This window comes from Vulpes vulpes, unplaced genomic scaffold (genome assembly GCF_048418805.1).
Source record: "Vulpes vulpes isolate BD-2025 unplaced genomic scaffold, VulVul3 u000000652, whole genome shotgun sequence".
Lineage (NCBI taxonomy): Eukaryota > Metazoa > Chordata > Mammalia > Carnivora > Canidae > Vulpes > Vulpes vulpes.
Window position 1 is genome coordinate 2,936,802 of NW_027325771.1, and position 109,340 is coordinate 3,046,141.

The window sequence follows — 109,340 nt, forward strand, 5'->3', positions numbered from 1 at the left end:
TCCTGAGAAGTCCCCCACTCTGACTCCACGCTGCACGCTGGGGGACACCTAGGACTTCACAGCTCGGGACCAGGTCTGGCCATGCTGGGTCACATGACATCAGGACCTGCTTGACTTTCCTACACTCATGTCCCTGGACCAGCACCTTCCAATACGTCCATTTCTGTCTCAGGTTCTACTTTCTAGAGGACCTAAGGAAGTGATGCTGTGTATTATACAGTTTAGGATAAAAGAATAAAAATAGAGCATACAATTTCCAAACTACATAAGGAAAGACATAAAATGGTGGAAGACTGTCAATACAAAAAAAAAAAAAAAAAAAGAGGGGGGTGAGAAGAAATAGTTGAAACAAATAGCACAGAGTAAGATGGTTGACGTAAAGCCAAATATATCAGCAGGCGTATTAAACACAAAAGGACTACAATGCTTCAATTAAAAGATGATGACTGTCAGGCCAAATAAAGAAAAGAATATGAAGTAAAAGGTATGTGTTTATTATTTATTTATTTTAAAGATTTTATTTATTTATTCATGAGAGACACAGAGAGAGGCAGAGACACAGGCAGAGAGAGAAGCAGACTCCATGTAGGGAGCCCGATGTGGGACTCGATCCCAGGACTCCAGGATCACGCCCTGGGCCGAAGGCAGGCACTAAACTGCTGCGCCACCCAGGGATCCCAAAGGTAGGTGTTTAAAAAGTCCTTAAAATAAATCTACTTTTCATAATGAATGCTAAGCATTAAGGAATCTCTTCCTGAATTCAATAGCAGAACTGAGAAAGCCACACCCTGCAGGAGGACCTCTAATGTTCGTCGCCTTCACTACTGTATATTGTGAAGTTCCGAGGGGGAAAACAACGACCAGAACCAACAGTCTCAGATCACCACGGCTGTTCCTTCATCCTAAACAAGCCAGTACTTTCTCTACGATGTCCCCTTTAGAGAAGGGACGGAGGCGGTGTCTCTAATAGATGCAACTTTGCGAGAGGTGACCGCTCAGGGCCATTCTTCTAAATCAGGTGGTCTCGTTGAAGGCATCTCCTACGAGCCCCTGCGAACCTCTGCCCACAGAACATGAGGAGGGAAGCCAGCAGTTACCTGGTTACCTCAAGCTGCAAGTTGCTTCCACATAAAGAGCCATTAGGTCCAGGCTGAGAGGAGGACTCATGGGAGAGGGATCTCTTACTTTCATTTGGCCACATTACATCTCTGTGCGTGTGGGCGTGCACCTGCAACTGAGAATGCGTATGTCTGGGCTCAGTTCAAGATCTGTGAATAGACGGTTCCATTGTTTTATTTTGTTTTTTTAAAGATTTTATTTTATTTATTTATTTTTTAAATCTTTATTTATGATAGTCACAGAGAGAGAGAGAGAGGCAGAGACACAGGCAGAGGGAGAAGCAGGCTCCATGCACCGGGAGCCCGACGTGGGATTCGATCCCGGGTCTCCAGGATTGCGCCCTGGGCCAAAGGCAGGCGCCAAACCGCTGCGCCACCCAGGGATCCCTTAAAGATTTTATTTATTCATGAGAGACACAGAGAGAGGCAAGAGACCCAGGCAGAGGGAGAAGCAGGCTCCCTGCAGGGAGCCGGATGCGGGACTCGATCCGGGGACCTCGGGGTCACACCCTGGGCTGAAGGCAGATGCTGAACCGCTGAGCCACCCGAGTGCCCTACACGGTGTCTTTTCTGACAATGTTCTTCACTAAGAATTGTTATTTATAAAATTATAAACATCACAGTGAAACTCAATCTAGAGTAACGTTTGTAGATTTAAAATACATACACCTGGGCAGCCCAGGTGGCTCAGCGGTTTAGCGCCGCCTTCGGCCCAGGGCGTGATCCTGGAGTCCCCCGTCGGGCTCCCTGCATGGAGCCTGCTTCTCCCTCTGCCTGTGTCTCTGCCTCTTTCTCTCTCTGTGTCTCTCATTAATAAATAAATAAAATCTTTAAAAAAAAAAAATAGACCTTTGCTATGGAAACCTAAGTACTCTCAAAGGGATATACCCTGGGGAGATTTCTGCCTATAATTGAACCCAAAACAGGGACCTTATCATACATCCTCATCTAAGTTTTTCTGGTGAAAACAGTGGCAAAATTGAGGGGGATTAAGTTAAATGGCCCCTGGGTATGAGCCTGAGTGACGCTACTGGAGACAGACACCACGACTCTGACTTTGTTAGCCTGAAGGAAGAGGTAGGCCAGGGTCAGACCGCAAATCCACAACACGGTGGTAGTAGATACGCTCCATTACGTAAAATACTTAACCAGTCATCGCAGAGGATGCAAGAGGCCTACCTCAGGGAAGGGAAGGGTTAACAAGACCTTTTCCTTCACTGCCAGTGTCCCCTTCAGTTAAGCCCTCATGGTAACTGACGAAGGACGCAGGAGTGTCACCTAGGTTCCGGGCAACTTAACTGTGGTAAAATGACTCCTGACTACTAAAGTGTATCTGGACTGGATGTACCATAAATACCTTCTGGGAACGCCATGCCTGGGGCTCTTCTGAGGGGGGGGTGTCTCAAAACAGACACGTCCCCTGTGGGGCCCCTGGAAGTTGTGCTCAGGGACTTCATGCAAGAGACAGTGGCCCTGGCGGCCTGTGAAGGACCCCTCACCTGGCACCTGAACTGCAGCCGGGTGACTGCTCCAGGGCTGCGGCTGAGGAGCACTGCTCCATGCTGCCCTCCCGGCCGCCCGCGGCTCCTCTTCAATATCCCCTGCAGTATACTGGTGCCATGTGCGGCCGCGGTCATCTTGTGACTGAATGTTTAGACCTAAAAAGACCCCTTTTGGTCACAGCTATGAAATAGTAGTAGATGCACGAGATGTATATTTATATTATGATTCCTTAGTTAAGCTCAGAGACCCCTCAGATGGGTGGAACAGTAATAATTGCCTAACTATTGCTTAATTTTCATCTCCTATGAACTTATAATTTTCCTTTTACACTAAAATTGAAGAAAAATAAATAATTCTGTATTTACTTTAATTATAAAGCAATGAAATTAACGTATCAATTTAATTATTACAAGTAACTTAAAAACAATAATGTATAATGACTTTGAAAACATTATAACTCAAAACAACAGAAAACCAAATTAACAGTGAAGTACTATTGTATTCTGGGCATTTCTGTGAAGGACACAAATTTTAAAATTTAATAAAATCTCACATTTTCTTTTTTTTCCCCCCGCCCCTCCCCTCTTTAAAAGTTTATTTTAGCAATCCAACAAGGGGCTCGAACTCATAACCCTGAGATCAAGAGTCTTATGCTCTGATGAAGGACCCAGCTAGGCACCCCAATCCTAAGTCTTCTTACCAAACAGCTTCTTAAATCAGATTTTCCGTCTTCATATTTTTAATTGGAGCTTCTTCTGAAGACTCATTTTATTTACAGTTGCAAATGTCCTTTTATTGCATCCACTGTCTACTAATTGCTAGAATCAAATACCTGAAGATGTTGGAATCTTATGAATACAGCCAGGACAGCAGTGGAGAGAGTCGTGAACAAAAACATCACAGTCCACACAGAAAACATTTTGGCACACGGCACAAACATAGACCTGCAGTGAAAAACAGAAAAGAAAATTTAAAAAGGAGTTTCCAAAAGTTAAGTACCACACAGCTAGAAGACATTCAAATTGCTTTGTTCTTTTCTCTATCAATTTCCCCCATGCATCTACCTAATTACTTCCAATGTACTATTTGTTCTCAAATATAAGGTGATTATTTTCCCCCCCAAAAAACGATATTCCTTACAAATGAGAAAATTATCTTGTTTTTGACTCCTTAAAGTCTCTTGTATTGTAAGGTATTTTCAATTACTTCATTTTAATTAACTATCTGAGGAAGATACATGAGCTTGAAATTAGTGCTAATTTCATTTTTTTTTTAATAAAGATTTTATTTATCCATAGAGATGCAGAGAGAGAGAGAGGGGCAAAGACACAGGCAGAGGGAGAAGCAGGCTCCATGCAGAGAGCCCGACGTAGGACTCGATCCAGGGTCTCCAGATCATGCCCCGGGTTGCAGTTGGCGCTAAACCGCTGCGCCACCGGGGCTGCCCTATTGCTAATTTCAAATGCTTACGTCATTTCTCTGATTTGATTAAAAAGAAAAGCACAAGGATGCCTGAGTGGCTCAGTGTGTTGAGCATCTGCCTTCGGCTTGGGTTGTGATCCCAGGGACTTGGGATCGAGTCCTGCATTGGGGTCCCCGCATGGAGCCGCTTCTCCCTCTGTCTCTCTCTCTCTCTTTGGATCTCTCATGAATAAATAAATAAAATCTTAAAAAAAAAAAAAAAAAAGGACCTCACAACTGCACAAGTTATATTCTCCTTTTATTTAACAATTAAAGAATATGGAAAAAGACACATATAAGGCAAAAAGAAAAAAACCCATTATTTTATCAATATTACATATTTGGATACTGTGCCTTGGGGTGAAATTTCCAAGGCAGCATCATACAGAGATTAAAAAATTATTACATCTCAAAAAGCACAGAAGTAAAGACAATGTGTTCTTAAGAAATGTCAAATGAGTCAAAGGTGGCTCTAGTCAGGATAAAGCTACTGATGTCAAAGGGGCATGTGAAACTTAATAAAATTGTTTTATGAAATGTGAGAGTAGACCAAGCGATCCTTCCAACCGATATTTTATACAGTGCACAAAGTATAGTTTTAAATATGGATACCTAACTAAATAAGAATTTAAAGTTAGTCGTCTAATTTGCATCTTTACGTAAGTGTATACATTCAAATTGGTCCCCTTCAAAAATTTAAAAAATATTCTCACTGGCACATTGGGAGGGAACAGCCTTTGGTCTGTAGTAGCTACCTTAAATATTAACTTAAAAATGAATTGTGACAGGGGATCCCTGGGTGGCGCAGCGGTTTGGCGCCTGCCTTTGGCCCAGGGCGCGATCCTGGAGACCCGGGATCGAATCCCACGTCAGGCTCCCAGTGCATGGAGCCTGCTTCTCTCCCTCTGCCTATGTCTCTGCCTCTCTCTCTCTCTCTGTGACTGTAATAAAATAAATAAAAATTAAAAAAAAAATGAATTGTGACAGAGCCTAAAACACAATGGAGAACAAGCTTTTAATTTCAAACTAAATACCATTTAGCCTATAGACTAAAGACAGTTTAAAGTACTAAAATACTGTTATAGAAAAATTAAAATGCAGAATTATAAAGCAGACTACTGAAACCATTTTGCTTCCATTTTATCTTTCCCTACTGTTATCATACTTCCAAGGAATAACCTGATAGGAGCCTGGTTTTCAATAATGCACCAAAAACTTCTAATGCTATTTCCTCAATATTTTTTGTACAATGTTTAATATTTAGGGGGGACTGGGTGGCTCAGTGGTTGAGCATCTTCCTTTGGCTCCGGGCGTGACCCCGGGGTCCTGGGATCAAGTCCCGCATCGAGCTCCCACCTCTCCCTCTGTCTGGGTCTCTGCCTCTCTCTATGTCTCTCCTGAAGAAATAAATAAAATCTTTAAAAAAACACAAGTATTTAATACTTAGAAAACACATGAACTTACATGCTGGTCTTTCAATTCCCCCTGACATCCATAACAAAATCTGAAAATGAAAGTTTAAGAATCATTTTATTAGGAATTCACTCATTAAAACAGCTCAGCAAAATCTCAGTAACAAGAATCCTATAATTATCTTTACATACAACTTCTATGAGAAAGACAGAATTAAGAATACCAGTAACTTAAAAAAAAAAAAAAAAAAAGAATACCAGTAACTTAAGAAAATTCTACAGTATATCCCAAGGACATCTCATAAGCAAAATTCTACTTAAAAAAATTATTTTCAGGGATCCCTAGATGGCTCAGTGGTTTGGCGCCTGCCTTTGGCCCAGGGCGCGATCCTGGAGTCCCGGGATCGAGTCCCGCGTTGGGCTCCCTGCATGGAGCCTGCTTCTCCCTCCTCCTGTGTCTCTGCCTCTCTCTCTCTCCCCATCTCACTGTCTATCATAAATAAATAAATACATAAATAATAAATCTTTTTTAAAAAAATAAATAAAAAATAAAAAAATTATTTCCCTCAAGGTTAAATACGAGCATGCTTTCGCTACTGGGATTCTGTGAGGCAATAAAGCCTTACAGAAAATGATTTGGGGGGCGCCTGAGTGGCTCAGTTAAGTGTCTGCCTTTGGCTCAAGTTCTGATCCCAGGGTCCTGGGATGAGCCCTGCCGTTGGGGGGCTCAGCAGGGAGTCTGCTTCTCCCTCTCCCTCTGCTCCTCCCTCAGCCTATGGTCTCTTTTTTGCTCTCTCTCAAATAAAAAAAAAATATTCTTCAAAATAAAGAAAAGAAAATAATCTGAGCAACCACTCTGCGACTCTCAAGAGTGAGGAGCAGACAGCTGATACAATTCTAGATGGACAGAAGAGAAGTTAATTTATGTGTGGATACCTAAGGGCTTAACGTTGAAGGAATGGTTTAAAAAGTTAAAAGTTTTCAAAGCTTACAAAATTAGCAGCTCTCTCCCTACCCACCCCCACTTCATTTCCAATTCCCCAAACACTGAAAACTTTTAAATTTTTTTTTTTTTAATTTTTATTTATGATAGTCACAGAGAGAGAGAGAGGCAGAGACACAGGCAGAGGGAGAAGCAGGCTCCATGCACCGGGAGCCCAACATGGGATTCGATCCCGGGTCTCCAGGATCGCGCCCTGGGCCAAAGGCAGGCGCCAAACCGCTGCGCCACCCAGGGATCCCCACTGAAAACTTTTAAAAGTCTGATCGTTACCTATGCTGACAGTGCTATTGCTTTTTTTTTTTTTTCTGGCATTGGCTGTAAACCTCCAAACGTAGAAGATGGGAATTTAATTTTTCTTTTAACCCTCTTGAATCGATAGCATATACACACACATAACTAACACCATTCTTAAGTCTATATAATGAAATCATTTTGAGTAGAAGAACATTACATTTAGTTTAAGACTATATAAACACATTCAGCTGAGCCACATAACACAACTCTTCCCATCTTCAACATATTTTTTTCCTGAAGTTAATAACTATATTGTTGTTCACAAGCTTAGTTTTCTACGTAATTGTTGCCAACTCAACCCCAACCATTCCCTGAGAAATCCAAAATGTCCTCTCTCTGACTCCTAACTCTGGGAAATGAACAAGGGGTAGTGGAAGGGGGGGTGGGGGGGGAATGGGGTGACTGGGTGAAGGGCACTGAGGGGGACACTTGACGGGATGAGCACTGGGTGTTATGCTATATGTTGGCAAATCGAACTCCAATAAAAAAATATACCAAAAAAAAAAAAAAAAGTCCTCGTGTGTTCACCTACATCAGGAATTCTAGTTTTCACCCTCTTGGTGACATCTCTCCTGGCACATCTGACCCTCTCCAAGCTGGACTATTTATTCCCCATATCTGATATAAAAGTATCATTCTGGAATCTCCTCTTATCATCATCCTAGCCACATTTGAATTAGATCAATGTTCCTATTCTCTTCTGGTCATACTCTTTCGCAGTTTCTTTGAATCATCTCTTTCACAGTTCTCCAGAAAGCCCCTTTTTGAGGCCTCACAAGTCTGAAAATGTCTTTATTCTACCTACATCTAATTGATAGGTTTGCTAGGCCTGTAATTTAAATTAGTAACAACCATCCCTCCACATTTGGAAGGAAATCGCTCCCTGGCAGTATCCAGTATTGCTGAGAGGCAAAACAATTTTAATTCCAGAGTATGGGACTTAATTTTCCCCATCTAGAAATGTTTAGAGTTTTGCTGCATATTCTAAAATTTCACAACAATGAACTTCAGTGTGAGTCTGTTTTCCCTTATGGTGTGGGGCACCGGACGGTCCCTTCCAATCTACAAAGTTTCGTCCTTCAATAGTAGAAAATATCTTTTAGCTATTTCTTTCCTACTCTTTATTTGAACTTCTATTTCTCTTATTATGCTAATACTAGACCTTCTGAATAAATCCTCTGGTTTTACACCACGGAAATAAGCTAAGGCTGCAAATCAGGGCTTTCTCGTTGTTTTGGAGAGCCGACTGATCAGCATATAACTACAGATACTATATACAGAGATGGGCTTAGAGAAATTAATAGATTTCTAGAGATCCAGATCTGTTTAGTAATGAGTCACTTCAGTTATAACCAAGGCATTGTACCATCTCATTTTCCATATTAGACATAATCTTGGGGCTCCTGGGTGGCTCAGCTGGTTAGTTAAGTGTCACCTTTGGCTCAGGTCATGCCCCAGGGTGCTGGGAACGAGCCCTGCATCCCATGGGGCTCCCTGCTCTGCAGGGAGTCTGCTTCTCCCTCTCCCTCTGCTCTTCCCCTCATTTGTGCTCTCAGGTTCTCTCTGTGTCAAATAAGTAAATAAAAATCTTTAAAAAAAAAAAGAGGAGGGGGTGGTGCGCCTGGGTAGCTCACTTGGTTAAGCCTCTGCCTTTGGCTCAGGTCATGATCCAGGATCCTGGGATCAAGCCTGGCATCGGGCTCCCCACAGGGGATCTGCTTCTCCTTCTCCCTCTATCTCCTCCCACCTGCTTATGCTCTGGCTCTCCTCTCTGAAATAAAATCTTAAAAAAAAAAAAGTTGTCTTGTCCAATATGACTATCTTTTTTAATGTTGTAACAATGCATTCAAACATTACTGTACCGCGTATAACAGATAGAAATCAAAACTCATATACCTTTCTCCATTATGTTCTTCTAGAGGAATTTCTTGAAAAGGATCCAAAGGAAATAAATGATGGTAAGACCTTGCCAAATGTGGAGCAGACACCAAAGTAAGACCTAACAAACGAAGCAGGGAATCATGTTTAATAGTCCAGAGCTCATTAAGACAATGGCTGAAATGTCAAATGAGAGGTTAAATATTTTCAAGGTTTTTTTTTTTTTTTTTAAGATTGCTGGTATGTATTTCCTCCTTTACATATTCCTTTAAAAAGAAAATTCCAGGATAGAGTCGTACTTCTGTCACTAACTGTGTGACCTCTGTTGGCCACTTGCTTCCTTAAAAATGGAACAAAAAAAAAACAAAAAAAAAAAAAAAAGGAACAAAATTCTACAATTCTATTACCCGTTATTCCTCCCTGCCCTTATATGTACTTATTTTATGAAGGTAAGAGCTGCAGAAACGTCAATAAGATCTACTGCAAAGCCTTTAAAGAACATACGCATTTCAGAAAGATAATCAGAAAACTATTCCAGAATACCAGGTTTATTCTGAGAACAGAGTACTGGGCACTCAGTAAAAAAAGTTAGCCATTTCTATTCTCACAGATTAAATTGAGAAACACAGGCGGAGTTTAACATTTATTTACATTTACTTTTTTTTTTCTTTTTAAGATTTATTTATGATAGACATAGAGAGAGAGAGAGAGAGAGAGAGAGAGAGAGAGAGAGAGGCAGAGAGACAGGCAGAGGGAGAAGCAGGCTCCATGCCAGGAGCCCGACATGGGACTCGATCCCGGGACTCCAGGATTGCGCCCTGGGCCAAAGGCAGGCGCTAAACCACTGAACCACCCAGGGATCCCCTACATTTACTTTAATAGAAATATGGGGTGGGGGGAATCCCTGGGTGGCTCAGCAGTTCAGTGCCTGCCTTTGGCTCCGGGGTGTCATCGTGGAGACCCAGGATTGAGTCCCACATCAGGCTTCCTGCGTGGAGCCTGCTTCTCCCTCTGCCTGTGTCTTTGCCTCTCTCTCTCTCTCTCTCTCTCTCTCTGTCTCTCATGAATAAATAAATAAAATCTTAAAAAACAAAAAAAAAGCAATATAGGTAAGAAGTTATTCAAGATTAATTTACTAGACAGAGAACAGTTGGTCCCTTACCACAGATTTTACATTCAACTGGAAGCTCACAGTACTTTGCCCGACACTGAGGGCAGAAATACCCTCCTAATGTAAGTCCTGGCTCCGTGTTGCTATCCAGGTGCCTGTGGGAGGAAACATTAAAGTGATACATAAAGATGTGAATGGTTATAGCAAAAAAAAAAAGTATGCTACCCTGATTTTAAAATCATCAAGCTGGGGATCCCTGAGTAGCTCAGTGGTTGAGTGCCTGCCTTCGGCCCAGGGTGTGATCCTGGAGTCTGGGAATCAAGTCCCACATCGGGCTCCATGCATGGAGCCTGCTTCTCCCTCTGCCTGGGTCTCTGTGTCTCTCATGAATAAATAAATCTTTTTAAAAAAATTAAATAAAATCAAGTTGTTTGACAGCTTACTTAGGCGAGGTTCATTCTTCACCTTTTTTCCTCTCTGCATTTGTTTCAAATAGGTTGCATTAATGTTTTTACTGTTTTTTTTTCTTAAGTAATTTCCATGCCCAATGTGGAGCTCGAACTCCTTGAGATCAAGAGTCTCACGCTCTCCCGACTGAGCCAGCCAGGTGCCCCAAGTGCATTAATGTCTCTGAATTCACTTTTCTTTAGTGACTCATCTGCTGTTAATCACATCCAGTATACTTTTCACTTCAGACACTGCATTTGTCTCTAGAACTTTGATTCAGGCCTTTTTCGTAATAGCTGTTTTTTTTTTCCCTGTAATAGCTGTTTTAATACTTTGTCTACTAATTCTATCAACTGTGTTGTTCTTTTTTTTTTTTTTTAAAGATTTTATTTATTTATTCATGAGAGAGAGAGAGAGAGAGAGAGAGAGAGAGGCAGAGACATAGGCAGAGGGAGAAGCAGGCTCCATGCAGTGAGCTTGACGTGGGATTTGATCCTGGGTCTCCAGGATCATGCCCTGGGCTGAAGGCAGCCACTTAACTGCTGAGCCACCCAGGAATCCCAACTGTGTTGTTCTTGGGTATGTTTCTGTTCTTTGATTCTCTCCTTCTTGTGGGGGATATTTTCCACCTTCTCTGCATACCTGGTCATTTTTGATTGGCTGCCAGACATTATGAATTTTTCTTTCTTTTAGGTGCTGGACTTTCTGGTATTCCCTTAAACATGTTGGGGCTTTTTCTAGAATATAGTTAAATAACTTGGAAATAGTTTGATCTGTTCAAAACTTGCTTTTGAGTTCATTAGGCTGTCCAGAACAGCTGTTAGTCTAGGGTCATTTTGGTTCCCTCACTGTGGACTCTGTTCAATGCCCAATGTTAAAGGAGATGCCTCCACACTGACCGGGGGGAACATGAACTATTGCATGCCTCCTGTGAGCTCCACAGACTAGGCCACCTCTCTCCTCTTCAGGTGTTCTTTCCTGGGCCTCAGGTAGCTTCCACATGAATGTGATGATCATAACTCAGCTGATGACTCATGGGGAAGTCTCTCTGTGGTCTCAAAAGTTCTCTGTATAGCTCCTTACTTTCTAGTACTGTGCCTGGAAAACTACAGCCATTTCAGCCTCCCCAAACTCTGAATTCTGTTTCTTCACCTGAGCAAGACCTCCAGGCTCTGAGTAGATTTTCCCTCCCTGCACTGCAGCCTGGAAATTCTCTCCAGGCAGTAAGCTGTACTCACAGGGCCCACCTCATGTGTTTCAAGGATCATTACCTGCACTGGCTGTTGTCCACGTCTGAAAATCACTATTTCATGTATTTTGTCTGGTTTTGTGGCAGGAGGGAAGACGGGACATTCAGTCTCTATGGTACCCCGATAACTGAGGACACAACTCTTATTTGTGATTTTTAAGAATTACTTTCTTTAATTTAATTTTGTTTTATGATTATGTAAAGTTAAAACAAGGTATGTTCAGAAACGCCAAAGAGCCATCCCTTTGCCTTTCTCCATGCACTAGCCAGGTATACATTTTTTTTATTTTACTTTCTATTTCCATTACTATTTTTGTCATTAATATAAACATATATGTATATTCAATCAAGTCTCCACCTTCTGGGCAGCCTGGGTGGCTCAGCGGTTTAGCGCCGCCTTCAGCCCAGGGTGTGATCCTGGAGACCTGGGATCGAGTCCCACATCGGGCTTCCTGAATGAATGAATGAATGAATGAATGAATGAATGAATAAATGAATGAATGAATAAATAAATAAATAAATCTGTAAAATAAAAGATTTTATTTATTTATTCATGAGACAGAGAGAGAGAGAGAGAGAGAGAGAGGCAGAGACACAGACAGAAGGAGAAGCAGGCTCCCTGCAGGAAGCCCGATGTGGGATTCGATCCCAGGTCTCCAGGATCACACCCCCGGCTGCAGGCAGCGCCAAACCACTTTGCCACTGGGGCTGCCCAAATAAAATCTTTAAAAAAAAAAAGTCTCCACCTTATTCTTAGATGAGTAGTAGCATACTACACATTTTTCTCTACCTTGCTGTTTTACTTAGCACTAATTGCCGAAGATTACTCCACAGAGTCCATACTCCTTGCTAGTGCTACATAGAAGGTAGCCTCTTACATACGCCATTACACTCCGAGCCCTACAACTTCCGTTTATATTTTTAAATTTATAACTTACAGGACAGAATTGAAAGTGTCAAAACATAACCACTGACAGTTTTAGGGGTTTTACTTACGCCATGCTGAAAGAGGGCTTTGCATCTTGATCAGACAGAGAAGCGATGGTATGTTGCGGAAATCCTTGATAGAAGAAAATGTATTACTTTCTTTTTTCAAGCAAATATCAAAATTCTAGAACTAGGAACCTAAAAATGTTCCTACCAGAAAGCCCACAAAATTGTACGTTTCTTGTATTCTCCTGCCCTTCAGATTTGTTTATTATAGTGAGGTCAAGTTGACTGTAATTCCAGGTTATGTGAAAAATTAAAAATGGAGAAGGCAGCCCGGGTGGCGCAGCAGTTTAGCACCACCTGCAGCCTAGGGTGTGATCCTGGGGACCCAGGATCGAGTCCCAATCAGGCTCCCTACATGGAGCATGCTTCTTCCTCTGCCTGTGTCTCTCCCTCTCTATCGTTCATGAATAAATTAATTAATTAATTTAAAAAAAAGAAAAATTAAAAGTGGAGAATGTGGAGGAAAGATCCATCCACACATATGATCACAGATTCTACAGATCTAAAGATCTTTAGATCTAAAGATCACAGATTCTAATTAATAACACATAGTGCTTTTTAAAAAGAAAATGTGGGTAATTTTTAAATACTTCTGACACAATGCAGGGATCTATTACATGGCTGTCCACTTTCATTTTATATAAGATATACTTCTACATTTAAAATTTTGGAATGCCTAAACCCATGTACTTGCTTTTCCATGCAAATTTTTTAAAAAGATTTTATTTATTTACTTATTTATTTGAGAGAGAGAGAGAGAGAGAGAGAGAGAACACAAGCAGGGGGAGTGGCAGAGGGAGAGGGAGAAGTAGGCTCCCGCCGAGCAGGGAGCCCCATGTGGGGCTCCATCCCAGGACCTTGGGATCATGACCTGAACCGAAGGCAGACGCTTAACCAACTGAGCCAACCAGGCGCCCTCCATACATATTTTTAAATTCTGGAAACACATCCAAAAGAAGCAGAAACCATAAAAAAGAAATTTCAGGGCAGCCCGGGTGGCTCAGCGGTTTAACACCGCCTTCGGCCCAGGGCATGATCCTGGAGACCCGGGATCGAGTCCCACGTTGGGCTCCCTGCATGGAGCCTGCTTCTCCCTCTGCCTGTGTCTCTGTCTCTCATGAATGAATAAATAAAATCTTTTAAAAATAAAAAAACAACTTCATTACATAAAATGTTGAGTCTATCTACATATCAAAACAACTAAGTAGAGGCACCTGGATGGCTCAGTTGGTTAAGTGTCCAACTCTTGATTTCAGCTCAGGTCATGATCTCAGGACCATGATCGGCCTCATGCCAGGCTCCACACTCAATGTGAAGTCTGCTTGAGATTCTCTCCCTCTGTCTCTGCCCCTCCCTGTGCTTGCACGTGCACACTCTCTCTCAAATAAATAAAATCTTTAAAAATAAATATCCATTTTATTTTATTATTTTTTTTAAAGATTTTATTTATTTCAGAGAGAGATGGAAAGAGCAAGAGCAGGAGGAGGGGCAGAGACAGGACAAGCAGACTCCCTGCTCAGATCAACACAGGCTTGACCTGGGGACCTGGAGATCATGACCTGAACAGAAGTCAGATGCTTAGCCAAATGAGCCACCAAAGCGTCCCTAAATATTCATTTGAAAATAACATAAACACTTACCCATGCGAATAAGTGAACATTCAGAACTTGAGCTAGCAGGTGGAGGACTAACATGATGTGTCAGTAATTCTTTGTAATGGCTTTCATCTAAAATAACATGGTATGTGCCTAATTAGATGAAAAGTAAAAGAAAAAAATCAGTTTTTCAGACATAAGTATCAATTATAATTTTTTTAAAAAAATACTTTAAGTAATCTCTATGCCCAACTTGGGGCTCAAACTCACAACCCTGAGATCGAATGTTGCACATTCTATCAACTCAGCCAGTCAAGCACACCTCAATTTTAGTTCCCAATTTAGTTCAAAATTTTAGTTATGTTATTCTATAAAAGTTTTACCATCTGAAAATGTACATTTTCAAAATGAGTATTTAAGTTAAATTATCATTTTTTAAAAACATCCTTTAAATGACATCTCTAAATTGACTTCTCTGGGAATAACTATAATTACAATTGAATTAAAGCCAAGTTATTAGATCTTTACAAAGTATTACATATTAGTGACATTTCTAGTGTCTCAAACATTATTAACGCATGCTCTAAACACTGAAATAACTACTGAAAAAAATCCATGCATTGTGAGACAATATCTTATAGAATCAGTGATACATTTAAGAGGACTATCCATATTATAGATTTTGGGACATGAAGTGACTTAAGTTTAGTACCTTAAAACAGATGAAAACATCCTAATTAATAAACTGCTACATCTTACATAGTAATTATGAATAAATACTGAAGAATCTAGATGTATACCGCCAGTTTCACGAGCAAGTACGGTGCAAACCCGAACCTCTGCAGATAATCCAATGACAGACACTCTAATTTTAGCTGCCTTGAGGGTCTTCATAAAATCCATGTAAGTGAAGGGTTTGGGGGCAGAAAAAAGACATGCAAAAATTAGTATGTTTGAGAAAATAATTTTCTGAAAACTAATAATAAATTCACTACCAAATTCTCTTCAGAGCTATAAATCTGGTTTGGATTATAAAGAAATGTAGTGGTTCTACCTTGATTAGATCATAGATATTAGACGGATCACAAGTTGTGAGGCTGCTAAAGATGATTAGGACTTCTCTACTTGTATGTCCAGGCATGTGTCTACAGAAAGATAAAATATATTCCAATGAGGTATAACAAATTAATAAAAAATTTACCCAGAAAAACAGTACATGTGGTTTATATATTCAGACCACAGAATATCTCATTTGTTTTTTTTGTTTTTTTTTTTGTTTTTTTAATTTTTATTTATTTATGATAGTCACACACAGAGAGAGAGAGAGAGAGAGAGAGAGAGAGAGGCAGAGATACAGGCAGAGGGAGAAGCAGACTCCATACACCGGGAGCCCGACGTGGGATTCGATCCTGGGTCTCCAGGATCATGCCCTGGGCCAAAGGCAGGCACCAAACCGCTGCGCCACCAGGGATCCCCTCATTTGTTTTAATAATACAAAGGAATGAATTGAGTATCTCTAAATGTGCTAATGTAAATTTTTCTAAAATAAGCTACAAAAAATGTTGATTCATTTATTCTTTCCATAGATTCTTACCAAATACTCTTTTAGGTTCTGGGACTAGAATGTTAAGCAAGAATGAATAAGGTTCCTGACATAATCCAACTTACAAATTAGTAGATTCGTTTTGTATGAAGTCTAAAGTGTACACTGGAAAGGATAACAATATTGCACGGATCAACTTTAAGGTGTGTCTTGACAATAGTAACATACGTCTTTTTTAAAGGCTATAATTTAACCTCATGGTGATTCAGAGTCATAACATTCATAAACATTAGTGTTTGTGTATCATTCAATTATATGATAATTTATAAGACTTTAAGATGTGATGAACTGTTTTCTATGCTTTCTGGAGCAATTTTCAGTTGTTTACAGCTTTCCTGCTAATATCTGTATCGTTGGGCTCTCAGAATTCATTTGTGGATGCTGCTCTTGTGCCTACCTTTAATGTGGGTGCTATCTCCTTTTCGTCTACTTCAAAACTAGAAAAACGTCTGTTATATAAAGGTATAAAAATCAGTACACACTATCCAGGGATAAAAATATATAAGCTAGCACTAACAGAATATTTCGGTCTTAGCTGTATTCCACATATTTGAACTTGCTGGAAAAGTGTGCTATTGATTTGCAGAGGTACTACAAAATAAGTTAAAAGTCAATAAATCTACAACAAACTCAATTATTATATCACACTAAATTTCATATACAATGAATTTTTAACAAAATATTTTTTCAGGGGATCCCTGGGTGGCTCAGCAGTTTAGTGCCTGCCTTTGGCCCAGGGCGTGATCCTGGGGTCACGGATCGAGTCCCGTGTCAGGCTCCTGGCATGGAGCCTGCTTCTCCCTCTTCCTGTGTCTCTGCCTCTCTCTCTCTCTCTCTCTCTCTCTATCATGAATAAATAAATAAATCTTTAAAAAAATATATATATGTTTTTTCATCAACATTTTCTTTTGAACTAATATAGCTACAGTTTTAATTATACTTTTCAAAAAACCTTCAAGAATCTTATTAACTCAGACGTAAAATGAAAATTAGAAACCGACACCACACTAAACATCAGAAACATTACCTATTTCTCTTAAGTTTCATTACAGCTCAGTTTATGGAGACACCTATTAATACATTATCATCTCAATTCATTCAAAAAAAGTTGACACCAATTACAAATAAAAAACGTAAAACACCAACTTTAGAGTTTGCATAGCCATGCTTAAGGAGTTATAGAGAGATGGTTCTCCGTGGCAGGTCATATCTACAGCTTTCTTCAAAGATGTTATATGTTTCCTTGGATTTCCTAAAATAGAAATGGAATAATCTACTTATAATAACATTTTATATATACATTACAGAAATTTGTTTCTCCCCCCCAAATTTACTTATCTATATGTTGTTAAAGAACAGAAATCTCTTCAATTTATGTTTTTAGTAAGTTGCACTTTTATGCATACTGAAAGATAGAATAAAAATAAATTGTTTCTATGTAATAGCACACTTTTTGTTTTTTTTATTTTTATTTTTATTTTTTTTAAACAATCACTGTATGCCTTTCGTTCTTTTTATTTTATTTTATTTTTTTTTTTAAGATTTTATTTATTTATTCATAGAGATGCAGAGATAGAGAGAGAGAGAGAGGCAGAGACACAGGCAGAGGGAGAAGCAGGCTCCATGCAGAGAGCCTGATGTGGGACTCAATCCCGGGTCTCCAGGATCAGGCAGGCCCTAGGCTGCAGGCGGCGCTAAACCGCTGCACCACCGGGGCTGCCCCACACTTTTTATTTTTAACTCATGAACCTGAAACCAAGAGTTGCACGTTCTACTGACTGACCAGCCAGGTGCCCTATTAGCACATATTTTATTTTATTATTATTATTATTTTTAAAGATTCCATTTATTTATTCATGAGAGACACACACAGAGAGAGAGAGAGAGAGAGAGAGGCAGAGGGAGAAGCGGGCTCCATGCAGGGAGCCCAATGCGGGACTCAATCCCAGGACTCCAGGATCATGCCCTGGGCCAAAGGCAGGCACCAAATCGCTGAGCCACCCAGGGATCCCCGATATTTTAAATATTATTAAAGCACAAAACTTTTTCCTTTCCAGACTCATATACTTTCACATTTTAACATCTCTGAAATCACGCTGTATCTTACACTCTGGCAGCCAGGGAGCTGTTGTGACACAGACATGGCTGTCCACTCACATGTGAACCTACAAATGGCCACTGAGGTCAGCTGTTCCAACTCCATAATGTACATTATTCGTGCTATTCATGTTTAGTTTAACTGCCATTTCAAGTGTGTCTACAGAAGGTTTTTACTAAAAAAAAAAAAAAAAAAAAAAAAAAAGAAGGTTTTTACTACAAAAAGTTATATTTCGGGCAGCTGGGTGGCTCAGTGGTTTACCACCTTCGGCCCAGGGCCTGATCCTGGAGACCCTGGATCGAGTCCTACGTCGGGCTCCCTGCATGGAGCCTGCTTCTCCCTCTGTCTGTGTCTCTGCCTCTCTCTCTCTCTGTGTCTTTCATGAATGAATAAATAAAAATCTTAAAAAAAAAAAAAGCTTATATTTCTATGTAGAAAAGTAAGAGGCAGAGCAGGGAGGTATAAATTTATTATTAGTGAAGCAAAAATTCACTGACAGAAGAATGACTGCAATTTCCTATTATTCTTTGGGGGATTAAAAAAAAGTATTAGAGGGGCACCTGGGAAGCTCAGTGGTTGAGCATCTGTCTTAGGCCCAGGCTGTGATCCTGGGGTCCTGGGATCGAGTCCCGCATCAGGCTCCCAGTAGGGAGCCTGCTTCTCCCTTTCTCTCTCTCCCCCTCTCTCTGTGTGTCACTAATGAATAAATAAAATCTTAAAAAAAAAAAATCAGAAGACCTAAGAAAGGAAGATTTCCACAAATAAACACAGCTATGCTATCTTCTGTTACCAAAATAACATCTAAAAAGATTGTCTATCTCATACCAGGCAATACTTTTTTTGTTGTGAACAATTTGCATATATCATCTGACACTGTACCAATTTTAACTGCTACAGTGTTTCTTTCTTAATGGCTCATAAGATAAAGGTATCTTACAAATGATGGAATCTGAGATTCAATGAAATCTGGTATTCTTCAGACATTTTCTATTTCAACACTGTCTTCATGTTAATAATGATAAACAAAATATCATTAAATTGATTTGATCACTAACTCCTCAAACTACCTCCGTATTGTTGAACATTTCCCAATCTCTCACTACTGTACAAAGAGTGTATTTGTAGAATGAGAATTTTTCTTCTTTCATGTTTCTTAAGTATAAATTCCAAGGAACAACTATTTTTTTATCTTTTCCGAAAAATGTAAAATAAATTAATCAATCTATCAGCATTATAAATACCAGTTTCTCCATGGATCCACAAGCAATACACTGCTTTTTAAACTTCATTTTGTACATTTAAAATATATAAAATAATAAACTGTTGAGCAGTTTTGCTTTGTTTTTTTGATCACTTCTTTGGCTAAAATTTCTTTTTTAATAGCTGCTTTGTTTGTTTTTTTTTTAATTTTTATTTATTTATGATAGTCACACACACAGAGAGAGAGAGCGAGTGGCAGAGACACAGGCAGAGGCAGAAGCAGGCTCCATGCACCAGGAGCCCGACATGGGATTCGATCCTGGGTCTCCAGGATCGCGCCCTGGGCCAAAGGCAGGTGCTAAACCGCTGCGCCACCCAGGGATCCCGTTTCTGTTTTTATCCTGGTATGAATTATCTGTCTTTGTCTATTCATCTACTTGGAGCTTCTTCATGTTCTTATTTATCTGAGAGAGTTTTAAAATACTAATAAGCATTTGCCATTATTTAATATACACTTTAAGTATTTATTCTTGGAATCATAAAATTTTAGAAATGAAAAGTACCTCACCAAGTCCAAATCCCTCATTTCATAAGTGAGAAATGATTCTAACAAGTTAAAGATTTGCCTAAAGACAAATACCAACCATTGGCAAGATCAGCACTTAAACCTAAGTCTCTTGGCTCTCTATCTACTAGTTTTCTTTCTACTGTACCATACAAACTATCTTGTTCCTCTCCTATTGTATTGTAAGTCCGGAAAGTCCGGGAAAAGAACATACTACGTTATTATCGGTGTGGTTTATAGCAGTGATTCTATCAGACAGATAAAGGGTGCCATCAAGAGGCCTATCAGAATACCCAGAGGATTTTGCATCCCTCTACATAGGACTTCCTTGGCATCCAGAAAAAACTACTCTGACTGTGGGAAGGGTGCAGGAGGATTGGCCATACATCCCTTCCTTAGGGAAACCATCCTTTCCTCACAGTATCATAATCCTGCTGCTTACACTGCTTCCTTCCTGCTGCAGGTACAGGCAAATAACCCAGGCCCACCAACAAAATACTTCTTTCCTCTGGCCACTTTGCTTAACGATGGGCAGACCATAAGCAGGGTCATTCAGAGACCTGTGGGGCCTGTGCTGAAGCTAAGGACTACAAGGGTTATGTGGACATGGGGCTGATAATAGACTTCTTTTTACCTCAGAAAACATTCAGAAAATGAAGCCAAACAGCCAAGAACCCCGGAAAAGAATATGGGTGAACTCAGCCCTCCTTCAGAGATGAGCCAATCATTTCCCTTATGTGTTTAAGCTAGTGTGAGGGATCCCTGGGTGGCGCAGCGGTTTAGCGCCTGCCTTTGGCCCAGGGCGTGATCCTAGAGACCCGGGATCGAATCCCACATCGGGCTCCCGGTGCATGGAGCCTGCTTCTCCCTCTGCCTGTGTCTCTGCCTCTCTCTCTCTGTGTGTGACTATCATAAATAAATAAAAATTAAAAAATTAAAAAAAAAATAAAGCTAGTGTGAGATTTTTTTTTTTTTTTTTGGTTATTCACAACTGAATTTCTTGAACACTGCAGCCTAACATACATATCAATCCTTACTGCCATCGTGAACAACCATTACTGACGAATATATGTCATTTCGCACTAATCTGTACTGGTGAGGATGAAAGGATGAGAACTGCATTTAAGGGATAGCGTATTTCACAGAAACTATAATAGAATTAGTCATGTGAACTTATTACAGCACATATACCAAAGCAAATAAAATCTGCACTATCTTTTAAGAGAATAAAATTCAATTAGGCATGTCATGCCAACAGAAAAACTGAATTATTAACAATAACTGCAATTCAATTTTTAAACCCTTTGCTCTTTAGAGATTTGATTTTTAATACATTAATTTTAAGACTAAGTGTATTTTGGGAATGGTTAAAATAATTTTATCTTAATACCTTCAGGATAAGAATGTGTAAGTCATAAACATTTACATTCACTGCAGTAGTGTTCATTACTGTACAGAACTCAATTTAAAGCAGTTCATCTTAGATACCAAGAATTTAATGGAGGATATAATGGAGAGGTTATTAAGTTTCACATGGAAAGCATAAAAGAAGTCTTCATTTTACTTATTAGGCAACCTTATGAACAGGGTTACAAGGTTGAATAAATAGAGCTGAGTCCTTGAGTCCTATAAAGGTAATTTTATGCATACCTGAGAGTTCGGTCAGTTTTTCAGCTCTTTTACTCTTTGTTACAATTATTCCAATCTCAAAATAAAAACAAAAATAAATTAGTTAATTATAAAAGGCATAAGTAACATGTAAGAAACTTTTGCTCATGATGTCTTTGACAGAAATTTAACTAGGAGTTCACTGTACATTATTTAACTTTTAGAGTTGCCTTGCTTTTCATTGATAAATATACCAGAAACTGGTACACAATATGGATCACTTAAAATAATTCATAGAATGTATGCCCACCGTTTAAAAATAAATATAACTGGCAGTAATATCAGAAATATAATTCTGAATTCCATCGCTTATCTACATACCTGGCTAATAGGATTTTGATCAAAATATTCTTCTACGAAGTATTCCAACAACTGTTTAAAGAAAGCAAAAATACTAGATAAGGGCAAAATAATAACCATACAGAACATGTTTTATGAAACCTATTTATCACTTATGATTTTTAGGCTTAGAGATTTTCAAAGTTTAGTAAAAATATTAAATAAACAAAAAATAAATTTGAAAATATTCAAATAAATAAAAATCACAATATTAAATAAGCCTGAATATAAAATGGTAAGCTATGAACTGGGTTTAAAAGATGGAACCGGGTGGATCCCTGGGTGGCTCAGCAGTTTAGCGCCTGCCTTTGGCCCAGGGCGTGATCCTGGAGACCTGGGATCGAGTCCCACGTCGGGCTCCCTTTGAGGAGCCTGCTTCTCCCTCTACCTGTGTCTCTGCCTCTCTCTCTCTCTGTCTCTCATGAATAAATAAATAAAATCTTAAAAAAAAAAAAAAAAAAAGATAAAAGATGGAACCGGGGCACCTGGATGGCTCAGGTGGTTAAGTGTCTGACTCCTGATTTCATTTCAGGTGGTGATCTCAGGGTCATGAGACTGAGCCCCAAGTCAGGTTCTGTGTTGGGTGGGGGTCTGCTGGAGATGCTGTCTGCCCCTCCTTGACTCTCTTACTAGCTTTGTCTCAAATAAATCTTCAAAGAAATAAAAAGATAAGTAAAAGATGGAACCATTTGGACATGAGACAGAAATAATCTACACATGGAAAGATCTGGGACACCTGGGGGCTCAGTGGTTGAGCATCCACCTTCAGCTCAGGTTGTGTTCCCAGGGTCCTGGGATCGAGTCCCACATCAGGCTTCCTGCATGGAACCTGCCTCTCCCTCTGCCTGTGTCTCTGCCTCTCTCTCTCTCTCTCTGTCTCTCTCTCTCTGTCTCTCATCAATCAATCAGTCTAAATAAACATGGAAAGATCCAATGAAGCCAGAAACAAGAATGAGGAGAAGTGAGGATGGGTTTTGATAAATTAGGAATAATTTGAATGTGTTTATTAATTAGGAGACTGATTTGAGTAAATCCAAACACAATGAAAAGGGATAACCATGTGACAAAGCAAGACCCTGACTAGGCTGGGAGGACAGAAATTAAGGGCATAAATAGGGATGCCTGGGTGGCTCAGCGGTTGAGCGTCTGCCTTTGGCTCAGGGTGTGATCCTGGGGTTCCAGAATGGAGTCCTGCATCAGGCTCCCCACATGGAGCCTGCTTCTCCCTCTGCCTGTGTCTCTGCCTCTCTCTGTGTGTTTCTCATGAATAAATGAATATAATCTTAAAAAAAAAAAGAGAGAGAAACAAATTACTTTAAAAAAAAAAGAGCATAAATAGCCTTTTGTTGTATCATTTTCCTAAATGATGTGGTTAAACACCCACTTAGCTCTAGTTTGTATTAACTCAAAAAAATACATTCTGTAAAACATTTCTTCATGGGAAGGTATAGGGAGGAGGGGAGATAGAAAAAAAGAACTATGGCCAGTCTTCGGGCGCTCCAGCATGCTAAAATTGCAGAGAGGAGCCTGAGGTGAAAATAAAAGAGACTCCATGTAACCAAAGTCAGAAGAAGGATGGTGGCTGGGTAGCTCAGTACTTAGACTGTGCGAATCCTGATCTGGGTTGTGAGCTCCAGCCCCACAGCACCAGTAAGATTACTTAAAAAAAAAGAACAAAAACAAAAACAGACAAAAAACAAAAAAAGGGTCCCTTTCGGGAAGGAAGGAGCGGTCAACTACTTGCTGCTAAAGATAAAAAGGAGTTGAATTTCACATTCTGGAGGTTATGGTGGACCTTGAAAAAGTAGTTGTGAAGATAACACTCCAATTGGAGTGTGTTAAAGAGAGAATGCTCTGTCATTCAACTGTGGAGAACTGATCAAAACTGCAGTAAACACACACATTTACCAAGAGAGAACATAAAGCACAAATCTAACCTAGTAAATTTAAAAAACTTGTGTAGAAGAGCAGCATCAGAGGAATATGGAGCAGAATGGAGTACAGGAGTAGGACCTGGCTTCTACCTCACCCTATTCCCGCAAAGCCCCATTCCTCACTGAAAAAAGTTCCAAGAAATCTCGCTAATACTCTTACTTTGGGAGAGAAGCGAAGAGAGAGAGTATGTCTTATATTTTTCTTCTTCTGCCAGGAGTTATGAATGAATAGGGAAAGAAATCAGGAACTAACATTCCTTGTCAGAAGGGAAGAATCCAAGCTTCATACTTAATTTTTTTTTTAAGATTTTATTTATTTATTCATGAGAGACACAGAGAGAGAGAGAGAGACGCAGAGACACAGGCGGAGGGAGAAGCAGGCTCCTCGAAGGGAGCCAGACGTGGGACTCGATCCCAGGTCTCCAGGATCCCGCCCTGGGCTGAAGGCAGGTGCTCAACCACTAAGCACCTGTGAAGCAGGTGCCTCATGCTTCATACTTAATTAATGGAAAGAGTTCAAAGTCTGGGACTATCTCCTCATGGAAATGCATCATATCCTCCCTCCCTGGCCCAGTTAATGAAACGAGACACAGACCAGTCAACAGAGTGTCAGAAGATAAAATGGAGCTCTGTAAGTTCAATGGAGTCTGCACGCCACCCATGCTGAGCTTCCCCCCTTTGGTGCACACCAAGTCATCCCAGCTGCTATTCTCTTAGGTCACAAAAAAGTGGATTAAACACAAGTACGCAGGCTAAAATCAAGCTTTAGAAGGGAAAACATGATCCACACAAAAACCTGTTCATGAATACTCACAGCAGCATTACTCATTATGGCCCCCAAAAGTAGAAACAACCCAAAGTTGTATACAGTGGAATACTGTTTGGCAAAATTACAGAAAGTTTGTTATAGTTTTTTCTTTTTCTTTATAGTTTTATTTATCTAAGTAATCTCTAAACCCAATGTGGGGCTCGAACTCACGACCCTGAGATCAAGAGTCACTCACGCTGCTGACTGAGCCCGGCAGGACACCCTGCATTTTCTTTTTGTAATGATAAAAATGCTCTAAAATTGATTGTGGCGATAATGTTGCACAACTCTGTAATATGAAAGAAATTTTAACAGTACGCTTTATTTTTTTTTATTTTTTTAACAGTACGCTTTAAATAAATTAATTTTATGGTAGGTGAATTGTATCTTAATAAAGATGTTACAGTAAAATAAACTTCTTTTAGAATTCAGTGTTTTTTCTCACATTTAGTATAAATTAAAATCATTTTACTATACCTTTAGGGTACAAGTCAATCTATTTGGCTTTAAATCTTGGTCTTCCATCGTTCTTGATCCATCGACTACCACATAAAGATGACGCATCTACCAAAAATAAACCACAAATAAGGACAATTTTCAAATACACTTTTGACCAGAAAGTAAAAATGGCATTTGTTACTTACATATTCTAGACACATATTTTTAATATATTCTTTGAAAGTGTTTTTTGTCTTACTAACATTAATTCTGTCAAGACAGAATGTTTCTCTAACCCAACTAGTTCTGTACTGGTAAAGAAAAAAAATATCAACATACCATTCCAAGCCGAACTTGTCCATGGTGCTCAAATACTCTGTTAAAATTATGCAAACGTTTTAATGGAAGGTCCTCTATTACCCAAAAAACTAATGTAACTTTTCAACTAACCTGCATTGTTTAGTGAAGTAAATTAACTTATGGGATCCACATAATTACAGGCATTTTGGATAGTCCCTGAAGACCCATTTCCCTTTTGAGGTGCTAGGCTGCTGGTCCCTTCACCTAATTCAAGAGTTTAAAGGTCAGTTTCCCTGGAACACAGCTGAAATGAAGTACTTAGGAATGTGTATAGGTGGAGAGAAAGCCTTAAAAGAATAATTTATGGGGATCCCTGGGTGGCTTAGTGGTTTAGCACCTGCCATCAGCCAACGGCACAATCCTGGAGTCCCGGGATCGAATTCCGCATCAGGCTCCCTGCATGGAGCCTGCTTCTCCCTCTGCCTGTGTCTCTGCCTCTCTCTCTCTCTCTCTCTCTCAATCTCTCTCTCTTTCTCTGTGTCTATCATGAATAAATAAAATCTTTAAAAATAATAATAATAATTTACTTTTTGTAACACACTTAAAAAAGTTTACATACCTTTTTCTCTTTGCTTTGAAGAGAATGTCTTCTATCGTAGCTTTCAATGATCCTGACTCATCTTCTTTAAGAATCTCCCTGTAAGCAATAATTTGTTTGAAAATCCAGAAATGTATTAACTCAAGAGAAATGAAAACGGAAGTCCCCACAGAGATATGTACCTGAATGTTCACAGCTATGTTATTCGTAAAAGCCCAAAGTTGTAATCAATCTAAATGTCTATCAACCGGTGAGTGGATGAATGAAAACATGATATACAATATAATGTTATTCAGCAATAAAAAGGAATGCATTACTGATCCCTGCTACGGCTTGGATGAACCTTGAAAATACTGTTATGTGAAAGAAGCCAGACATAAATGGTCACATATTACATGATTACATTTACATGAAACATCTAAAAAAGGCAAATGCATAGAGACAAAAAATAGATTAGTAGTTGTCTACAGTTGGAGGTAGGAATGAAATTGATCGCAAATGGGCATGAAGGATCTTAATGGGGTGGTAAAAATTTTCTAGAAATGATTTATGGTGATGATTGCACAACTTAGTAAATTTTCTAAAAATCAATGACTTATAATTGGAAACAGGTAAATTTTAATATGTCTTTAAAATATTTTAATGAATTTATTTAAAAGAACCAATGACTGAAAGAGAAGAGATAAAGGTGTAGAACAACAATAAGAAACAATGTGTAAAAGAGAAGAGGGTAATAATGCCCTACTCACCATGTCCTTTCATAGCCTCCTTCCCATCGCTTAGTTCTTTCAGGTTCTTCATCCATTTTTTCTTAAATGTATTATTCAATATCCTGTAAAAATCATTAGACTATGGGTTTACTACAAATACTTGTCACCAAATTCATACTTTTCAATGTGAAAAGTAAAGACAGGGAAGCAAACAAAGTAAAAAACAAACAGAATGTAAGGTCATCTAATTCTTTGCAATTTATTCAATAATTGTTGAATGAAAATACTTTACAAAATCCTTATGGAACTTTTTTTCCCATTCCTAAAAAATATATATGAACATTCACACACAAGTCGGGCATCGAGAGATAAGCATCTTTTTACAATTTTTAATATTTATTTATTTATTTAAAAAAAAGATTTTATTTATTCATGATAGACATAGAGAGAGGTAGAGATGCAGGCAGAGGGAGAAGCAGGCTCCATGCTGGGAGCTCAACGCGGGACTCAATCCCGAGACTCCAGGACCATGCCCCGGGCCAAAGGCAGGCGCCAAACCACTGAACCACCCAGGGATCCCCTCTTTTTACAATTTTTAAAAACAAAAATGCATTATAGTCATAGGACAAGACCACAGAATTGCGGGAAGTGATGAAGATATAGATGAAACAAGATTAGCTACAAGTGATGGTTACTATAGCTGAGTGATGGGACTCATGGTGACTCACTGTACCGTCCACCTCTGTGCATGTGTGAGTTTTCTCATCATCAAAAAAATTTAAGTAAGCTCTATGCCCAATGTGGAGCTCGAACTGATAACTCTGAGACCAACAGTCACATGCTCTATGACTGAGTCAGCTTGGTGCCCCATGAAAATCATGAGTTTTAAAAGGAAATTTATTATTTATAAATGGTAAATGCTTATAGCTAATAATTCAAACAACAATATTCAACATACATTATGAACTCAACTATTAAAAAAGAAAATGTTCAGTAATTCAATAAATAGGACATGGTTTCAGCTAGATGAAGGGTGACTGGTTTATTGCTTCTTTATTACTTTATTTTGGTATTTTTCATATGAACATGTATTTCTTTAACAATGAGGGATAAAACTGGTGGTGGGGAACTCTATTAACCATAGCCAAGTAATAAACATCCCAGTCACATCCACACTTCCATCTTCCTAAATGGAATCTCCCTCCCCACCCTACGCTCTTCTTTCAGCTTCCTTCTTCCATAAATGAAGGATCAAAGGAATCCTAAGGGCCAAGAAGACATTAAGGACAAAACAAATCCCATCACTGACATGAGCAAAAAGTAATTTCTGTAATAACGACCATAAGCAAGACCTTACTCTCCACTTACATCATGGTTTCTAAAATACATTTTAGGGCACCTGGATGGCTCAGTCAGTTAAGTATCTGCCTTTAGCTCAGATCCTGGGATCAAGCCCCACATCCGGCTCCCTGCTCAACAGAGGGTCTCCGTCTCCCTCCCTCTCTGACCCTCCCCCTTGCCCATGCTTGGCCTCATCCTCCCTCTCTCAAAATAAGTAAAATCTTTTAAAATTTTTTTTAAAAAAGAAAAATACATTTTAAAATCTAAAGAACTGACCTATTGATGGACTTCCGTAATAGAAATCTACTGACAAGTTGGAGACTGCTTTTACGGCATCCCTGCTTTCTGCAGCACCTGCTAAAATCAGGTATTACTTGCTAAAGTCCCGTTAGATCTCTCAATGAATTGACAAATCATTTCCTGGCTCTGAAAGAGATCTATTCGCTCCAGGAATTCTGGTGAGTTACTTTAGTATATTCTTTGGTAGACCATCTGAAATGATGACAAGTGACTTAATCACAAAATTTGTGTTATTTCAACACACTGTGCTGGTGCTTGTAAGTTTGATGATGAACATGGTAACAGCAAATAGTGATTGAACATTTTTTTTTTTTAAGATTTTATTTATTCACGAGAGACACAGAGAGAGAGGCAGAGACACAGGCAGAGGGAGAAGCAGGCTCCATGCTGGGAGCCCAACGCAGGACTCGATTCCAGGTCTCCAGGATCAGGCCCTGGGCTGAAGGCAGTGCTAAACCGCTGAGCCACCTGGGCTGCCCCTAAATTGATCATTTTGACCCTCCATACAAGATTTTGCATTTATCGTGAATTATAAAAAGGACATACCTTACACAGTGTTCTTGATGCTTTTTAGACTCAAATCCTTAGAAAGTCACTACTGCCACCCCATCATACCAATATTCAAACTGTTTTATTTATTTATTTATTTATTTATTTATTTATTTATTTATTTTCAAACTGTTATTTTATTCTTAGTTTATTGCTCTTAATTTTCTGAAAGTCCATCAACCTAGTGAGAACCGATGAGCAGAAACTGCAAAGAGGAAGACTCCTGGCTCGCTCACGGATGCATCCAAGGACTTCCGAGTTAGAGCTGCCTGCAATGAATGGGAAACCACAGGGATAAGGACCCAGGTACTGAGCTCCCAGAAGTGCCGATGTTCCAAGGGAAGCTGGAAGGAAGGTAAGCCTCCTGGGGAAAGATGACTTTGGTGACCCGAGGCCCTCATCTCCTCCGAGAGCTGCTCCGTTTCCCGGGGCTCCGGCCCCCAACGCAAGCCTAGGAGCAGCCCTACCTGGAGCAGCCCCACCTGGAGCAGCCCCTACCTAGGTGTAGTCGCCTCCGGGGGCTCAGGACGCTGCTGCAAGCCAACCACACCTGCAGCACCTCCGCCGGCCGCAAAGCGCGCACTCCCCCCCCCCCCCCGCCCGGCCGCGCCCTGCTGCGCATGCGCACGATCCCTGTTGCCCCACCTGGAACCGAGGCTCAAGAGGCAGCTTCACAGCGTCGCGGTCACACTCGAACCCAGGACCACAGCTCCCCAAGCTGGAGCTCGGCTCTGGGAGGGGAGAGCCGTTCCCTGGGCGGCCGCGCCAGGTGCTTCTCCGCAGCCGCCGACGGAAGCTGCCGCCCCCCGCCCCGCCGCCCGCTCCCTCGCGCCCTCAACCCGCACTCCAGGAGCGCCGCTCAGCCTCCGCCCCGCGCTCCCGCGACCGCGGCCCCCACCTCCGCTCCGCCGGCAGCTCCCGCCGCGGCCCCGCCGCTCCCGGAGGCCGCCTCTCTGCCGGAAGTCCCGCCCAGGCCGCCCCGGGGACGCCGCGGAAGTCCTCCCCCCGCGCACCGCGGCGGCGCACGAACGTTCCGGGGGCCGCGAGCGTGGGCCGCGGGGGCGGGGCGCGCAGGGGGCCGAGCATCCCCCGGCCAGGTTAGGGACCACCTGTCCCGCCTCCTGCCCGCGGGGAGCGTGGGCTCCCCGGGATCTGAGGACCTTGGTGTTTGTGTATTCTTCCTAAAACGTCGGCGTGGAGGCCTCCGGCCGCGGCGGCGACCCTCTGACCCTCGGCCAGACCCTCGCCGCGCAGCGCCTCCCTGGGGGCTCCTCCGCTGCTCCTGCTCCTGCGGGTGTTTTTGGGTTTTGTTTTGTTTTGTTTTGTTTTGTTTTGTGGGTGCACCGGGAACGCGGTGCCTGGAGAGGGGCGTCTGTATTCCCGGGTCTCGGTGCGGGATCACCTGTGCCACGCGGCCGCTTCCTTAGGGACCTGCCGGGCCGTGGTCCGTGAAACGTGGCCAAGGGTTTCGCGGCATAGTTTTTAGTTCAATTTAAGAATCAAAATATATAATGCAATGAGGCGCTATGAGTTCAGATTAGGTATTTCGATTCCCCTCATGGTCCTGTTCCTTCGCGCGGGGAGATGACAGCTGGGAGCGCCGCGCGAGCTGCCCCGGCCCGCAGCCCAGGCCCTGCGGCCGCCCCGGGGACAGGTGCCGTCCCCCCCTCGGAAACCCAGGTCGGCGCCAACGCCCGAGATCCAGGCACCTGCCGCTGCCCAGGCCCTTGATTGCTGCTTCCCTAGGCTGGCTGCTTTGGGAATTCCTGGCATTCCTGTGTCCCCAGGGCCCAGTGCATGTGGCCGGGGTCTTGTTGCCGGTCCCCTCCCCAGGGGCGGGGCGGGCGGTCGAGGGAGCTGGGCCACGCCTCTACCCTGGGTCATGGCGGGCTAGGTAGGGCTGCTCCAGGTAGGGCTGCTCCTAGGTAAGGCTGCTCCTAGGTAGGGCTGCTCCAGGTAGGGGCTGCTCCTAGGTAAGGCTGCTCCTAGGTAGAGCTGCTCCCAGGTAGGGCTGCTCCAGTACAGGCTGCTCCAGGTAGGGCTGCTCTGGGCTGGAGCTGTAAGGAAGAAAAAAAAAAAAAAAAAAAAAGAGCGCTGGCTTCGGGCCTGATCCAGTTCTGCGCACTGAGTACACAGCACTTAGAAGCTAATCCTTGCCTTCGTGGAATCCTTCTGCCATGAAGATGTTCATGGAGGAAAACGTCCTGTGCCAAGTGCTAGCGCCAAGAGAGAAGAGCAGAGCATAGAAGGGCCAAGGTCCCAGCCTAGAGGAAGGTAGTGGGAGGAGGCCTCACTGGGAGGGCAGGAGCACCACAGCCCCACGGAGGAAGGGCGTCAGCCCTTCTGACCCCTAGGGCGGGAGCTCCCGGGCAGAGGGAGCCGCAGGAGCTCAGGCCCTGGGCTGCACACGCAGGGACGTGCTTCTGGGACTGCTTGAGAAGACGGGTGGGGTGATGGCTGCTGAAATGGGCGGTGGGGGGGAGGCTCTGAAGGGTGTAACAATGAGGGAGGATGGTGGTTGGGACCAGGGTAGTAGGGCAGAGCAGCCGGGGAGGAGGGTGGATCCCAGATCTGGTCGGTGGGCCAGATGCCTTTGAGGGAAAAGGATCCAAGACCCAGAAGCTTTCAGTGGAGCAACGGAAAGGTTAGAGCTGCACCTTCAAGAGGCTGAGGTGGGGTAAGAGGGGCTCAGTGTGGGGGGCAGGTTGGAGATGCTTGAGACCCCGACAGATCAAGAATTGCTCCTGTGCGTGCAAAGTGCAGTGCCTTAAAATAGGCTCTACTGATGTCAGCCTCGGTGGCTGGCTGAGGCGACCTCAAGGAAAAGCCAAAAACAAGAAGTGGAAAACCAGTCAGAGGCCCGCGGGCAATATTTTTGAACAAATACGACAGAAACCTAATGGATTCAGATGACCTAAGGGATTTTCCACCCATCTACATGGGAATGCATGAGGCTGAATTTTTACAGACTGATTATACCGCGTGACACATAATTGTATATCCGAGAACTGCTTGCAAGCACGTGTACCTGTTGCTACCTGTCGCCCCATTTTTGTGTATCTAATCCCCCCTGTGAAGCTAACTTTCAGAGCAGCTTGGAGCAGTATGAAATACTGTTTCCAGTAAGACAATAAATAATGCATTTACTAATCTACTTTGAAGTTGGGGTTTCTTTTGGGGGGGGTTGTGTTTTTGGTTTTTTGCAAATACACTAGCATTTCCCACACTTGAGAAATGGAGAGGCAAAGTGCATCCAGAGCATCAGGAAAAGGTTACATCTAGGAGAGGAAGGGCAAGAACTGGAGCTTCTTTACTTACTTCCCCATCAGCATAGGCTCCCCCTGTGTTGCCTTTATTGCTTTGTTGGTGCCCACATCTTCCTTTGTGTTCTGCTCCCTTCAAAAACATAAACACAAGCCATGCTGCCTAATACTGGAAAGAACAGACCTGGGTTTATTTTTTTTTAAGATTTTATTTATTTTTTCATAGAGACACGGAGAGAATGAGAGGCAGAGACACAGGCAGAGGGAGAAGCAGGCTCCACACAGAGAGCCCAACGTGGGACTCAATCCAGGGTCTCCAGGATCACGCCCTGGGCTGCAGGCGGCACTAAACCGCTGCGCCACCAGGGTTGCCCCAGACCTGGGTTTAAAAGAAATGTGTGGGAAATATCAGGAAGGGAGACAGAACATAGAGACTCCTAACTCTGGGAAATGAACTAGGGGTGGTGGAAGGGGAGGAGGGCGGGGGGTGGGGGTGAATGGGTGACGGGCACTGAGGGGGACACTTGACGGGATGAGCACTGGGTGTTATTCTGTATGTTGGTAAATTGAACACCAATAAAAATTAATTTATTAAAAAAATAAAATAAAATCAGGCCTTAAAAAAATAAAAAATAAAAAATAAAATAAAATCAGGCCTTGCCACACTAGCTGGGTGACCACAAGCAAGTTCCATGTACAATATGGGGATGCCTTCACCTACCCTACAGGGCTTGCACATTACATAGTGGCGACCCTGTTAGCAGCTAGTTTTCCTCCCCCACCCCAAGACAAAGGCCTTATTATTTTTTCGTGTTGTCCTTCAAAAGGAGAGTAATTGGGACACCTGGGTGGCTCAGCAATTTGGCGCCTGCCTTCAGCCCAGGGCGTGTTCCTGGAGTCCTGGGATCGAGTCCCGCATCGGGCTCCCTACATGGAGCCTGCTTCTCCCTCTGCCTGTTTCTCTGCCTCTTTCTCCGTGTCTCTCATGAATCAATAAAATCTTAAAAAAAAAAAAAAAGAGAGAGAGAGAAATTGGCATTGCTGATTCTTTCCCAATGCCAGTCATCTTTCATTTTTGCCCCCCCTACACCTTTGACTCTTCACAGGACTCACATTTTCTCCTTACCTGTTCTACTTTCCTGCTATCCTCCCTTTCTTCCACAAACTCTTTTTCCTTTTTCTTTTTCTCCATTCTGGTTGGCCATCCTGTTCCAAGACAGGATGCATTCCCATGGGACAGCTAGCTACAACCCCAAGCCCCAAGTATGTATCTTGTGTATCTTCACTATCCATCAGTCTGGGAAGGCTTTTTTTAATTAAACATTTTATTTTTATATTATGTAGGCTCCACAACCCAATGTGGGGCATGAACTCAGGACCCAGAGATCAAAAGTCCCATGTTGTACCGACTGAGCCAGCCAGGCACCCGGAGGGAAGGCCTTTTTTTTCTTTTTAATGAAAAACCAGGGAAAGGACAGAAGTCCCCAGTAAAGTGTATTTGTGGAGGCTGAATTGTTCAAACTCACAACTGTGAAGTTCACTCTCCTCTGTATAGATTTTAGTCATAGATCTTAAATAAGAGTGGCAACAAAGCAAAACATGCGTAACTCCATGGTAATCCCTTGCCATGACTAAGCCTGCCACAGTACTCTAATTGTGTACAAATTGGTAGAAGAAATGGATCAAACCAAGCCTAATGTTTTAACTAGTAGAACTAAGGGACAACTGTGAAAAATGAATGGAACTGTGTGCTCTTTGCCCGTGGGTATCTGGACACAGTCCCCAGGGTTAATAAATTGATGAAAAGCTCAGTGTTGCTAAACTGGAATTCAGGGGGCACAACTTTGGAGACTGGGAGAGATGAACCCACCTATTCCAATACCTTTAGATGAAACCTCAATCACTGCAGAGACTCACTGAAAACCTCCACCATTGCTCTTAACAGCATAGAATAATCCTCATTTTGATATGCCAAGCACTTGTTCATCGTCTCTCAAGTCAATGGTGCCAAACCTAAAATTAAAAAAAAAAAAAAAGGGATCCCTGGGTGGCGCAGCGGTTTGGCGCCTGCCTTTGGCCCAGGGCGCGATCCTGGAGACCCGGGATCGAATCCCACGTCGGGCTCCCAGTACATGGAGCCTGCTTCTCCCTCTGCCTATGTCTCTGCCTCTCTCTCTCTCTCTCTCTGTGACTATCATAAAAAATAAAAAAATAAAATAAAATTCAGATTATTAAAAAAAAAGAGAAGAAAACCTAGAATTTATACCCTAAACACTGCACCCAGCACAGACCAAGGACTGGGATGATACATAGACTCTTAAAACATAATTTGCTTTTTATTTTATTTTTATTTATTTATTTTTTCATAATTTGCTTTTTAAAAGCTTTTTCCAGTCTTGACATTCCAGCTTTGGGCAAGAGGCGTAACTGGCCACGTCTATTATTTTCTGACGAGGACTATTGTCCTAAGTTCTACATTAACTACCTTCAAAATAACTACGATACCAGGTACAAGTAGCTCCCACACAAATAAGTGAACTGCCAGATTTAGCAATCTGTCCAAGGTCACACAGCAAGTACCTGCCACAGGGCAAAGCAAAAGCAGGACAGCACATGCAGGGAAAAGCCAGCAGGTCCTGGGGCAGCAATTAGAAATCTTGGTGGGGGGGCGGACACACACATACACTCTGTGGTGGTCCTGCTCCCCCTCGCACCCCTGCAAATCATGGTTGTTTCCATGCTTTTCTCTAACTGCAAAATGGCACTCTTAACAGTGCTATCTAAAAACTACCCACACAGAAAAAAAAAATTTTAATAAAAAAAAATAATAAATAAAAACTACCCAGGTTAGGGATGTGTGGGTGGCTCAGCAGTTGGGTGTCTGCATTTGGTTCGGGGTGGGATCCCAGGGTCCCTGCAGGTAGCCTACTTCTCCCTCTGCCTGGATCTCTGCCACTCTGTGTCTTTCATGAATAAAATCTTAAAAAAAAAAAAAAAAAAAACTACCCAGGTTACTTGGGCATTTTTCTTCATAAAAACTGTTCCCATTAAAGGACATGAACAATAGGAAATGCAGGAGGAGAGATTCATCTATCCTTTCACAGAAGAGAAGTCACATTAGTGCAGAACCACAGGCTGCCAGGAGATTGGATCTCAATCCTGATATCTCCAGCTGAGCCTTTAGAAACGTCCAGATGAGATACGTCATATCTCAGTGATGAGGCAGAGAGGATGTCTCTGTGTCAGGAACTCTGAAAGCAACTGACAGCTGGAAAACCACAAATGGAGAACTCTTCTTCTGCTCCTACCCTTCTGTGCACATGCACACTCGTTCAGGTCTTTACATATATTTTCAGTATTTCATATGAAGCATTTTACATCAATTAAATGTACTTAAAATATGGTATTTTATTAATACCAGACAGAACAATCCCGTCTTACTTAATCCATGAATTTATTGATAGTTAACCTAGAGTGGGAGTACAGAATCTAATATTCCAACAGACCAAGATCCCAATCCTACTTTAATCATTTGCTACTGTGTGACAGACCAGTTCATCTAGCACATCCTCAGTTTTCCTGTTAAATGAACAGGAGAAATGATTACATGTCAACAGAATGTGATAAGGATTAAATAATTTCATATAAGTGTGTGTATACAATGTAACTTTTACTATAAATGCTAATAGACTTAAATCTATATCCAAAAATACAAGGCATATATGATAAAACTAACACCTGTTCTGAGGGGTGGACATATGTTTATAGGTTCCTATATTTAAGTTTCTTAAAATAGAAATTAAAATATTGATCTTACCTACTTTTTTTTAATTTTAAATATTTTATTTATTCATAGAGATGCTGAGAGAGAGAGAGTAGCAGAGACACAGGCAGAGGGAGAAGCAGGCTCCATGCAGAGAGCCTGACATGGGACTCGATCCAGGGTCTCTAGGATTATGCTCTGGGCTGCAGGCAGTGCTAAACTGCTGCACCACCAGGGCTGCCCCTGATCTTACCTAGTTTTAATGCAGAATCACCTACGAAAAAGAACCACACTCTGCAGTTAACCTTTATAAGCGGGACCACATGCTTTCAAAATGGAATTTCTGGAACAATCCTTCATAGTAGGAAGCTGAATGCGGACATAAGAATCTCAGGTCAGAGGGATCCCTGGGTGGCTCAGAGGTTTAGCACCTGCCTTTGGCCCAGGGTGTGATCCTGGAGTCCCGGGATCCAGTCCCACATCAGGCTCCCTGCATGGAGCAGGCTTCTCCCTCTGGCTGTGTCTCTGTCTCTCTCTCTCCTCTCTGTGTCTCTCATGAAAAAATAAATAAAACCTTTTTTTTTTTTTTTTTTTTTTTAAAGAATCTCAGGTCAGAGATGGAAAAGACCTCTGACATCTAACCTTAACCTTTTATTTTCCAAACCAGAAATCTGTGAGTGGTTCGCCAAAATTACATCCAGCTGATTAATCCCAAGTGGTCTTTAAGTACCACAGTTGAGAAATGATTTTGCTTTTTATTCAAAGTTCAATTTTATGACACAATTTTACAATGGAAATTCATGCTATTTGATTTTCTTCATTCAGCTGAATAGTTTTGTCAGAACACTGGCAAGCTTGCCGTTTTCATAATCCAAGTATGCTGACTTCCAAGAACAGAGAAATTTAGATGTTAGCGTACATAAACAAAGAGTTAGGTTGCTCGAGAGTCTTTACCATTTGTTGTGAATCCAAAAGTAGGAAAACTGCAAATGATTGCCTTTTGTAATATGTACAGCACATGGACAATTAAGAATTTCTTCAATTTGAAGAAATGAATCAATGTTATAATAGAAACATTTTAAGGTTTACCTTTGGAAAATGATTCAGACTTATATATAAAGAATTATATACTTAAATGTCTGAATTGTATACTAAAGATTATTTAAAGATTATTCTTCAAAATTTTTCACAAAACCAGTTCTAAACTGGGGTGATAATCACAATCAACTGGACTAGCTATCTGCCCACCACTATCAGCTCATTTTACTTTACTAATAAAAATTTAAACTAAAAAAAAGTGGTAAACCAAGGACACCATCTGAAATAATTTGACATTTTATGTTATTGCACTCTATTTCCAGACAAATCAGCCTTCTGATAACCAAAAGACTGGGAGATTTAGCAACAGCACCCAAAATAGTTGAAAACAATAACAGATAAAACTGAGTGTAATTTTCCAAAACTTAATATTAATAGCACTACTGATGTCAAATAGGTGTATGAAAGAAAGAAAACACCAGGTTTAATACCTTATAAAGTATGTACAGACCTTGAACATTGTTGTAAGATACAATTCAAGTCACAACTGAATTAGCGATGTCATCAAATACTCTGATATAATGAAAAAGTCTAGTTGGTTAAAAACAAAACAAAACAAAAATGCATGTAAACCATAAAAGATTACAAAGTACTTTAAAATACACAACAGAATTCTAACGAGGAGGTTTAAATTTTGATTCTTAATAGGTGAGCACATATTTACAATCTTTAAATTTCACAATTTGTTGTTTTTACATGATCTTTATTATCTGGATAACATAAAACAATAAAAAGTTCTTTTAACACCATTTACACACAGGAGGAAAAAAAAAAAAAACAATCAGCGGGGAGGTTGGTAGAAGGCAGTAGCCATAGTAAGTAACATATGGAAGGCCTGGGATTTTATTTGTGGACTCAAGTCACAAAACAGACTTAATAACCAAAATTGCAGGCCAGGAAACAGGCAGTTTCACTTCCGAGACTTCCCTGCAGAGACCTGGTTCCCTTACTTAAAAAAGGAATGGTGATAACAGTTCTGAAGGCAGAGTTCTGGCAGGAATGGAGAGATTACCTACGCGAACTAATGAGTGCACTTAGGTATTAAGGAAAGACTGCCCCAAGTGTGCAAGTTCACAGCACAAGTTCACCGTGGGACCTTCTTCCAAGGTCTAAAAACCTCCACCTATACTCAGTCCTTTAGCACAACAGCCAAAGTCTAAAGCACAGAATCCTTAATCAGGAGTGTTCAGCCCAGTTGATTATCAAAAGCTATGTGTAAAATGCTTCAATACTGATGATATTAAAGCTACCAAAACTTTGTAATGATCACAAAGATCTGGCCTCCTGGGTTCGAAATCCAAAGTCATTTTGCCTTCTGACAACGTCGCAGATATGTCAAATACTTCACAATCTCTCAAACTGTGTGGCATCTGCCTTCTATGTTTTCTGTCTATCATAGTCTCCAACCATCTTCTTGATGTGGGACAATTTGCTCTTCAACTGCTTGCAATAATTCCTCTTATTTTTGTAATCTGGAGACTAAAAAAAAAAGGAAGAAATAAATAAAGGTAAATTTAACAAAATAAAAACAAATATGGCAGTTTCTCTGGGCATATAGGCAGTTGATTCTTTTTTCAATGGAGTTGAATCATTATCTTCTTTTTTAGAAGTAGGTTCCACATGGAACATGGAGCCCAACATGGGGCTTGAACTCATGACCCTGAGATTAAGACCTGAGCTAAGAGTCAGATGCTTAACCAACTGAGCCACCCAGGCAACCCTGAATCATATCTTCTAACCTGAGTTTTACAAAGCATACACTTATTTCTAGTGATTTCTAAAGTGACCCAAAAAACTTACTGACCTTTTTGCTAACACATCATCTAAAAAAAAATCAGTAAAACACGGGTGCTTGGCCTGCTCAGTTGGTAGAGCATGTGACTCTTGGTCTTGAGGTTGTGGGTTCAAGCTCCACACTGATTGTAGAGATTACTTAAAAATAAAATCTTTAATAAAATTAGTAAAACAAAAACTGGTGATATTGGTTGACTTGGGAAACAATAAATGGGTAAATGGGGAACAAGACACTTTTTTTCTTTCCTTTTTGTTTTTTATTTTTTAAGTAATCTCTACAATCACTGTGAGGCTTGAACTCAAAACTCTGAGACCAAGACTCTCATGTTTTACCAACTAAGCCAGGCAGGTGCCCTACTGTATATTCTTTTTAAAGACTTTTTTTTTTTTTTTTTTTTTATTCATGAGAGACACAGAGAGAGAGAGAGAGAATGGCGGAGACACAGGCAGAGGGAGAAGCAGGCTCCATGCAGGGAGCCTGACGTGGGACTCGATCCCGGGTCCCCAGGATCAGGCCCTGGGCTGAAAGTGGTGCTAAACCGCTGAGCCACCCGGTTTAGCAGTGGGGCTGCCCCCCACTGTATGTACTTTTAAACTCTTGCATTGAAAATTATGGTTTTGTGATTTTTAAAAATGTTTATATAAAAATCTTTTAAAAACAAAGTTTTAGGGGCACCTGTGGTTCAAACAGTTGAGCATCTGCCTTTGGCTCAGGTCCTGATGCCAGGGTCCTGGGATTGAGTCCTGCATCATGGTCTCTGCTCAGTGAGGTGTCTGCTTCTCCCTTTGGCCCTCCCCGATCTTGTGCTCTTTCTCTCTCAATCTCTCATTCAAATAAATACAATCTTTAAAGAAAAAAAAGTTTTAAACCAAGAATGACTGATAATGAATGGCAAGCATTAACAAGGATATGGAGCAAAAGGAAACTACACAGCTCACTGGAAATATAAAGTGGCAAAGCAGGAGAGCTGTCTGACACTATGACACTACTTACCCAAGGTTAGACAGATACTTCCCAATGATCCTGAAATTTCACTCCCAAGTATACACCTAACAAACATGTGCACACGTACACAGACACTTAAAGCCGCATTAGTTGTAAAAGCCCTAATTTGAGGACAAACCAAACACTGACAAACAAAAGAATGGATAAATAAGTTACCTTTTATTCACAAAGCAAAAATAAATGAACCATAGCCACACAAAAAAATATGAATGGATATTCAGAAAGAGCAAAAGACATCACATATGGGGCACCCGGATGGTTGAGTCGGTTAAGCATCCGACTTTTGGTTTCAGCTCAAGTCATGATTGCAGGGTCCTGGGATCGAGCCCTTTGTTGAGCTCCAAGCTTAGCATGGAGTCTGCTTGTCCCTCTCCCACTGCCTCTGCCTCTTCCCCTGCTTTTTTGCACGCTCCCTCTTTCAAATAAATAAAATCGTTAAAAAAAAAAAAAGGAAATAAATGACACATGAAAAACCCATACTAGGGGCAGCTGGGTGGCTCAGTGGTTGAGAGGCTGCGTTTGGCTCAGGGTGTGATCTCAGGGTCCTGGGATCGAGTCCCACATCAGGTCCCCACAGGGAGCCTACTTCTCCCTCTACCTGTGTCTCTGTCTCTCTCTGTGTCTCTCATGAATAAATAAATAAAATCTTAAAAAAAAAATCCCTACTATATGATTCCATTTACATAAAGTTCAAAATAGGCAAACCTAATCTATGATGTTAGAAGTTGGGATGGGGGTTATCTGTGGGGAAAGGATAAATTGGGAGGAGGCAACAAGAGAGGGTTTCCAGGTACTCTAAGAAATACATTTCTTCATCTGAGTGCTAGGTATATGGTCGTTTGGTGAAAATCTGCCAAGTAGTAGCCTCGTGCAAGTTTCTGAATGTATAATTCAATTAAAAAAAAAAAAAAGCTTAAAAATTCAGCTACTGGTGGTAGCTGCAAACAACTGAAATTAAGGTTCTAGTTTCTGCTACCATTTTCACCATGCAGTTTTAGGGCCTTTTGTCATAGCCAGTGTTTGTGTGACAAGGTACCCGTACTCATAGTCATTCCAAAGGTTAAATAAAAAAACACATAACAGAAAAATTCTTCCTGAAGGGAATCTTACAGATCTGTGATACTTACTCCCTTAACTTGTTTCAGTCTATTGTATTCATCAGCAGCAGCCTATTAATGAGAAACACAATAGAACACGTTTAGCAGGGGCATTTTCTCTTTCAAAAGTAACATGCCTGAGGTTATATTTTGGGGCTAAAACTGCCAACAATGCCGCAAATAGAGGAAATTAAAATAATGAAGTCTTTAGGCTCTTAAAACTAGTACAGGCAGCAAGAGGGGCTGAAGGAAGCCAGCAAAGAGAAATGTATGACTTACACTTCCCATGCCATAGCTATTTGTTTTGCTGCCTCTCATCTCTCCCCAGGCTGGTGCATGTGCCATGCCGACACCAGAGAGACCTTCTGTAAGGCACAGCGCTCATCTGGTTATACCCCATTAAGATTATGAAACTGGTCTGAGCTTCCTAGTAACTAACTTACTATATACATTAACTTATATATACTAACATACACACCCACTAAAATATATACATATTTATCATTTATATATTAATCACATACATATTTACCATATTATATACATGCTAATATAGCACGTATATATAAAATAATTTGACCAACAAAATAAAGTAGCAGATTATAACCCAAAGTATAAAACAGACGTCTACTGAGTCAATAGTGACATATATGAATGATTAAGATAAACAGGAGGAACGGACCAATTTCTCATGCACAAGAATTCTAAATAATGTATGTGAGTACAATGCCTTTAAAGAGCTGAAGCATAATTCCCCACTCCTTAAGTGACTTTTTTCCCGAAGAGTATAGTATAGAAAGGGATTAAAAAGAGTAACATTCACGGAAAAACATTACTTCAGCCAAGAGGGGGAAAAAAACAACCACCACCATAAACTCATATTTGTTGACAACCAAGTGACAATATTTACAGTAGTTTATTTTTCTGTACACAATCCTATAATGTGTAATATCTTACAGAAACAATGACCTGTTTAAAAATAGAAAAGTAATATAGCTTTTTTTTTTTTGTAAGTAGGAAGGGATATATGTACATAGCCTGTTGTTTTGTACTTGTTAACTACATCAGTGCACTCTTCAATTTGGAAAGACTTTCACATCTAAGATTGGATTCCAGTTATTATTCAATGAAACCAATTTGAGAGTGACCAGCAAAATTTAAATCAACAATAGAAAGGACATGATATCGTCATAGATTAAATCATATCATATCATATGTAATATATAATTGTCAGGTTTGAATTTACCATGTACTCTTCACTTTCTTCTCTATAGTCATCCAATTCTTTATCCAGGCGAGAGAGTTCTTTATTGATCTCATCAAGTTCTGCTTGTAAGCTCTTGTATTCCTGCAGGCCAGTGTCAAAATTTCTCTTGTAGAGTTGTCTTTGTTGATCTGAAGTGATAGGTGGATATTCCCTAAAAATTGAGTTAGAAAATGACTACTTAGGACTCTGGCAGACATAAAATCCAGTGTTTAATCATCAAAGAAAATGAGCTCTTGGGATATAGAAAATGACATTCTCCCGTTTCTGTTGCATACAGGTAGAGGGAAGGTGGGATGAAAATAAGTTTTCTCTTAAGAATGATTATATTTGGGATGCCTGAGTGGCTCAGGGGTTGAGCGTCTGCCTTTGGCTCAGGTCGTGATCCCAGGGTCCTGGGATCGAGTCCCACATCAGGCTCCCTGCTCAGCAGAGAGCCTGCTTCTCCCTCTGCCTGTGTCTCTGCCTCTCTCTCTGTGTCTCTCATGAATAAAAAAGTAAAATCATTTAAAAAAAATTATTATACTTTAGGGGGACCTGGGTGGCTCAGTCAGTTGAGCATCCAACTCTTAATTTTGGCTCCAATCATGATCTCAGGGTTGTGAGATCAAACCCCTTCTGGAACCATGCTTAGCAGAGTCTGCTTAAGATCCTCTCTCATTCCTTCTGCTCCTCCCCCTTGCTCATACGGTCCGTCTCTCTCTCAAAAAAAAAAAAAAATTATACTTTATACATCACTGCTTATGGTTTTAAAAATACTATGCTTGGGGGAGGAGGAAGGGCACCTGAGCAGTCCAGTCAGTTGAGCAGCCACCGGTTGATTTTTGGCTCAGGTTCTCATGATCTCAGGGTCCTGTGATGGAGCCCTGTCACAGCTCCACAATCAACGGAGAGTCTGCTTGAAATTATCTCACTCTGCCCCACCCCCAATCCGTATATACACAGTCTAAAATAAATTAATCTTAAAAAACTAAAATAAGGGCAGCCCCAGTGGCGCAGCGGTTTAGCGCCGCCTGCAGCCCGGGGTGTGATCCTGGAGACCCAGGATCGAGTCCCGCATCGGGCTTCCTGCATGGAGTCTGCTTCTCCCTCTGCCTGTGTGTCTGCCTCTCTCCTCGCTCTCTCTGAATGAATAAATAAATAAATCTTAAAAAAAAAAGAAATAAAAATAATAATAAATAAAATAAATTAATCTTTAAAAATAAATACTATGCTTAAATGATTTTTAGAAATAAAATGGAAGGGGCACCTCAAGTGGCTCAGTTAAGTGTCTGCCTTCAGCTCAGGTCATGATCTCAGGGTCCTGGATTGAGATCTGAATAAGGCTCCTGCTCTGAGTGGGGAGCCTGCTTCCCCCTCTCCCTCTGCTGCTCCCCCTGCTTGTGCTGTCTCTAATAAATAAATAAGGTCTTCAAAAACAAAGAAAACTGAAAATCATTTATGAAACTTAAGGTCCAAGTCATAGGAACTCATTCTGAATATACAACACCACACGATAATAGAATATTTATATTTCAAGTCTTAAAACTGGAATTCTGGAACACAAAGTACATTTTCATCATTGCAGGGAAGAACAGCTACTGACAGCTGGTTGCCTTCCGCTACCAAATACAGTTTTTAGATTTTTAAAAAATTGATCTTGTTTCCTGAGCAGAAATAGTTTAAGTCCTTTGATTATAAAAGTAGACTTTAGGGACACCTGGGTGGCTCAGCGGTTTGGTGCCTGCCTTCGGCCCAGTGTGTGATCCTGGAGACCCGGGATCGAGACCCATGTCAGGCTCTGTGTGTGGACCTGCCTCTCTCTCTCTGCCTGTGTCTCTGCCTCTCTCTCTCTCTGTATCTCTCATGAATAAATAAATAAAATCTTTAAAAAAATAAAATAAAAGTAGACTTTAAAATGTACATGTACATAAAAAAATAAAATAAAAATAAAACGTACACGTACAAAAATATATGCTCATTGTACAAATAATATGGCAATACATTAAATTGAAAAAAGCCCTTTTACTCAGCCATTAGAAATGACAAATACCCACCATTTGCTTCAACGTGGATGGAACTGGGGGGTATTATGCTGAGTGAAGTAAGTCAGTTGGAGAAGGACAAACATTATATGTTCTCATTCATTTGGGGAATATAAATAATAGTGAAAGGGAATATATGGGAAGGGAGAAGAAATGTGTGGGAAATATCAGGAAGGGAGACAAAACATAAAGACTCCTAACTCTGGGAAACAAACTAGGGGTGGTGGAAGGGGAGGAGGGCGGGGGGTGGGGGTGAATGGGTGACGGGAACTGAGGGGTGCACTTGACGGGATGAGCACTGGGTGTTATTCTGTATGTTGGTAAATTGAACACCAATAAAAAATAAATTTATTATAAAAAAATAAAACAAACATTACCTTCAAAAAGAAAAAAGAAAAAAGCCCTCAAATTCTGTATAATTTGTATCTCTCAACATACTAGCTATTCTTTACAGATCACGGTGAGGCTATTACCTAATAATCCACTGAAAATAATACTCTGAATTGTTTCATAGGACTAATGAACTTTATAGCAAGATGGAATTTCAATTTTTACATCTAAATTGGCTTAATATCTTCATTTTACAAAGGGAAGAAATGAAATGATTTGCTCAAAGAGAAATATGAATCAGGTTTTTTTTTTTCTTCCATGATACAAGAAAATATTTTATAGCTAGATGGCTGAACGTGGCCAAGAACTTTTTTTCTTTTTTTTTTTTTGCAAGTTTAGTTATATTTAAGTGTGTGTCAGAGGGGCAGAGGGCAAGAATCTCAAACAGGCTCCCCATTGAACAGGGAGCCCCGTGTGAAGCTCGATCTCGTGACCTGAGTCAAAACCAACAGTCAGAAGCTTAACCGACTGAGCTACTCAGGTGTCCGTGGCTGAGAATTCCTGTGGGAAGAGGGGAAAGTGAGGTATGAGAACCACCAATGAGGAGATTTCAAACTATACTATGCCACTCGTCCCTCCAAACACCCTGAGAAGCAATGTTTTGATTAATCACCATTTACACTGCAAATGTTTCTGATTGGTATTCCATTTCTCAGAATACTTGGGCATAAAAGGGCTGGCTACATATCACACAGGAGTATAGTTTGGTGATGATGAATTATAACTCGACCACAACCTTGGCCAGAACTCGAAATTATTAACTTAATTGTTTAGAAAATTATTTGCCAAAGTCTCCCGGATTAAACATTTTATTTTATTTTATTTTATTTTATTTTATTTTATTTATTTTATTATCTTATTTATTTTATTTTATTTTATTATTATTTTTAAGATTTTATTTATGTACTTGACAAAGAGAGAGCATGCGCACGCACAAGCAGGGGGAGCAGCAGAGGGCCCAACACAGGCCTTGATCCCAGGACCTGAGCTGAAGGCAGACACAACCAACTGGGCCACGCCGGCGCCCCTGGATTAAACTTTTAAAAGGATCTCTGGTCTCATCGTGAAACCTTAACTTAAAAGTAAATGCCAAAACAAAGCCATAGCACTGCTCTGGGAATTTTATAATCAGTAACAGAAGTTCCTCTACACTGGCATCTTATTTATTTGGAAGACCGTTCTTGGGTGCCTACTGGTATGAGTAAAAGCACTGGTGAAGTTCATCGGTCATTTTGTGGAAGACGCTCGAAGTATCCTTAAGACATAGTCACAGCCAAACATATCCCCTCCACGTCAGTCTTTATTTCAAAAGAGTACTACGGAAAAAAACCTAACCAAAAATTATCTCCAGGGGCGCCTGAGAGGCTCAGTCAATTAAGCATCTGCCTTTGGCTCAGGGCCTGGGATTGATCCCCATGTGGGGTGCCCAGCTCAGGGGGAGTCTGCTTCTCCCTCTCCCTCTCCCCTTGCTTATGCTCTTTCTGTCTGTCTCTCTGGAAATGAATAAAAATATCTAGGACACTGGGGTGGCTCAGATGGTTGAGCGTCTGCCTTTGGCTCAGGTCATGATCTCAGAGTCCTGGGATCGAGCTCTGCATCGGCCTTCGGGTTCATGGGGAGTCTGCTTCTCCCTCTGCCTGCTGCTTTCCCTGCTTGGGTTCTCTCTCGCTCTCGCTCTCTCTCTCTTTCTGACAAATAATTTTTTTAAAATATTGAAAAAAAAAATCCTCCCCAGTCCTGGTTTTCAAAATGACACCATACCCCCCGACCCCAGCTGAGCCAGCAAGCGTTGGCCCAGGGCGGCTCCAGCACGAGGCCCCCCACTACCTGATCCAGTCCTCCTCCAGCTCGTCACACGACTCGCCGCCTGTCGTGTAGTCTGTCTCATAGTGGTCCTGCTCCAGCCTCTTGGGCCTTCCCGCTCTTCCTTTCGAGAGGGCCCTCTTCGAAGGTGGCTCCAAGTGCCCGCTGCTGCTGTAGCGAGGCTGCCTGAAGTCATCCGCAGGGGAGGTGGCGGGCAGCTCCTGCACCACTTCGGGGACCCTAGCGAAACAGCAATCAGATTTCAGGGACCACGGGGTATGCTGCAGCCGCTGGCCAGGGAGGGCAGAGTGAGCCCAGAGAGCAGCACAGGAAGCATGAGGAGACATCTAGGCCCTGGTGCTCTCACTCAGCAAGTTCAGGGACCCGACACACAGCATGTCCCTGTGTTCAGGCTGGCACCCACTCGAGTCCTCTAGGACATGCCACTAGCTTGAAGGTTCCAGGGTATGGGGAGCCCATTTGTAGAACCTTCTAAGCAAGACGGATCCAAGATGGGACTTTAGGAAGCCCAGGCTGATCTGGAGGAGGTGTTTACCTGACCTGGGCCAGGGACTGAACCCTCCAAAGGTGGTTGGGGAACAGAATGCTCAGGATTCTTTTCTACAGGTTCTTCCAGTTTCCTGGAATGCTGGGTGGTGAAGACAAATACCTGTACCCGTCTACCTTCAGAAGCTAGTTCTCAGAGATAAGCATTTTAAGTATTAATTTTTAGACTCCTCTACATCAATTTTCAAGATACAAGCTTGGAAAACTAAAATATTAAACATTTAAACGACTGCTTTTGCTAATCCTATGGCCATGCAGACCGAATGGCATGGAAGGATTACCATGAGACTTATTTTCCTAGTGTAATTACTTAATATTGCATCAGATTTTTCATTGCATATGTTTCTGCCACAAGCATGAAAATGAAGCCAAACACGGAATGTGGCAACTGTAAAGTACTTCTGAGTAACAGTGACGCACAGCTTAACTTTCCTTGGTCGCAGAGCTAAAGAAGAGCAATGAAAGGAAGGCAAAGGACACGCCCGAGACTGTCCAACATCAGCCTTGCTACTCAAACCAACTATTAAAAAACGTGTGAAGATTAGAAAACGTTGTCTCATGGTTTTCAACTTACAGGAACTATAATCTTGAGCTCTGTCTACGAGGTATATGCTCTGTTTTCTAGGTGATCCGGAACTGCTTGATTCAAATTGTTGTCACAGTCTTCAGATTTCAAATTACACTTCCTAATTTCTTACAGAATCCTAAAGCTTTGGGTTGTGTGTGCGTGGTGGTGGTGGTGGGGGGGGGGGTGGTCCTGTGATTTAGGTCTTCGTCCTGAATGGATTCAGGTTATCATGGCCTGTGCACTGTGTTAATGCTACATCTAAAGGACGGAAAATATGACTTTCTCCACGAGTCAATGAGTAACAAGTTCCTAGACACTCTGCCAAAGTTGCCAGGTATTACGCTTCTCACGTTGGGAATGCAGTAGGTATATTTAAAGGAGTAGGGGCTAGACAGGGAGGAAGCTACCCAGCAAAAGAAATCAAAAAAGAACAAAACCTAAAACATGAAGACAGGCCTCCTCTCATAATTTGTTTTTAAAGATTTTATTTAGTTAGTCATGAGAGACACAGAGAGAGCGGCAGAGACACAGGCAGAGGGAGAGGCAGGCTCCCTCCGGGGCTATGTATACTGTCAATAATCTTTGAACCTACTTTTAATTTTTTTAAAGATTTATTTTTGTTTATTTATGATAGACATATATATATAGAGAGAGAGAGAGAGGTAGAGACACAGGCAGAGGGAGAAGCAGGCTCCATGCAGGAAGCCTGAAGCGGGACTCGATCCTGGGTCTCCAGGATCACGCCCTGGGCCAAAGGCAGGCGTGAAACCGCTGAGCCACCCAAGGATCCCCTGAACCTACTTTTATATATAAAATCTTTTTTTTTTTTTTTAAGGCTGCACTAACACTTCAGTAAGGTGCAGGTTTTTAAATTTTTTTTAAGATTTTATTTATTCATTCACGGGAGAATAACAGAGAGAGGCAGAGACATAGCCAGAGGGAGAAGCAGGCTCCCTGCAGGGAACCCATACAGGAACCAATACAGGACTCGATCCCAGGACCCCAGGGTCATGCCCTGAGCCAGAAGCTCAACCATTGAGCCACCCAGGTGTCCCTTAGATACAGATTCTATGAGGTCATAATCTTCACGACCCTGAAGAGGCAACCAGCTGCATGTTTTCCCTGGTATCCACCTCAGTCTCCAGGTCCAAAAGTTCACCCTTTCACAGTCTTTTTTTTTTTTTAAAGATTCATTCATTCACTCATTCATTCATTCATTTATTGAGAGAGAGAGAGAGAGAGAGAGAGAGACTGAGAGAGACTGAGAGGCAGAGACACAGGCAGAGGGAGAAGCAGGCTCCATGCAGGGAGCCCGATGTGGGACTCGATCCTGGGACTCCAGGATCACACCCCGGGCTGCAGGCGGCACTAAACTGCTGCACCACCGGGGCTGCCCAACATCTTTCTTTTTTATTCACTTGTTTTATTCACACACACACACCTGCACATGCCTTCAGTGCTCCTACCTTGCCCGGACTCTCAGTGTAGCTACTGTGTGCGGTCTTCTGCCCCTGGTAGATTGCCACTTCCATGAGAACAAGAACTCGGCATTCCCAGGGCACCTAGCCAACTACGGTGTACCTGGCAGGTGTTCAAGGTAATTACTGAGTTGAAAATACATTCACAGGAATGCTTTCTGATGACACCCAGTAACAGTGAGGGAAGATAAACAAGGCATGATCAACATCAGTGTCCTATCAGAATAATGTCCATTATGTACATACTATTTTATTTTTAATTTTTTTTAAAAAATTATTTATTTATTTGAGAGAGAGAGACCAAGAGAGCAACAGAGGGAGAAGGAGACAGACTTCCCACCAAGCGGGGAGCCGGAGGTGGGGCTTGATTCCAGGATCCTGAGACAACAACCAAAGCCAAAATCAAGAGTGGGTGCTCAACCGACTGAGCCTGCAGAGCAGGGCTCAATCCCAGGACCCAGAGATCATGACCTGAGCCAAAGTCAGATGCTTAACTGAGCCACCCAGGCACCCCTACATGGTATTTTGAAACTGTCATCATTATTGGGGGGAATATTAAGCCCTGTAAGTCAAAGAACACTGTCTCCCTAGACTTGGGAACAACAATGATCCAAAAAGGGCCAATCAGGAATCTTTCAGTAGATTTTACACGTTAGCTTTGGGAAAGGACATGCCATTTTCTATGTCCTGTGCCAGAAGTTCAATATAGCCCGGAAAATGTGGACGACCTCCCTCCTTCCCTCCTTCCCTCCTTCCTTCCTTCCTTCTTTCCTTCATTTTTGCCATCTTCCTTTAATAGAAGCTGTACCGACAACAAAGCCCACATAGTAACAGGAGTCCTGACACCTACTGAGTTCCTGGCTCATGCCATTCCTGAACTTCGACCATCCCCTCGACATAATGTGAACCAGTGAATTCCTATGACTTGTATAAAAGTCCTAACAGATTATCCTGCTAGCTGCATATTTACTGCCACCATACAAGGTTTCATTGGCAAGGTGTGAGCCTGCCTTGAAGGCTCTGTGGCATGTTGACATTCAACTTCCATGACTTTTTAAGATTTTATTTATTTGACAGAGAGAGAGCGCGAGCGAGCAAGAGAGCACAAGCAGGGGGAGATGTAGAGGGAGAGGGAGAAGCAGGCTCTCTGCTGAGCAGAGAGCCCAAGGTGGGCCTCGATCCCAGGACCCTGAGATCATGACCTGAGCCCAAGGTACATGCATAACCGACTGAGCTACCCGGGTGGCTTATACTTATAAATTAAGACCAATTTCCTTAACTTATAACAATGTATTCACCCTGGATTTGGGCAGGATAGTACAGAATGTACCTAACAGGGGGATATTGCTTAAATTTAATTAGAAAAGGTGGAAAAGAAACCATTTTCAATTATATTTTGCCATCTCCTAACCCAGTATTAATTCTAATTGCACTGAAATTCTAAGATACAGGGCATGTTGATGATGGGCGCAAGATGCCAGATGCAACTGTAATTACCATATAATTCCACTTTCTAAGAAGTCCCAACAATAAACACAACTAACAGGTAGTTAAAGGCATCAAAACTGTGGTGGAGGGGAACGGGGATATCAGTGAGGAAGGGCATACAAGGACCGTTCAGAGTGCTTGTACGTCTCTCTGTTGGCGTGGTGGTGGTAACTTCAGTGCTCACACATGAAAAACCATCAAGGTGTATGCCCAAGACGAGTACTCTTTACTGGATGTGTGTTATGCTTTGGGGAAAGAAGTCCTCGTGTTGAGGACCTCATCCTTACCATGGACCTGAGACACAACGTTCCTGTTCTAATTTCTGCTCTATCCACTATGACAGCATGGAGAGGCACTCGTGGGCACCTTTATGAAAGCCTGGGGAGACACAGCCTATGACTGAAGGTGTAGCCCTACTCCAACCAAGTGGATGTGCTCTGAATCTTCCAGAGCACACCATACTCTGCCTTGGGTAATGCCTGGCAATTTCTATCATTCCTGAGAGGCTCCAAATTCCTTCCATCATTCGTGCACATAAATCAGGAGATAATGTCCCATCCACATCCCTTGGAACCATCCCCATTTTCCTCTCCTTCTGGATTTTGAAACTAAGCATCACATGTGCATTTTCCAGACCTTCAAGAAAGTTCTGAGGTGTAGGCTGGGAATACAAATTGGTATACCCCTTAGGGGGCTACAATTTGAGTATGCTTTTTTTTTTTTTTTTGAGTACACTTTCATATTGAAATAGGAAACTTCCTTCAGTTTAGCACTTCTGTTGTAAATATTTGTCCTCCAGGGGCACTTGGGTGGCTCAGCGGTTGAGTGTCTGCCTTTGGCTCAGGGTGTGACTCCGGGTCCTGGGATCGAGTCCCACATCAGTGTCCCTGCAGGGTGCCTGCTTCTACCTCTGCCTGTGTCTCTGGCTCTGTGTGTCTCTCAGGAATAAATACATAAAATCTAAAAAAGCTTTTTTTTCCTCCAGATATATTCACACACATATAAAGTGATAAATGCACAAGTTTACTCTCTACAGCGAAGTGTAATATCAAACCATTGGTAAAAGTATGCATCAGTAAGAGACCCAAAGGTTACAGAATATCCATTTGCCGGAATATCATGCAGCTATAAAACAGATCCTTAAACTTCTTGTATCTTAATATGCACAATCTCAAAGACATAGTGCTAATAATGCATTTAATGTGCTAGTATTTCTTAAAGGAAGATATAACAAATGTACATTTTGGCCAGCATAAGTATTGAAAAATAACTTCTGGAAGGTAGTTTTTTTAAGGACTTTATTTATTCCTGAGAGACAGACAGATAGAAAGGAAGAGGGATCACAATCTGAGCTAAAGGCAGACGCTTAACTGACTGAGCCATTTAGGCACCCTGGAAAGTTATAAAAGAAATTGGTGGGCGCCTGGGTGGCTCAGTCGGTTAAGCGTCTGACTCTTGATATCAGCTCAGGTTTTGATCTCAGATTTGTAATTTCAACCCCCATACTTGAAAAAAAAAAAAAAGTGGTAAGCCAGCTGCCTCTAGGAATAGGAATCTTGGTAGCTGGGGACAAAAGCTATCCCTTTGTCTCTTTTAAATTTTATTATTTATTTATTTTCAAAAGATTTATTTATTTCTGAGAATACACAGAGAGGAGAGAGAGAAACAGAGACACAAACAGAGGGAGAAGCAGGCACCATGCAAGGAGCCTGACATTGGACTCGATCCCGGGTCTCCAGGATCAGGCCCCGGGCCAAAGGCAGTGCTAAACCGCTGGGCCACCCGGGCTGCCCTCTTTTATTTTTATTTTTTTAAATAAATTTTTAATAAATAAAGATTTATTTTTATTTACTTATTTTTAATAAATAAGGATTTATTTATTTATTCATGATAGACATACAGAGAGAGAGGCAGAGACACAGGAAGAGGGAGAAGCAGCAGGCTCCATACCGGGCGGGCGGGGGGGCAACGCTGGACTCAATCCCGGGGCTCCAGGATCGCGCCCTGGGCCAAAGGCAGGCACTAAACCGCTGAGCCACCCAGGGATCCCCTCTCTTTTAAATTTTATGGTACAAAATAAATAAATAAATAAATAAATAAATAAATAAATAAATAAATAAATAAATTTTATGTTACAAATGTACTGGCTTATTCAAGAATAAGATTTTTAAATTGTTCAAAATGAATTTGTGAAAATATCTAGGTTTTCATGAAAAGAGACATGTAGAATGCTATGTCACTCAGGCTTTACAATTAGTTTGGAGGCACGGCTGATGACAAGATGCATTATAAATATGTATTGGGATCCCTGGGTGGCGCAGCGGTTTAGCGCCTGCCTTTGGCCCGGGGCGCGATCCTGGAGACCCAGGATCGAATCCCACGTCAGGCTCCCGGTGCATGGAGCCTGCTTCTCCCTCTGCCTGTGTCTCTGCCTCTCTCTCTCTCTCTGTGACTATCATAAATAAATAAAAAATTTAAAAAAAAAAATAAATAAATATGTATTATGTATGCACGGAAGTTGTGCAAATCATACCTTTAAACTTTTACAAGGATTGTGCTTCTACTATGTATACCTTTGCCTCTAACAGCCTCAAGGGCTCTGCATTTTTGTCAAAATCCAATCAGAAGAACAGAGAGAGAAAAAGTTCTTCCTCGAAACCATTCACAACTGAAACCAACAGCAAGGGATGCCCGGGTGGCTCAGTGGTTTAGTGCCGCCTGGAGCCCAGGGTGTGATCCTGGAGACCCAGGATCCAGTCCCACATTGGGCTCCCTGCGTGGAGGCTGCTTCTCCCTCTGCCTGTGTCTCTGCCTCTCTCTGTGTCTCTCATGAATAAATAAATAAAATCTTACAAAAAAAAAAAAGAAAGAAAGAAAACAATGAAAGAAAAAAAGCAACAGCAAAGTCAAGCCTGAAGATCAAAACCAAATATACTGTCATCTGTTTCCAAATTCCATTCCAGGGTAATAATAAAATCTATTGTCTCAAACTGATTCCATAATTAAGTTAGCTGCTGGTGTCCTCTTAAGGGGTTCCAGGTGCCCAAACTACTGTGCACTCAGGGTGGATCTCTATATAAACTGGACCACTAAATGGGAGGGGAGGGAAGGGAGGGTAGGAGTTGGAGATAAAACTTTGAAGCAACACAGTTTTCCAGCAGATACACCTTTACCTTGAAACAACCAAAGCAGTTATAAGGAACATTTATTTTTTACTTTTGGTCTACAAATGAATTTGGAGTTCAAGAATTATATATGAGATGGCTGCCTGGCTCAGTTGATGGAACATACAACTCTTGATCTCACAGTTATGACTTGGAGCCCCATGGCGGGTATAGGTATTACTTAAAAATGAAATTTTTGAGCCCAGGTGGCTCAGTGGCTTAGCACTGCCTTCAGCCCAGGGCCTGATCCTGGGGACCTGGGATCGAGTCCCATTTCGGGCTCCCTGCATGGAGCCTGCTTCTCCCTCTGCCTGTGTCTCTGCCTATCTCTCTCTCTCTCTCTCTCTGTGTGTGTGTGTGTGTTTCTCATGAATGAATAAATAAATAAAATCTTAAAAAAAAAAAAAAAAACACAATGGGGACACCATTTCAATAATCATAATGGCACCCACTGCAGGCCAGAAACTCACTGTAAGATTATTCACACTACTTGTAAATCTACACCTAGAGGCTTTATCAGTTTCACTTCCTTCAGCAATGTGAAGAACCTAGCTCAGCAGGTGAGATCTCAGAATTCCTGAATTCAAACAAAGCTTCTAGTTACACAAAAATGTATGCGGCTAGGGGTGGATCAACCAGCAATCTTTCTGTTCCATTAATGAGATCTACTAGTTACAGGCAAGGAGAGACAAAACCGCACACAGCCCTGCTTTGTATCAGTAATGTCCTTCACTCTCACCTCAACCTCAAAACCAGCAATGGGAAAGAGAACTTTTCTAGAGCAGAAAAAATCTAATGTACCCCTTTCCTATTAAACCAGCAAGAGAAAAGAATCACTTTCAGCTTAGAAGGGGAAGAAGATCCCACCAGCTGACAGTCCCACCCTCCTCATCTTCTAAGTCTCCACCAAATATGCCAAAGATCAGGCTCCAGCCTTTGGAAAATGTTAAAAAATATATATTTTTAAAGTAAATGGTAAACAGGAACAGATTTATCAACATATGGAAATACTCGTTTTTTTTTTTTTTTTTAAGACTCATTCTATCTGAAGAAGGAAGATGCTACTTACGGTGTTGATTTATAGGAAGACTCTGGATACAACCGCTTGTCATTCACTTTACCATTGGAAGAGTACGCCGTGGGACTGTCCACTCTCTCCACATAATCAGAAGGGGGAGGAGGCATGTCTTGTGTGCCTGCAGAAACGTTTTTAACCTAAAGAAACAGTCCCGAGAGACACAATTATTATTGAGCCTGTAACTTAAAGGGCAAAGAAATGGAAGAAAAATATATAGAGAATTACCTAATAGTTATTGGGCTCATTAAATACTGTTAACCTGTCCTGTTACTGTTAGAATTAACAGTCAAATCAGTATTATTTTTTTAAAGATTTTATTTATTTATTCATGAGAGACACAGAGAGAAAGGCAGAGACACAGGCAGAGGGAAAGAAGCAGGCTCCCTGCGGAAAGCCAGATGCAGGACTTGATCCCAGGACCCTGGGATCACCTCCTGGGCCAAAGGGAGATGCTCAACCGCTGAGCCACCCAGGCGCCCCACGAATTTTCATTTCTAACAAGTTCTCGCGTAATGCTTATGCTGCAGTCTGGGCACCACACTCAGAAAACAACTCATCTAGGACAAAAGACACTAGTTCTTAATCCAGCCACACTACACATGGAATGTTAAAAATCACAGAACTTAAGACGCTCAAACTCATTTCTGCTATAGTTCTTTAGCAAGACGTTTGTTTATTCTCCCTTAACATGCGTTCTCAATGGCTCTGTTCCTAATAGCCTACACAGTGAAGTCACAATACTATCGTCTGCCCTCTCTGTTTTCCTTCCTATTCCACTCTGATATGTAAGTGATTTTGTCCTGAGAGGTATTATACACTAGAGAGAACGCATTGCTAACATGAAAGACTTCCCAAAGAACCTTTGGTAGAAAATCTTAAATATCACAAGCATAGCCAATTAGATTCCCCACATTTTTTTTTAAAGTTTATTTTTTTAGTAATCTCTGTACCCAACACGGGGCTCAAACTCACAACCCTGAGATCAAGAGCCCATGCTCTTCTGACTGAGACAGTCAGGCACCCCTAGATTCCCAACATTAACTGTTAGATTTCATGTGGTAGATCCAACACTTTCAATTTCACCTAATAATGTTTATGTTATTAGATATTACTCTGCAAATGATTACGAAAAAAACCTTGCTAAGGCCAGATAAGTCACTGAGTTGTTGCAAAGCAGCAGAAGTAAGGTGTAGGGAAAAAATTAAAAATAACTCCACAAAAAATATTTCTGTGGAAAAGAACAACTTTTCAAAAATAAGAAGGAAGTTACTGGTTTAGCTTGGTAATGAAAACAATGACATGAGATTACCTGGGTTCACTCTACATCTGCCAACTACGAGTTCTAGAAAGCCTCCATCTCTTTTATTCAAGAAATAAGGACACTACCATGTTTATTCAACATAGTACTGGAAGTCCTAGCTGCAGCAGACAAGAAAAACAAATAAAAGACATTCAACTTGGTAGAAGTAAATTTTCACTATCTGCAGATGACAAAATACTATATATAGAAAATTCTAAAGACCACCAAAAACTACTAGAACTGATAAATGAACTTAGTAAAGTCACAGGATACAAAATCATCATAGACATCTTTTGCCTTTCTATACACGAATAATGAAGCAGCAGAAAGAGAAATTAAGAAAACAATCCCATTTATAATTGCACCGAAAGGAATAAAATACTTAGGAATAAACTTAATCAAAGAGGTGAAACAGCCATACTACAAAAACCATAAAAAACTGATGAAAGAAACTGAAGATGACAAAAACAAATGGAAAGATATTTCATGATCATGGATTGGAAGAACTACTATTGTTACAATGTCCATACAACCCAAGGGCATCTACAGATGTAATGTGATCCCTATAGAAATATCAACAGCATTGTTCGTAGAACTAGAATAATACTGAAACTGGTATAGAGGCACCAAGACTCCAAAACAGCCAAAGCAATCTTGAGAAAGAACAAAACTGGAGGAATCATGACTCTGGATTTCAAGATCCAGAAAAAAAAAGCTTAAGTAATCAGAACAGTATGGTACTGGCATAAAAACAGACACGTAGGGCAGCCCGGGTGGCTCAGCAGTTTAGCGCCGCCTTCAGCCCAGGGTGGGATCCTGGAGACCCAGGATTGAGTCCCACGTCAGGCTCCCTACATGGAGCCTGCTTCTCCCTCTGCCTGTGTCTCTGCCTCTCTCTCTCTCTCTCTGTCTCTCATGAATAAATAAATAAAATCTTAAAAAAAAAAAAAAAGACATGTAGAACAGAACAGATGAGAGAGCCCAGAAATAAACCCACACTTATATGGTCAATCTACAAGACAAAGACAGTCCCCCTTCAACAAACAGGGCTGGGAAAACTGGGTAGCTATGATCCAAAGAATGAAACTGGACTGCTTTCTTACACCATACACAAAAATAAACTCAAAAAGGCTTAAAGATCTCACTGTGAGACCGGATACCATAAAACTCCTAGAAGAACGCACAGGCAGTAATCTCTTTGACATCAGCTACAGAAACATTTTTCTAGACGTGTCTCCTGAAGCAAGGCAAACAAAAGCAAAAACAAGACTACTGGGACTATCCCAAAATAAAAAAACTTTTGCACAGCAAAGGAAACTATCAACAAAACCAAAAGGCAACCTACTGAATGGGAGACGGCATCTGCAAATGATACGTCTGATTAGGGAGTAACATCCAAAAAATAATCTCAAGAAAAACCAAATAATCTGATTAAAAATGGGCAGAGGACCTGATAGACATTTTCCCAAAGAAGATAAACAGATGGGCAAGAGATGGGAAAAGATGCTCAATATCACTGTTCATTGGGAAATCCAAATCAAAACCACAATGAGGTATTACCTTACACCTGCCAGAATGGTGAAAATCAAAAAGAAATAATAAAATAACAACAATAAATAAAAAAAACCAAGACGACAAGAAATTGGTAAGGATGAGAAAAAGGAACCCTTGTGCACTGCTGAAGAGAACGCAAATTGGTACAGCTGTTATGGAAAACATATGGGGGTTCCTCACAGAATTTTCAAAAAGCCTTATGATCCAGTCATTCTACTATTGGCTATTTGCCCAAGGAAAACAAAAACACTAATTTGAAAAGATATATGCACCTGTTTACTACAGCATTATTTACAATAGCCAAGATATGGAAGCAACCCAAGTGTCAGCTGATAGATGAATGGATTAAAGAAGATGTGGGGGACGCTTGGGGGGCTCAGCAGTTGAGCGTCTGCCTTTGGCTCAGGGTGTGATCCTGGGGTCCTGGGATTGAGTCCCGCATTGGGCTTCCCATGGGGAGCCTGCTTCTCCCTCTGCCTGTGCCTCTGCCTCTCTCTCTGTGACTCTCATGAATTAAATAAATAAATAAATAAATAAATAAATAAATAAATAAATAAATAAATAAAATAGAAGCTATATATATATCCAACAGAATAATATCACTCAGCCACAAAAAAAGAATGAGATCTGGCCATTTGCAACAACATGAATGGGCCTAGAGGGCATCATGCTAGTCATATTAGTCTAGCTAGGTCAAATAAATCAGAGAGAGAGAGACCATACCATATCACAAATACCATATGACTTCACTCATATATCAAATTTAAGAAGTAAAACCAAGGAACAAACAAACAAAAAAAAAAGGAGACCAAAAACACCAGACTCTTCTTTTTTTTTTTTTAAGATTTTATTTATTTACTCATGAGAGACGGGGGGGCGGGGCAGGGGGCAGAGACACAGGAAGAGGGAGAAGCAGGCTCCATGCAGGGAGCCCGATGTGGGACTTGATCCCGGGTCTCCAGGATCATGACCTGGGCCAAAGGCAGATGCTCAACCGCTGAGCCACCAAGGCGTCCCAACACCAGACTCTTCAATACAGGGAACAAACTTGTGGTTGCTAGAGGGGACTGGGTGGGTGGGGAGAATAAGTGAAATAAAGGGGATTAAGAGGTGCCACACTTCCAGTTACAAAATAAGTCACGAAGATGGAAAGTTCGGCACAGAAAATACAATTAGATCGTAATAATGTTGTTGGGTGGCTTTACTTATGATGTGAGCACCGAGTAATGTATATAGAGTTGCCGAATCATTAAGTGGTACCCCTGAAACTAATATAACCCTATACGGGAATTAGACAACAACTAAAAATTCGTGGCGGGCGGATGCCCAGCTACCTACTCCGTCAGAAAGCTCTTTTTACAGTCCAATGCGATGATATTGTACTTAGCACAGGACCTCAGTGGGCACAGTGAAAATTCAGAAGATGCGGGATTCCAAAATCTGAGCCAGTGGGTCTGCACAAAGACTTTTAAGTATTTGAAAGTGAAAGCAGACTCCTATTGGGATTATTTTGCTATTAAATCCTCACGGTGAGGTTCCGCATCAACACGCACTGCACCACGCACACTCTACGCCTGGTTTTCCGACAAGCATCGCTCGGGAACACGCCCTGCTCCTTTCCTACCGTCGCAGGAACACGTACCGAGATGTTTGTTGACCCAGCATGTGAAGTACACGATGCGTCCTTTATGGAGTCCCTCAAGCCAGAGAGCACTGGGACCGATTCCTTCTGAGAGTGGAGCTTGGCTGCAATGGGTGGGCTGCGAGGGAGTGTGCTGGGATGTCATCACAGCGGGGACAGACGGGAGGGACCCACTCTTGGCTCCCACTGAATTCCCACAGACTCCACACCATTGCCAAGCTTCACCAGCAAATGCTCCGCCAAGTCAAAGGCCTATTTTTATTCTGGACACTTCAACGGAATTTAAGAAGACTCTTTTGCTTAAAAAACCCATTTAATAATATTCGTCCACATTTTTCCTCATCGCAACTTGAACTCAAGAGCTACCTAGCTCCACTGACTGCAGCAAATCCCAAATCCAAACCTTGCAAAACAGATGCCCGGGCGTCCCTGCAGACTCCCTACTGCCCTGTGCCCCTCCTTTGCTAGCGAATCCGTACTTGGGCGTCCAGTCCCAGCTCACTACCAAGCAGTGGCAGTGCCAACACCCCCTGGGGGACTTACGCACACGCCTCTGCTGCGTGAGGCACCCACTGTCTTCCTATCTCGCTGGGCACCTGTGCACAAACCTCCCACCGGAGCACCGAGGCCTGCAAAGCCATGGTTCACATCCAGGATAACGGCCTGCACCCGCGTCTCTCACTTCAGGGGGGCAGGGGACTGCTCTGAAAGCCACAACTCCCCGCCTGCTTACAATGTGCCCAACGATGAAACCACAGATCACTCCGTCGGCACCTCACAGGCAGATACTGTTATTCTCCTCTTAGAAATGAGGAAGCTGGGACACCCGGGGGGCTCAGTGGTTGAGCATCTACCTTTGACCCAGGGCATGACCCTGGGGTCCCGGGATCGAGTCCCACATCGGGCACCTCGCAGGTAGCCTGCTTCTCCCTCTGCCTATGTCTCTCTGCCTCTCTCTGTGTGTCTCTGATAAATAAGTAAATAAAATCTTAAAAAAAAAAAAAAAAGAAATGAGGAAGCAATGACTCAGGGAGCTCGACAACTTTTCCACGGACCTACCCCTGGGAAAAGGGAGCATGCGACTTCAATACACAGCTCAGGGGTGCCTGGGGGGTGCGGCTGGCGAAGCATCCGACTCAGGGTCTGGGGACTGAGGCCTGCATCGGGCTCTGCACTCAGCATGGAGTTTGATGAGATTCTCTCCCTCTCCCTCTGCCCGTCCTGCTCAGGTCTGCAGGCACGAGCTCTCTCAAATTTAAAAAAAAAAAAATCTAAATAAATAAATATGCACATACATACACGGCTGTCTTGCAAAAGCTGCCGCTACAAACCCCCCCCCCCCCCGCCCCCGCCTCCCCCTGGGTGTCCAGAGCCCAGCGCAGGCCAGGCCGTATCAGGAGCCCAGAGCTGGCTGCATAAAGTGACCTCATTTGTTCCTGGCGTACTTCCGTGTTGTGGGTATCAGAGCATCTTATCGAATGAGCTGCTCTGAGCTGACCTTTGGCTCCCAGAGTCAGCAGAACTGGACAGCTTGACCCCTAAGGTCACCCACCAGCAGGGGGCCCCTGTTTCTCAAACCCTTTTTATGCACATGCACAGAAAATTCCAAGGCAGTGCTTGCTTTGGCAGGACCTATACTGAAGTTCAAACAATGCAGGGAAGGTTAATTATTAACATGCCCCCCCACCCTGAGAATGATATGCAAACTTATGATGCCTTGCAGATTAAAAAAAAAAAAACAATTCCCCAGCCAGACTGAAAGATAAATAAGCAGCAGCCTTTGTCCTTAAAAGGACCTTAAGAACCTAGAGGCGTAGGCAAAATATGTTTGTAAAACAAGGAGCAAGGTACTTTTTCCCCCTTACTATGCTTCATTTTTCCCAAAAGAAGCTAAAATCCTAGTTTTCTCGTGGTACCCACGCCAGGTGAGCATAGAACCTGCTGCGTTCATGGGACAGCAGCCCCGTGGGATCTGCCCAGGGATCAGGGGCCTATACAAGGCGTCCTCAGCCTGTTTCCTGGTGCGAGCACAGGATTTCCGAGCGTCAGTGGGGTCACGGCATCGGTCCCCAGCCAGCCCACGTGCAGCTCAGGTTCCTGACCACGAACAAACGAACGAAACCCACAGTTCTAGGACCTGCAGGAAATTTATTTTTAACGATTTTATTTATTTATTCGATAGAGACAGAGAGAGAGAGACACACACACACACAGGCAGAGGGAGAGGCAGGCTCCCTGCAGGGAGCCCGACGTGGGACTCCAGGATCACACCCTGGGCCTAAGGCAGCGCTAAACCTCTGGGAGGAGGCCGTCCTCATGGCCTCCTCACTGTGACCAAACCGTATGTCTCCACCATCTCAGGGCCTAAGCTACTGGGTTATGAGCAGCCTCCCCCACCGTCTCCCCCACCCAGACTTGGTGACCTCGCAGATGGCGCGAGAAGGTTAAGGTAGGTTAAGGTCACGCAGAAAGAGAACCTTCTCTCTCCCAAAACGAAGGATGCAGAGTACGCTAGTCTTCACACAAATATGTGTCCTTTGGGATTAACCAAAAAGGAGCCACTCCCACTTTCCTTCCCTCCCCGTCTTCATTCCCCGTTGACACAACACAGGGGAAAAAAGAAATCAGCAACCTGCATCTGCGGGTGGTGGCAGTGTGACAAGTCCCCCACCTCCAAGAATGAACGGGAAAGTTCATCCGAGTCGCGATCACGTGCCTACACAACCTGACCGTGTTGGCGCCCCGGCTGGGGGAGACAGAGGATCATCCCTGCGCTCAAGCGGAGAAACTGAGCTTCGAAGGCCAAATTCATCGGTGGAAGGGGACATGGCAGAGGGAGGGTGGGAACCCTGGTCCCCGTGACTCCCAAGACCAGCTCTTTCTTTTTTCTTCTTTTTAAGATTTTACTTATTTACTCATGAGAGACATGGGGAGAGAGGCAGAGACCCAGACAGAGAGAGAGGCGGGCTCCACGCGGGGAGCCCGAAGCAGGACTTGAACCCGGGACCCCAGGTCACACCCTGAGCTGAGAGCAGGCGCCCGATTCTGAGCCCCCGGCGCCCCGCACAAACTCCCTGTGGCACAACAAACGCCCCCTGGGTCATGGGCGTACTGGCGCCGTGCGGGCACCATGATTCCGTGGGGGGGGGGGGGTCGGCTCGCCCTTGCTCCCCCCGCCCCAATGGGCTGCCGGCGGGTCCACCCGAAGAGCTTTCCCGGCCTTTCAGGCAAGGTTGTTAGGGCTGCTGTTGACACACGGTCACCGTGGATTCCATGGACTTGACACCTGAAAGGCATACGGGCTTCGTCCCCGGGTGCCTCGGGGGAGCACCACCGTCCAGAGGGCCACAGAAAGCCCTTCCTGCCGGACACGAGGAGGGGGAGCCCGGCAGACAGCAGAGCGGCAGCACCCTAACCTCGAGGCACCACCTCCACTTCTGGCTGCCTGAGGTCCACCCCCGGGCTGACTCGCCCTCACAACAGTAAGGGGCCCGACTCGTTTTTCCTGTTTTCTGCTCCTTTACACCAGACGCTCCCTCAACCAGAACCTCAAGTTGCTTCGGGAAAGTACCAGCAGCTGTCGGTCCACCCGGGTGGGCGGAAGGCGGGTGCTGCACAGGGAGTGAACCCCACAGATGAAGGACGTGGACCAGGCCTGCGCGTCTGATTATCTTCATCGACGGCCCGAGGATGCAACCAACGACGTCCCCTACCCACCACGCGCGGCCCAACGGGGAAGGTTTTTTTTTTTTTTTTTTTTTTACAATTTTATTTCAGACAGAGAATGTAAGCGGGGTGGGGGGCAGAGGGAGAAGCAGACGCCCTGGGGGAGCCTGACATGGGGCTCGATCCCAGGACCGCAGGATCATGGGCCGGAGGAAAGGCTTGCCCGACTGAGCCCCCCGGGCACCCAGGGAGTTCTGCAGCTCCCTAAGTTCCGAGGACCGTTCACACTTGGGGGTGCGGTTGGAAACCTTCTACTTGCAGTGTTAGAGCCGCACCTCGGCTGAGATCCGTGGCTCTCAGCGGGGTGCCTGGCGGCATCATCGTTGGTATGGGAGACGTGAGGGCTCCTGAAAACGATAAACCATGAGAAACCACGGGCAGCGGGGGGGGTGGTGGTGGTGGTGGTGGGGAGCAACAGGCTGTCTTAACTGCCCCCCGCCGCGAGACCCTGAGGCTTGCTGGGTGGGAAACCACTGAGGGTGCTTACACTTTTCCTCCACGTCACCGTCAACTGTCCCACCCAGGCCACGATACCCTCAGTTCACACTAACCAAAGCCCTGGAAACGGACGGATCTCTGCTTTCAGGCAGCCTGAAGGCCTCCACTAGCTCTAGCACCTTCTACACCCCCCTGCCGTTCACTGCAGCCCCCTAACGTGGCTCTCAGGATGCCCCGGCCTGCCCGCCGACCCACTGTCACGCACCCTGGTGCCGGACGGATGGGGCTCGCCTGCTTTTGTTCCATTTGGCTCGCTCTGAGGCCACAGGTGACAGTGGAACTGTCCCTGGGGTGAGAACCTCGGATCCCCATAGTCCGCAGCCCACAGGACGGCTTGTGCCTCAAAGAAACTTGGCACTGGTTGGAAATCAAAAAGCGGGCAGCCCCGGTGGTTCAGCGGTTTAGTGCCTGCCTTCAGCCCAGGGTGTGATCCTGGGGTCCCGGGATCAAGCCCCACGTCGGGCTCCCCGCATGGAGCCTGCTTCTCCATCTGCCTGGGTCTCTGCCTCTCTCTCTCTCTCTGTGTCTCTCATGAATAGATAGATAAAATATTTTTAAAAAATTAAAAAGCTATTCAAGTTTCTTCAGATGTCTAATGCTGATTACCAGTGCCACCCTGTCCCAGTCACCTGCCCCACACCCACCTGCCCCACCACTCCTCTGTGCAGAGAGATAACATGCAGAGCCTGCCTGCCAACCTTCGGGAAAGCACGTGCGGTTTTATCTTGTGTCAAGCTCACCAAGAAGGAGAAGAGCACGTTACATCGAACCAACATTAAATATATTTATATTTTGAGTAGTCTTACCCAAGCTTCCCTAGCCAGGCTCAGCACTGCCAACACCTGACCACACGCCTCACACTCACTAAAATTTTCTATATGTTACTAAGTTACGTGCCGGTCCCGACCTGAACCCTCTAATCATCATGGCATTTGCTTAATCTGTAGATAAAAACTTTACTTTCACTTACATATGAAGAAGCTATGAAATGAAGACAAGGCCACCCGGGGCAAAGTGTCATCAGAGTCCAAGGAAGCTAAAAGTCACCCAACGCTGATGACACAGGACAAGGTAACAGGATGCACACACATGAGGCATCCCACCCCTTTCCCTACCCCCGGCCAGATAATCCTCACTAATTCCTACACTGATAGGTAAATGCTGGAAACTACACCATGTCAGAGCCTTAAAAACTTCTAGGAGAGAGAGAAGCTCAGGGCAGCCCGGGTGGCTCAGCGGTTTGGTGCAGCCTTCAGCTCAGGGCATGCCCTGAGTCCTGGAGACCCGGGATGGAGTCCCACATCAGGCTCCCTGTGTGGAGCCTCTGCCTCTCTCTGTCTCTGGTAAATAAATAAATAAAATATTTCTTTCTTTTTAAAGAGAGAGAAAAGCTAAATAACCAACTCAGGGGAATCTGGGTGGCTCAGCGGTTGAGTGTCTGCCTCTGGCCCAGGGTGTGATCCTAGAGTCCCAGGATCGAGTCCCGCATCGGGCTCCCCGCAGGGAGCCTGCTTCTCCCTCTGCCTGGGCCTCTGCCTCTCTCTCTGTCTTTCTGTATCTCTCATGAATAATAAATAAAATCTTAATTTTTAAAAATTTTTATTTATTTATTTATGATAGTCACAGAGAGAGAGAAGTTGGTGTCGTGAAGTTGGTTAAGCATCTGACTCCTGGCTTTTGTTTCAGGTTGTGATCTTGGGGTCATGAGATCGAGCCCGGCATCAGGCTCCCCACTCCCCCTTTTCCCCTGCCCCTGTCCCCACTCGGTCTCTCTCAAAAATAAATAAGATATTTTTAAAAAATAAAAAGATTCTTCCATATTTAAATTTTTATTTTTTTGTTGTGGATCGAACGTGTGCACAGGGTTGAGTTAAACATATGTCAGTTCATAATGTTTTCTCATCCTTGATTGGTATAAAGTTCCTCTATTTCTGGGTTTTATAATTTTAAAAATTTTAGATTTAAGAACTTTTTTTTTTAAGATTTTATTTATTTGTTCATGAGACAGAGAGAGGCAGAGACATAGGCAAAGGGAGAAGCAGGCTCCCTGCAGGGAGCCCGATGTGGGACTCGATCCCAGGACCCTGGGATCATGACCTGAGCCAAAGGCAGACGCTCAACCTCTGAGCCACCCAGGTGCCCCAGTACCTGACAATTTAAAATTCGCAGACTCGATGAACACTTTTCAAAATCTATCATATAGGGCAGCCTGGGTGGCTCAGTGGTTTAGCATCGCCTTCAGCCCAGGGCGTGATCTTGGAGACCTGGGATCGAGTCCCATGTCGGGCTCCCTGCACGGAGCCTGCTTCTCCCTCTACCTGTGTCTCTGCCTCTCTCTCTCTGTGTGTCTCTCATGAATAAATAAATAAATTAATTTTAAAAAATCTATCATATAAATACCAGCAAGAGTGCATAAAGACATGTGTTCAAATGTTCACTGCATTGTTAACTCTAAGAGCAAACAACTGGAAGTAATCAAAATGTCCACAGATAGGGGAATGCATCATGGTATCCTATGTAATACCACACGGCTGCTAAAAGCAATTAGGTAAAGGTGTTATGTACTGACAGACTTAATTATTCTAAGTATTTACAAATTTAAGTCATTAGAACAACACCCTGAGGTAGGCACAATGATCATCTCCGTTTTAGAGATGGCGAAACTCTAAAGACAGCAAAGACATTGCCAGGTCTCACAACATTAACGGACAGGGCTGGATTATGATCCAGGGAACTTGGCCTGAGTCTACACTTCAGACCAACTCTCCTATACTGTATGGACTTTGCTTCTGCGACTGTATGCATGTATGGAGTCTAAGCTGGGGAGTTGTGGGAGGAGAAACATCCACACTACAATAAGAAGTGCCTGCTTTCAAAACATTAAACTGCAGTGAGCAAAGGAGTGTTAGAACATATGAAATCAAGGGCGCCCGGGTGGATGAGTCAGTTAACTGTCCATCTCTTGATTTCAGCTCAGGTCATGATCTCAGGGGTGTGAGATTGATGCCCACATCGGCCTTCATGCTGGGCGTGGAGCCTGCTTAAGATTCTCTCCCTCTAGGGACGCCTGGGTGGCTCAGCAGTTGAGTGTCAGCCTTTGGCTCAGGGCGTGATCCTGGGGTCCTGGGATCGAGTCCCAGGTTAGGCTCCCTGCATGGAGCCTGCTTCTCCCTCTCCCTGTGTCTCTGCCTCTCTCTGTGTGTCTCTCAGGAATAAATAAATAAAAATCTTTAAAAAAAAAAAAAAAGGATTCTCTGTCTCTGCCCCTTCATACCCCCTACTCCACTCTCTCTCTCCCTCTCAGAAAGAAAGAGGAGAAAGAAGTATGAAATCAATAATCAAGAATAGAAAAAGGATTAGGGCACCTGGTCAAGCATTCAACTCTTGATCTTAGCTCAGGTTTTGATCTCAGCGTCCTGAGTTCAAGCCCTGTGTTGGGCTCCACACTGGGCATGGAGCCTACTTAAAAACAAAAACCAAACCAAACAAACAAACAAAAACAGAAAAAGGATACAAGCCTGTTAGAGTTCATTAAGCAGCCTCAGTAGGAAATAGAGAGGAGAGGGAATTTGCATTTTTTCCCATATTTATTATAATAAATTTGTGTTATTTTCATATTAAGAACTTCTTGTAAACAACCACAAACAAAAGCCATTATTTTAGTGAGCCTGGGTGGCTCAGTGGTTGAATGTTGGCCTTTGGATCAGGCCATGATCCTGGGGTCCTGGGACTGAGTCCCGCATCTGGCTCGCTGCAGGGAGACTGTTCTCCCTCTGACTATGTCTCTGCCTCTCTCTGTGTCTCTCATGAATAAATAAAATCTTAAAAAAAAAAAAAAAAAGAGTGAGAAAGGGTGGAGAAAGATACCTAAAAATGAGCAAATGGGAATATAAGGATGGAAAGGAGAGATTTCCTAAAACCCTGTTTTTAAATTTTTATTTATTATTTTTAAGTTTTTAATTTTGAGTCCAATTAGTTAATATATAATATTATATTAGTTCCAAGAATACAATATAGTGATTCAAGGGGATCCCTGAGTGGCTCAGTGGTTTAGTGCCTGCCTTTGGCCCAGGGCATGATCCTAGAGTCCCGGGATCGAGTCCCACATAAGGCTCCCTGCATGGAGCCTGCTTCTCCCTCTGCCCGTGTCTCTGCCTCTCTCTCTCTCTCATGAATAAAAAAGTAAAAAATCTTTTAAAAAAGTGATTCTAGACTTCCAGAGAACATCCAGTTGCAATAAATATATAAATATGTTTATTTAATATAGATATAAATACTCTTGCAATATTTTTTTTTAAATAGCCATTTTTGGTTTGTCTTTTTCCCCTTTGCTCATTTGTTTTGTTTTTTTTTTTTTTAATTCCACATGACATCATATGGCATTCACCTTTCTCTGACTTATTTTGCTTAGCACTATACCCTCTAGCTCTACCTAGATTATTGCAAATGACAAAATTTCATTCTTTTTATGGCCGAATAATATTCCTCTGTGTGTGTGTGTACACATACCTAACATATATTCCTTCAATAGATGGACATCTGGGCAGCTTCCATATCTTGGCTATTGTGAATAATGCTGCTATGAACATAAAGGTGCATGTATCCCTTTGTTTTTTGTTTTTTGTTTTTAAGATTTTATTTATTTATTCATGAGAGAGACAGAGAGAGGCGGAGACACAGGCAGAGGGAGAAGCAGGCTCCATGCAGGGAGCCCGACGTGGGACTCGATCCCAGGACTCCAGGATCACGCTCTGGACGGAAGGCGGTGCTAAACTGCTGAGCCACCCGGGCTGCCCGCATGTATCCCTTTGAATTAGTGAGTGGTCTTGTATTTTTTAAGTAAATACGCAGTAGTACAATTGTTGGATAGGATAGCTGTATTTTTTTTTAACTTTTTGAGGAACTTCTATATTGTTTCCCACAATGGTTGCACCAGTTTGCATCCCCACCAACAGTGCAAGAGGGTTTTTTCACTAGAGCCTCACCAACACCTGTTCCTTGTGTTTTTGATTTTAGCTATTCTGACAGGTATGAGATGATATTTCATTGTAGGTTTTTGTTTTTGTTTTTGTTTTCAGATTTTATTTATTTATGAGAGACGCAGAGAGATAGGCAGAGACAGAGGCAGAGGGAGAAGCGGGCTCCACACTGAGCGCAGAGCAGGGCTCAATCCCTGAACCCTGAGATCATGACCTAAGCCAAAGTCAGATGCTTAAGCAAGTGAGCCACCAAGACACCTCTACTGCCCATTTTTAAACTGGATTTTTTCGTTCTAATTTCTTTATAGATTTTGGATACTTTATCAGTTGTCATTTGCAAATATCTTCTCCCATTTTGTAGGCTGCCTTTTAGTTTTGTTTTGCTCACTGTATAGAAGCTTTTTTATTTTAAGATAGTCCCAATAATTATTTTTGCTTTTGTTTCCCTTGCCTCAGGAGACATATCTAGAAAAATGTTCCTACAGCCGGTGTCAGAGACATTACTACCTATGTTCTCTTCTAGGATTTTTATAGTTTTGACTCTCACATTTAGGTCTTTAAACCATGTTTTATGTATGGTTTAAGAAAGTGGTCCAGTTTTCCCAACACCAATTGCTGAAGAGATTGTCTTTTTCCCATTGCATATTCTTTCCTATTTTGTTGAAGATAAATTAACTAGATAATCATAGGTTTCTTTCTGGGCTCTCTCCAGTCTGTTCCGTTGATCTATGGGTCTATTTTGTGGGTCAGTATCATGCTGTTTTGATTATGACAGTTTTGTAGTTATAACTTGAAGTCTGAAATTGTGACGCCTCCAGTGTCTTTTTTCTTCAAGATTGCTTTGGCTTTCTGGGGTCTTCTGTGGGTTCATACAAATTTTAGGATTATCTGTTCTACTTCTGTGAAAAATGCTGTTGGTATTTTGATAGAGATTCCATTAGACGTGTAGACTGCTTTGGGTCATATGGACATCTTTGCATTATTTGTTCTTCCAATTCATAAGCATGGAATGTCTATTTCTTTGTGTCAACTTCAATTTTTTTCATCAATGTTTTATATTTCAGAGTACAGGTCTTTCATCTCTTTGGGAAAACCTGTTTGGTTTTTTTGTATTTAATGATCATTCTAACCTCAGGTTTCTCATTTTGGTTTGGTTCTTTTGCTTTGTTTTTAAAGTAGGCTCTAAGCCCAGCATGGAGCCCAATGCTGGGCTCGAATTCACAATCCTGTGATCGAGACCTAAGCTGAGATCAAGACCTAAGCGGAGGGACGCTTGGGTGGCTCAGCGGCTGGGTGTCTGCCTTCGGCTTAGGGCATGATCCTGGAGTCCTGGGATCGAGTCCCACCCACATCAGGCTCCAGAGGAGCGTGCCTCTCCCTCTATCTATGTCTCTGCCTCTCCCTGTGTGTCTCTCATGAATAAATAAATAAAATCTTAAAAAAAAAAAAACAAAAAACCTAAGCGGAGATCAAGAGTCAGCCATTTAACCAACTGGACCACTCGGGTGCCCCTCCCCAAGCTTTATAAAGGGGGATAATCAGGAAAGTTTCTACCTTGCCAAAAAATACAAAAATTAAAACAGTATCATACTGACAGATGCAACAACAAAAACAAATCTCACAGATACTACATTAAGTGGACACAAAAGCACATGTTATAGGATTTCATTCCTACGATGTTCATGAACAAACAAAATCAACTGATGTGGGGCAGCCCGGGTGGCTCAGCAGTTTAGCACCGCCTTCAGCCCAGGGCTGGAGACCTGGGGTTGAGTCCCACGTCGGGCTCCCTGCATGGAGCATGTTTCTCCCTGTGCCTGTCTCTGCCCCCGCCCCTCTCTGCATCTCTCATGAATAAATAAAGAAAATCTTAAAAAAAAAAAATCTGATATGACAGGAAGGAGAGGGGTTACCACCCTCCAGGAGATACCGAGATAAGGCAGGAGGAACCCGTGGACATGGGAATCACCTATATCTTGATCTGGGTGAGTTATGTGTATGTGTAAAGATTCATCAAGCCCTGTAATTGGGTGTACCTATTGTACTTTACTCTGTGCAGACAGAGTCACGTTGTACTTCAATGAAGTCAATAGTATCAAAACACGTTTGAGGAGTATTTAAGGATGTGATTAAAAGCCTAAAACATGATGTTGAATCAAATCAAAGTAGGATTTTATACTGAGAAGGAACATAATCATACTTCTTCTGATTTAGAGTAAGAAGGTAGGTGGGGGTTGGGGGGAAGGAATTAAAGAAAATACACCAGAATGGGAACTCAGGGTGGGAGAATGTTCTTATACTGCACTGTATTTTCAAAATATCTAGTTACCAAACAAAATAAAATTTAAAAATACATTAAAAAATAAATATTTAGGGGATCCCTGGGTGGCGCAGCGGTTTGGCGCCTGCCTTTGGCCCAGGGCGCGGTCCTGGAGACCTGGGATCGAATCCCACATCGGGCTCCCAGTGCATGGAGCCTGCTTCTCCCTCCGCCTGTGTCTCTGCCTCTCTCTCTCTCTCTGTGACTACCATAAATAAATAAAATTTTAAAAAAATTAAAAATAATAATAATAAATAAATATTTATATATGTATTTTAAAGATTTTATTGATTTGAGAGAGAAAGAGAGCGAGAGTGCACCAGTGCTGGGGAGGCAGAGGAACAAGCAAACTCCCCGCTGAGCAGGGAGCTGATTCAGGGTCCACCCCAGGACCCTGGGATCATGACCTGAGCAGAAGGCAGACGCTTAACCAACAGAGGCACCCCAACGCCCCAATAAATGTATTTTTTAAAGATTTATTTATTTATTCATGAGAGACACACAGACAGAAAGGCAGAGACACAGGCAGAGGGAGAAGCAGGCACCATGCAGAGAGCCCAACGAGGGACTCCAGGGTCTCCAGGATCACGTCCTGGGCCGAAGGTAGCGCTAAACCGCTGAACGACCCGGGCTGCCCCTAAATGTATTTTTTTTAATTCAGAAAAAGCACCATCTAAATCTGGATTTTGAGGGTATAACAGAAAAAAATTAGCATCTGCAAATTTAATTAAAAGAACTTCAACCATCTAACATACAACAATGCTGGTACAAACATAAGTGATTGACTACAAAGGCCATGTTAACACCCACAACTGTGTGCAAACAGGGCCTGCTTATTTTACAAAGTACAAGATATCCAGCAAAGGGAAGGGGAAAAAAAAAAAAAACAACCCCAAGACTCCCTAGGAAGGCAGAAAAACCATTGTGCTTGAGATTCAGAGGCAGGAAATGAGCGAGTTGCACATTTTCCCCACACATTAATACTGAAGCGCCGAAACATGCTTAAAACGCTTAAGGCTCAACTTTTGAGGTGCCTTTGCTCTGGAGAGTCTGATTCTAAAGATTTTAAAAATCCAGGAAAAGTAGCAAGATCTAATAAAATAATGCGTGTCTAGACTTACCCCACTATATAGGGAAGAAGGAAACTAATATTCAGTAGCTAATTAACGTTCCTCTCGTAAGCTTTTCTTCCTCATTCCTCCCCACGCACACAAAAATCCCGTTATTGCCTATATAGAGAAATCTTATCTTAGTTCCCTACAATTAGAATTCAAATTTTATATTTCTATTTTTTATTTTTATTTACTTATTTTTAAACATTTTATTTATTCATGAAAGACACACAGAGAAAGAGAGGCAGAGACACACGCAGAGGGAGAAGCAGGGAGCCTGACGTGGGACTCGATCCCGGGACTCCAGGATCATGCCCCAGGCCGAAGGCAGGCACCAAACCACTGAGCTACCCAGGGATCCCCCCCCCCTTTTTTTTTAAGATAAAGAACTTTTTTAGAGAGAGGATTTTAAGCAGGCTCCACCCTCAGTGTGGAGCCCCACGGTGAGGCTCAAATCTCACAACCCTGAGATCCTAACCTAAGTCAGAAAATCAAGAGGCAGACACTTAACCCACTGAGCCACCCAGGAGCTCCTACAATTCACATTTTAATCCTCACTTAGTACAAGTAATCAATGCTAGGTTTTCTTTCTATTATTGTTTTTTTTTAAGATTTTATTTATTTATTCATGACAGACAGAGAGAGAGAAAGGCAGAAACAGGCAGAGGGAGAAGCAGGCTCCATGCAGAGAGCCCAACGTGGGACTCGATCCCGGGTCTCCAGGATCACACCCCGGGCTGAAGGTGGCACTAAACCGCTGGGCCACCGGGGCTGCCCTCTTTCTATTATTCTAAGAGAAGATCATTTTTTATGATACTGATTTTTAAAAACCAAAAGGAAGAACAATCACGAATCCTACCAGGCACTTTAGATGTAGCATCAAACGTTTTCACCTCGGCAGCTATTGTTAGGAGTTGGTTGGACAGTGAGGCGGTCAGGGCCAGCGCCCCCAGGAGGCAAATAGGGAGTCAGGGCAGCTAAAACGTAAGAGTGCTGACACCTGTTCTGCGGCTTAGACAGGATTGCACTAGCATTCAATTTTTTGCAGCCTTTGCAGAAATGACTTCTGCAAAACGTCCTAAAATAAGACAATGAACCACAAAGCATTTGTCAATTTCATGGAAAAGGGGCAGTTAAGACAGAAGTCCTAAGATGTCAGGAAATAAAACCCCAAAACCATCAGCACAAGAGACATTAACCACAGGTGGACACATATATGACCAAAGCCCTGACTGCTTAACAGAGTTCCACCAAAGAGCTCATGACAATCCCTAAACTTAGAAGCTCTGAGGGTAACCCGTGAGGGGGCGTCCCCCCTTCCTCTCTGGGAGCTCTGTACTCTTGTTCAATAAACTTTGCTTTGCTGTCCCACTCCATCCTGTCTACCTACCTCTCCACTCTTCAAAGCGGCCTGACCCAGAAGCGCGGGAGCTAAGGGGACACAAATCCACTACGTGAACAGAGTGAAATGCGTGTGAGCAGAATGGCACAAGAGGGCACAGGGAGTAAACGGAAGAAACGGAAGAAACAAGAAGGAAGTCCTGAGTTCGGCAAAGCACACTTGGGCAGGTGAGGAGACAATGGATGGAAAAGCCAAACACCCTGTGGCTGAAATCACCTCCAAAGAGCTTATTTCTGGATCCCTGGGTGGCGCAGCGGTTTGGCGCCTGCCTTTGGCCCAGGGCGCGATCCTGGAGACCCGGGATCGAATCCCACATCGGGCTCCCGGTGCATGGAGCCTGCTTCTCCCTCTGCCTATGTCTCTGCCTGCCCCCCTCTCTCTCTGTGACTATCATAAATAAAAAAAAAAAAAAAAAAAAAAAAAAACAAAGAGCTTATTTCTAATAGCACATCTTAAGCATTTCTGTTGGGGAATCTATGAGAAGGTGCAGCGACGTGAGCAACCAGCCAGGGCTGAGGTGCCAGGCTGGCTCAGGTCAGCGGGCAGGTGACTCTTGATCTTGCAGCTGTGGGTTCGAGCCCCACAGTGGGTGTAGAGATGACTTTAAAACAACATCCTGGGACGCCTGGGTGGCTCAGCGGTTGACCATCTGCCTTCGGCTCAGGGTGTGACCCTGGTGTACCGAATCCCACATCGGGCTCCCTGCATGGAGCCTGCCTCTCCCTCTGCCTGTGTCCCTGCCTCTCTCTCTGGTCTCTCATGAATAAATAAATAAAATCTTGAAAAAAAAGGGGGGGTGCGGAAATAAAAACAAAACTGTTGGGACTCCTGGGGGGCTCAGTGGTTGAGCATCTGCCTTCTGCTCAGGTCGTGATCCTGGAGTCCTGGGATCAAGTCCCACATTGGGCTCCCCGCAGGGAGCCTACTTCTCCTTCTCCCTGTGTCTCTGCCTCTCTCTCATGAATAAATAAATAAAATCTTTAAAATAAATAAATAAATAAAATAAAAACCAAAATCCTTAAAAAATAAAACTAAGAATAAAATAATAAATCCAATAAATAAATAAACAAACAAATAAATAAAAGTAAAATCCTTGCTGCTTCATCATCATTATCATGTCCATAAATTGTTATGGCTACCTATTGCCCAATTATCAAAAGCACTGAGAACTGATTAAAACCGTAGGACAGCAAAAAAGAATTCAGATGAGAGGCCAAAGTTCACCACCACTCCAACCTTACCAGCACTAGTCTCTCTTTAGTTTAGGGGATTTTTTTTAAGGCTCTCGAAACCTTAAGTAAACAAATCCAACAGCCAGTGAAAACTGACACACCCAGAAACTCTGCGAAACATTTACTTCACCATTCACAATAGACGGTCCTATTCCATCTACAGGTGGCCTTGCCTGGAGCTAAAGGTCGAAAGAAAACACTCCCTAACACCTTCAGGCTTTACCGGGGAGGAAATGGAGGAGGAAAAAACAAAACAAAACAAAACAAAACACCCCAGGCAGGCCTCATGCAAGGTCAGGAACCAGACCCCACCCTCTAAGACCCTCTAAGCAGCCTATACACATCACACCTGATTTTCCAAAGACTGTTTTTGTTTTGGCTCCTTAACAAGAAAATCTCATCTGCAGTTCTAGATTTCTTAAAATCAGACATACAGAATGCCAGAGCTAACAGAAGCTTCCAGATAAGCAGCGTCTTTAACCCTAACCTGACCAGCAGGGCCCCCCCACTTGGCCCTCGTTGCTCCACTCCCACTGGCCAGAACAAACCTCCCCTGGAAGCTGCGGCCAGGATTCCCCACCAACCTCCGTGACAGTCTGTGCAAAGAAACCTCTGATGGTAGTTCCTGAGGATGCTTCCAACTGCTTGCTAACAAGTTTCCTAAGAAATAAAGTCTCATTCCAGACATCTCTAAAGACTCGTGAGAAAAAAAAAAAAAAAAGACTCATGAGGTATCCGCATGTGCTATTTCCATGCTAAACAGCTAATTTCCAAGCTCTTTTTGGAGGGAGGGGCTCGCTAAACTTTCTGCAAATCACATCTACACATACTGGTAGAAATAACAGCACGGTCTATGCAAGAAAGGGAACTGCTCTAATCTCTGTCTGCTGTAAGTATCCACGCAGAATTAGTCACTGTGACTTGTCAGGCTGTCGTCCGTGTAAAAACTTGAGACGTATGCCACCTGTTACCACTCCAGAAACACCCCTCTTAACTCAAGACAGCGAGCACCCTGAGCAAGTGTTCTCCAAAATGATAACCAGGGAAATAAAAGGGGAAGGGGAGGAGTTGTTTCATTTTGCCAAGACCACGTTCTTTTCGTGTGATTCCTTTAGAAGCCACTTCTTTTCAGTGCGGAGGCATACTTCCTAAAAATAGAGATCTCCGGAACACCTGGGTGGCTTAGTTGGCTAAGCATCCCGACTCGATTTGACTGACCTCATAATCTCAAGGTCATGAGATCGAGCACCTTGAGGGGCTCAGTGTGGAGACTGCTTAAGACTCTCCCCTTCTACTCCAACCGCTGCTTTCGCACACACTACCCTCCCCCTAAAATAAATAAAATCTTAAAAAAAAAAAAAATCTGATTTCACCTTGCAGTAAAACAATTTCCACTTATCATCCCACCTCAAGTTCTGAGTAAAACATGAGTCCACAATTTTTGCAATGTATACAAACAATAATTCAAAGAACATAGTTTCACAAAGCACTAAAAGTCAGGTTTAGAGGAAGAAACGTGGGGGAGGGGGTTTAATAAAAGATGGGACATTTGCTCTTTTTTTTTTTTCTTTCTTTTCTTTTTTTTTTTTTAAACACTTACCCACTCTTCAACATTGGGGGGTTGTTCATCATAAACATGTTCCTTGTCCCACAATATATTCGACTTGTCATACCGGTCCATCTTTCTTCGAGTTTTCACAGCAAAGAAAATTATTAAAGCAAAAGCCACAATCACCATGAACCCCAGGACAATGGCAATTGCCTAAAAAGAGATTAAGGATATTGACACAGTTAGTTAGATTCTAATTGTTTACTTTATCCTAATCCACCCTCAATAAAAACCTAAAAACCTATCTGCAGTTCAAGCGATATACAACTGATAGAGTTACAGTTTAGAAATATACAAGGTAGCCCACAACAGTTGGGCTGAGGCTAGCAACACATACACAACTTGACTCAATACTCAGAACAGGCTTACAGTTAGGTATTATCTTCATTAAATTTTATTTTTTAAGATTTTGGGCAGCCTGGGTGGCTTAGCGGTTTAGCGCTGCCTTCAGCCCAGGGCATGATCCTAGAGTCCTGGGATCGAGTCCCACATCGGGCTCCCTGAATGGAGCCTGCTTCTCTCTCTGCCTGTGTCTCTGCCTCTCTCTCTCTGTCTTTCATGAATAAATAAATAAAATCTTTAAAAATATATATTTTTATATTTAAAATATAAATAATTTTATATAAAAATATTTTTTAAAGATTTTATTTTTTTGACAGAGAGAGAGAGAGAGAGAGAGAGCACAAGCAGCAGGAGTAGCAGAGGGAGAGGGAGAAGCAGGCTCCACGCTGAGGAGGGAACCTGAGTGGGGCTCGATCCCAGGAGCCCAGGATCACGACCTGAGTCAAAGGCAGACGGTGAACGGGACTGAGCACCCCCCGCCACCCTAATCCATCTTAAGTTATAGAAATCCAGTTTCAACGCTGGAGCACCAAGTGGCCTTATGTTCATAAACAGATGAAAATGGCCAGTAAATTAACTCAATCATCGGTATCCTTCTAAAGGGATTGGAAAATGTTAGTCTCAGAAGTAGCTTTAAGTACATGACCACGTTTATGGGGTGCCAGTTGACAGAGGATGTGCCTTACCATAAATTATGCAGACATGACCTAACCACACTATGAACGAGAGAAAATGGATGAATGATTCATTTGGTCTGGCAGGTGGTTTCTGTTGTAGGAGGCTTCTGTGTGCATACAAGGAAGGGCCCTGTGACAAGAAAACCCTCCTCCTGACAAGGAGGTCTGCTAAGTATGTGAAGTGGTCCACTGGCCTAGAGACACTTGAAATTGAGCCCGACACCAGGATCCCCGCCTAGATTCTGCTAACAGCACCAGGTGGGTCTCTGTGCAGCTGTCTACGAGTGGTACCCTTTTTCAGCGAACACAGGTTTTGGGGCATTCAGAGGACTAAGAGAGAAGGGGGTGTGGTGACACAGGAGTACCAACCCTCAGCCCTATCCACCAGAGATAAGATTTGAATGTCAACACAGACATTCTGAAAAGCCTACGTGGCTTTTGGAGGGAAAACATTTCAGCCTTCAAAATAAATGATAATTACTGGAGATGATCTAACCCCCCCCTAAAAAATGACTCATTCAGGTAAAAGAGTAGGAATTCCTGAGTCAGTAGAAGGAGAGGGGAAAAAAAAAAAACAAAAACAAAAAACAGGAGGAAAAAAGACTAGAAATCCATCAGGAAAATATTAGCAACTTAACTAACTAATCAGCATGGAGAGAACCAAACAGACAAAAAGAATGTTGGTGAGGATGTGTAGAAACAGGAATCCTCACCCATTTCTGGTAAATGTAAAATAGACCAACCAGTTTGGAAAACGGTTTGGCAGTTCCTCAAGGGCTTAAACACAGACACCATAAGACCCAGCAATTCTACCCTAGGAATATCCTCAAGAGAAATTAAAATATGGGTTTGCACAAGAGCTTGTATACAAATGTTCGGAGCGTTATTCATAATAGTTAATATAGACGTAGCCCGAACGTCCATCAACTGATGAAAGGATAAATAAACTATGGTGCAGCCATAATGGCATAGTATTCAGCTATAAAAAGGAATTGATACAACGTGCCAAAACATGCATGATCCCTGAAAACACAAGTGTGAAATGAAAGAAACCAATCATGGAGGCAGCCTGGATGGCTTGGTCACGGGGAGGTGTGACTCTTGATCTTGGGGTTGTGAGCTCAAAGCCCTCAATGAGTGCAGAGGTTAAATAAAACTTAAGAAAAAAAAAAAGGAGGGGCGCCTGGGTGGCTCAGCGGTTGAGCATCTGCCTTCAGGTTAGCTCGTGATCCCAGGGTCCCAGGATTGAGTCCCGCATCAGGTCCCTGCATGGAGCCTGCTTCTCCCTCTGCCTGTCTCTGCCTCTCTCTCTGTGTGTGACTCTCATGAAGAAATAAATAAAAATCTTAAAAAAAAAAAAAAAGGAAGAAGCCAATCATAAAAGACCACATCCTGTGTGATTCTGTACATATGAAATATCCAGAATAAGCCAATCTAGAATAGGATTAGTGGTTGCCTAGATCTGGGAAGAGTTAGAGAAAAATGAGAAGTTACTGCTAACAAGTACGAGGTTTCTTTTGAGGATAGTGAAAATGTTCTAAAGCCAACTGTGGGTGATGGCTGCCCAACTCTGAACATACTAAAATTTCGGAACCAAATTTCAAGTGGATGAGTTATAGGACATGTTAATACTACCTTCATAATGACACCCAGCCTCTCTCCAGATTCTGATTTAAATACAAGTGAGGTCTTATCATCACTCCTTTTTAAAAAGTTCCCAAAGGGATTCTGTTAAGCATCCTGAGAGCCTGTACCCAAAGCAGGAGCAGGGAACCAAAGACACCCATACCTCTTGGGGATCCACCACACAGTAGTGATACAAATACTGATCCATGTAGAGTCCGGTAGCTGTAGATGCATAGAACTGGTTGCACATGGCATATATCTGTGAACTGTATAAAGACCCAGAAGCCTGGGCAGTTGGATTGACTCCCATTATATAGACAATTGTAGCAATGAACATCATGACGCCCAGGAAGGCACTCAGTATTATTACAGTCAAGTAGTACCTTCTGGTTCTGGATATGTCAGACCTTATAACGCTGGTAACAAATATCACCAATGCAGCGATAAAACAAAAGGCCACCATGGCCAGGAGGAAGCCCTTTGCTGCTCTGGGATCCGTGTAGCCGCCGTAGCCGTAGCCGTAGCCGAACCCGTAGCCGTAGCCAGTCCCGTAGCTCCCGAAGCCACTTCCGTAAGGGTAGCCTATGCTACCACCCATTAAGCCAGTTCCATAGCCTCTATCCCAGGCGAGCGTGGATGCGACACAGGCAAATATGGCGATGCACATCACAATGACAAGCATGGACAGAATCCGAATTACTCCTGGAGGAGAGGTCCATTTGTAGAAGTGAAGAATTTCATCTTCTGGGTAGAAAGAATACGCCGGCTGAGAAAGCATGGGTCGGACGTGCATGTCCCCACCGTACACATCATTGCTCGGTGCATAATGATTGGGTTTGCTGAAATGCACATGAAAACACTTTCCTGTCAGTACTGTTTTGAGGTAAGCAGAAAACACATATAACACAGGCAGAATAATTTAAACCATCCACTGGCACACACACACAAAAAAACAAACCAAAAACCCAACAACTGTTAAGACCACCCCACTGCAATGGGACACTTTATGTCCCCCCATATTCAGATGTCGACCCCCTAAGCCACAATGTGATGGTGTCAGGAAGCAGGGCCTGACGAGGTTATGAGCTTCAGCCCCCACGAATGGGAACAGTGCCTTCCCAAAGGAGACCCCAGAGAGCTGTCCTGGCCCTTCCACCACGTGAGGGTACAACACCAAGTTGGCAGTCTGCAATCCAGAAGAGAGCCTGCGCTAGAACCTACCACGCAGGCATCTGTTCTTGGACTTCCAGCCTCAAGTGTAAGAAATAAACTCATGTTTATCCGCTACCCAGTCTGCAGTCTTCTGTTATGGCTCCCTGAAGCTACGGAGACACTCACTCAACAGGAAAGGTTTCTGTGTGTCAGAATCACCAGGAGGACTTGCTAAAACACAGATTGTGGGTCCCTTACCCCAAGTCACTGATTCTGCAGGTCTGGAGTAGGACAAGTTTCCAGAGGCTGCTGCTGCTGCTGCGAGTCTGAGAGACCAGACATGGACAAGGACCACTCTAATGTCTATGGAGTAAAGGTTCTAGAATTTTCTGCAAATTCGAATCACCTGAGAAATGTGTAAAATCCCCAGGGGGAGCACTCCACACCAGTTAAATTGTAATCCTTGGGAAGGGGATCCAAGCAGTTTAGAACAATGATGTCAACCCTTCTGCTTGTGTGACTTGAGACGGGTGCCTTCAGATACGACAACTGCAGTGGCCCGCCCAGGGTCATGTCCAATTCCTGGCAGCCTCAGTCTCCTACCCAAGAAAGCACATTCGTTCATTCATCCACGTGACAGCTATTGGTTGGAACCACCAGGCTAATGTGTGCACTAAGCACCGAGGACACAACAATCAATAGGAGGGTCTCACCCAGGCCCCTCACAGGTGCGAGGCAATAAGACATTAAACAAGTCACTACGAGATCTCTAGTGAGTTAAGAGCTACAAAGTAAATCAAATATTCAATGAGGGCTCATCAGGGCAATGCCTAACTGGATCTTTATAAAAAAAAAAAAAACCTTTCCAACTCTGGTGACTTAACCATAAACATCACATTGATGTGTGACACACTGAATCTAAGAAATGTGGGTCCTGGTGGAACAAAATTCAATTCCTAACCTCACCTCACCCCCTTTGGTTTTTGCATTATTTCCTGGGGTCACTTCTCTCTCTTTCAAAAGCAAGACATCTTACTACCGGGGGCTGCCAACCACAGAACTCAAGGAAATGGAGAAACTGGCAGGAACACTGATAAGCTAGTCTTTGAAGATGGCACGTATGAAAATCCGGTAACGCATTCTACTTGGATATTTGGGATGTCTCCATCTGGAGCTGTCACAAACAACGCAGCTCTGAAAATCCTTGAATGCATGTCCTCATACACACAGCACTTATTTTCCTAAGCTATGTATACAGAAGAATTTTTGAGTCAATTTCTTTTTTTTTTTTTTTACCTTGAGCTCAATGAGACAATATGGAAATGTTCTCCACAATGGTTATATCATTTCTAAAAAATGATTCTATCATTTAGGATCTCCGTAACAGGGACGCCTGGGTGGCTCAGCAGTTGAGCATCTGCCTTTGGCTCAGGTTGTGATCCTGGAGTCCTGGGATTGAGTCCCGCATTGGGCTCCCCGCAGGGAGCCTGCTTCTCCCTCTGCCTGTGTCTCTCATGAATAAATAAATAAAATCTTAAAAAAAAAAACCAACTATTAAAAAAAGGAATGCAAACTATCTCAGTCAGTGTTCATATCACACATTGAAATGATATTCTGTATATATTATGTTAAATATTAAGTATTACAATTACATATTATATAAATAATAAAACTATTATTAGAATGTGTTTTTAATATAGTTAGACCAAAACTATACATATGGTTCATGTTTTCTTATTTCTCAATTTTTATGTACTTATTTGAGAAAGACAGTGAGTGCACAAGCAGGGAGCCCGACATGGGGCTCCATCCTAGGACCCTGGGATCATGACCTGAGCCAAAAGCAGATGTTTCACTGACTGAGACACCAGGTGCCCCTCACATTTTATTTCTGTAGCACTCCTCTAAGGCAAAAAGAAAAAACGTTTAATAACAAGTAAAACTGAAATGTACTGTTTAGTATATATAAAACGGTTAAAAAAAAGAGAGAAAAGTGCTGGCCATTCGTCACAACGGTGGTTTCCAGGGAAAGGAGGGGACACACGGAATGACTTGGAGATGTCCTATTTCTCAACTGATGATTTTGCTTTGTCTTTATTCATCATTTCATACACACATTCTGTGCTCTTTTTGATGTGTGTGTTGTATTTCACCGGTGTTTACAAAAACAACACAAAAGGAGTCTGGGGTTCACAGAGCACTGCCCGATTACTATGTTCTCTAACATGACTTCGAGACCACACCGTCACAAACTGGGTCCCTACCATGCTCAGGTGTTAGGAGGCAGCGTAACAGACGCATAACTCCCACGACAGCCATCAAAGAGTGGAGGCTACACACTACTTGAATGAAAAAAATCCCCATCAACGTGTGATAACCCATTTCAAATTTTTCACTGTTAAATTTCCAAATGACTAGGGACACCAAGAACCCTCAGGGTTGCTTCTTGCTTTGTATAATGGCAGGAATCACTCTTAAAACTGACAATGTGGAAAATATTAGGCCAAGTAAAAGAATCAGCCCCAGAGGACTACATATTGCATGATCACATTCAGAAGAAATGTCCAAAACAGACAAATCTAGACACAGAAAGTAGATCGGTGATGGCCCAGTACTTGGGGCAGGGTTGGGGTGGTGATGGTGACCAATAGGACAAGGAGTGAGTGCTAGTCCACAGGGGTTCCTTTGGGAAGGGGGTGATGAAAATGTTCTAAAATTGACGTGGTAATGGTCGTATAACTCTGCATATACACTAACACCACTGAGCTGTCTGCTCCAAATGGGTGAATCGGGTGGTGTGTGAACTGGATGTCAATAAAAGTACAATGAGTGAATTTCAGGATCAGTCACCTAAACAAAGCATTAATACAGAAGCTTCATATCGTTTGTGACAAAAACAAAAAAAAGGAATAAATATACACACGAGTTTAAGCCTAAGCTATACAGAAGCAAACAACTGCAACAGGCGACAAGAGTCGCCTCTGCAGACAAACAGTGGCATCCTGGCATTAAGCTTCAGAGGGAAACGCACTTCCACTTCATGCCCTATGCTTCAATCTAAATTTACAAACACATGTTATTAATATAGCAAACATTTTTTTAAAGATTTTATTTATTTATTCATGAGAGACAGAGAGAGAGAGGCAGAGACACAGGCAGAGGGAGAAGCAGGCACCCTGTGGGGAGCCCGATGCGGGACTCGATCCCAGGACCCCAGGATCACGCCCTGAGCTGAAGGCAGATGCTCAATCACTGAGTCACCCAGGTGTCCCAATACAGCAAACACTTAACAGATGAATGTTTCAACTATACATATTTTTTTTACATATGACAGACTTCATAACAACAACAAAAACTAAAGAATTACTTACAATTCATCAGGTCTATATGGAGGTGGACTCTCAAAAGGCCTCGATGACATGGCTGATGTCAATGATCACCCGATCTTCAGGACGAGCAGGATCCCAAAGCTCCCCAAAATAAGCCAACCTAAGCAATGGAAGTAGGGGAACAGCGTTATTACTGAGCTCAGTTTCCCTGCCGATCCATATCTCAACTAACTTCTCCTGATTATTCCTCTTGTCCTTCTCACTGCCATCCTTGCAAATGGGACCATCAATTCCTTGAGTACAGGAAATCACTGTACATAGGAACCATCCGGCCTGGTGGTCCTCACAGCACCAAGCACCATGCTTCACACGCCACTGGCATACAAATACTGACTTTAATTACTAAGTTGTAGTAATAAAAATTTCATTAAGTTTTTACAGCATGCATTTTAAAAAATGGTATTTTTCCAAACTATTCCTTCAAAGGACAAGAAATATAAAAGATATTTCTTAAAATATATTGGTTTTTTTTAACTTATGGCAACACCATGTATTTACCTTTTTTGTTGTTTTGAGAGCGAGCACATGTGCAAATAGGGGGAGAGGCAGAGGGAGAAAGAATTTCAAGCATACTCCCTACAGAGCCTGACATCATGACTGAGATTATGACCGGAGCCAAAATCAAGAGTCGGGTGCTTAACCAACCCAGTGAACCACCCAGGCATCCCCATCAACAAGTACTTATAAGCGCCTACACTATACCATGGGGACCAGCAGAAGTACTTTGAAAGGTCACACACAAAGAAGAAACAACTATAACAGGCAGTTATTTAGTTATTAGGGCTGACTATGTGATCAAGTACAGAACAGAGATAAGCAGAGGAGAAGGACCAAGACTTAAAGCAAAAGAGAAGGAAGCTGGGGTGGAGGGCAAGGAGGGTCACTTGAGCAAGACCTACAGTCTGAGCATATTAAACAGTAGGATATTTTTTCCTTCTCAAATAAGGTACATGCAAATAAGGTATTCTGTTAGGAAAAGTAAGGGAATTCAAACTCTCTAAATTGTGTTCTTTAGAATCGATGGCAACTATCCTTCACATCCGTAGGGACAGTCAATTCCAAATTTCTCAGGATACAATACTGCCCAAATGTAATTAGGTAAAACTTCAAGGATGGGAATCTATGAATGTTAGGGACACCAAGATCTGGGTGTAACTAGCACCCAGATGCACACACAAATGGGCAACTCTGGCCATTAGCACGTTACAGTGTTCAGCAAAAGTCCAGACTGGCTTCCAATACGATGTTCAGAAAAAGAACATTAAAAAAAAAAACAAAAAACACTGAATTTAAACACTATTAGGGGCATTGGGGTGGCTCAGTTGGTTAAGCAACTGACTCTGGACTTCCACAGCTCAGGTTGTGATCTCAGGGTCAGGAGATCAAGTCCCTGGTCAGCCTCTGTCCTCGGCACAGGGTCCACTTGAGGCTCTCTCTCTCACTTTCCCTCTGCCCCCCCCCCGCCTCGACTCAGGAGCACAGGGGCGCATGGACACTAATAAATAAATCTTTAAAAAGAAAAACTGAATTTAGTCATATTAAATGTACAACTTCAGTTCTGAAGCTGAATGTCAAATACTGACAAACTGACCTTAGAGGAATCTGAGTCCTGTAGCGAGGGCTCACTCATTCAAGACTATGCCAAAAATTCCAGGCTCCATGGTAGGTTTTGTGGTTTTTTTTTTTTTAAGATTTTATTTATTTATTCATGAGACACACACACTGAGAGGCAGAAACACAGGCAGAGGGAGAAGCAGGCTCCACGCAGGGAGCCCAATGTGGGACTCGATCCCAGGACCCTGGGATCACACCCCGAGCTGAAGGCAGACGCTCAACCACCGAGTCACCCAGGTGCCCCCGTGATAGTTGTTTAAGTAATCTCTATGCCCAACGTGGAGCTCAAACTCACCACCCTGAGATCAAGAGTCAGAGACTCAAAAAAAAAAAAGAGTCACAGACTCTACTGACGGAGCCTGCCCTGCGCCCCTCCATGGTGGTTCTTGGAAATTCTAAACTAATCCAGACTAAGGATGAAGTTCAAATTTTGTCAAAAATTCAGACACCAAAATCACTTTCCAAACTGCTATTTCCTGGATTCAGAGGTTAGTCATCATATCTCCTCTAACACTAGAGATTTTATATCGTGAAGCAAATAACTTTAGGAAGTTTATCAAGAACAGGTCACGCCATATCGGCTTCCTGTCCTTTTCCTAGATTAACAAACTGGTAGATGAAGCCTGAGAATCTTCCGTGCATCCCTGTGCACAGACGGCGTGGTCAGGCCAACGCCTCTGGGACTGAAGAGTGGAATCAAAATAGGGCAAGAGAACAGACCACTTATGTCCACCTAGAGGGAGGTCGTTTTGGTGACCACAGACAAGGTGGGCTGGCATACCCAGATCTGCAGGTGACAAAACACCGGAAAGGATAACTAACCCACCGGCTGTAAGCACATCACATCCTCTGCAGGGCTGGAACGATGAGCTAAAATAAACCTAGTGGTTTTTTTTTTAATATTTTATTTATTTATTCATGAGAGACAGAGACAGAGACACAGGCACAGGGAGAAGCAGGCTCCCTGCGGAGACCCCAATGTGGGAGTCCATCCAGGGACTCCAGGATCACACCCCGGGGCCAAAGGCAGACCCTAAACCACTGAGCCACTCAGGCATCCCAACCTAGTGGTTTTAAAAGCTCACAATATGTGGGGACAAATTCTACTTCTCTTCCTTGAACCTCACTACTCTCCTATCCCCAAGCGCAGGGGATAAGCCTGACCTCCAAGCTGAATAATTTAAAAAGATGATATATTAAGGAAGATGAGCAAAAATATTCACAGCAAGGTGGTTATCTTCAAAGTGAGACATTTTTCAGTGTTTAGGCACTTAGGTACATTGTATATGTTTTCAAATACTGGTGACACCAATAAATCCTTTTACAAACATAGACTCATTTTTTAAAAGTTCATTTCTTTTTTTTTAGTTTTTTTAAATTTATTTATTATTATTTTTTAATTTTTTATTTATTTATGATAGTCACACACACACAGAGAGAGAGAGAGAGAGAAAAGCAGAGACATAGGCAGAGGGAGAAGCAGGCTCCATGCACCAGGAGCCCAACGTGGGATTCGATCCCGGGTCTCCAGGATCGCACCCTGGGCCAAAGGCAGGCACCAAACCACTGTGCCACCCAGGGATCCCTAAAAGTGCATTTCTTTGTAAGAATTCCAACAAAGTTAACAAGCTACCCCAAACTTTGGCAGTATTCACATACAGAGCTTCAATCTAGAAAAAAACAAACCTTCTGCATCACCATGAGATCTGTACATCATGTTACAACTAGGTGCCTCTCCAGGGGGTGACTGACTGACTGACCAAGAACCAGAAAAACCATGTGTTAAGACAAATGACTGAAAAAACAGGAAATGTTTGGCCCGGACAAATCAACATTAGAAGGACCACTACAGCAGCCTTCAAGTATCTGCAGAGCTGTCTTTGTAGTCCTACAAACCTTTCTTTGAAGAAAAGATACTCGGGATCAGATTTCACGTCAATGTTAGGAAGCCTCTCCCTTACCCTGACTCCACACACCCTTCAAAAATAACAAGTAACAATTTGATCTCAGGCCATGTATGCAAAGTTCAAGTTGTTTGATAGTCTGGAGAGACTGTGCTGCATGAAGGAACTCTGATGTCTCCTTCAAGGCAGTCTGGGACTGTGCTTTACAGTCACAGCCAAAGGTGGAAAAAAAAAAAAAAAAAGACCAAGAACAGACTTATCCAATCTCCAGTAGGACAATATTAACATTATTTGCTCAATAAATGTATGTTGAATGGAAGATAAAATGAAATGAATGAAAAGGATACAGGACCTGGCCTAAGGGGCTCAATGGCCATGGTCACAGAACCTGTACCATGACACGGACATAAGTCAAACAGCTGACTAAGAGGAGCTTAAGGGATACAGGAGGCTCTTAGTAAACATGTAAAGTAGATTAATGTTAAAATATTAAAAAAAAAAAAAAGTTCTCTTGAAAATGTTTACTGGCCAAAGCAGTCCTAGAAGAAATCTAAGACAAAAGCCTGAAAATGCTATGCCCCTGAATACTTATTTAAATCAACTAAATAAAAGATAAAACTTTATCATATTTAGGGAGAGCCTATTTCTTTTCAATTACACACAGCAATAATTTGCCTTTGAGAAGTTTTTAGGGGCACCTGGGTGGCTCAGTGGTCGAGCATCTGCCTTCAGCTCAGGTCGTGATCCCGGGGTCCTGGGATCGAGTCCTGCATCGGGCTCCCCACAGGGAGCCTGCTTCTCCCTCTGCCTGTGTGTGTCTCTGCCTCTCTCTGTGTCTCATGAATAAATAAATAAAATCTTTAAAAAAAAAAGAAAAAGAAAAGAAGTTTTTAAAGTTGTGCCTAGTATTAAATGATTCTATTTATATTTTGGCACCTAATTAGCAAACTATCTAAAATTTTTAGATTAGGCAGCTTTTGCAATAGATAAGCTCTGTATGGGGAAACTGCATTTTAAATAAACTCCAGATGATTTTTAAGCACACCATATATTTTCAGCATCGCTACCTGATTAAAGGCATCTATCCCAGAAGGGCCTTGATCTTGACATTCCCTATCTACAAATGGGCAGGCACCTGCTGTTTAGCTCTTTTCTTAAATACCCGCTCCTCAGAGGTGCCCTCCCGGTCACCCACTCCATCCACCAAACCCACTGTATTTTCAGAGCAAATTCCCTCCTAATTATTATTATTTTTTCCTTCTCTCTCTCTTTTTAAAATTTTTTAAACGGCCACCATCTCCACCCCAACTGGAATAACAGCTTTACAAGCACCTAGATGTCGGGACGCCTGAGTGGCTCATCAGTTGAGCGCCTGCCTTCGGCTCAGGGCGTCACCCCAGGGTCCCGGGATCGAGTCCCACGTCGGGCTCCCTGCATGGAGCCTGCTTCTCCCTCTGCCTGTGTCTCTGCCCCCCTCTCTCTCTGTGCATCTCTCATGAATAAATAAATAAAATATTAAAGAAAAAACAAAAACCAAGCATCTGGATGTCTGTCTTGATCATTACTCTTCCACCTGGTCACTAAAATCCCTGGCACAAAGTGACGATCAACCAACATTTGATTTATAAAACGAAGAGCCCACACTCTCCAGATGGGATTTCTAAACAGCTGTGAATGCCTTTAGGTTCTTCACAACGCTAGCGCTCGCTAAATACAATCCTGTACGGTCAACCAGATTAGTTAAGTGCTTAGAATCTCAAGGAGAGAAAGAGTCAAACACACAACCATATGGACATCACTCGTTAGATTGTTGAAAAGCAGGATTCCAGGCCCCACATCTGACCCATGAATCAGAATCTGTGTTAATAAAACCCCCAGGTAATTCATACCATAGTCAAGACTAGAAAGCATGGGGTTAGCCTCCAGGCTAAAACAAAAGCTGTAACGAAACTCCACAAGTCTTTTTACCCCAGTATTCCCATAAATAATAACCTGGATGAAAAAAGCCTGCACGGGACTCTAATCAAGTAAGCCTTAAAATGCAATTGAAGAAAACTTCCCTTCTGGGCAGGTCAAAGATTTTCTATCAGTTAATTTGTGTGGTCAAGAGCAATCTCTTGTAATTTTGAAAGGGCAGTAATTCCAACATGATCTTTAAGAGAAAACAGGACGTTTACCGTCACCTCAAACGAGACGTGGAAGTATTTTATGAGAGCGCAGGGACTAGACAAAGGTAGAGTTCTAGAAAAGCCCCAAGTTGCTCTGGTGCGGAATTTCAAGGGCTGCTTCTTTCCTAGCAGAGCCTCCCTGAGGAGCTGAAGCAATTTTCAAGCCACACCATTTGTAGTATTTCCCCTGCTGGTGTTTTACCTGTAAACTGGAGTTCTAGTAAGATCTACCTTTCAGAATTGGATCATGAAAGGATACAGAGGACAAGCGTCTTTTAGGACTGGACCTGGCTCTGAGGAGGACTGCCCGGCGCTCCCCTGCCAGCCTCCCCTCCATCATCTCACCAGGGCAGCACCTAGTAAATCAATGCCAAGGCCCCCACGCAGGTGCTGCTTGGGGCAGACGCTCTTCCTATGGTCGCGCCATTTGCAAGGTCTACCTTAAATCAACAGGAAGACAAAACACGCGATTCATTCTTCATTCGTACCGTGCAAACGAAATAAAGTTGGGGGGAGGGGGCTTGAGAAATCGACCTGTCCTTGAAAGGACTACTTTCAATCACAGCAACAATCGCCCCAAGTGCCTTAACGGGAAGGTTCCTCTTTTCCAGGGATCCCAATAATACGCCTATTGTGCCTGAGGGCCACCGCGGCCCTGGAAGGCCGCCCCTTCCCCGCCCCGGCTCGGCGGCTGCTCGGCCAGGTGGGCGGCCCCCCGCGGACGCCGCGGCCTCTCGGGCTCGGGGGCTCGGGGGCTTGGGGCTCTGCAGGGCGCGGGGGGCCGGGAGCGCAGGCGACGGCGCGGCGGGGTCGCAGGGGGTCGCGGCCCCGGGCAGGTGCAAGACCAGCCGGGCCGCCCCGAGGCAGGTGCGCGGCGAGGCCGCAGGGGTCGCAGCCCCGGGCAGGTGCAAGACCAGCCGGGCCGCCCCGAGGCAGGTGCGCGGCGGGGCCGCAGGGGTCGCAGCCCCGGGCAGGTGCATGACCAGCCGGGCCGCCCCGAGGCAGGCGCGCGGCCCCGGGCAGGTGCACGGCCAGCCGGGCCGCCCCGAGGCAGGTGCGCGGGGGGGCCGCAGGGGTCGCAGCCCCGGGCAGGTGCACGGCCAGCCGGGCCGCCCCGAGGCAGGTGCGCGGCGGGGCCGCAGGGGTCGCAGCCCCGGGCAGGTGCATGACCAGCCGGGCCGCCCCGAGGCAGGCGCGCGGTCCCGGGCAGGTGCACGGCCAGCCGGGCCGTCCCGAGGCAGGTGCGCGGCGGGGCCGCAGGGGTCGCAGCCGCGGGCAGGTGCGCGCCCCGCCGGCGGGCTCTCGGCTCCGGGGCCCGGCGCGAACAGCTTCCCTCGAAGCGCAGCCCCGCTCGGAGCCGAATCCCCGCCCCCCCCAGGCTCAAACGGACGCGGGCTCGCGGCGCGGCCACCACCGGACGCCGCCGGCCCGGCCCGGCTCCAGGGCCTCCCGGACGGGGCCCGCCGCCCCTCTCCCCCGCGACGCCCCGCGGCTGGGTGCGGCGGGCTCGCTGGGGTCGCCCCGGCCGGCGAGCGCGCCCCCGACTGCAGCCCGCGCTCGGGACCCGAGGACCGCGCGGCCCGCCCGCCCCCCACAAAGCCCAAGGGTGCCCGCGCCCCGCGCCCCGCCCCCGCCCCTCGAGGCCTCTCCGCCCCCCGCGCTCTCGGCGGGCCCGCTCCCCCCGACTCCCCCCGACTCCCCCCGACTCCCGCCAGTCCCAGTCCGGAGGCGAAACCGCCACCGAAACCGCGCCGGGCGCCACCCCCCCTCCGGGACCCGAGCCTCGAGCCCGCGCGGGGACCCCGGCCGCCCCGCGCCCCCCTGTCCCGCCCCGCAGCTCACTTGGCGGCGCACCTGACGCCGAGCGCGGCCCGCACGCAGCCGGGAGCCAGCCGAGGAATGCGGCCAGCCCTTCGGCGCTCGCCGGCCCCCGCCCCCGCCCCCGCCCCCTCCCCCCTGCACCTCCCCCTCCCCCCTCCCCCCGTCCCCGGGCATGCGCACCGGCGCCCCGCCCGACCTGGAGCCGCGCGGCCCCGCGTCCGCCTCACCTGTTGCGCCGCGCGGGCCCCTGCGCTCGGGCCGCACCCCGGAGCCCCGCCGCCTCCCGCAGGGACGGAGAAGGGGGCGGTGGCCGCCGGCGGGGGAGCGCGGGGCGCCGCCTCCTCCCTCGGTGACCCCTTCACCTGAAACTCGGGTGGGCGGGGGAAGGGAGCGGTGGGGGAGGAGGCGGGAGGACCCCGCCCTGCGCCGCACACCCTCGCCCGGTGCAGTTAAAGGGACAGCGCAGTCTGGCGGCCCGGGCGCCCCGAGGTGGGGGTGGACCCCGAGGTGGGGGTGGCCCCCCGAGTGCCCCCGACGTGGGGGTGCGCCCCTGAGGTGGCGGTGGCGCCCCGAAGTGGGGGTGGACCTCGAGATGGGGGTGCCTCCCGGAGCGCCCCGAGGTGGGGGTGGAACCCCATTGCGCCCCCGAGGTGGGGGTGCACCCCCCAGCGCCCCCGAGGTGGGGGTGCCCCCTCGAGCGCCCCCAAAGTGGGGGTGGCCCCCACAAGCGCCCCCGAGGTGGGGGTGGACTCCCCCCAAGCGCTCCCGAGGTGGGGGTGACCCCCCAGCACCCCCGGCTGCGCGGCGGCGGAGGGGCGTTAGGCCACGGGCGGCCGACGGAGCGAACCGACCCTGCAGGGGTCCAAGGGTGCTCGGCCCTCCTGCGCCCTCCTGACGCGAAAGGCACGTCTGTGCCCAACACTTTTCTGCTCCGAAACTTTGGTTAAAATCTGCTTCTGCCTGTGTCTCTGCCTCTCTGTGTGTGAAATAAATAAATAAATAAATAAATAAATAAATGAATGAATGAATGAATGAATGAATGAATGAATGAATCTAAAAAAATTTTTTGTTGTTGTTGGAAAGAAGCAACCGGAACTGGGAGATCTCAAAAGTCGCTCGTGAATTAAGGAGCTGTTTCGGAATCCTAGAGCCAGACCAAACGGAGCAGCGGAGCAGCGCTCACAGTGGTTAAATGAAGGGGGGGAGGAATACATAGTGTCCTTGGTAAATTTGCCTTCAAAATAAAGTGCATTTTGGAGTTCACGTTATCACCAGCTCAAGGTTGCAAACTCTCCCCACCCCCACCCCTGCCAAGGGATTTAAACCATTTTAATATTCTCTTGGCTTTGGGGGTAAAAACACCCTCGTTCTGTGTGCTAGGTTTTATTTTTTGATTTGGAGGCTGGTTCCCTTGGGAGTGTCCACTTAAGAAAATTCATGGTCTAACAGGTAACGTGCATTTTTTTTTTAAAGATTTTATTTATTTGACCAAGAGGGCACAAGCAGGGGGAACAGCAGAGAGAGAGGGAGAAACAGACTTCTGGCTGGGCAGGGACCCCAGTGAGGGGCTTGATCCCTGGACCCCTAAGCCAAGGCAGAAGCCTAAGGACTGAACCACCCAGGCACCCCATGTATCCTTTTATTTATGTATATAGTATATCAATTTGGTTTTTAAAACTGTACTGTATGGGGCAGCCCTGCTGGCTCAGGGGTTTAACACTGCCTTAGGCCCAGGGTGTGATCCTGGAGGCCCCAGGATCGAATCCAGAATCCCCGTGTCAGGCTCACTGCATGGAGCCTGCTTCTCCCTCTGCCTGCATCTCTGCCTCTCTCTCTCTCACTCTCTCATGAATAAATAAATAAAATATTTAAAAAAATAAAACTGTACTGTAAGTTCCTCAATGTTAAACACAGAACTACCCGATTGTCCAGCAACGACACTACTAGATAATGACCCACAGGATGCAAAAATACAGATTCCAAGGGATACACACACCCTGATGTTACAGCCGCACTATCAACAATAGCCAAACCATAGAGAGAGCCCCAATGGCCATCAACTGATGAACGGATAAAGATGTGAAATATAAATATATATATATATGAATATTGCTAGTCATGAAAAAAAATGAAATCTTGCCATTTGCAACGACATGGATGGAGCTAGGAGGTACTATGCTAAGTGAAATAAGTCAGTCTGTGAAAGACAAATACCAGATGATTTCACTCCTATGTGGAATGTAAGAAAGATAACAGAGGCACATATGGGAAGGGCATAAAGAAAAAAAGAGAAGGAAACAAACCATAGGAGAGCCTTATCGATAAAGAACAAACTGAAGGTTGACTGGAGGGAGAGGAGTGGGGGATGGGCTAGGTGGGGGATGCAGATTGAGGAGGGCCACTTTGATGAGCACTGGGTGTTGTATGTAAGTGACAAATCCCTGAATTCTACCCCAGAAACCAATATTGCACTGTATGTTAACTACCTAAAATTTATTTATTTATTTATTTATTTATTTATTTATTTATTTTAATTTTTTTTACCTAAAATTTAAATTTAAAAAATTGTACTCCAGAATGTTGCAGTTTTAGTACTCGCATTTAACTCTCAGGTTAGAATATAGGTTTCTTAAATTCCTGCTCTGCTTTGTGTTCCAATCTGGAATGTCAGCATTGCTAATTAATTTTTGTCCAATCCCACCCATTTCTCTGCCTTTAATTAAGTGGTTACAGATGTGACTCTCCCATAGGCAGATCTTTAGGCACAATTCAATACTTAAGGAAGTAAAAGCATAATATAAATATAAGGTATTTGAAATGATGACAGCCTTAATGCGTAATTAATCTAATTGTGTGTGTGTGTTGTATGTGTGTGTAAGCCAGTGCTACAATTATTTTAGCATGACCATGTAGGCTTTGAATGATGCAGTTTAAACTGGTGTTGTTAACACTGGGGAAGTCAGGTTAATCCTCTTAATGTTCGCTGTCAGATTACTGAAATCTCCAAACATTCCATTCAGTTTATAATTAAACAAGGGAACATTTCCTAATACTCTCAGATTTATAAACATGTCTATTATTTTATAGCATACTTTGACATGTTCTGAAGAGAACTTACAGGTTTTTTTCCACTTTTTAAGAGTTGCAATGTATTTCTCATACCATACCATAAAATTCATCCTGAATTTTTTAAAGGCATTCATACAAGTCACTGGTTTTCTGTACATTCTGCAGGTTGTACAATTACCACCACTGTATAACTCCAGAAATTTTGTGCCATTAGCAGTCACTCCATTGCCTCTTGCCTCCAGACCCTGGCAACCACTACCTTTTTTCTGGCTCTATTGATTTATCTACTCTGGACATTTGGTAGGGTAATACATTAATGTGGATAATACATTAATACAATAATGTGATTTTATATGGATAATTCAAGAGTGGCCTTTTGTGGCCTCTTAGCATAATGTTTTCAAGGTTCATTCATGTTACAGGACCCGCCTGTACTCCATTCCTTTTTTATGGCTGAATAATATTTAATTTCATTGCATTGCATGGATATATACCACTGTTGTTTAAACTTTCATCAGTTGATGGACATTTGGGTTATTTCTATTGTTTGACCATTATCAATAATGTTGCTATGAACACGCAGGTGTTTGTGTGGACATACGTTTTCAATTCTCTTGGGTGAATTAGGTTTTTAAATTAAACTTTTTGTTATTTTTAGAGACTAACTTAAAGGTGCCTGGGTGGTTTGGTCGGTTAAGCATCTGCCTTCCGCTCGGGTTGTGAGCTCGGGGTCCTGGGATTGAGCCCCACATCTGGCTTCCTGCTCAGTGGGGAGTCTGCTTTCCCCTCTCCCTCTACCCACCTCCCCCCAGCTTGTGCTCTCTCTCTCTCTCTCAAATAAATTAAAAAAATTTAAAGGGACTAATTTATGCATAAAATATTATTTTTCTTATTCCCACACTAAACCTGAACCCAAAGGCATGTGTTAGGGTGGAGGGTTAGTTGCCATATTTCATTTGCTTCCCAAATTAATTCACCAACCAGTTTCTGAGGGCTTACCACGTCAACAGCAGTGAACAAAATCCAAAAGTCCCTGTTCTGGCAAAGCTTACATTTCAGTGACTGCTGAATTCATGATAATGAAATAATCAGATTTATTAAGTTAAACTATACGAATTGGTAAGTTTTATCAACATTTTAAACTACAAAATGGCAGTTTCATATGGTTCAATTTAACACTGAGCTAAATTTCTATTGGAATATTGTGTATGGGACTCCTGAGTGGCTCAGAGGTTAGCATCTGCCTTTGGCTCGGGGCATGATCCTGGGGTCCTGGGATCGAGTCCCACATCAGGCTCCCTGCATGGAGCCTGCTTCTCCCTCTGCCTGTGTCTCTGCCCGCCCCCCTCTCTCTGTGTCTCTCATGAATGAATAAATAAAACATTTTTTTTAAAAAAAGAAATATTGTGTAGTGTTTTTGTTCCATTCAGGTTAACTTCCCAAACAACACTCACAACATTGAAAAATGTAAAGATGTTGTTCTTTTAACTCTTTCCTAATGGTGTGCATATTAGTTAGTAGTTGAAAATGTTCAGAAAGAAAAGCCAGCCTGAAAACTTAAACACATCATTCTTCAATAGCAAGATAAAGTTTGTTGAATGGGGCACGATGCCATGCTCAATGTAATCATGACATGCGATCGTAAGTTGTGGCAATGTTTTAATTATTTTTAATTTTTTTTTAAATTTTTATTTATTTATGATAGGCACACAGCGAGAGAGAGAGGCAGAGACACAGGCAGAGGGAGAAGCAGGCTCCATGCACCGGGAGCCCGACGTGGGATTCGATCCCGGGTCTCCAGGATCGCGCCCTGGGCCAAAGGCAGGCGCCAAACCGCTGCACCACCCAGGGATCCCTGTTTTAATTATTTTTGATCAACTATTCCTTCCCAGCAACTCAGTAGTGTTTTTCAACTATCATACACTATTGAACATTATTTGATGAAAATTCTCATGACTCAGAAACCAAGTAAATATTATTCTCAGAAGACCTATGATTAGAAATTTGTTGATTTTACATGCAATCAAATGAATGATAAGATTTAAAAAAAAACAATTTTTCTTCCTTCTTTTATGTAAAGGAGAAAGTTCAGAGCTCAAAATATGGCATCAGAAATGTGAGTTCAAATCTCAATGTTGCCACTTAGTAGCTGGATAAGATCAACACACAGGGAAATTAAACTTCACAGGCCTCTTTTTTTCTCCACTGTAAACATGGGATAGATGGTAAATAGCACTCTCTTCCTAAGGTTGTTGTTTTTCTTAAACATTCTTTTTTAATATTATTTTTTAAAGATTTTATTTATTTATTCATGAGACACACACAGAGAGAGACACAGGCAGAGGGAGAAGCAGGCTCCATACAGGGAGCCCAATGTAGGACTTGATCCTGGGTCTCCAGGATCACGCCTTGAGCTGAAGGCGGGCACTAAACCGCTGAGCCACCAGGGCTGCCCCTCTTCCTAAGGTTGTTGAGCAGCACTTGGGCCGTTCACCAAGACAGATCATATCCTGGGCCACAAGAGAGTCTCCATAAATTTAACAAGTCATTGCTGTCTCTCATCTGCCCCAAACAATCCCTGTCACATGATTCTTCCATAAATATTTGTTGGATGAGCAAATGAATACAACCCTGATTCCCCATTCTAACACACCTGTGGAGACATGAGCCATGCCCATCTTTCAGAGAACCTCCTGCCACTTGAAAACAGCACATTCCTTCACAGCATTTCAAGGCTTACATCCCTAGAACTAGGTTTCAGAGGAGAGAAGACAGCAGGATTAGAATATTTCTCCTCTGCCTCACCTGCTTAGTGCACAAATGCGATGATTGGCATTTGGTCAAGGGTAACTCAGTTTGGAGTTGGTGAGGGCCTGGCCTAAAGGGCCTCTAGGTTCCCCATCCAATCATGAATGAGGAGAGTCCCAGGCCCTGGAGGGTGGTTTCCTTGGACAGATTTATGGAGGAATTCTTGAGGAAGTCACTGGGAAGGCAATTTCTGAGAGGATGATGACACATGGTGAGTAAAGCTTTATTGCCTAAATTCCTATGTATTAAGCAAGATCCTCCTGGAAGGATCCAAGGTTAAACAGAGAGAGTACTTGGATGGGAACTTCAACAAGTGGAGTGACAATAATTGCAAACACCATCATTATCCTGTGCCAGGCTCCGTTCCGTTTTATGGGCTTTTTTTTTTTTTTTTTTTATCCTTAGAACGATCTTATGCTACAAGTAATTCCCCCGTGTGGAGATACCTAAAGCTCAGAAAGTTTCCTTCTTCTACTCAAAACGTCTGCTAATTTTAAGAGTTGGGATTCAACCCACGTAATCTAATTCCAGAACTAATGTCTTAACAGTGTTACTATACTCTAGAACTGCTTTATTTTTTCCTCTCTAAAAAAAATACTCAAATTCCTTTAAACCACCTACCCATAGAAAGACCTCAGAGTTGCAGCTGTAGGGGGAAAAAACCCAAAAAACAAAAAATCCAACCCTAAAAAAATGTCTACCATGGAGTATTATGGATGAAAATGAGCCAATTAGCAATTCTTCCAACAAAGTGTTGAGTCTTTCAAATATATTGAACAAAATAAACAAGCCCACCCTCGCTCAAAAAAACACAGTATGACTCCATTTATATAAGGTTCAAAAACAGGCAAAACTACCTTTTATCACTTGGGAATTCTAAACATTAAGTGGCAAAAATACAAAGAAAAGCAAAGACATTGTTATCTTTCTTTTTTTATTTTTTTTAATTTTTTAAAATTTTTAAATTTTTTTTTTCACTGTTATCTTTCTTAAGAAAATAAAGGTAAGAGTGGAAGAGAAGAGTGAGATGTGCTTGGGGTGCTGGCAATATTCCGTTTACTCAGGTGCAGGCCACATGGCTATTACTTTTATAACATTTATCAAACTACATGTATGTTTGATGCACTTTTTGTGGAGACTTTATCTTCCATAATGAACATTTTAGTTATTTTTATTTTTTAAGATTTTATTTATTTATTTATTCATGTTAGAAACAGAGAGGCAGAGACACAGGCAGAGGGAGAAGCAGGCTCCCCGTGGGGAGCCCAATGCGGGACTTGATCCCAGGACTCCGGGGTCACGGCCTGAGCCGAGGCAGCCACTCAACCCCTGAGCCACCCGGGCGCCCCAATAATGAATGTTCTAAAGAATACTTTAGAGGCATTCTTAACAGTTGGTTGGAGACCTACATTTAGTTTGTTTTGTTTTGTGAATAACATTCCTCGAATACAAGCAGAAAAGAACTTTCTAGGATCAGGGTAAATTGAGACCATCATCTGAAGGGAGAGAGGGAGGGCGTCAATCTGAGACAGAGCGCTGCCACAATTATGCAGAGGAGGCCAGAAAAGAGATGTGGGGCTGATTTCTGTTTTTTTTTTTTTGTTGTTGGTTTTTTTTTTTGTTGTTTTGTTTTGTTTTGTGGCTGATTACTGTTTTAACCATATCGGTCATCCATTGCCCTGGGAAATTGGTCTTGCAGGTTCTTTCAGGAACTGACCTTCCTGAATCTTTCATGCTCAAAAAAAGAAAGAGGAAAAAGTAAACATTAACCAAATACTGCAAACACTGTGTTCTTATATCTAATTGTAACTTCATGGGGCTCTTTACCTCTTGTGTCCCCAAACTTAAAAGAGATACCAATAATCAGGACGCCTGGGGGGCTCGCTGGGTTGAGCGTCTGACCCTTGATTTTGACTCAGGTCGTGGTCTCGAGGTCCTGGGATCCAGCCCTGAGTCAGGATCCGCTTTCAACGGGGACCCCGCTTGAGGGTTCTCTCCCTCTCCCTCTGCGCCCCCCACCCCGCCCACTTATGCTCTCTCTCTGGGAAAATAAATCAATCTTAAAAAAAAAAAAAGGCACTGGAAATAGTCTAACTTATCACAAGAAATCCTAATCCTAGAAAGGTCACTGGAACCGGGATGGAACTCTTAGCCGATCACAAACTTCCCTTGACATTTTGTTGGCGATGAGTTACAATTCTCCTTTTATTCGGTTCGGGAGCCTCTCCTGGGCAGCTTTTCTGATTTTGTTTGGGGATCAATTAGGAGAAACTTTAGGAGCCTACGACGGGAACACTACGGCTCCTGAAATGTTGGCACTACCCCACACGGGGTGTGGCCGGAGTGGCACGTCTGCGAACTGTTCGTGGAAGGGAATATGTAGTCACTCAAAAAATATTTACTCAAAAAAAAAATATTTACTCACTCCCAACTATACACCAGACCCCATTCCGAGCCCTGGAGATAAAATGGACTCAAGGCACACAGGGCCCCTCACGGAGGCTGACATTCAGGTAGGAGAAGGCATAAAGCAAAGATGATTAAACCAAAAGTGAACAAGAGAATAATGTCGAATAGTGATGAAGACAAAGAGGTGAAAGGGGCCGGGGAGCCTGGCTGGCTTCATGGAGGAGCATGTGACTCTCCATCTCCAGGTTGGGAGTTTGAGTCCTGCTTTGGGGGTAGGGCTTACATAAACAAATAAACTAGTTAACTAACTTAAAACAAAAGAAGAAGAAGAAGAAGAAGAAGAAGAAGAAGAAGAAGAAGAAGAAGAAGAAGAAGAAGAAGAGGGAGAAGGAGGAGAAGAGGGAGAAGGAGGAGAAGGAGAAGGAGAAGGAGAAGAGGAAGAAGAGGAAGTGAGACGGGTGAAGGGGACAGAGAGGCCGGGAGAGGCAGTGCATGGGAGCTACCTAGGATGGATGGACACCTGTGGCTGGAGGAGGTGACATCTGAGCTGAGAATTTAATGATGAGAAGGAGCCAGCCCTACAGAGGTCTGGGCCAGGAATATCCTAAGGCAAAACCAAAATCGAGGGCCATTTTACACTTTCAAAGAACAGGAGACCAGGAGAAGAGGAGCTGAGGCCTGTGCGAGGTGGAGGGTGTTTTCATCTAACCCACCGGGAAGGCTTTGTAGGGTTTTAGGCAAATTTCTTGCTTTCTTTCAGAGCAAGAAATTTATGTTTTAGCATTTGGGGGAATTGTAATTGTCGATGTAAGCATTTTCTTGTTTTTTTGTTTTTTAAAAATACTTTTGGGTAACACTTGAGGGCTTCTCTTTGAAATGCGTAGCTTCTGAACAGAAAGGACTAAACCTAGCGAGAGGGCCAGGGCCATCGGAAACCAAGGGATAGGATCTCCAGAAATGTGAACCGCCTCCTACTTATCTTCCTACACGCATCTTAATTAGAAAGATTGGTGCGAGCTGCCTCGAGAGGGCGACAGCAAGGGGACTTCTGCAATCATCATAAGACTATTTTTCACACTTTTTCTGTGTTTTCTGAAATTTCTCAGTGAATGAGCATGTGTTCTTTTTGACAATTAGGAAAAAGAGTTTCCTTTTCTCCTAAGTGACCGTGCTGGAAAATTCAAACTAACAAAAAAGTCGAGAACATAGCACCATGGGCTATAGCCTTCCCCTAAATTCACCAGTTGCTAAGATTGCTGATATTTGCACTTGCGGGCACGCATGCACACACACACACACACGCTAATGTACGCATAGTAATTTTTTTCTCAACCACTGATACTTGTTGATCCTTTTTTGGTTCAGCCTCTTAAAACTTACATTCAGACGGGGGGGGGGGAGGGGGTGATACCCCCCAAACGAGCAATAATTCCCAAGAACCCAGACGTTGTCCTACATGTACAGCCACAGTCAGGTGTGCTGCTGTGACACAGTACGCTAGACGGGGTGTGTTATGAACAACCCAAGTTTAGTTCTCAGGTTTGGAGCATGAAGTCTGAGATCAGGGCGCCAGCACGGTCAGGGGGCAGGTCAGGTTCTGGAGAGAACCGGCTCCCTGGTTGCCAATAGCAGCTTTGTCTTGGTGGGGTGAAGAGGGCTGGCGAGATCCCTCTGGGGCCTTCTGGGAGGGCAGGCTCATCACCCAGGAGGGGTCCACCCTCAAGACCTGGTCACCTCCCCGAAGGCCCCACCTCCGGACACCACTAGGTTGCTTAGGAATTTTTATGTGGGGGGGCCAGTGGGGAGAGAGAAGCCTTCAGACCACAACAACCACCCCACTGTTAACAGACCCCCGAAAATGAACACTAATACATAATCTTATCTCATATGTAGGACAGGCCCACGTAGCTCCAGTTGTTCTAAAAAAGTCTTTTATGAAAAAAATAAAAAATAAAAAAAAAATAAAAAAAAAATAAAAAAGTCTTTTATGGTTTGTTGTTGTTTGAAGATTTTATTTATGTATTTGAGAGGAAGAGAGAGAGAGAGCTCGGGCGTGAGCCGAGAGGGGGAGAAGGTGAGGGAGAGAGTGAGAAAAGCAGGCTCCAGCTGAGCACGGGGCCTGGTGCAGGGCCCCATCTCAGGATGCAGATCACCACCCGAGCCCAAACCAAGAGTGGGGCGCTCAACCCCCTGGGCCACCCTCAACCAGCTCAGCCACACTCAGCCCACTGAGCCACATGGGCGCTCCTGTTGCTGATGTTTTAAATGCCAGAGCCAGTCTCCATCATTCCTTGCATTTCATTGTCCTGTCTCTTCAGTCTCTTTAATTCTTGAACAGTCTCATTAACAGTTTTGTCTTTCGTGACAATGTTGTTTTTAAAAAGAATCTGGTCCAGTTGTTCTGTTGAATGTCGCACCATTGGGATTTGCATGCCCCTTCCCTCAGGCCAAATGTTAGATTTAGAGGAAACTTCATTGGCAACAACACTAGACAGGTGGTGTCCTGGACTTCGTGCCCCACGTCACCACGAGGCTTGGAGGCTGTGAAGTTGTCCCAGGAGGAGTGATGCTAACTTTGCATCAGGTGGTACCTTCCCTTAAAAAATTTTTGTTGTTGTTGTTGTTTATTTATTTATGAGACACAGAGAGAGAGAGAGAGAGAGAGACAGGCAGAGGGAGAAGCAGGCTCCCTGCGGGGAGCCTGATGTGGGACTCGATCCCGGGACCCCAGGGTCACACCCTGAGCCGAAGGCAGACGCTCAACTGCTGAGCCCCCCAGGTACCCCCAGAAAGTTTCCTTTTTGTGATACAACTGTTTTTTGTGCTGCCTTTAAAAAGTCAGCCACTTCCCTTACCTGCATGATATAGGTGCCGAGTGTTTACTTACTGAGGAGGGCAGGTGATGCTGGGAGAGAGCAAAGGCAGAGGGAGAAGCAGGCTCCCTGCGGGGAGCCCGATGTAGGACTCGATCCCAGGACTTGATCCCAGGACTCCAGGATCACACCCTGGGCCAAAGGCAGACGCCAAACCGCTGAGCCACCCGGGGATCCCCTAAGAACACTCTTCTAGGTGCAACTGCTCACCTGGCGCCCAGGTGCTCTTCCTACATCTGTCTCTGTGACTTGCCCTTTGCTCACCCTAATTCTTTTTTCTGGAATGTTCTTCTCCTGCCCTTGTGTCTGCAGCTTCATGTATTAAAACACTGCCACGGCTTTCAGGCTGAGCTACCACTTGTTCTATTAAAAAAAAAAAACAAACTTAATTTCTCCTCTTCTTTAAAAAGTGGCTTCTTGGGACACCTGGGTGGCTCGGTGGCTGAGCACCTGCCTTTGGCTCAAGGTGTGATCCTGGGGTCCCAGGATCGAGTCCTATGTCGGGCTCTGTGCATGGAGCCTGCTTCTCCCTCTGTCTATGTTTCTGCCTCTCTCTCTGTGTTTCTCATTAATAAATAAATAAAATCTTTAAGAAAATAAAAATAAGGGCAGCCCGGGTGGCTTAGTGGTTTGGCGCCTGCCTTCAGCCCAGGGCGTGATCCTGGAGACCCGGGATCCAGTCCCACGTCGGGCTCCCTTCATGGAGCTTGCTTTGCCCTCTGCCTGTGTCTCTCTCTCTCTGTGTGTGTGTGTGTCTCATGAATAAATAATTAAAATCTTAAAAAAAAAAAAAAAAGAAAAAGAAAAAGAAAAATCAGTAAGTAAAATAAAAAGTGGCTTCTCCCCATTCGGCACACATTCCAAAATTCAATGTACCTAAATCTTTGGGCTGTTGAGCGTTAAATCACTCTCTAACTTGGATTAAATGCTGAGGCCCATCCTTCCAGACTGTACGCAGACTGGAGGGGAGCTCCCCTTCTGACTTTTCTGGGCTCCCGGTGGGCCACCCTTCTGGTACTTTGCGCTTCTATTATGTTGAGTAAATGGACAACCATCAACACTTCAATAAAATGTCCCCATAACTATCCTGGTAATGATCTCAAAGAGAAACTCTACTCTTGCCCTCTGTGCTTATTTTTTTTCCAAACACATTCCTTACAGTAGCAAGTTGACCAGGAAGTTTCCTTTACTCCCTTCCTCTAGACAGAGGGAAAAAAATAACAGGAAACCAACCCACAGCAAACAATGAAGATGAATATCAAATATTTGTTCCTTTCCGTACAAGGGGAATTATGCACAATATTAGGTCATCAGAGTGCCACTTGCAACAATCAAAGTTGCTTTGAGCTTTAAGAATTTTCAGTAGGGCAATTTGGCTATTTTTATTGACATGAGGTCAAGTAAAAAAATACAGCCTTTTGACAGAAATAAGTAGATATTATTCCAAGTGTCACCTGGAGGCTGTGCTCTCAAACTTGTGATTCCGGAACTCGGCTGCTGGGAGATGACTTCCTTTTTTTCTGTGCCCCCGTACATCTTGGGCATTGTAAGGAGAGAAATAGCAGGTGCTATCAACCAACTTTTCTGTGTCACTACAACATCACGAGTTAAATATTAACCCCATCTTGTAGATAAGAAAATCTAGTTTCATAGATGATAAAGATTTGCTTCAAATTACACAGCTAGATAAGCCTGGGGTTCAAAAATACACTCCTTTCTGACTCAAATCCACGCCATCATCATAGGACCGTGCTTTGTAAAGATCTTTTAAAAATGTATTTGACAGGGATCTCTGGGTGGCGCAGCGGTTTAGCGCCTGCCTTTGGCCCAGGGTGCGATCCTGGAGACCCGGGATCGAATCCCACATCGGGCTCCTGGTGCATGGAGCCTGCTTCTTCCTCTGCCTGTGTCTCTGCCTCTCTCTCTCTGTGTGTGTGACTATCATTAAAAAAAAAAAATGTATTTGACAGAGAGAGAGAGCATAAGAGAGCTGGAGCAGAGGGAGGGGCAGAGAGAGCAGAGGGAGGGGCAGAGAGAGAGGGAGGAGCAGACTCCCCGCTGAGCAAGGAGCCCCACCAGGGACTGGATCCCAGGACCCCGGGGTCCTGACCTGAGCAGATGCTTAACTGACTGAGTCCCCCTGGGGCCCTGGGACCGTGCTTTTTAGATGCCTGCCCCTCTACCAAACTGTGAGGTCCTTAGGTCCACAACACCCACCACAGTGGCTGGTGCAGGAACACCAAACAGAATCGAGTATTTCCCAGTTTTCGTCACCCCTTTCCTCTCCTCACTCAACATCTATTTCAGTCTTCCGTTCCCGCTCCCCAGCAGCCAGAGCCTTCAGGACAGGCTGCCTCCAGCCCAGCTCCCAGGGTGTGGTTTATGGCTAAATATAATCCCGGTTCTTTTGCCAATGATTGACTCAGGAATTCACACCTCAAGCCACCAGCTGGAAGCTGGACTGGTCCTAAGTGAGGACCTTCCTCCCTTCACTTGTGTGGCAGGTAAGGGACTCACAGCATCACAAGATCCTAGTTCAATGTCCAAATTCACTATATGGCAGTTCTGTGGCCTGAAGCAAATCACTTAACCTGCTGAGGCTTCATTTCTCTAGAAAATGAGGGTGATGATTCCCACCCTGGAAGGGTTATTCCTGGCACAAAAGAAATATTCATCAACGGACATTTATTAGGTGTGTGTATTGCCTCTATCAGGACCGTTTGAGCTCCATGCAACCACAACAAACATTTTCGAAGCACTTGAAATAATATGGCAATGAGAGAGGGTTTTATCTCACATAACTGGAAATGTGGGCTCTAGGCTCCGGTTCTTGGCCCTGTTGGCTCTGCCCTTTTGGGGTGTGGACTTGATATGAGGTTGTAGGATGGGTGCTGACCACCGAGGAGCAGGGTGACCAGCTTCCGGCTGGATCACAGCTCAAGAAGAGAACTGTTCTAGAGTGTGATTTGTATTATACCTATAAAATAGAGGGGCGCCTGGGTTGCTCAGTTGGTTAAGCGGCTGCCTTAGCTCAGCTCATGATCTCAGGGTCCTGGGATCGAGTCTGTATTGGGCTCCCCACTTGGTGGGAAGTCAGCCTCTCCCTCTCCCTCTGCCCCTCTCCATCACTGCTTCTCTCTCTCAAAATAATTTTTTAAATCTTTAAAAAAAATAAAATTAAGAAAGAAGACAATATGTGAGGTTTCCTTTGGCGGATTGCATGACTCAACAAAGTAAGAGTACACATGGGTAAGAGTAATCCATTATACACACATACAATTGCTGAAAGATAGACGCACCTAGTGACCTACCACTATCAGGATCCTCGAGGGACAAAACCATATTAGGCCTTCTAAGAAGTGGTGAAATGATGACTGAAACGTCTCCCTTCCCTTTCCTTCCCCTGTGACATCTGTCATGGCAGCAAGAGCGAAGAAAAGAAGAAGACTTCCCATGGGAACTGGACTAGAAGCCAGGAGACCCAGTTACACCAGCTAGGTAATTTTTTTAAGCTTTATTTATTTAAGAGAAAGAGCAGGTGTGCTGGGGGCAGGGCAAAGGGAGAGGGAGAAGGAGAGAAGGGGGGTGGTGCTCTAGCCCAGCACCTTGAGAGCTTGACCTGAGCCAAAACCAAGAGTTGGTCGCTTAACCAGCTGAACTACCAGGCGCTCCAGAAACCTGCTATGTGATTTTAAGCAAGTCATTTAATCTGTCTTTACGAGTAATGATAAAAGAATGTCTATTATATTAAAAGGTTTTATCACACATTATTTTTACTATATATTTATTGAAACGTCCATTATTATTATAAAAGGTTTGGAAAGTAGAAAGTGCCAGTAGTAGTTATTTATGCAATATTTAATTCTAAGCTGCTCGTGTAGCTCAGTCTGGGGGGAATACAAGACTAATGAACTCATGATCTATGCCACGGGCGCCTGTGGTTCCTGCGCCTCTAGCTTCTGATAGGAACACACAGTTTGGGCCCCAGGTGGCTCCGTGGTTGACCATCTGCCTTTGGCTCAAGTCATGACTCCAGGGGGTGCCTGGATCGAGGGTCCAGGGATCCAGTCCAAATGGCCCTCCCCCAGGGAGCCTGCTTCTTCCTCTGTCAGTGTCTCTGCCTCTCTCTGTCTCTGTGTGTCTCTCATGAATAAATAACTAAAATCTTAAAAAAAAAAAAAGAACAAGGATCACATAAATATAAAAGTATCTGTTGTGAAAGGAAGATAAAAGTAAAAATGGTATCTGTCGAGTTGTTAAATATATTCCCTCATCATTCCCCCTAAAAATGCTTTTCAAACAGCTTTAAATTCCAAAGAGCACTCTACTTGCTACCCCAGTGCACTTCAGCATCCTCACACCCTGTGTAGCCTTCACATTCTTTCAGGCTTGCCTCAACAGAGCTCTGTTTTTTACTAAAACTATTTAGGCCACTTCATCCTTCTCGAAGGGTCTCTAGAGTCAACCTTGTTTTTCTGTCCTCCACTCCCTCCCCTTTCCCCACATCACACACCCTCTCCGAGTTCCTTTTGCTCTCTTAAGTGCACCTCCTATGGGGGGTGTCCACTAATCCCAAATTCCTGCATTCAAAAATGCAGGACTTCCTTTTTTCTTTTTAAGGAGTAAATTTTTGTAGAACACCAAGTCATCAGAATTTTTTATTTTTTAGTCATTAGAATAATTAAAGGTAACTCATCTTTGCTATTCATAAACCAGAGTATTGGCCCTTCACTCAAGTTTACCCAGAACTTGATCCAGCATCATGCTGAGCAGTTGAGTTGCCAGCCAATTTGCAAAGCTCCCACTATGCAATTACCCGGATAGTTGGAATTCCTTAGTTTTCCAGCTAGAAGGCTTTGTTAGGGTGTATTATCAATGTTGACTCAGACTGGTCTCCAGGTATTAGGTTGGCTTAGTCTTTCCTTGAAATTTCAATTATTGCTAGTCTAGCTTTATCATTGTCGATTTCGTGTGTTGCTTTGCTAACTATATAGTTTTTTAAGGCTTTTTTTTTTTATCACTAACATTTTGGAGACATAATTTTCAAGGAACCAGATTTTAAGATGTGTATGGTTTGCATTCTAATAGAATTCTTTTACACCTGTATGGCTAAATCAGATGTTTTGGTAATTCCCTAGAATTGTGCGTATGACATTTCATTGTTTACATGCTTCTCATGAATTTGTGCTACTTGTATAACACATGACCTGGGATCCAGATTAAATGTAACGAAACTACTGGGTTATTTTTAAATTTAGAAGACATTGTTTTACAATAGAAAATCAATGTGAGCAAACTCATATTCTTCCGTTATCAAATAAATGCTAAGTGATTTTATGTTATGTACCTAGCAAATATCTTCCTTAATTTGTGTATGAGGAAAAGCATATTAATGATACCCTTAGTCTATAGTGTGGTATCATGTTGTGATGTAATATTGACATTTATTTTTTTGTTTAAAATATATTGCTATTTTAGAAAGGATGTCAAGACTAATCACCGGGGAAAGGACAGTCTTTTCAGGGAGCCTAGGTGGCTCAGTCAATTAAGCATCTTCCGCTCAGGTCATGATCCCAGGGTCCTGGCATTGAACCCTGCATTGGGCTCCCTGCTCCAAGGGGAGATTGCTTCTGCCTCTCCCTCTGTCCCCTGCTTGTGTTCTCTATCTCAAATGAGTAAATAAAATGAAAGAAAGAAAAAAGAAAGAAAGAAAGAAAGAAAGAAAGAAAGAAAGGTCTTTTCAACAAATGGTATTGAGAAACTGGATATCCATAGGCAAGGAAATGAAGTTGCATGCCTACCTTATACACAAAACAACAACAACAACAAAACAAAACAAAACAAAAAAAACTCAAAATGGATCAAAGACTGAAAATAAGAGCTAAAACTACAAAACACTTAGAAGAAAAGATAGAAGAAAAGTTTCACAACATTGGATTTGGCAGTGGTTTCTTAGCTATGACACCAGAGGTATAGGCAACAAAAGAAAACATGGGTGAGTTGGATTTCATTAAAATTAAAACCTTTTGTGAGCCAAAGGTCACTAGCAATAGAGTAAAAAGGCAACCCAGGAATGGGAGAAAATATTTGTGAAATGTAGATCTGATAAGGGACTAACATCCAGATTATAGAAAGAAGTCCTAAAACTCAACAACAGAAAAACAAACAACCCAATTAAAAAATGGGCAAAGGACTTCACAGGGCATTTTGCCAAATACACAGAAATGGCCCGATATGGACATGGAAAGATGCTCCACATCACTCATCATTAGGGAAATGCGAATCAAATTGACAGATACCACCTTATATCCACTCTAAAAACAACCCCAGAAAACCCACTGAGCAGGGAGCTGGATGTGGGGCTTGATCCCACAGGACCCTGGGATCACAATCTGAGCCTGTGGCAGATGCTTAACTGAGTCACCGGGCACCCCTCTTATTATATAATTTTAACAAAGTATGATAAATTGTAGGGTAATGAGTAAAGAAAGGAGTTTGGCCTTCTAGGGGTGGTAAATTGTGGGGTAGTACCTAGGAACTATGTGGGGGGAAATATGGAATATAAGGGTTGTTAGAGTAAAATTTGTTTGTGCAGACTCATCTTGGCATCAACTTTCTATCTTCACTGATAAGAATGTGCTCTCCTTCCTGGTACTGCAAGGGCATCTTCTGGACACCCAGAGAATATGTTCATTTTTAGTTTTCATTGAAATTGCCAAATTGCCACCTGTAGAGGATACAGCGATTTGCACTCCTTTTGATAAAAATGTAAATGACAGTTTCCCAAACTCTGAGTTTGGGAAAACCCAATGGGTTATCAAATCTTTGGGACTCTGAAAAATGACAAAATAGCATTTTGGTATAATTTTAATTTGCATTGTCTGATATCAGTGAGGTGAGCTGAGCATCTTTTTATGTTGTTTAAGAGCCATTTGTTATTTTTCAGTGAATGACCCCAACCCTTTGCAAATTTTCTATCGTGTTATTCATCTTTATTGATTTATAGAGACTCTCTATGTTAATGAAATTAGCCCTTTGCACTATGAGTAACAGATTTTTTTCCTGGTTTGCCATCTGTCACTTTTCTTTTGCTCTTTGGTGTTTGTTTTGGGGGGTTATGGGGGACATGGGGTATTGCATATATTGAGCTAAAGTACACTCAAATAAATTTCAGATGGATCACAGAATTACTCATAAAAAATGACAACATAAACATGAAACCATGGAAGAATTTTCTTTTAGTCTCAAAGAAGGGAAGGCCTTTCTTTTTTTTTTTTTTTTTCTTTCTTTCTTTCTTTCTTTCTTTCTTTCTTTCTTTCTTTTTTTGGTCATAAAATATGGATATTTTATTCCAGCTCTGGGGGATGAAAAATAAAGGGTCCTAAAAAAGAAAAAGAAAAAGAAAAAGAAAAAGAAAAAGAAAAAGAAAAAGAAAAAGAAAAAGAAATGGTCCTTCTATACCCCATTCTAATTAAGTAACAGTAATTTGAAAAATCTAAAACAAATAAGTATGTGTATCTGTATAAACATTTATATACACATATTCATATTTCATCAGTATTTATGTATTTACTCTATTTTTTTAAATAAAAAACTCTTAAAAATTATGAAACGCATCCCAAAACTTCTACTTCTGCCTCTTCACCAACCATTTAATATTGTTTGGATTAAATTTACAGTTTGTGTTTTAATCCCTTATGTGACTGGTCAAACTGTACATTGTATTAGAAGATGTGAAGGAAAAACTTTGCTTA

At 43.3% G+C, this 109,340-nt stretch overlaps 2 protein-coding genes and 1 long non-coding RNA gene across 10 annotated transcripts; all 3 read right to left on the reverse strand.

Annotated features, from left to right (window-relative positions):
- Positions 1-485: 485 nt before the first annotated feature.
- On the reverse strand, positions 486-2,776 carry LOC140597294 (uncharacterized). Its single transcript, XR_011999161.1, has 2 exons — positions 2,618-2,776; positions 486-1,234 (listed from the first exon to the last, which is right to left on the reverse strand). It is a non-coding gene; the product is annotated as an uncharacterized lncRNA (long non-coding RNA).
- Positions 2,777-2,971: 195 nt separating this feature from the next.
- On the reverse strand, positions 2,972-29,496 carry LOC112906917 (general transcription factor IIH subunit 2). Of its 6 annotated transcripts, none has more exons than XM_025982046.2 (17): positions 29,414-29,491; positions 28,513-28,784; positions 26,365-26,447; positions 25,637-25,714; positions 25,057-25,093; positions 24,757-24,843; positions 21,520-21,570; positions 21,181-21,235; positions 16,814-16,919; positions 15,119-15,209; positions 14,865-14,952; positions 14,110-14,217; positions 12,473-12,536; positions 9,832-9,935; positions 8,688-8,790; positions 5,547-5,586; positions 2,972-3,565 (listed from the first exon to the last, which is right to left on the reverse strand). In XM_025982046.2, exons 3-17 carry the CDS (start codon positions 26,418-26,420, stop codon positions 3,446-3,448), a joined length of 1,188 nt encoding a protein of 395 aa, XP_025837831.1. In that variant the 5' UTR covers positions 26,421-26,447; positions 28,513-28,784; positions 29,414-29,491; the 3' UTR covers positions 2,972-3,445. The 6 variants fall into 6 exon arrangements, with proteins under 6 accessions (XP_025837831.1, XP_072601482.1, XP_025837817.1 ...); XM_072745381.1 differs by lacking the exon at positions 28,513-28,784 and adding an exon at positions 29,161-29,246 and having other exon boundaries at positions 29,414-29,447; XM_025982032.2 differs by lacking the exon at positions 29,414-29,491 and adding an exon at positions 29,161-29,377.
- A 5,719-nt stretch (positions 29,497-35,215) lies between these two features.
- Positions 35,216-90,766, reverse strand: OCLN (occludin). 3 transcript variants are annotated; one of them, XM_072745385.1, is made up of 9 exons: positions 90,655-90,766; positions 82,903-83,020; positions 78,543-79,218; positions 75,726-75,887; positions 54,352-54,497; positions 46,042-46,257; positions 41,783-41,954; positions 40,567-40,608; positions 35,216-38,118 (listed from the first exon to the last, which is right to left on the reverse strand). In XM_072745385.1, exons 2-9 carry the CDS (start codon positions 82,950-82,952, stop codon positions 38,017-38,019), a joined length of 1,566 nt encoding a protein of 521 aa, XP_072601486.1. In that variant the 5' UTR covers positions 82,953-83,020; positions 90,655-90,766; the 3' UTR covers positions 35,216-38,016. The 3 variants fall into 3 exon arrangements, with proteins under 3 accessions (XP_072601486.1, XP_072601485.1, XP_072601484.1); XM_072745384.1 differs by lacking the exon at positions 90,655-90,766 and adding an exon at positions 90,449-90,555; XM_072745383.1 differs by lacking the exon at positions 90,655-90,766 and adding an exon at positions 90,461-90,548.
- Between the last annotated feature and the right edge of the window lie 18,574 nt (positions 90,767-109,340).

Bases quoted from the DNA above. Each gene is read 5' to 3' on its own strand.
- LOC112906917 (XM_025982064.2), bottom strand. From the start codon at position 26,420: ATGGATGAAGAACCTGAAAGAACTAAGCGATGGGAAGGAGGCTATGAA. The intron at 14,218-14,864 runs GTATACATCTAG...TCATCTAATTAG, and splicing joins ACTTGCTCGTGAAACTGGCG to GCACATACCATGTTATTTTA. The intron at 8,791-9,831 runs GTAAGGGACCAA...TTCGTTTGTTAG, and splicing joins AGTTGAATGTAAAATCTGTG to GTCTTACTTTGGTGTCTGCT.
- OCLN (XM_072745385.1), bottom strand. From the start codon at position 82,952: ATGTCATCGAGGCCTTTTGAGAGTCCACCTCCATATAGACCTGATGAA. The intron at 75,888-78,542 runs GTATGGGTGTCT...ATCTCTTTTTAG, and splicing joins GTGTGGTGGATCCCCAAGAG to GCAATTGCCATTGTCCTGGG. The intron at 46,258-54,351 runs GTAAGTAGCATC...CTGTTTCGCTAG, and splicing joins TCTTCCTATAAATCAACACC to GGTCCCCGAAGTGGTGCAGG.